Raw genomic sequence first — 106,811 nt, forward strand, 5'->3', positions numbered from 1 at the left:
TAGCTATGTAACACGCCGGTCCCACCGAGTTAGCAGGCAGGCTCATTTTCACGTTGCGTTCAACTCTAAGGTTTAAAAACAACTTGACAAAACTAATACTAACATAACATATGTTCGGAGTGAAAATTTGAATTAAATGTGACATGGCCTCTTTAATTGGTTTTGACAAATTAGGTAATATTAAATATGTTCACTATTTGTATAACTTCTTCAATTGCCCTTTGAATGATCGGAATCCATCATCTCACTCCATCCTTAAATTAATTTCAATTATTCAAAAGAGGAAAAATAAATAAATGTAGTGTATTTGTACGTGTGTTAGAAGGCATTTTGACAACTTGTGTCTATATGTACTCTACCCTTATGATATATTATTAGACCAGTTACATATCAGCTAATCAGGAAATATTCTTTACACGTCGGAAACATCTCAATTACTTAAGCCCAAGTGTACTCGACACGTATTCTTTGATCCAGCACCATAACGACCTAGTCGAATACGTGTCAACCAACTAGGATCGACACACAGAAAGCATTGACCAAATTGACTAGCTTAAGATCGTGACTAAAGTATGATTAAGCAAATTGATTAACTAAAAACTAATTCAGGTAATTAGCCACATGGACTAGGCTCATCCAAATAAAAAAGTCCATAAATAAAAGGGTTAAATATGTTTTTGGTGTCTTAACTTTCAGTAAAAATTCGAATTAGTCCATTTTTGAAACTTTGACCTAATTTTCATGACAGTATTTAAGTTAATATTGAAGTGAAAATGTGTCAAACAGTATAAACAACACAAGTATAACCATGAATTGCGTTTGAAACGCCAAATAAACTTAACAAAATATGGTTAAAAGGACTAAATTCACACATTTCTAAAGATGGAGGACTAAATTGGTCCAAAGTTTTAAATAAAGACTAATTTCAAATTTCACTGAAAGGGACCAAAAACATATTTAACCCTAAATAATAATATAAATAACATAGTTTACGAGGTATCAATTTGCATTCATTAATTACCATATTTATTACCTACTGACACAATTGGTTGACTTGAGCATCTTTTGCATGCACAACCCCTATTCAGCTAGGATAGGACGAGTACTCTTGAAAAGGACAAGTACCACTGAAGATGGAAGCTTGGAGTGTTTTTGTGTGCTTGTTGAAGTCTTTGTAGGATATATTTGGATTTATAAGAACAATTAGCGCCCACTGTGGGGTTGACTTATGTTATGGTGTTATGGTATCTACAAGAAGAAAGATGGTTGAAGAAGCAAGACCTGGATCCTCCTTAAATAACACAGTCATTATCCTTAAGTCCTAGATGAAAATGCAGTAAGAGCTTACTGTGTTTGAAAGAAGAGTGTTGAGGAGATGAATGCCTTAAGGCCGGAGAAGGAGACTATCTAGAACACTGTCTCGGTGCACAAGGTCACATCGCACCCGTGCACAATCAATGAGAATGAAGGAGAAAGTGGTTACAATACAACTCTTAAGACTGAAGGAGCAACTAACACCTCCATGGAGGCAATAGGAGCTCGTCGACACCTCTTCACTAAGGACATCACAATGGAAGGCCCTCAACCTGGATTGTTGTGACAAAAACATTGATCCTCATGAGCATTTGTCATGTATATCACCCAAATCAATCTCTACTTGACTAACGATGTTATCATGTGCAAGGCTTTTGCTACGACCATGAAAGGGCACGCTCTAGAATGGTTCACGCGCCTACCCCTCTAAACCATCGAATGTTTTGATACCTTAAGGTCGTCTTTCATGACGCAATTTGTCACTAGTCGGCATCACCATCTCACTTCTCTGTCACTTCTTAATGTCAGGTAGGAGAAAGGGGACTCTCTACGAACCTTCATTGACAGGTTCAACAAGGTTGCCTTGAAGATTAGGAACCTGAATTTAGAGGTGGTCTTACACTACATGATCACAACACTAAGGTTGGGACCCTTTGTGGACGATTGTGCATAATGATGCTTGTAAGGATGAATGGGTTGAGGCAACATGAGAGAATACATAAATAAGATTTAAGGCAAGACCATGATGGTTGAAAATAAAGGAGCTAATCGAGATTTAGCACCAAAGAGCATATTCTGCCAAAGAGAGCCCAAGCCTACCAGGTTATTACAATACACACCCTTGAATGCTCCCAAGTCTCATGTGTTGGAGGAAGCGTTGCAGGCGAACCTTATACTACCACCCATAAAATCTCAAATGCCACCAAATGCAAATATGATGAAACATTGTAGATACCATCACAATTATGGTCATAGAACAAACGAGTGTGATGCACTCCGATACATAGTTGAGGAGCTGGTCCAACCTTTGGAGAAGACGATTTAACAAAGACCGTATTTATCTGGTACTTGGTCATAAATGCAAACACATATTACAACATTCTACTCGGACAACCATCACTCAACCTGCTAGGCGTAGTGGTGTCCACCCCTCACCTAACCATGAAGTTCACCTCTTTGTTGGGAGAAATGTTATCATAGTCCATAGAGACCAAAAGATGACTCGAGAATGTTACAATGTGAGTTTGTGACTCTATTAAACTTGAATTATTTTACTCACACTTAGAGTAAACAAAACCAAAATCCCTTTAATGAAGTATAGGAAAATCCTAAGTATCAAATTCAAGGAAATGGTGTGTATCAAGCCTAGCTTGCTTTATTTAATCTCGCTAAAACGAAAAATAAAAATAAAAGAAAACAAAGGGGAAATTAAAATGAAATAAAGAAACTAAAAGAAAGTGCATAATTTTATTCAATTAAAACTAAACTAAATGCATGATTGAAACTAAAAGAAGATATGCATCAATGCAATGCAAGACGCAAAATATGAGATGGAATCTAATGGGAATGGTGAAATGACCTTTAAATTGGCATGAAGGTGAACCTAATTTGAAACGCATATTTCCCTAATTCATATGCATGAATCCTATAGAGGTATTAGTATATGCATGTGCAGAACCTAATTAAACATGTAACTAATGCAATAAAAAACAAAACCTAAAATCCAGACCCTACACCTAATCACAAATGTTGATGCTATTTGGAGCAAATAAATGTGAAAGAATATGGCAGCAAAGAATTAGAATCGAGTTTGAATTGTTGTAGTGAATTTCCAAAGATGATGCTAAATGTTCAAGCATAAACAGCCACCTAAGCAAGTTCTCTGGCCAAATTTTCAACCCACAGCAGCAACCCAAATAAGCAAGTTCCTTTCCAACTGCAATTAGATGGGGTATGAGTTATGTATGCAGATTTAAGGCGGAACTCCAGACCGTAGCTAATTCTGATTTGTAACAGGAAGTTGAAATAATGTACAATGCAAATGAAAATATAAGTGGAACCCATTGGCAACAAAAAGCTGAACTATGACAAAGAATTCATATGGCAACCGTGAATCAGAATTATGACAGCAGCAAGAGTGACCATAAAACATCAGATTAAATTAAGGCATATTAATGAAATGTGGATGCTTAAATGGTTTATATGAACCTAGCATGATGATAAACAAATAAGAGTCCAACAAAAGCCCCTAGACAAAATTTAATATACCAAAAGCAACCCAATCAATTAAATCTACATTTAGGTACATGCAATAATGAGATGGACTACTTATGCAGATGTAGATGCAGATGCAATAGTTAAATATGCATGAAATATGATTAAAGCTACCAAAGACTATAACATAAAAGCATAAGAGGAACCATTATTAGAGTTCATGAATCAATCAACTCACTACTACATTAATTAAACCAAAGACATGAAATATAGATGGGTGCATAATCATAAATCAGCAAAGTAAAAAGGTCAACTGAAAATGTGCCTAAACAGAAATTCACAAAGTTGAATAAAAATAAATCTACAAATTGATTCAATGATCAAACTGGGATTCTTTTTTATGTGAATCTAGAGGGGTGGATTCATTTTATGGATCTATCTAGGTTGGAATGCTAATAAACAAGAAATTTGAGAAATTATTTAAAATGAGAAAATGGAAATAGATAAGAAGATAGAGCGGAAATTGATAGACGTCATACTTCCAAGAATGGAAGATAAGCCTAAGAGTTTAAACACACAAAGGGAAAAAGGACCTGAACCTTTGATAAAACTCAGGGATTCTTGAATCACTCAAGAACTTAGGAGAATCACTTTCACTAAGATAGAAGAGATAAAACACTAATATTTTCTGAATAAAACTCAACTTACTTCATTGATGAAAATGGTTCAGCTTATATAGAAGTTTTAACCACTTGAATTACAAAAGACACATAAATTGAAATTACATCCTACTTAAAACTATTAATGATGCTACTACTTAATGACTGATTGTAACTAAAATTATGGCAACCCAAAAGTCACCAAAAATAATTCTGCTAGACATTCTCTTAGTCTCCTAAAGGCTGATGACTAAGTTGCAATTGGGCCATTATTACAACTTGAAATAAAACTAAACCAGAGTCCAATAATTGATTAAACCAAAACATAATTTGGTAAGCCAATTTTACAATGAATTGTGCCATATTTAAAAAACTAATAACTTTAAAAAATAAAAAAATTGCAGCAAAGTGCGTGATTATTTCAATCTACCAAATCTCTTCCATCCATCGTGAATCAGCCTCAATCTCTCTTTTGGATTAGATCTCTCGCACCAACCTTTCCTTCGAGAGGGATCACTCATTAGGTTTTGGTTCTTCATGATGGAAGCTGGATCAGAGCACGTCTCATTTTTAATTTCCCTAATCTGCAACAAGGGATCGATCAACCTTGTAAGTGAAACGCGCATTTTGAAGTCAAAATCTTTAGTTGACTAGAGGGGTTGATCTACAAATAAGAAAGATTAGAGTCATGGGGTCAAAAACTTAAAAATAGCAAAGAGAAAGGGCTTCTTGGCAAACAACTTTTATTAGAAGGGATAATTATAAAGAGAAAAAAACAAAATACAATAAAAGAATACTAAAATGTATCTTTTTATCAAAATTTTCTAATGTCTCTCTTTTTTTAAGCTATCAACAAAAACTAATTAATTTAAGACAAAAACATATTTATCTAACTTAAAAAGAAAGTTTAAGAAAGGAAAAATATTGAAAAATGGAGTGCTAACAAACTCCCCCATAAATCAGGAACTTGGCACCTTGCGGTATAAAACCAGCGCCCGATGGTTCTTGTTGCGCGAAAAGTACGAAAAATAGCGCTTTTTCATGAAAAGAACACCAACACGCATTGCCTAGCAGTAGCTCTTCAACGGAGGCAGTTCTTAACAAAAACCTAGAAACTAGGTTGTTTTAACATGAGTCGCTTGGCGGCTTTGAAGGCCCACTAGGCGGTTTTTGGAAAATTTTCAGAAATTTATCAAAGTCCAGAAAATCATGCGTACATGTTAAGACTTTGGCAAGTGTACCAAGTCACGCAAGTAGTAACCAGTAAGACCGGGATATCGTTTCCCAAGACACTCGTGTATACTAATTAATTGCGTAATTAGTGACTAATTTAAACTAATGAATAAATCCATATTCAGTTTCAATTTATGAAATTAAATTTTGCATAAATGATTAAAATTGAACTTTGGAAGTTAGAGACACTTAGTGAATGGAAAAGATTAGAAATGATATGACTTGATATTGTCGGGGTTAGAATTCACCAACTATGCTCTCATGCAACTACAATTTGACATCCTCTTCATTAATATGCTAATGCCAACCCACAAAATTACTCAAACCCTAATTCCTTAATGGATTGAGCCTAAATTTCCTTATTAAAAGTCAATTCCTTGAACTCTTAATAAGCAAATTTGCTTTATGCACTAAGGTTTAAGACAACCAATGGGTCAAGCCTCATTCCTAGGTACAAGCTCCATTGAGTTTTCTTATTCCAAATCTAGGTTTCAAAAGATATTTCCACACCCAATGAACCAAAAATCATGCAATGGATGGCTAAATCAATGCAAGCATTAAGTGAAGAAACAAGAAGACTAGCAATTAATGAAAGAGTCATATATATAATCAAAACATTTGCATTTACACAAGAGTTTCGTGGCTACATCTAACCCCAACAAAAATGGGTTTAACTCTCCATTGTCATGGAGAGCTCAAGCTTACAAATGGAAGAAATGGAAGAGAAAGAGATATAAAGAGGAAGATGGAGTTGTTCCCACAAGCCCTAACACTCCTCCAAGCTCTCCAAATGTGTTCTTCGTGCCTCCAAAATGCCAAAGAAACCTTTCCCCTCGCGAAAACAAAAGAAAAAGAGCCAACTTGCCATATTAGCGAAAACTAGAGCTTGGAGGAAGCTTCTCACCGCCATGCGCTAGCTGCAAAACAGTGGCCAAACTTCCCATCTACCGCCGATGGTGCCCAAGTGCCGCCAGGAGGTGACCAGTAGTGGCACCTGGCTGGCACTTGTCTGGCGCCTGGCATTGACGGTATCTACCGTCTGGCACTACCTTTGTGGCGCTAGGCGCTTGCTGTTGATATTTTTGCACTTCTACTTGCTGTTTCGGTTACTCATTTGTTTGGACTCTTGAAACAAAGCTTCCAATCTATAAATAGACAAAAAAATGGGGATTAGTGGTATATTTAGATCAATGTAACCTAAAATGTATTCATTTACAAAAGTAAGATAAATTTGAGGATTAAGTACGTTAAAACCTTTGGAAGAGATGATTTTGCTGAGAAAATGTAGCTTAGATAATGGTAAAAGTTAACATTATCAACTCCCCCAAACTTAAAACCTTGCTTGTCCTCAAGCAAAAAGGTAACTTGGCCTAGATGAACAACACAATTGCAATGATCTAGCAACTCAAGAAAATATATGTCAATTGTGCTTGCTCTTATTTGAAAGATTGTTTGGCACATGTGTTTCATTAGCAAGGCAAGCTAAAGCTATGGTGCTCACAAAACAAAAGCTTCACAAGTGCATGCAAGAGTTTATAAGGGATCAGCAATCATGGCAAAATGTTTCCTTGATGAATGGGAACCACTTCTCACAAGAACAAGTGTTTCACTCAAGCCCACTGATGTATGGATATAAACAACATTCTCTCCACCATCACAATGTCACACAATTCAACTTTGCTTTTTGTTCAAAATGGATAAAACTCTCACAAGCATTCTATCATCACAAGGGCTTTTATGGCTTGTATCATGGCTAGGCTAAGAAGGAAATTTGGTTTTTTCAGGATAGCAAAAGTACCTTGAGCTAAGAGAGCAACTATTCAAATCATGAAAATATATTTCTCCCTTCTCTATTGAACAAATGAAACCAACTCCCAACTTGCTTGCACCAATTTTCTTTTCTTTTCTTTTTTTTGAATGAATTGAACCAAAAACTTTACAATTTTTCTCATGCTCCCTTGTATCAGCAATAATTCTCCCAAACTTGAACCATACTCATGACTAACAATCATTTGCTCTTTCAAGCTCAAAGTAAGGTAGTCAATAACTTCACTATGCTCAAGGTTCAAGGAATGAGGCTCAAAGAAGACTCAAACGGTTTGCACAAGAAATCAACTTGAAAAGGATTGGCTCAATTATGTAACAGGAAAAAGAAAGATGGCCTTGATCATCTGTAGCATGCAAGTAAATGATTAGCAAATGAACTCAAGCAAAGTCAATTATGAGTCCACAATGATAGCATTCACACAAATCAACTCTAGGGCACAACCTCTCACAGAGTACTTTGGGTTCCACAATTGTCAACATATGCCAAAATCATTGATCACAATTAAAATCAAGCATCACTATATCAAAATGAGAACAACCACAAGCTCATGCTCACAAGCCAATTCAACATCATTTCATAACAAGCACAAAAGATGATCATGAAAAGTACTAATTCAATGCAAAAGATTAGTTCACCACAACCAAGTTACAAAGTTCAACACAAAGTTATAAAGTTCAATACTATCAAAAGAAAGTTAAAACTGAAATCTAAAAGCATAAATTAAATCAGGACTATCAGCAAAACAAGTCTTGCAAAATATGATTAACTCTCTCCAAACGCTCAGGCGTCATCCTCGCCCTCTTCGTTTAGCTCCTCCTCATCATCTACAGCAGCTGAGGCTCCACGTCCCCCAGTACTAGTGGCTTGGACCCTAGGCCAAGTAACAATGGCAGCAAACTCCTCAACTGATGGGGTGTGCAGCTCGGGAATCGTTAGGGAGATGCCCCTAAGCATGTTTGCATTGGCCATCCCCAGCCGGTATAAGGCTTGCATCTGGGGTTCCAAGAGCTGAAGGTGATCGAGCTTGGCTTCCAAAGCCTGCAACCGCATATCAATGGTGGGAGTTGCCTCAAGCTCGGGCTCTGGCTCAGGCTCTACCTATGGCTAATGGCGCCTCTTGGGTCTGCGAGCAACTGAGTAGAACCTCTGAAAATATGAAAAGTCTAGGTCCTGTGTTACTTTCTCCAATAGGGGTACAAATATGTCCGCCCCTTCCAGGTTGCAAAGATGGGTGATGAGAGAGGGATGGCCAAGAGCGGCCTTGCCAACGGCGTTGGCACACCGATGGATCTCACAATTTGTCTTTTAATGGTGTCTTAATTAGCAATGATGAAAGGAAAACGAAAATGACATTAAGGCTAAACTTAATTGTCATTCAAAGTCACTTATGGACTAATTTTCAGCCCCTCTTGGCTGCTCCTTGGCCAGCTAGGGTTCCTCTACCCTTTCACATTCATGCCAAAACTAATTTTAGCAAAAAGAAAGTTTAATGTGGTTCTACCAAGGTTTGAACCCATAACCATGCCAATGTCAAATCAATGCACAACCATTCAACCAATTCATGTTTCATGATAATTCATATAATTCTATGATTTTATTATCACTCAACATGATCAAGCATATTGTTAAAATAATAAATAATTAAATAACACAAAAATGACATACTTAGGACTTGAACCTAAGTCCTTTCACACAAGTAAGTACTCTAAACCATTTAAGCTAGTACTTTTCCACATCATACATGTCAAAATTAAATTTCATAAAGGCTCTCACTACCCACATTTATTAATTAATTATTTATTTAATTAATTAAATTTAGCGGATCTTACACACCACTCATGCTAATAATGTTGAACGAGCAAATGGAGTGCTCATAGAAGGTCGAGGCCTAAGAATAGAAGTGACGATAAATGAAGAGGACGAGAATAATATAGGTCAACTCTTGACTGACAATGTTGATTTATTCTCCTAGACGACCTAAGGGTAGCTTCTCACAGGTTGCCTATTTTTAGTGAAGTCAGGTCGGTGTCCTAGAAGAAGTAGAAGCTAGGAGAGGAGATAAGGTTGGTTGCTAATGCCGAGGCTAAAAAATTAGCACAAGTCGACATCGTCAAAGAAACGCGTTACACAACATGGCTAGCCAATGTTGTGTTAGTGAAGAAAGCAAATGGGAAATTGTGAATATGGGTAGACTACATGATCTTAATATGGATTGCCCGAAGGATGTAAGACCCAAGAAATTTAATTAATTAAATAAATAATTAATTAATAAATGCGGGTAATAGGAGTCTTTGTGACAATTAATGTTAATTGTTATGACGTGAAATGGTACTAGCTCAAATGGTTGAGATTATTTGATTGTGTAGAGATGACTTGAGTTCAAGTCCTGTGTATGCCAATTGTGTGTTATTTAATTGATTATTATTTTAATAATAATATTCTTGAGCATGATGAGTGATAATATAATTCTAATAGTGTGTGTTCTAACCTTGCTCAACACAAATTAAGCTTTCTTTTTGCAAAACTTATTTCTTTGGCATGAATGTGAAAGGCCAGAAACCCTAGCTGACAAAAATGGGCAGCCAAAAGGGCTGAAAAAATAGTCACTAATGAATCTTGGCTCAATTTTGATGTTTTTGGAGCTTCTAGGTTGATTCTGATCGGGGAAATATGGAATTGCATTTGTGGTTGGTTGTTAGATGATAGAATTGTTGAATTACGTGGTGATTGGAAGTTAGTTAAAGGAAATTATATGAACACTTACTCTACGATTTGGAAATTTGGTGTTTTATGTTATGAGATTAATTAATGTATGAATTTCAGAAAGAATTATTATGTTCACCTTTAATTTGATAATTAGAGCCTCTGAATGCATGATTACATGATTAGATTGCAGAATTAGGCAGAAAAAGGCGTTTTGGGATTTTAGGGTTTTTTGGTAGGTGCAACAAAATTTGGGTTCCCTAGAAATTGATGTGCCAGTTGGCGGGACGTAATCTGCCACCAGGCGACAGTGCAGGTCAGAGTAGTAGTTTTGCTTCTGGATGCGAAGGGCACAAGGGAAAATCAATGATGAGTTTTGGGGAGAATAATATGAATGAATTAGAGCGATGATAAATCACAAATGTCTTTGGTCAAAAAATCCTACACCAACACGTTTCCAAAAATTTCTGCACCAAATGGCCTAGGCAAGTTGCGGTCATGAACATGTGGCTGTAGGGGCTAGTTTTGGATCAACCTACACTTGGCAACGCTGCAGGGTGGGCATAATTTCAGTTGGTCCACCAAAGAGGCTATTTCGCTTGGTAGTTTCATGACATCACAATCTTGTTATTGGCAAATGAATTAAATAGACCCAACCAACAAAAATATTTTCCCTGAACCAATAAACGGAATGGACCATGCAACTACAACTTCAAATCCAAACTTCAATTGATATTTTGGATTGGACCAGCTATTGATGGATCATGTGGCAATTGCTATTCTCCAATTTGCACCACATCAACAATAGGTGAATCAAATTTCACGTGAATGTGGCAGGTGCACCCTTCGAATTTGCACTCAAGACTTGTGCCTAAAAGAATTATCTACACTTGTGCCTAAAAGAATTATCTACACTAGCTGCACCATATCAAAATTGGCCTGGAGAACCTCGAGACTTGATAAAAAACTCATTGTTTCATAAAACTCAAATCTGAATACAAATGTGTCTTACAAGGACTTATATACTATGGGCCAAAATACCAAAAAACCGAACACAACTTAAGGTCTGATATAGCCAAAGAAAACATTACAAAAAAAAAATACAAAAAGAGTGCTTATTCCACTATCTAAAGCTATTTTGACATCTCTTTGAAGATCCTGGGCATGATTCCATCATCTTTTTTCTAATCCCTTGACGATCCTGAACCACGCCTCCATCAGGGAACCTCTGTGATATCAGCATCGCACTCCACCGCACCAGTGACGGATATCGAACAATCCAGACGGTTTCAATAATTTTAATCCCCTCTGAAAATTCATTAATTTGCAATAATTTCACCATGGAGCAGCACTAGAAAAACAAAAAATGAGAAAGAGAATGGTTTTTTAATCATTTATGAGAGTTTCACTCATTAAATGAGACAAATAGCAATTAATGTTCATGGCAATCAAGAACAAAACGTAAACATAAATAATCAATTAAACCCCTTCATCAATTTTCTAATTGAAACGAGAAAGTTAATATCTCCATATAATATTTCATGTCTTAGTGAACAGACAGATAACAATTAACGTTCATGGCAATCGAGAACAAAACGTAAACATAAATAATCAATTAAACCCCTTCATCAATTTTCTAATTGAAACGAGAAAGTTAATATCTCCATATAATATTTCATGCCTTAGTGAAGAGTTATGGAAATTAAGATACACTTATAAAAAAAGAACAATTATATTTTGTATCTTATTGGCTCTGATACCAATTGATAGAAATAAAATAATATAAGACACAATAATATAATATATTCATGTAAAAGTTTAAAGAGGATTGTGTACCAGAAATTAATGAAGGATCCATAGAAGCACGTAGTATGAGATACTACTATTCTCTTTCTGATAGGTATTCTTAAAAATAAGAGTGTTTTACGTTGTTACTTCAAAAACTGACTAATGGGGTATTAGTTTTATAACCTACCAGTAGAGACCAAGGACCTCTCAAAAAAGTATCTATTATTCAAGCCCATCACAGATCGTTTACTAAATAATCCAATCCATCATGGATCGTTCATCAGAAACCCAAAATTATGTATTATCCATACAATAATAAATTATGTGCAATATAATTAATATTAACAAATAATTTAATTTATTGATTAATGTTAATCCATAATAATAACAAAATAGAGAATAATAATTTTATATAATAAAATTATATAAAATACAATAATAAATTGAATCTTGTGCATTTTGTGTTGTTAATCCATATGGTTTTCCATTTCTATGTTAGTATTTGATTTCCACGCTTAATGCTTGTTTTGGTTTAGCCACCCATGCATGGTTTGTAGTTCTTAAGGTGTTGGAAAATGTCTTTTGAACCTAGAACTAAAATATGAATGCATGAGAATAAAGTGAATGAAATCTAGTCTTGACAATTGTATATAATCTATGTTAAATTTATGATGCATACCAACTGTTTGATAAAAATACAAAAGAGTTTCCTAGTGTTTTTGTGAACTTTGTTATCTAATTAAGTTGTGAATTGCAAGAGTTGACATGTGCTGTACAAGTCCTTCTGGAGAGAACGATATATTTATTATTTGCATCATGCAACCAGTGCACTTGCCATTTTTTCACTAACAAACATCTCATGGTGCAACTATGTAGAAATTGATTAACTCATTTTTGGTACACCTTATAGACTTGATTGGAAGAATAGTCTCCATATGCACTTCCAGAAAAAGAAATAAGAATATAACAAAATAATTTCTTCATAAACTAAAATTAATTTATGTATAAATTAAGAATAAAATTTTGAAGAAGTTAATTGAAAATAGCTTTTTTATTAAGTCTTTATTTCTTTTCCATTGCATGTTTTCTTACACCATCAGATGCTTGGTAGTAGGTCATGGAGATTAATGTCAAAGTTGAAGAATCATGGAGAATAATGTGCATAATAACACATTTTATGTTGAAGAGACTTTACTTATGTTAGAATTGGGAGCCATACACGATTGCAATCCTTTGGTTGCTCGACATTGGATTGTTAGAGTTGCTTGATAAGTGTCTATTATTAGTAAAATTGCATATCATTTATACACTTATCTTACATGATTTCAATGTAATAAACACCAAAACAACCCCTTTTGCATTAGAATATAGAATGAGGAAAGAAAAAACAGTAAAAATTGGAATTTAATGTCTTTGTGTTGTTTTTGCAAGAAAATGAAGGAAATTAAGAAGTTGGTGTTAAGCCCCAAAGTTGTAGCTTAGTCAAAAGAGATGAAATGAGAAAGTTCAAATTATGAGTCTGCCACTGAGCAACGATATTGGTGCTGAGCCACATTTTAGGAAACCTTCACTACAAGGAAACCTTGAGCTCTAAAATGGTAGTTGGGCATCAAGAGAAAACTTCCATGGGAGAGAAAGCTCCATGGTTGATCACCAAGATGACTGCCCAAGCTTTGAAGCAAACCCAATCATGAAGGAAACCTCCATGGCTGACCTACTTGGAATGGAGCTAGAGTAGCACCCAAAATTCTATAAATACAAAGCATGTCTCTATTATTTTCATGTTGATTTTGTAAATCATTATAGAGAGAGAAAATCCATAGTTAAAATAGCTTTATATTGTATATCTCTTGTAAGCTATGGAAGGAGGAAAGCTACTCTATGTTCTTCATGTATACATTATTATGAGCAGCTAACTTCTTCCTAGTTGGGATTTGATGTAACTTATAAACTCTCTTTACCACACTTGGTTTTATATATATTATGTTCTTGAATTTACCTATTGGTTATTTGATTTGCTTTTATTGATTTGATGACTTGATCACTCATCATACTTCATCAGCACTAGATAGCAGAGACATCTGGTCTAGTGTTTAGATCCAATCAGATCTCCTAGTGCTTGGCATAAAGCAAACATGGTTATGTGACTTTAGTTGGTTTAAAGAGTATTGTTCTTAGTGCAAGGGTTCCTCCACCTGGATAGGGATTATTCTTCATCTGATGCCCTTAAGTCCTAATACTACATGTCAAAACTACGGAGAAACCAAAAAGATAAGACAAAGTCTGCAAAAAACTAGATTTTGGGTCTGAGAGTCGGTTAAGCGTGGGAAAGATATTAGCACCCCAGAACGCCTATCCTAAGATGGTACCTTTAATTAAATGTGTAAAAGGATGTGATTTTTTAAAATGTTTATTTTCCCCAAAAATAATAATAAAAGAATGTACGAAATAAACAAAATTAATTTTTTGGTTTTTTGGGCCCGACAAATATTAATCCTCATTCCTACATATTTCCATTTACAATAGAGCATTAGGGTTACATAGTTCTTTAGGAACCTTCTTGAAATTTTTGATTTAATTTTTGAATTTTTTATAATTTTGAAATTTTTTTTTATGTTTTTTAGTATTTTTTAATTATTTGAAAATGAGTGTCACGTGACGTGAGTGGTCAGACAGACACTAAAATTAGACAAAGAATTTTTTTTTGTTCTTTATATATTTTTTTATATTTTTTAGAGAAAAAAGAAATTTCAAAATGAGTGTCAAGCAATGCGAGCGGTTAGACAAACACTAAAAGAATTAAGGAAAATATTTTTTATGATTTTTAAAATAAAATATTTTTAAATAGTAGAAAATATGTACCTAACAGAAAATGCCAAAGTTATGTGTAAAAAAGAAAAAACACGTAAAATATTAAAACAAAATATAATAAAAAATGAGAATTCACAAATTAAAAGAAAAAAAGAAAAAAATAGGAGTGGTGTACCTTCCAAACTCTTCAATTCCTCTTCTTCTCAATCAATCTCACTCTCTTTTTCTTTACATTACAACTACCTTTTCTCTTCTTTTTTTTTTCTTTTTTTTACCTCTTTCAATATGTTGTTTTTCCAAAAGAGAGATAAAAATGAGGTGTGTATGTGTGAGTGGTGATGGGAAATGTAACATCCCGGCCGGATATTACTAATTTAAATAAAATAAAGTAAAATAATATCAAATATGTCATTATTATTCAAAGTTCTTTTCCAAAACACGGGAAAATTAAAACCTTACTAAAATGTCTCAAAATTCAAAACCATAAAGTAAACTCCATTTTTACATAGTTCAAAAATGATCAACTAAATGTTTACAAAATAGTCAAATATAGTCTATAAAACTTCCCAAGCTAACCCCTCTTCGACTTTAAGTGTCACCAGCTCCACCTGAAACAACGTCTGCTCCCGTGTAACGAATTACACGATCATCGCCAAACACAAACAGAAAGGGTGAGCTCATGTAACAATATAAACATATAATTTAATACATAGAAGTTCACCCCCAAATTAATTTATTTCAGCCAATGCTTAACCAAGAAACCTTATTACCCTAAGGTTTCCAACCCACAATTTCATGATCATGGACTCAGGATATATAGGCTTCCACGAACCTACATGTTCATTGTTCTACCTCTATGAACCTCCCCGCCCGTAGTCCAACACACGTGATCCAACAACTACGAACCTCCCCGCTCGCAACAACCCTCAAGTGTGAGCACGAAACATACGAACCTCCCTGCTCGTATCCTCACACGAGAGCATCATAATATGAACCTCTCCGCTCATATTATCACTTGTTCACCACCAACCATGAACCTACCCGCTCATGACACAGTCAAACACCTCCTGGTCCAAGTCCATATCGCAACATATTAAAACGAAATTAAAAAAACACACGGCCTATATAAGATACATACTCAAGCTAGTCTTAAGGATTTCAATGCTTTCACGAACCTGCCCGCTCGTGGTCCAACTCTACAAACCTCCCTGCCCGTAGTCCAACTCTACGAACCTACCCGCTCGTAGTCCAACATGCGTGAATACCTACTATGAACCTCCCCGCTCACAACAGCCTCAAGTGTGAGCACGAAACATACGAACCTCCTCGCTTGTATCCCCACACAAGAGTACAACATATACGAACCTCCCCGCCCGCATCAATCACGCATCTCAAATCTCCGTTATGAACCTCCCCGCTCGTAACTAATCCAGCATATCACTGACCAAGCCCTCAAACCCATCCATGCAAATCCATTTTCAGTAGACCCTTGCCCATGCACTATCGCCTGGCGCTGTTAAAGCGCCACCAGGCGAAATGGAAGTGTAGACCGCTTGGTAGTTCCACAACACTGTTAGGCATCACGACACACAAAGCTTCCCTATTTCTGGTTATTGCCTGGCAGTTCACTCTACACCATTAGGGGCTACACCGGTAATGTGACACTACTGGTTTTAGGTACTCTAATTAAGTTCTTAGCATCCAACTATTCAATTCTCAAACATCCAGAATCCAAAATACGCATTCATATATTTCATATACTTAAATTTACAACATCACAACTCATATGCATCATTCAAATAAAGTGTTATACCTAACACAATCATAAACAATCAAACAATATACAACCTAGGAAGAACACATAACCATTGCCCTAAAATATCGCACGGACAATAAAATAGTAATGATGATAATAACAAAAATAAAAATAACAACAATAATAATGATAATAATTATAATATTAATAAAATGAAACAATAAAAATAAAAATAATGAAAATAATAATAAAATAAAATGAAACAATAATAAGAAAATAATAATACTAATAAGATAAAACAATAATAAAATAATAATAATAATAATAATAATAATAATAATAATAATAAAATAAAGCAATAATAATTATAATAAAATCATAAATAAAATAAAACAATTATAAAATTAACAATAATAATAAAATAAAATAATTATTATTATAATTCTAATAATAATAATAATAATAATATAAATAACAATAATAATAATAATGTTAAAATAAATTAATAATAATAATAATATTAAGGAAAGTAATAATAATAGTAATAATAATAATAATAATAGAAATAATAATAATAATGATAAGAATAATAATAACAATAATAGTAGTAAACTAAAATAATAATAATAATAATAATAATAATAATAATAATAATAATAATAATAATAATAATAATAATAATAATAAATGTGTTGTGTTTAGAAGAAGAACTCTAAACACGCACCCTAGAAGTCGAATGCAAGTAAAGCTAATTAATTAAATACCAACCTAAATTAATAAAATCACCTCTGTAATCCCCATCTATAAACCCCTTTCTATAACTATTCTCTTCCCCTCTTATATAATATATTAAAAATTATTAATTATACCACATCATAATTTCTATGAAAAAAAACACCACCAAAGAAAAGTACTAATTATTCTAAAACCTTAACTGCAGCATACCAAAAGTTTAGTCACTACCAAAGCTTAATATCTAAAAGTTACAAGTCATATATAATATCAAATACAAAAAAAAAAAAGTCATCCCCACTTCTAACCTTCTTTAAATATAAATATATATATATATATATATATATATATATGTCAGGTTTTACAGAGGGGGTTTCACTAGGGAGATACAACACCAATGAGATATGAGCCTAACCACATAAGACATTGACACCACTCTCAACCCAAAACCTTAAGGCAATGGGTTTATGGGTCTTGATTCTTATATAGTGCTCTACTTTCTCAATTCTGGTCAATGTGGGACTCAGACTCACATTTGGATTCTTAACAATCTCCCCTTCAAGGGTGAGTCCCTTCAACCACAGTACACTCCCCCTCCAGCGGAGGCTGCCCAACCACGAGTACTCCTTTTCTGCCCTTTTCTGTACCGCCGTTCTTCTTAACGGGACACGCTTACCTGGAACCCTTACCTGGGACTCTTGCCAGGAAGACTTTCGATACTAGGACCATACTGGTACTGCACTCGTCTGAGCCGGGGTATTAACCATCGGCTCTGATACCACTTGTCAGGTTTTACAGAGGGGGTTTCATTGGGGAGAACAACACCAATGAGATCTGAGCCTAACCATATAAGACACTGACACCACTCTCAACCCAAAACCTTAAGGCAATGGGTTTATGGGTCTTGATTCTTATATAGTGCTCTACTTTCTCAATTCTGGTCAATGTGGGACTTAGACTCACACTTGAATTCTTAATAATATATATATATATATATATATATATATATATATATATATATATATATATATATATATATATATATTAAAAAAACTATTTAGTGTAATCGAAGTTCTACACTATAGCAGATAATTTGTTTTCTTTTTTTTCTTTAATATTATATAAATTACTATATGATGAATGTCGTAAAATATCCTCCTAAAATATTATAACATACCATAACACCACATTATCTACTTTTTCAGATAACTAAAAAAATGAAAGCTTTAGAGTACAACCCCAAGTCACGCCACTGTAAAAGAAAAACATAAACCTTAACCTTTCCTTTGCATCATTCACCCACAAATCAAGAAAACCTCAATGCATTCATGCTATATTAGATTTTATATCACTAAAATTCATCAATCATATACTTAACATTTAAACGAAAATTTGATGATACTCTATCACCATTACAATCAAAATTTCTAAAATATAAAACAAATGCATCATATATTTTTTGTTTTTATTGTAAACAATAATTCAATCAAACAAAACTTAAAATCTTCTTTCGAAGGAAGATATTAAACTAGTCAACTCCCCTTAGGGTTTTCTCTACCCTTTCATATTCAAGCCACAACTATTTTTTTAACAAAAAGAGTAGTTAAATATGAGTTCACCAAGGTTCAAACCCATACCATGCTCAACATCAAATCAGTGCCTAACCACTCAAGCAATTTATATTTTATGATAATTCACCTAATTCTATAATCATGTTATCACTCAACATGATCATGAATATTATTATTAAAAATTAATAATAAATGACATACATAGAACTTGAACCTAAGTCCTCTCACACAATCAAAGTAACCTCAACCATTTGAACTAGTACTTTTCCACATCACATCAATCAATATTTAATGTCATAAAGGCTCCCACTACCCGTATTTATTAATTATTTATTTATTTAATTATTTAAATTTTTAGGGTCTTACAGGAAAGAATTAGAGAACTATAGAGAATATATTTTCAATCCTTTTCGACAATATGTGTATTTATATCCATACATTGCAATATCATTGTAATCCTAGCCTTAATTGTAATGAACAATATAAGGAAGGAGTTAGTCATGATAGCAGCACATTACGGGAATTAAATCATAGCAAATCAAAACATAATATCAATCGTCATCAGTATTGTTGATTCTAATTATTAGAATAGATATTGCTTCTAATTATTAGAATCATATAACTATTTTCTCTATTAGGAACAAAGGGTAGAAAAACAAAGAGTGAGGACAAAAATATGTTGGGTTGTTAGGCTCATGAGGAGGAATGTGATAATTAGAAACAAATTGGGATCTCTCTCTTTTTTCCTTTTTTCCTTTTTCTCATCTCTCTATTTTTCGCTAAAATTAAAGTTTGAAAATCTTTGAAGAAAATTTTATTGCACCTTTTTTTATTTACCATTAACTAAAAACATTTTTTTTTTATTTTTTTATTTTTCAAAAATAAATTTATTCACCCAGACGAAATTAAGTGTTGACACTAAATACATGAGGTTAGAATTACAATTAAGAGTACTTCTATAAACACTAAGATAAAGAACATAATTTGTTGATAATCAAGGGTAGTGCAGTTGAGTGGAAAAAGCCAATTTCAATCCCAACACCTAATCAACATCATTTATCTTTGTTTATATTTAAACGTGTTTTCACTTTATAAAAACCAACCCTTATTATTGTTTTATTGCGAAATTGAAAGTAGATTATAGATCACTACTTTATCATACCAAATACAAGTGACCTTAGTGCATGAATTTGATGAAGTTAGTGCATGTGATCATGTGAGACTGATGAGACTTAATGAAGAATTGAAGTGATTGGTAATTGATCAAGCTTGGGGGTTATTGAATTTGAAATTGACATGAATCACAGACTGAATTCATAGACTTTATGACATAGTGGAGATTACCTTTGTCTTCTCTCTGTCTTTTTAATATGTTAAAAAGGGTTTTAACAGGTTAAAAGGGTGCTGCATATAGTTTTGGTATTAATGTATTCAATCAGTTGAACTGCTATGCAATCAACTGATTTTACTTAAGTCAAGTGAAATCAACAGATTGTGCGAACAACTCAACCTGTTGAATTCACTTGTGCATACTATATAAGCTAGTTTTTCAGAGAGTGGGGAAAAAACTTTGATTTTTGAGATCAAAAGCAATGAAACCAATTTGGAATCCCTCTCTTTCAATTACATAGTGCGCAGCTCGTGGTTGAAGATCTTTGGATCTTGGAGCTTTTTGGTTGGTTTAGAGCATTGAAGGATGTGTTTTGGTTGGCAAGGGAGAGCCACCACCAAAGTTTGGTTATTCTTTTGCTTCTTCTGGGTGTTTCCTGGTGTGATTCCAGGTTTGCAAATGGAATCTTATTGTGTTGGATTTGAGATTCTTGTGGGATTCAAGAATCTTGGTTTTTTTATTTGATTCAAAAGTGTAATCTTTGTGGGATTATGTAATTCTTTGGAGTTAAAGAATTGTTAGGCTCAAGTTGCCTTGACAAATTGGATGTAGCTCATATTTGAGAGAATCAATATAAAAAATATTGTGTGATTCTTTCTTCCTTACATTGTTCTTCATTTAATCTTAAAGAAAATTAGTTTAAAAATATTTGTAAGGTTTTCGTGTGAATTGATGTAATATGATGGTCTAACTAATTTTGCTATATCAATTGGAATCAATCTTGTTTGGTAATGCATGTTGTTTGAGTGATTTTCATGATTTGTGTTTTTCTACAAAATTTTCTAGTATATCAGTCTGTTGATTTTATATTTTAATCTATTGAATCATATTAGTCTATCTGAGTGTATATTGTTTGATCAAACCAATCTTTTGTTTTTTGTTTTTCAATTGACTAAAATGTGTTGTCCTGCAATAATTAACTTTTGAATTGTTGGTCAATTTAATTCATAGTAAAAGAGTTTTAAAATTTGAATTAAACATAATTTTGTCTACACAGCCAATTCATCACTGCCTTCTTACCTATGAAAGTCATTTTAAACCTAGACAAATTGACCCAGTGCATTCGTTGGATAAATTGACAAATCCTCATTTGGGTCTCAATAAGTTTTTGGAGTCGTTGTTAGGGATTTGCACTACGATAAATTAGTAGTTTGTAATCACCTTGAGTTTATTGTATATTTGTGTAAATTTATGCCGTAGTTACTTATTTAAATCTTTTTATATTATTATGGTACTTTGCTCACTTGATCTTGAGTTGTTGTGCATACCAAGAAGAGAACAAAAAATAATCTTGCTCTTTGACCAACAAATAGAAAAGAACTGCTAGAAGGAATAACAACAAAAATAGGAAGAAGAGGCAACACACACAATTGGAGCAGCAACAATAGCGAATTTGAGAAAACTCACATTTTCGAAGCTCAATTTAGTAGAATCAAGAGGAATCAATGGCAGAACATACTAAATAGAGGAGATTTTGTGCAACAACAAGAGCCAAGACAATTCTCAAGCATAGTCAAACCTACATGGGTGTGGAAGTGAAACCTGCCGTACTATCATTAATCACTATAAATGAGTTTGCATGAATGGATAATGAAGATACCTACAATCACCTAACAACTTTATATGAATTATGTGGCACCATGGGTTCCTCCACCTGGGTGGAAATCACCATGCGTCTAACACCCTTAGTTCTAATACTACAGGATGGGGTTAGAATTACATTTAAGAGTACTTCTAGCAACACTAAGATAAAGAGCATAATTTATCGATAATCAAGGGCAGTGCAATTGAGTGAAGAAAGCCAAGTTCAATCCTAACAGCTTAATCAACATCACTTAGCTTTACCTTTATTTGAATTGCTTTCAAAGTGTTAAAACCAATCCTTCTTACTGTTTTATTTCAAAACATGAAGTAGATTATAAATTATTATTCTATCAAACAAAATCCCTATGGATATGACCTTGTTGTACTACAACTCACCAATGTAGTTGTTGGATAAGTTAAACCCTTAACAAGGGTCTCAACAATACTGATCGAGTGACTGAGTGTTACACTTGGGTGAGAAAGAAGGTGACTGAGTAGATTTGGAGGAAAAGTAAGAGTAAAACTCAAACATAGGAAAAAGGGAGAAGGTTTAAAAGAATGGTTGAGTTTTTATGAGAAAGAAGGAAGAAGTGAAGAGTAAGAGGTAGGGGGAGCTTACACTTTTTCATCTAATTATTTTCTTACATGGTTATGTGTGGTGTCTCGATGAAATATGGTGAAGGGTAACTCCGCATACTTGTACCGAAGGTATACTTTGTCGGGACTCTCAAAGGGAGTAATGGGAAGTGGCACCTATGTACCTCGTTGAGGCTCTTAAGGGGAGTAATGAGAAGTGACACATGTGTACGTTGTACGGGCTTCCAAGGATAGTAATGGGAAGTGACACATGTATTGGTAAGATACATGCAAGAGTTACAAATTGGCTCTTGACATTGAGTTCAATTGTGGTTGTATAAATTGTTGTGATAACATGTTTTAAACCTATGACAATATGTTTGAACTGTTATTTGAGTTTATGTCTTTATATTGAAAAATTATATATATTGAAAACTATTGTTATTGTTTACGATAACTCACCCCTTCTATTTTGGTGATTTCCACCTGCGATGATCTTAATTATACGGGAACAAATGATAGTATAGGAAGATGCATGATGTTAGGGAGAGAGATCAGTATTGGAAGATGTTTAGGATGGTATTTTAATCTTAGTTGTTTTTTTAATAATGTCTATGTTTGTAAAACAATTTTTTTTAATGAGATTTCAAATAAGAGAGGAATGAAGTTTTATTATGTAATTTGTGTTAATTATAGATTTTAGTAACTGAAAAATTGGGGCATTACATTTTTGTATCAGAGCAATAGTTAGGTCCTAGGTGATTTGTGGGAAGCGAGCTTAATGTGTGTGTATGTTATGAATTGTATGTTAGAGTATGAGTGTGTTATTGTGTTTTTTTTTTGCATTTTTTAGTATTTTTTTTAGGTGTTATCTCTTCACTAGGAAGTACATTTTTTAGGACAAAACTTTTATTTGTTGGGAGAAATGTAAGACTCGAGAAAATTATAATAATTAGGAAGGTGGTTTATGGTTTTCTATTATTTAGAAAGGATTTATAGTTGACTAATTATTTAAAAGATTTATTTTATTTAAAAGATATATAAAATAGTTATTATAATATAAACAAGTTATATATGATAGTTATTTCTTAAATGGATTTATTTAAAAAGTTTTTATAAGATATAATGATTTATTATTAGAAATATCACCTAAAATCTCTTAAGAGTATCTAGCATTTTAAAGGTGAGAGTGAAGTCCATAAATATACATACTAAATGACTGAGAGTTACACTTGAGTGAACACTTGGGTGAGAAAGAAGGCAACTTAGTAGATTTGGAGGAAAATAAAAGTAAGATTCAAACATAAGAAAAAGGGAAAACGTTTTAAAGAATGGTTGAGGTTTTGCAAGGAAGAAGTGAAGAGTAAGAGGTAGGGGAGCTTATATTCTTGTTTTCTTGTTTTTATTTTATCTTCTTGCATGTTTGTGTGTGGTGACTCGGCGAAAGGTGGTGAAGGATAACTCCATGTAGTTGTATCAGAGGTATATGTTGTCGGGGCTCTCGAGGGGAGTATTGGGAAGTGACACATGAATACTTTCTCAAGACTTCCAAGGGGAGTATTGGAAGTGACACATGTATTGGTAAACTGCGTCCAAGAGTAACAAATCAACTTTTGATGTGGAGTTCAATTGTGGTTATATAAATTATTGTGATAACATGATTTGAACCTATAACGATATATTTGAATTGTTGTTTGAGCTTATATCTTTTTATTGAAAAGTTATATATATATATATATATATATATATATATATATATATATATATATATATATATATATATATATTTATTTATTTATTTATTGAAAACTATTTTTATTGTTTACGATCGTTCACCCTTTCTATTTTAGTGATTTGCACATGCAATGATCATATTTATACGGTAGTAGATGATAGTTTAGAAAGATGAACGACATTAGGGAGAGAGATCTCAGTATCAAAAAATGTTTAGGATGGTCTTTTTAGTCTTAGCCTTTTCCTTAAAATAAAGTCTATGTTTGTAAAAAATTTTTTTAATGAGATTTTAGAGGGGAATGAAGTTTTATTACGTAATTTGTGTTAATTATAAATTTTAGTAACGGGAAAATTGAGATATTACATCAATGGATCTATATTTAATTTTAATATCGTACGAAAGAAGCATTTAGGTTTCTATTTCCTAAAATAAAGGAAAATGCAACTTTAATAATGAAAAATAACTCCTTTAAAAATCTAATCTTAAAAATTGATCCCAATGTATCATACGTATTAAGTGCTAGCACAAAAATATATTAAAATCATTATCTCAATTTCTGTTTTAATTATATAATTTATTTTCGTTTGATTATTATACTAGTTTTACCAGTTATACTTGTACCACAATAACTAATCATGCCTTTAAGGTGTTCTTGAATAAGACTAAGAATCTGCACCGAATAATAGACTATGAGATGATAAAGGTAGGAAGCTCAACAAAAAATAAAAAGTGAAATCAAATAAAAGAAAAGCAAAAGTTTTATAAATCTTAGCAAAGTTTGGAAACCAAATTATTATCACAAATGAAAACATAAAATGTTTTACCAAACCAAACTCCTGGTTGAATTGTAAGGATTTGAATGTGTTAGAAGTCTGAAATTTAAATGTTAACAATGATTTAAAAACTTTTATTTATAATGGTAAGACCATGTAACTATTATATTGTGTATCTTGTAAGACCCTAGAAAATGGTGTTTTAAAAGTGATAGTGGTTTAAAAATAGTGAGACTCGATTATTTTAATATTAAAAGGTTTTAGTATAAATAGAATTGTTATAAACGAGTTTCATTGTTTTAAAACACACCATCTCTCTAGAAACCACTTTTCTAAAGTTCTCTGACTTCTCTCTAGAGGTTCTGTCTCTCTGGTCGTCTGATTGAAGAACCGAGATCGTATGATTGATCCTCTCGGCGAGCTCTTCAAATTTGACCGATCAGTTTCTCCGTTCGCGTAAGTTGAGTTTCCACTATCTTTTTTAGTCTTTTTTGTTTTCTGTTGCATGCAAGCCCTTTTCCGCTTACATGCGACGTTTTAATCATCAGTATGAGTCTCTGCTGATCAATGATCTTAACGGTATGTCCTGATCATTCTTGTGATGTTTCTATGTGTAGATAGAGCATCCTGTGGAGTTAGAGGTGTTGACGTTTTTAAGGCGTTGACGTTTATAAAGTTGTCTAAACAAGATAACAGGTAATGGAAGCTAACTGTTTTGCTTGAATTTTGTATAGAAATCATTCTGATGACTTTGAATTGCATGATTGAGTGTTGTATGAGTGCTTGAACTATGTAATTGAGTGTATGATTGAATTGTGCTAGATTTCTGGACTGTTGCATGTGAGAACAGATTGGGAATCTGATATTTTTGCCTAAGCGAGCAGCTCTCGCCTGAGCGAAAACACCAGAAACTCATCCCCTGTCTCTGCGCGAGATCTCGCCTAGGCGAGCCAGTCTCGCTTGAGCGAAAGTCACTCTCGTCTAAGCGAGACAACTTAGCCTGAGCGAGAATTCGCCCAGAGTTTGGGTTGTTCTCTGTTTCGAGCCTCGCTCAGGCGAGAATGACTCGCCTAAGCGAGAGAGCCCTTTTGCCTGGGCGAGACCTTCCAGCTTGGGCAAGAACCCCTGCAACTGAGTGTTATTCTCTTGTTTCGAATGGATAAAGCTATGTTTAAATGTTAAAATGTGAACTTAGTTATGATATGCATGAATTGTTATGACTGGTAATATGTGTGGTGAAATTGCATGAAGTTGGAATATGAGAAGACGTGGTTGAATTAGGATTTCAAGGAAAATTCTAAGAGGAATGTTTTAGTGTATGTAAGGACATAAGGACTCAGTTTTGGTTGGTATCTTGACGCTCCAATAACCATTAAGGCTCATGTAGAGCATAATGGATTATGTCGGGAGGAGTAGCAGGAGGTCCTAGTTTGTGGACCCGATTCAGTCACAGATGCGAAGGGGACTTACCTTGGGAGTGGTTGGGTGATAACCCCTTGCGTCCAAACTCAGTAGAGTTTGGGAACCGTCACAGGTGCACGCCACCAAGAGATCCGATTTCGCTTACATAATCTGGATATTGAGTTTAGGGTAATATATCTGTACTATGTTTGTGGTGGCCTATGTGATTCTGGTAAAAATGAGAAAGACTGCATGGTTTGTTTATAATTGAATTGCATGATTTTTCTTATCAGATTAGCTTACCCTTGCTTTCTGTGTGTTTGTCTCGTGTTGTGATGAAGGAATTATGTTGTTTTCTTTTAAGATTATTGAATATGGTGTGAGTTGATTAAGAAAGCTAAGTGAAATCCCCACTGGACTTTAAGATAGCAAGCTATCTAGATGTGAATGTTCCTTTCACAAAGCTCAAGAGAAGAAGATGATGGATTGATTCAAAACGAAAAGGAAATGGAAAGCACATAAACTATAGAAAACCAAGAACAATTCAAGGAAGAAGAAAACATAAAATGGAAAGTAAAGAAATGGTAAAAATGTGAGAAGCACGCCACTACAAGGTTAGGCTAGAAGCCATGACAACCTTGAAGATGAGTGGATGTGTGCCGCCACTTGCTATGCAAGATAAGGCTTAAAAGTATTCACTCCCTAGGGAGGAAACTCTCACAAATGGTTGAGACACAAGAGTGTTTTTACTTCAAAATGTTCAACCCTTTTACATGTCTAGGAGCACCCCTTATATAGAAGAGTTTAGGGGCCTCTAAGAAAATAAAAGATACCTAAGGATGTCTCTACAAAAACCTAACCCTAGCTTCTAGAAACTAGGTCAAATAAGGTTACAAAAATGAGAGACAAAAGAGCCAACTATGGTGTGTGCAAGGCTAATTTCGTTCTAGCACAAAAGGAGACAAAGAATGTGTCTCATATGTCTCCAAAAAGTGGTCAAAGTATGCTAAAAACAAAGGAGACCAAAGGTACATAGGTACACTTGCTTCATGCCTTTTACTTTATGCTTTATGCCTTTGCTTTACTCTCTCCTCCACATCATTTATGCTCCCCAATCACCATGAGCCACCTAGCATTGCTTTCTTACTCCTAATTAACCTACAAAGCAAATAAACATAGATTAGCATGTTGACTTAAGTCAAGTCAACTATAGTCAACAAGTCAAACCTAGTCAAAGGTCAACAAGTCAACTAAAGTTGATTCAACTAAGTCAACTTAGGGAATCAAAAATAACAAACACAAATGAAAGGGATGAAGGATTAGTGAACTTTCTTTCTAAACATGCTTAGTCTTCTTAAGCATGTGCCTTCATCCTTGGTTGGGGTCAATCCTTCATCATGTTGTATGTTTTTCTTTTGCGATGATCACGTATTCGGTGGGAGCAGATGTGGTTGTAGTGTCAAAGGCACTTCTAGAGGATGAAGAGCCATCGTTTTAGTGTTGAGGAAGAGGTTTCCAGTGGGAGCTTTAGCAGTGGTCAGTTTAAGTATAAAGTTTATTAGTTTAGTTTAAGTGTATAAGTGATATATTTCTATAGTCATATCTTTTGTAAGACTGTATTAATATATTGTGTACACTGGATTATTTGTTTTGGAATTATGATGAAATTCCCTCTTTTTATTAGTTTTAAGCTGCTGAAATTGGGATGTTACATATCTAATTCAATTTTGACCTAATATTTTTTAATAATTAAAATCTATTTTTTATAAAATTAAAAGTAATTAAGTATAAAAGTTTTACAAAAATTAAGTATTTGATATTTATATTAAAATTTAGTGGTAAAAGTCATTTTATTAAGTCATTTCAAAAAAAAATTAGTATAACATTCATACCAATAGAAATTTTGGTTTAAAATTAGTAAGAGATAATATTGTTCTATTTTGAAAAAAAAAATAAAAATTAACAAAACATGAGTACTTAATAAAAAAGTAATTAATAAAGTAATATGTTAAAAAGTAGTTTTTAATAAAAAATATTAGTATAACATTTATACAAATAATAAATTTGGTCTGAAATTGAGAGGAACAATATAAATATTAGTACTTAATTTTGTAAAAATATTTATACTTAATTATTTTTAATCTTATAAAAAATGGATTACAAAAATATTTTAATTATTAAAAAAAATTGGGATAAAATTGAATCAGATACACATACTTAGGTACTAAATTGAAACAAAAAGACATATATGGAGACTAAATCGAAATCAGCACAATGACATCTCATAGTGACACTGACATGTGGCATTGCAATGCCACATGGCACTAACAATGCCACGTGTCACACAGGGCTTGACACGTGGCATTTTCATTTTTTTTTTCAAAAAATTAAAAAAATTTAAAAAAAATTTAAAAATTAAAACAAAATAAAAAAAAAATCACATACTAACACGTGGTACGTTGACTAACGACATTAGTCAACTCTATTTGAAAGGGACCTAATTGAAGCACTTTTTCAAAAGTTGGGATGCAATTGACACTTTTTTTAAACTGGGTATCTATTTGACATACTAGCCCCCCAAACTGGGCACTATACGAGTAATTATACCTATTTTTTTTGATTAACTGAAAAGAAATGCAATAAGGTAGAAATTAACAAAATTTCAGTGAGAAGTTTAAATTGATTCTTAGATATATTTAATAAAAAAAAATGGTAAAGATTTTACCAATATTTTTAATTTTCAAATTAATTTATAGTGAAATATATAAATTAAAATTATTACTAATGTTTTGAAAATAACTAATAAAGTTGTTTAATTATAAGTGGGTGTGCAAACGCAAAGCCCACTACCACAAATTATGACATAGGCTTTGTTATTTGGATAGACTTTAGAGGAGTACTATTTCTAAATGCAATGAAAATCACTAGCCTAGGTCATAGACCTTCATAATCATCTATTTATCTCGGGTAAGTATGTGGTAAGGTATCACATATCTAACTTGTAGCTATTATTGCTACTTCGACAACTAAAATTTGGATGTGAGATTAGGCAAAATAATTTTAAAATTAGAATCAACGTCCCTAATTTCCTTAGTACGTCTCTTTATCGATCTATATCTAATTTTAAGATCATACTAACGAAGCATCTGTGTTTCTATTTCCTGAAAAAAGAAAACAACAACATTAATAATTAAAACGAATCACTTTAAAAAAATCATATGTAAAATTGATCCAATATTTCATAACTATTATGTGCTAGCACAAAATATATAGATCATTATCTCAAATTGCATTGTAATTATACAACGTATTTTTGTTGATCATTTTACTAGTTTTACATGTTATACTTTTACAAGAATAACTTATCAAGCCTTTAAGATGAATCTACACTTAAAGAATCATAGACTAAGAAATAATAAAGGTAATAAAAAGGTGAAAACAAATAAAGGAAAAGCAAAAAATTCTAAATCTTACCAAAGTTTGGAAACAAAGTTATTGTCACAATTAAAACATAAAATGTTTTAACAAACCATATAGCTAGTTGAATCGTAAAAACAATAAAATGTATTTCAAATTCAAATGTTAACATTGATTTAGAAGTTAGTATTTGATAATGATAAGACCATGTGACTATTATATTATGTTATGATATTATTAAATAATGAATTATCTCTAACCCCTTTAAAACATAAAACAATGTTTAGATATTTTTCTATTAATTAAATAGAAACAAAAAAGATATAAATTGACAAAACATCATTGAGTAGTTTATACTAATTTTGTTTGATAATTTTAATAAAATAAAATTGTAAGTAATTAGTAATTATTTTTAATTTTCAAATTAATTTATAGTTAAATATATATGATTAAAATTATTACTAATGCTTCTAAAAGAACTAATAAAGTTGTTTAATTATAAATGAAATAATTATAAATACAGATTATGTTTCTATAGAGAACAAACAAGATAAGTTAGACACGAACGTCACCTTACCTATGTAGTCCGTTATCTCCTCAGTTGGCCTCTTCCCGGTTGGTACATGTCTGTTTGGACCCGGGAGGGGTTACCTGCAGAAGGGATTCCGAAGCTCAAATCAGCTAAAACTCTCCAAAAGTCAAATCAAGTGATTAATGGAGTAATGAATGCGTACCTTTAATTATTGGGATCCACGTGTATTTATAAAGTATTAATTATGTCTGGTTATGCCATGGGCCGGGCCCTAGCTTGGGCCCTAGTTTTGTTAAAGGCTTGGGTTAGGGCCCATGCCCACTTACAGCCCAAAACTAGGGCCCAAGCTAAGGCCTAGCCCATGGCATAACCAGACATAATTAATACTCTATAAATACACGTGGATCCCAATAATTAAAGGTACACATTCATTACTCCATTAATCACTTGATTTGACTTTTGGAGAGCTTTAGCTGACTTGAGCTTCGGAGTCCCTTCTGCAGGTAACCCCTACCGGGTCCAAGCAGACACGTACCAACCGGGAAGAGAACAACTGAGGAGATAGCAGACTACATAAGTAAGGTGACGTTCGTGCCTAACTTATCTTGTTTGTTATCTGCAGGAACAAATTATTAAAATATCATAAATATAAATCAATTACATTCAAATTTTATGTTTAAAAAATAATGACTTTTACAATAAGAATTATAAAAGGAAAACATTTTTCCAAAATAAATCAAATGTCTCTATAAAAACAAAAAATAGAAAGAATAATTTAATGTATTTTCTAATAAAAATAATTAAATATAAATAGATTTAGAATAAGATGAAATATAAAATTTGAAAAAAAAAACTTTAGCTTAATCATAATTAATTTTTTTTGTTATTTTAGTTTTTTAGTATTATCTAGACTTTCGATTGTGATATATGGTGTGAAATTTTATTTAATTATATAATTAGAGCATAATTTATAATAATTAACATTCGTAGTTTTCAAAGTGCAGTATAAAAGCTATAAATATAGTAATAAATTATAATGGAATTTATTTTATTTTTTAATGCCTTTTTGTCGTTATTATTTTATTTTGGTTTCATTTAAATTTAATTTTATAATCTTGTAACTAAGTTAACATTATATTCATTTTATTGTAGTTTTAGTACTGATTATTGGTACAAGCAAAGGAATGAGGAGAAATAATTGTGGAACTACGTTATTATTGAATGATAGGGAGAAGTTTTTTATACATGAGGTAAGTATGTGTTCAGTTAAAACAGAATATTTGACTTATATCTAGTAACAGTATCACAAGCTAATACTCTTTCTTAAGTCAAGTATATATCAGATATAACTCCAACTCTCCTCTTCAAGTTTTCAAACCTCTCAATCTTCAACACTTTTGTGAAAACATCAACTAACTGCAACTCTGATTGCAGTATTTCACAACAATTTCCCCTTTATTCACCATGTCTCTCAAGAAGTGATATTTCAGTTCTATATGTTTACTTATACCATGACTCACAGGATTTCTAGATAAGTTTATGATAGAAACATTGTCAATTCTCATCTTCATATGTGCCTTTATAGGAATCTTTAACTCCTTTAACTATTCTCCAAGCCAAACTTCTTGGCATGCTGCAAGGCTTCCCAATATATATTTGGCCTCACAACTGGATAAAGCTGCCACTAGTTGTTTCTTGGAGCACCATGAGATAAGAGCAGTTTTCAGTAGAAACACATACCTAGAGGTGCTCTTCCTTTCCACCAGATCACCCCTGTAATCTGAATCATCATACCCTGCTACCTCCAGTTCTGATTTTTGTTGTCAAATAAGAAACAATATTCCATAGTTTGTTGTGCCTTGGATGTATCTCAACAATATTTTGGCTGCTAGCATATACGACTTCTTTGGGTTACTCATGAATCTACTTACCAATCCCACACTGTAAGCCAAATCTGGTTTGCTATTACACAATAGTCCGTTTGAACTTTGTCTCATCCATTGCATCCCCTGATTCATCTTTGGTTAATCTCAAGTTAACTTCAATGGGACTCATTGCAGCATTACATGAGATCATATTAAATCTCTTTAATAATTCTCCAACATATTTTTTTCTGATGCATGATCATTCCTGCAATAGTGTAAGTGAATTCCATTCCAAGAAAGTAGCTCAACCATCCTAGGTCTATCATCTCGAATTCAACCACTATATTCTTCTTGAAAATTTCAATGTCCTCAATGTTTGACCCAGTCACAAGTAGGTCCTCATCATAAAGACATATGATCACCAAATCTCCTTCTATGCCTTCCTTTACATACATACCATGTTCAACAATGAACTTAGTGAACCCAAGATCAAGCAAGAATGAATCAATCTTATTATTTCAACCTCTAGGGGCTTGCCTTAATCCATACAAGGCCTTTTGTAGTTTGACTCAATGCTCCTTCCCCTTTACCACCAATCCAAGAGGATGATGAACATAAACCTCCTCCTCTAAGGGTCCATGTAGAAATGCAGAGTTAACGTCAAGCTGGAATAATGGCCAATTTCTCTCATATGCCTTAGCTATAACCACTCTTATAGTTTCTATTCGAGCCACTAGAGCGAAGACTTCAGAAAAGTCTACTCCTTGCCACTGGAGAAATCCCTTCACAACAAGCCTCGCCTTATACTTGGAGATTGACCCATTAGGGTTCAACTTTTGTTTGAACACCCACTTCACACCTATGCAATGCTTCTTTTAAAGATCTATCAATTTCAAGGTCTCATTCTTCTCTATTGACTTGAGCTCCTCATGCATTGCATCTCTCCAGACTGATTATGTCATAGCTTCTTTTTCATCAATTGGTTCAACACCTGCCACTAGTGTTATGTGCACTAAATCTCCATCATCATCAACCTGTTCATTAGAATGCATTTCAAAATCAAAAAACTTGTGTGGCACTACTCTCTCCCTTTGTGGCACTACTCTCTCCTTTTGTGGCCTTTGAGTCACAAAATCTTATGCCCCATTCATATTTCCTGCTATGACAATTTCTGGTGGAGTTTCAGTTCTTGATCCAATTGTTTCAGATTCTGTCTGTATTGCACAATCAAGTGTACACTTCTTTAGGCTAGTCTGCTTATTTTTCCAGTTCCAACTTTGATCCTCCAGCACCAGTACATCTCTGCTCAAGACCACCTTCTCTTGGTTTAGATCAAAGAGCTTATATGCTCGCTTAGGATGATATCCAATGAAAACCATTAATGTAATTTTATCTTGCAGCTTGGTTCTCCTCTAATCAGATATGTGTTTAAAAGCCAATGACCCAAAGACTCTAAAATGCCCAACTGCAGGTTTTAATCTAGACCATACCTTTAAGGGTACTTCACCTTCCAACACCTTTGTAGGACATCTGTTTAGGATGTAAACAGCCATGGTGTAACATCCCGACCGGATATTACTAATTTAAATAAAATAAAGTAAAATAATATCAAATATGTCATTATTATTCAAAGTTCTTTCCCAAAACGCGAGAAAATTAAAACCTTACTAAAATTTATCAAAATTTAAAACCATAAAGTAAACTCCATGTTTACATAGTTCAAAAATGATCAACTAAATGTTTACAAAATAGTCAAATGTAGTTTATAAAACTTCCCAAGCTAACCCCTCTCCGGCTTTAAGTGTCACCAGCTCCACCTGAAACAATGTCTGCTCCTGTATAACGAATTACACGATCATCGCCAAACACACAGAAAGGGTGAGCTCATGTAACAATATAAACATATAATTTAATACATAGAATTTCACCCCTAAATTAATTTTTTTCAGCCAATGCTTAACCAAGAAACCTTATTGCCCTAAGGTTTCCAATCCACAATTTCATGACCATGGACCCAGGATATATATGCTTCCACAAACCTGCCCGCTCGTGGTCCTACCTCTACGAACCTCCCTGCTCGTAGTCCAACTCTACGGACCTCCCCACCCGTAGTTCATCACACGTGATCCAACAGTTACGAACCTCCCCGCTCGTAGCAGCCCTCAAGTATGAGCACGGAACATACGAACCTCCCCGCTTGTATCCTCACACAAGAGCATCATAATATGAACCTCCCTGCTCATATTATCACGTGTTCACCACTAGTCATGAACCTACCCGCTCATGACACAGTCAAGCACCTCCTGGTCCAAGTCCATATCGCAACACATCAAAAAAAAGATTAAGAAAAACACACTGCCCTATACAAGATACATGCTCAAGCTAGTCTTAGGGATTCCAATGCTTCCACGAACCTGCCTGCTCGTGGTCCAACTCTACAAACCTCCTCGCTCGTAGTCCAACATGCGTGAACACCTACTATGAACCTCCCCGCTCATAGTAGCCTCTAGTGTGAGCACGGAACATACGAACCTCCCCACTCGTATCCCCACACAAGAGTACAACAGATACGGACATCCCCGCCCGCATCAATCACGCATCTCAAATCTCCGTTTCGAACCTCCCTGCTCGTAACTAATCCAGCATATCCCTAACCAAGCTCACAAACTCATCCATGCAAATTCATCTACAATGGACCCTTGCTCCTGCATTATCAGCGCCACCAGGCGAAATGGAAGTGCAGACCGCTTGACGGTTCCACAACACCGTCAGGTATCACGACACACAAAGCTTACCTATTTTTGGTTATTGCTTAGCACTTCACTCTTCATCGTCAGGGGTTACACCAGTAATGTGACACTACTGGTTTTAGGTACTCTAATTAAGTTCCTAGTATCAAACAATTCAATTCTCAAACATCCAGAACCCAAAATACGCATTCATATACTTCATATACTTAAATTTACAACATGACAACTCATATGCATCATTCAATTATAAACACACATCTATCCCTTTCTAAATTCATATAAAACCATCAAAACAAAAGTGTTATACCCAACACACAATCATGGACAACCAAACAATATATAAACCAAGAAGAACACATAATCATTACCCCAAAATATCGCACGGACAATAAGATAGTAATAAGGATAAAAATAAAAATAACAACAACAACAATAATAACGATAATGATAATAATAATAAAATGAAACAATAAAAATAAAAATAAAATAATGAAAATAATAATAAAATAAAATAAACAATAATAATAAAACAACAATACTAATAAAATAAAATAAAATAAAAATAATAATAATTAAATAAAGCATTAATAATTAAACAATAATAATGGTAATAAAACCATAAATAAAACAAAACAATGATAAAGTTAATAATAATCGTAATAATAATAATAATAATAATAGTAAAATAATAATAATAATAGTAATAATAAAAATAAAAATAATACTAGTAAAATAAAATTAAAATAATAATAAAACTAAAACTAAAAATAAAAATAATTATAATATAAATAACAATAATTATAATAATAATAATAATAATAATAATAATAATAATAAAAGATAATAAAATAATAATAATAATGATAAAAATAATATTAATAATAAAATAATAATAATATTAAAATAAAATAAAATAAATAATAATAATAATAATAAGAATAATAATTATAATGATAATAGTAATAATAATAATGAAAATAATAATAATAATAATAATAATAATAATAATAATAAAATAAATTAATAATAATAATATTAAGGATAATAATAAAAGTAATAATAATAATGATGATAATAATAAGAATAGAAATAATAATAAGAAGAAAAATAATAATAACAATAATAGTAGTAAAATAGAATAATAATAATAATAATATAAATAATAATAATAATAATAATAATAAATGTGTTGTGTTTAGAAGAAGAATTCTAAACACGCACTCTAGAAATACCAATCTAAATTAATAAAATTACCTCTGGAATCCCATTTATAAACCACTTTCTATAATTATTCAATTCCCCTCTTATATAATATATTAAAAATTACTAATTATACCATATCATAATTTCTATAAGAAAACACTAGCAAAGAAAATTACTAATTATTCTAAAACCTTAACTGCAGCATACCAAAAGTTTAGTCACTACCAAAACTTAATACCCAAAAGTTATAAGTCATATATAATATCAAATACAACAAAAAAAGAAAAGAAAGAAAGCCAGTCCCACTTCTAACCTTCTTTAAATATATATTTATATTAAAAAAAACGATTTAGTGTAATCGATGCTCAACACCAAAAGTAGATAATTTGTTTCCTTTTTTTTCTTTAATATTATATAAATTACTATATATGATGAATGTCGTAAAATATCCTCCTAAAATATTATAGCATACCATAACACCACATTTATCTACTTTTTCATATAACTAAAAAAAATGAAAGCTTTAGAGTGCAACCCCAAGTCATGCCATTGTAGAAGAAAAACATAAACCCTAACCTTTCCTTTGCAACATTCACCCACAAATCAAGAAAACCTCTATTCATTCATGCTATATTAGATTTCGTATCACTAAAATTCACCGATCACATACTTAACATTCAAACAAAAATTTGATGATACTATATCACCATTACAATCAAAATTTCTAAAATATAAAACAAATGCATCACATTTTTTTTATTGTAAACAATAATTCAATCAAACAAAACTTAAAATCTTCTTTCAAAGGAAGAGATTAAACTAGTCAGCTCCAAAAACCCCTCTGTTAGGGTTTTCTCTACCCTTTCATATTCAGGCCACAACTAATTTTTTAACAAAAAGAAAGTTAAATATAAGTTCACCAAGGTTTGAACCTGATGAAGGATTATCTTGTTTCCTTTTAGAGTTATGAATATGGTGAAATTGTTTAAGAAAGCTTTTTGAAAAATCCCACTGGACATTAAGATAGCATGCTATCTAGATGTGAAGGTTCATTTCTCAAGCTCATGAAAGGAAGAAGAGAGTTGGATTCAAGCTTAAACACACACAACAATAACAACACTAAAGAGCAAAATGAAAGAAGAAACAATAAAAATGGAAAGCATAGAAGATGAAGAATGGAAGAAGCACGCCACTCATAGGGGGGATCTAAGCCAACCAAGCCCTAGAGATGAGTGATGGTGCCGCCACTTGCAAGCAAGATAAGGCAAAGGTGAGTTCACTTCTAGGAAGGAGAGCTCACGAAAATTGGTGGTTGAATGCACAAAGTTTATAACAAAATGATCAACCCTTTTACAAGACAAGGAGCACCCTTTAAATAGGAGTTCATAGGGGTCCTTTAGCAAATACAAAAACATGAAAAAGGATGAACTAGCAAACCCTAAACCTAATGTGAGAGTGAGTCTTGGCCAAGTGAAGGGAGATGATTGGTGGAGGCATTCCCATGAGGATTCTAGGCCAAAAGAGGAAGGAGACCAAGTGACCTTCTAAGGCATAAACCACAAAGGTAAAAGGAGACAAGGTACATGTCTACTTTTGCTTTTGCTTTATGCTTTTTGCTTTCCTCTCTCTTCTACTTCATCCAAGTGCTTCAATCACCAAGTGCCACCTAGCCATGCTCTACTTTCTCTTAATTACCTACAAAACAAGACAAACAAGGATTAGCATGTTGGTTTAAGTTAATCTAATCTTGGTCAAAGGTCAACTTTGGATCAAAGTCAACCAAAATAAATCAACTAGAAACCAACTTAGGGAATTCAAACTAAAGTAATGCAAAACAAAGATAAAGGTGATGGAATAGAAGACTCCCCTCTAGACATGCTTCTAGTGATCCTTCTTGAGGGAGCTTCTAAGGAGGTGGTCATGCCTTCATCAGAACCCATACCATGCTCATCATTAAATCAATGCCTAACCACTCAAGCAATTTATATTTTGTCATAATTCACCTAATTCTATAATCATGCTATCACTCAACATGATCATGCATATTATTATTAAAAATTAATAATAAATAAAACAACACATAATTGGCATACATAGGACTTGAATCCAAGTCTTCTCACACAATCAAAGTACTCTTAACCATTTGAGCTAATACTTTTCCACATCACATCAATCAATATTTAATGCCATAAAGGCTCTCATTACCCGCATTTATTAATTAATTATTTTTTTAGTTATTTAAATTTCTCGGGTCTTACACATGGAAGTTGCTTCATCCCACAACTTATGTGGCAAACCTTTTTTTTCAGCAAACTTCTTCCCATGTTCAAGATTGTCCTATTCCTTCGCTCCGCAAGTGCATTATGTTACAAGGTGTAGGGTGTAGGGTGTTGTGACTTCATGCATAATCCCATTAGCTTGATAGTAATTTTCAAATGCATCAGAGGTGAATTCTCCCCCACATTTGTTTTGAGAGTTTCTAGTAAGTTTCCACTATCCCTCTCGACATTGGCTTTGAACCTCAAGAAAACTTCAAAAGCCTCACTCTTCATTTTGATCATATACAATAAAATCATTCTATAATACTTATCTACAAAGGTAATGAAATACTTGTTTCCACCTGATGAGGGAACCTCGAAGGATCTACATACGTCTGAGTACACTAGTGCTAAGCATTTTTTGGGTCCCATCTTTATGTTTGTTTGGAATGATCTTCTGGTTTTGTTTTCTAGCCAAGCAAACTTCACAAACATTCTCTAGTAGGGTTATATCACACATTCCAAAAACCATATTATTCTCACAAAGTTGCTTTAGACTTCTAAAATTCAAGTGGTCATACCTAAGATGCCATAGCCAGCTCTTATCATCCTTCTTGACTACAAACAGGCACTGCGCATCAACTGCCTTCAAGTTAACTTGGAAGGTTCGATTCTTTGAGATCTTACTTCTCAAAATCATATTCTTGTTAACATCGAAACACTTAACTTTTTCATAGTTTCCCATCACGATAGTAAATCCTTTCTGCACCAATTGACCTATGCTAAGGAGATTACACTTCATCTCTGGCACAAACAACACATTTGTATCACACTTTTGAACCATCTTTTCTTAAGATGACTACATCTTCACCCCCTCAACTTTCAAGGTATTGTCATTAGCAAATCACACCTTACTCCTTTTTCCGCATTAAAATTGATAAGCCACTCTTTATGATAAGTCATTTGATTCGAACATCCCGAATCCAAATACCATGACTCAGCTTGTGAGTTTGCACTTCCTACTGTAGTGGTTACCATCAAAGTCAAGGGTTCTAAAGAATCAGAATCCTCTTGTGCCATATGAGCTTCCTTATCTTGATACTTCTTTTTCTTCTTGTCTGCATAACATTCATAGGCGTAGTGACCCATCTTGTGGCAATTGAAGCATTCAATGCTTCTTTTATCTTTCTTCTTGTGATGGTTCTGATACTTCTCTATTCTTTCATTCCCCTTTGTTGTATTTGACTTGCCATTGTGATCTTGAGCAATTTTACCTGACTTCCATTCTCCCTTTGCTTGCTTCCATTTCCATTTCTTTTTGTTTCTTTCATTTTTCGTGAAATGGTGTGCTTTCAAAGCCCGCTAAACATTATTTGTGTCAACCAGCTGCATCTCATGTGCTTCCAAGGAACTTTGGAGTTCCTCAATCTTAATATGTGACAAGTCTTTAGACTTTTCAATTGCCATTGTGATAAAATTAAATTTCCATGGCAACGATCTCATAATCTTTTCAACAACCATCAGATCAGATATTAACTCCCTATAACCCTTCATTTGATTAGTGATCATGAGTACCTTAGTAAAGTATTCACCAATTGTCACCTTCCTCTATTTGTAGTAACTCATATTGCCTCCTTAGGGTTTGGAGCTTCACTTTCTTAATCTTTTCCCTTCCCACATGACTTTGAATCAAGATGTCACATGCTTCCTTCGCAGTGTTCACATTTTGAATATTTTCAAAATGACTATCATCAACACATTGATGAATAAGAAACAATGCCTTGCTGTCCTTCTTCGCCATTACGACATTCTTCTCTTCAATTGATCCGGAAGCAATCACTTGGCCAATGATGTAGGATTATCTTGTTCCTTTTATAAGATTAATGAATATGGTGATGATTGATTAAGAAAACCAAGGAAATCCCCACTGGACATTAAGATAGCAAGCTATCTAGATGTGAAGGTTCCTTTCCAAGGTTCTAGAGAGGAGTAGGATGGATTGATAGAGAGTAAGAAACCAAAAGGAAATACATATAATAGAAACAATATAAACCAAGAAGAGTAAAGAAACATAAAATGAAAAGCAAGGGAAATGGGAGGAATGGAGGATTCACGCCACTACAAGGCTAGGCTAGAAGAAGCCATGGCAACCTTGAAGATGAGTGGTGTATGCCGCCACTTGCCAAGGCAAGATAAGGCTTGAAAGAACTCCACTCCCTAGAGAGGAATACTCTCACAAAAGGTTGAAACACAAAGTGTATAAATTCTCCAAAATGTTCAACCCTTGTACAAGTGTTAGAGGTCTCCTTTAATAGACAAGTCTAGGGGCCCCTTAGCAAAAGAACTAAGTTAAAGGATTACAAAAGAAACCTAGCATGTTCTAGGAAGTAGGTCATCCTAGGATGCACATGGGTGAATTTTCGTCCAAGCCATCTAGGTGGCATGTCTTCATGGCCAAGGCTCCCAAAGGAAGGTTCTAGAACATTCTAGAAGACTTGGCTTCCAAGGCATGCGGGCCTCCCCTTTCTAGATGCTTCTAGAAAGTCTTGTTCCTTCTCTCTCTTCCTTAGGACGCCAAGTGTCTCCTATGTGGTCCTCCTCCTTTCTTATTCCTACAAAAGCAAATTAAGGAATTTATTAGCATGTTGGTTTAAGGTTAAGCTAATCTTTTGAGTCAACAAGTCAACCCAAAGTCAAGGTGAACAAGTCAACTTAAAAATAGTCAACCAAGCCAACTTAATAGAATTTTAAACTAAAGAAAATAAAAGCAAAGGAAGGGATCAAGGAACTCCCTTTCTTCTAAGCATGTGCCATGGGCCATCATCCTTGGTAGGGATCAATCCTTTATCATTCTCCCCTTGTTGGAGAGAATTTGACCTCAAATTCTTGAAGTCTTTATTGATGGAGCTTGACTTGAGTTGAAGAGAACTTTCTTCATCTTTAATGATTCCATCCCTAGTCTTGGATGATGAAGGATTGACCCCAACCAAGGATGAAGGCACATACTTAAGAAGACTAAGCATGTTTAGAAAGGAAGTTCACTAATCCTTCATCCCTTTCATTTGTGTTTGTTATTTTTGATTCCCTAAGTTGACTTAGTTGAATCAACTTTAGTTGACTTGTTGACCTTTGACTAGGTTTGACTTGTTGACTATAGTTGACTTAACTTAAGCCAACATGCTAATCTATGTTTATTTGCTTTGTAGGTTAATTAGGAGTAAGAAAGCAATGCTAGGTGGCGCATGGTGATTGGGGAGCATAAATGATGTGGAGGAGAGAGTAAAGCAAAGGCATAAAGCATAAAGTAAAAGCCATGAAGCTAGTGTACCTATGTACCTTTGGTCTCCTTTGTTTTTAGCACACTTTGGCCACTTTTTGGAGACATGTGAGACAGATTCTTTGTCTCCTTTTGTGCTAGAACGAAATTAGCCTTGCACACACCAAAGTTAGGTCTTGTGTCTCTCATTTTTGTAACCTTATTTGACCTAGTTTCTAGAAGCTAGGGTTAGGTTTTTGTAGAGACATCCTTAGGTATCTTTTATTTGCTTAGAGGCCCCTAAACTCTTCTATATAAGGGGTGCTCCTAGACATGTAAAAGGGTTGAACATTTTGAAGTAAAAACACTCTTGTGTCTCAACCATTTGTGAGAGTTTTCTCCCTTGGGAGTGAAACTTTTAAGCCTTATCTTGCATAGCAAGTGGCGGCACACATCCACTCATCTTCAAGGTTGCCATGGCTTCTAGCCTAGCCTTGTAGTGGCGTGCTTCTCACATTTTTACCATTTCTTTCCTTTCCATTTTATGTTTTCTTCTTCCTTTAATTGTTCTTGGTTTTCTATGGTTTATGTGCTTTCCATTTCCTTTTTGTTTTGAATCAATCCATCATCTTCTTCTCTTGAGCTTTGTGAAAGGAACCTTCACATCTAGATAGCTTGCTATCTTAATGTCCAGTGGGGATTTCACTTAGCTTTCTTAATCAACTCACACCATATTCAATAATCTTAAAAGAAAACAAGATAATCCTTCATCATTGGAGATGCCCTCTTTCTTTTTAATGCCACTCTCCTTTTCTTGCTTGTGTTTTTTTTCAGCTCTCTTTGTTTGGGAAGAGAATGAAGAGTGGTGTTGCACCTCTTGCTTTGAAAAACTCTTTTTGTAGGCAAGTAACTCCTTGGTGAAAGCTTGCCCTTTTTCTTTTTCTTTTTCATCTTTTATTTTATTTTTGTCTCATTTTCTTGTGGTGGTAGGAGAGGTAGGATTGTGAACTTCTTTCCTAGGGAGGAGAAAACATAGGTGTTTGCATGGCCATCATAAACAACTTTTCTATCAAATTGCCATGGCCTACCTAGCAAAATATGGTTGGCTTCCAGAGGCACAATGTCACATAATACCTCATCCTTAAAATTGCCAATTGAAAAGTTAATGAGGACTTGTTTAGTTACTTTTATTTCTTCTTCCTTAAGCCATGATAGCTTGTAGGGTTTGGCATGAGGAATGGTTTTCAAGCCAAACTTGTCCACCACCCTTGGGCTAGCCATATTTACACAACTTCCACTATCTATGATGAAGGGACATATCTTGTCATTGATAAGGCACCCTTCATGAAAAAGGTTTTGTCTTTGAGAAGGATCAAGTTCTTTGGGAACTTGCCCTAGTTGGCGCCTTACCATTAACAATCCACTTTCAAGGGGTTTAGTCCTTTCAATTGAAGAAGAAGTGTAGGAAGAAGTATTTTGAGGGGAAGGGGAAGAAAAATGTTCACTCTCATCATCACTCTTCTTTAAGATCATTGTCCTCTTGATTGGGCAATTCAAAGCAATGTGTTTATACCCCAAACATTTAATGGAACTTGATCTTTGAGAAGTGGAACGGTGAGTGTGACCACTTGGTGACTTATTTTTACTTGATGGTGCTTGGTGAGACTTAGAAGGAGATTTATCATGTTTCTCTTTAGCTTTTCCCTTCCATGAGTGACTATAGTAGTGGTTGGGTGAGTAACTCTTCCTTGCCCTATTCTTTCTTTTCAAATGAGTTTCAATCCTAAGGGCAAGTGTGAAAACATTTTAAAGAGTGGAGTACTCATACAACTCTACTTGGTCTTGTATGTCTCTCCTAAGACCATTCACAAACCTTTTTATTTTTTCTTTGTTAGTTTCTTTTATTCCAACCCTAAACATTTGAGACTCTAATTCTTTAAAGTACTCACTCACACACATAGGACCTTGGTGAAGCCTTTGGAGCTTCAAAAGAAGTTCCTTCCTATAGGAGGGAGGAACAAATGTAGCGCGCATAAGAGTTTTAATATCCATCCATGAAGCCGCGAGTGGCCCTTGGTCATAATTTTTACAAACTTTATGCCACCAAGTTTTGGCATACTCAAAAAATCCTAACACTACTAGATCAACTTGTATTTGATCCTTTACATGATTTTCATTGAAAATTTGTTCCACTTGAGCTTCCCAATCAAGGTAGATTTTGGGATCACATCCACCATAGAACTTAGGAATCTTTGGAGTTTCCTTCTTTTGTGATGGTTGGTGCCTAGAATGCTCTCTTTTCTTATTTGGAATGGTTGCAATTGTTGTTGAATTTGTTGTTGCATTTGTTTCATGTAAACTTGAAGGGTTCTTTCTTGTTGTTCTCTATCTTCTTGTCTCTTAAGCTCCACTTCTTGTAAGATTTTACCAATGTTTACCAATGCACCTTGATTGGCCATGGGAGTCATCATCTCACTTTCCTACAACAAAACTCAAAATCCGAGAAAAGGGGGTGTTAGTGACAATTGGTAACCAAACCCGAGACCAAGTATGGTTCAAAGAAATTCACCCAAGTGTTTAGATCACTCTCCCCCAAAGCAACAACACAAGGCTACACTCAAATCCACCAAAAAGGAGTGAAATTCTTTCAAAGTTTTTGGAAACCTTTTCAAGACAAGTTCAAGTTGCTTGGCCACTACACTCAAAGGAAAGCAAAGGAAGAAAACTACTAAGACAAAACAAAGAACCTAAAGACAAGCAATAAAAGTACTTAAAGCCAAGAAAGCTAAACTCTAAGGAAAGGATATCAAGGTGACAAAACTTTAAATCAAAACAAGCAAGAAAAGCACATGAAAAGACTCTATTGGACAAATACTTGAACTATGCATCACCAAGTCTCAAATCATGAATACACCAAGAAAGATCATAACCAAGTTTTAAGCATGGAACTAATTAGCCAATATCACCCAACACCCAAATATGAAAACTAGTAGCATAACACTTAGTGGAAACAAAATTTTGGTTCATCAAAGAGCCATATTGCTCTCGATAAGATTGTAAAAGTGTACCAAAATTTTTCTTCTTTCAAAAACTAGTTTCATAAAATGATGAGAAAGGTGTTTTGGGTGGCTTGGACACTTAGTTCCTAAATTTTTAGGCCAAAATCAAGTTCAAGGAGCATACATCATACAAGACATAAGGTGAATGCAATATTTAAATACTTGGAATAACAAGAACAAGAAAACTTCAAGCTAACATATGATATATCACTCAAGCAAAAGTTAGGCACATTTAAAGACTCAATCATGTAGCTATCATGCATTTAAACTTTTGGAAATGAAGGTCAACGATTAAGCACACAAAGACATGTTATCCAACAACATTTAGGAGTAAGAAGAGTATCAAAAACAGTAGCCGAAACTGCCCAACATAACCTGAAAAACGTTGATTCGCAGTGATCTCGGCAACTCTGACCCTTGCTCACTATTTCAATCATAACTCTCTCCACAGAACTCCAAATGAATTGGTTCTTTTTTTTAAAAAAACTAGACTAACAAAGCTTTTCTTTTGACATCAAGAACGTTATTTTTGGACCACTGAGCAGGTGCAGTTTAATCTTTTAAAATCGTGAACAGTTTCTGCTAGCGTTGTTTTTGTGTGCAATGGAAGTGGATTTGGATCATACCAAGATAGCTACAACAAAACAAAGTTAGGACATGAAAAATACCATATTCTAGACAACCTAAGCTTTAGATACCAAATGATGTAGGATTATCTTGTTCCTTTTAGAAGATTAATGAATATGGTGATGATTGATTAAGCAAACCAAGGAAATCCCCACTGGACATTAAGATAGCAAGCTATCTAGATGTGAAGGTTCCTTTCCAAGGTTCTAGAGATGAGTAGGATGAATTGATAGAGAGTAAGAAACCAAAAGGAAAAACATATAATAGAAACAATATAAACCAAGAAGAGTAAAGAAACATAAAATGAAAAGCAAGGGAAATGGGAGGAATGGAGGATTCATGCCACTACAAGGCTAGGCTAGAAGAAGCCATGGCAACCTTGAAGATGAGTGGTGTGTGCCGCTACTTGCCAAGGCAAGATAAGGCTTGAAAGAAATCCACTCCCTAAGGAGGAATACTCTGACAAAAGGTTGAAACACAAAGTGTATAAATTCTCCAAAATGTTCAACCCTTGTACAAGTGTTAGAGGTCCGCTTAAATAGACAAGTCTAGGGGCCCCTTAGCAAAACAACTAAGTTAAAGGATCACAAAAGAAACCTAGCATGTTCTAGAAAGTAGGTCATCCTAGGGTGCACATGGGTGAATTTTCGTCCAAGCCATCTAGGTGGCAAGTCTTCATGGCCAAGGCTCCCAAAGGAAGATTCTAGAACATTCTAGAAGACTTGGTGTCCAAGGCATGTGGGTCTCCCCTTTCTAGATGCTTCTAGAAAGTCTTGTTCCTTCTCTCTCTTCCTTAGGACGCCAAGTGTCTCCTATGTGGTCCTCCCCCTTTCTTATTCCTACAAAAGCAAATTAAGGAATTTATTAGCATGTTGGTTTAAGGTTAAGCTAATCTTTTGAGTCAACAAGTCAACCCAAAGTCATGGTCAACAAGTCAACTTAAAAATAGTCAACTAAGTCAACTTAATGGAATTTTAAACTAAAGAAAATAAAAGCAAAGGAAGGGATCAAGGAACTCCCTTTCTTCTAAGCATGTGCCATGGGCCATCATTCTTGGTAGGGATCAATTCTTATCAGCCAGTTTCTACCACGTCAGTGACATCCTGAAACTTGAACAACACCTTCATTTGAGTGCTCCATCTATTAGAATTTTTCTCTAAGAATTGGAAGATTTTATGAGGGAATATGATTGTCGCCACTAACCACTCTTCACCCACAATTGATCAAGAAACTAAATCTTGACTCCCCTACTGTGTTGTCTGCTCCTACAACCAGTGTCTCCTCGCCTCACTACCTAACTTCCTTCTTCAGTCGTGTTTCTTGATGTCAACGTCCCCGAAAATTAACTAAGGCTCTAGATACCACTTCTGTTGGAACAAGCACAAGAGTGAGGAGAAATAATTATGGAATTGTGTTATTATTGAATGATAAGGAGAAATCTTTTATACAGGAGGTAAGTATTGTTCTGTTAAAACAAAAAATACATAATACTCGACTTATATCTACTAACAATATCACAAGCTAATATTGATATGTAGTAGATTTATTCAATGTGGTCTCTCACTATTTTTAAGTTGTCCCTATTTTAGGTAAAATGTGTCAATGTGGTCCTTTCATTAAAAATATTTCAAATACTATTACCAAATGATATGTGACCTAGATATGACATTTTCAACTGACGTGTACATTACACGACCTTCTTAATCATTTTCTAAGGTGAAAAATTTATTATGTTACGAACATTGAAGGCAAAGCAATTTCCACAAATAGGGGTTTTTGTTGGTTGAATCTGTTAGATTTAGAGACACCATTTTTGCTCTACAATGGTGGGCAGAGGCTGATGATTGATGTTTTAGTTTTGCTATCTTGGTTCATATAGATGGCTGGTTTTCTATTAAGTTTTACAGTAAAAGCCACTTTGTGATTCTTTACTTGTTGTTGGCATGTTTGTTTAGGGCTTTATAGTGGTTTGAAAATATTGTGCTAATGAGGTTTTGATTTGATATGTATTTAATTGTCTAGTTTTTTATTAGATTTCACTTTGTGAGTTGATTAGGATTATGATCCCACCTTATGCAAATGTGTTTTGCTTATGGTCCACAAGTTCTTTAACATATGTATACTTACTTGTCACCTTTTTCGATAAAATATTTTCACAGATTATAATAAATAAAAAATCTCTAAACAAGGATGACATTATTTTCTTCTTAAGAGTAACTACCACAATAGCCTGTGTTTTCTTTCAAACACGAAATGTTTTCGTCGCAATGGTCTCTACACTTGTCACCCATTCTCTTACAACAAAATAGTCCAACTACAAAACTATAACTCATTTAAATATTCTAGAATGAGTGACTATTAAAACTGTTTTTAATTTGACTCACCTTGATTAGAAAAAAAGAAAACAACATTAACAATACGATCATAAAGACATAATAATTAAAATATATCAACCAAACATATGAAATTAGATTCCAAACATGGAAGTTAAAATTTTCACTTGATATTAGAAGGGGTTGCGCGAACGCAAACTCCACTGCCACAAATTATGACGTAGGCTTTGTCACTGGGACAAACCTTAGAGGAGCACCCCTTCCAAGTGCAATGAAAGTCACTACCCTAGGCCATAAACATTCATGATCATCTATTGACCCCGTCCAGGTAAGTATGTTCTAAGGTATCACACATCTCACTTTTATAGTGTATTCTTCCTACTTCAACCACTAAAACTTTCAATGTGGGATTAGGCAAAGTACTTTGAAAATTAGAATCAATGTCCCTAATTTACTTGGTGTGTCTCTTAATTTGATATGTACCTTATTTTAATATCATATTAAAGAAGCATTTGAGTTTTCTTTTTCTGAAAATAAAATAAAAACAAGTTTTATAAGTAAAAATAATTCCTTTTAAAACATAATGGTCATTAAATTTGATCTCGATATTTCATAACTATTAAGCTTAGCACAAAAAAATATTCTAAGATCGTTATCTGAATTCCTGTTATAATTATTCAACTGTTTTTTGTTTGATTATTATATTAGTTTTACTATTTATACTTACACAAGAATAACTCATCAGACTTTTAAGATGTTCTCGAATAGAATAGAGAATCTACACTAAAAGAATGATAGAATAAGAAATGAGAAAGATAGGAAACTCAGCCTAAAATAAAAGGTGAAAACAAAAATATGAAGAAAAAGTTTCCAAATTTTACAAAGCTTGGAAACAAAATTATTATCACAAATGAAAACATAAAAAGTTTTAACAAATCAAACTTGTTGTTCAACGGTAAAGAATTGAATGTGTTGCAATTCACAAATTTAAATGTTAACATTGATTTAAAAGTTAGAATTTTGTAATGATAACCAAACAGAAAATATGTCGGATAACTACAATTAATAAAACATTTTAAATATAAATAAAATAATTTATATTCTTCAAAAATAAAGTAAAAGACAATAAAATATCAGTAAAAAGAAAAATTAATTACATTCAAACTATAATGTCTTGGAAAAAAAATCACTCTCACACTGAGAATGTAAAAATAAAATAGTTTTCTAAAATAAATCAAATGTTTTTATAAGAACAAACAATATAAAGAATAGTGTAATGCATTTAACAATAAAATTAATTAAATATAATAAGATTCAATGTAAAATAAAATTAAAAATTAAAAAGAAAAATAAAGGTAAAATAAAATTAATAACATTGAAACTATTACTTTTAGAAAAAAAATCACCCTCATATTGGAATGGAAAAATAAAATAGTTTTCCAAAATAAATTGAATGTCTTTCAAAGAACGAACAATATAAAAAATAGTATAATGTATTTTTCAATAAAATTAATTAAATATAATAAGATTCAATGTAAGATAAAATTTAAAATTTGAAAAAAATAAAGGTTTTAACTTAGTCATGATTAATTTTTTTGTTATTTTAGTTTTTTACCAATATCAGGAGTTTCGTGTGTGATACTTGGATGTAAAATAATAATTTATATGCGTAGCTTCCAAAATGCATTATTATAAACGGTATAAAATTCGTAATAAATTGTAATGGAATTAGTTTTTATATTCCTTAATGCTTTGTCGTGAGGTTAAGAATGTTGTGCTAATGAGGTTTTGTCGTGGGTTAGATTTCACTTTGTGTGTTGATTAGGGATTATGGTCCCACCTCAACCAAATGTTTGTTGCCTATGGTCCTAAAGTTTTTTAACATATGTTTACTTTCTTGTGACATTTTCCGTAAAAATATTTCCCTAGATTATAATAATAAAGAATTTCTAAACATGGATGCCATTACTTTCTTCTCACAAATAACTACCACAATATTATGTGTTGTCATTCAAACCCGTAATATCTTTTTTGCAATGATTCTTATAGTCACTTTTATTAAAAAATAAACAACATTAACAACACGATCATAAAGATATAATAATAAAAACATCTCAACCAAAAATATGAAATTAGATTCCAAACATTGAAGTTAAAATTTTAACTTGATATCAGAAGGGGTTGCGCGAATGCAAACCCCACTACCACAAATTATGACGTAGGGTTTGTCACTAGGACAAACCTAAGAGGAGAACCCCTTCCAAGTGCAATGAAAGTCACTACCCTAGGTCATAAACCTTCATGATCATCTATTGACCTCGTCCAGGTAAGTATATTGTAAAGTATCATACATCTCACTTTTGTAGTGTATTCTTCCTACTTCAACCACTAGAACTTTCGATGTGCGATTAGGCAAAGTACTTTGAAAATTAGAATGTGTCTCTTAATTTGATCTATACCTTATTTCAATATCATATTAAAGAAGCATTTGAGTTTCTATTTTCTGAAAATAAAATATAAACAAGTTTTATAACTAAAAATAATACCTTTTGAAACATAAGGGTCATTAAATTTGATCTCGATATTTCATAACTATTAAGGTTAGCATAAAAAAATATATTAAGATCCTTATCTCAATTGCTGTAGTTATTATGCAACTATTTTTTGTTTGATTATTATATTAGTTTTACTATTTATACTTATACAAGAATAACTCATCAGAGTTTTAAGGTGGTCTCGAATAAGATAGAGAATCTATACTAAAAGAACGATAGACTAAGAAATGTTAAAGACAGGAAACTCCACTTGAAATAAAAAGTGAAAACAAATAAAGGAAAAAAGTTTTCAAAATTTTACAAAGTTTGGAAACAAATTTATTATCAGAGATGAAAACATAAAATGTTTTAACACATCCAACTTGTTGTTCAATGGTAAAGAATTGAATGTGTTGCAATTCACAAATTTAAATGTTAACGTTGATTTAAAAGTTAGAATTTTATAATGATAATTAGGGGTGGCAATGCAGGCCGACCCGACCTGCATAAGGCCCACACCGCGGGCCGGCCCGTCTCGCCCCGCACATTTTATGCGGGCCGCATACTCTGGCCCACCCTACATATACGTTGGCTTGCAGGCTGGCCCGCACAATTTGGACAGTTTTTTTTACTTAAAACCATTCTAACCATTTTGAAGCAGTCCTGGACATAAAAACAGTGCAGTAAAATCTTAAAACAGTGTAGTAACATGATTGTTGGAGTCTTATAACAGTGCAATCAACCAAAACCTGGACAAGTGCAATAAACAACATAAAAAACAGTCCATCAAATGAAGTCTTGGAGCATTAAACAAGTGTAACAAACAGTCCTGGACATCATATGAAGTGCAATAACAAAATAAAAGAGTCCATAAAAGTGGTCTAGAACACGAAAACACCAAACCAACAAAGTTCAAATAAAAAACAGTCCAAAACATAGAAACATCTTCATGGTTGTAGTCTATTGTTCTTCATCTTCCATGCTTATAACATTGGAAGCAACACCGGAGGACCCTTCATTTACCACCACATTTTTGTAAGTAATATTTTCTACATCTTCTGCATATATTCAAACCAAAAAAATAAATAGTAAGTAGGAATGAATTTACTTGACAATAAAAATAATAGAAAGTAAGAATCAAATGATTACCCTCAACAAAACCATGCTTCCAACTAGAAAGGCAAATATTGGATTCGACATTCTCGGGCAAGAGTCGACTCCTATATTTGTTAAGGATCCGAGACCCAATGCTAAAAGAAGATTCTGATGCCACAGTTGTTATTGGGATGCTTAAGAGATCTCTAGCCATTATTGATAGCTCAGAAAATCTTAAACTATTATTTTTCCACCATTCCAAGACATCCATGTGCTCCATAAATCAAAAACCTAGATTTGGTTCCTCCAAATATGTCTCAAGTTGATTCTTTCCAATTCTATTACCTAATTCACTATCACACTCTTTTAATTCCTATTAACAAAATAATGAATAAATAAGTTAGTAACATCAATATGAAGAATTCCATACAAAATACATTCAAGTTAAGTTAAACTTACATCAAATAGGCTTAGATGTGGAAGAGAAGCGGATGAGGAAGAAGAAGATTGTCCTTGTTTGCGCTTTAGAACATTTGTTGATGTTGTTGTTGGCAAACTTTTACTATATTTAGCAAAAAGTTTGTACAACTTGTCCTTGATTTTTGCCAACTTGAATTCAGGAGTAAGAGGATCAATCTTTTCAAAGCAGTAGGCCAATGTTTGTAGTTTCATTCTCGGGTCTAAAATTGCCCCAAAAGCAAGCACAACACTATATTCATCCCAATACTTTTGAAACTTAACCATCATTAATTCAGCCATATTCTTTATTACATCATCTCCATCCTTAACATTCTCCATCAACAAACTTTGAATCTTCCAAACTTGTAAGAAATACAAATTTGATGTGGGATAGCTTGTGGCAGAAATTAAGGTTATCATATCATAGAAAAGCATTAAAAACCTACAAATTTTTTCAACCCTGTCCCACTCTTCCTCTGAAGGACAATATTTGTAACTTTTGTCAACCATTGGCAAGCTTCCAAAAACACGTCGATATTTTAAGGCACCTTTGAGCATCAAGTATGTTGAGTTCCATCGTGTAGGGACATCAAGACAGAATCTACATGAATAATCAATGTCATCAAATTTGTCAAGACATTGTTTAAATTTTAAAGTTCTAGTCTCTGACCCCCTAATATACTTGATGCTATTTCAAATTTGATCTAGAGTATTGCCTAGCACCTTTAATCCTTCTTGCACAATCAAATTCAATATGTGTGCACATCAACGAATGTGAAAGAATTCCCCACTACATATCAAGCCATTATGTAGATTAAGTTGAGTTCTCAAGGAATTTTGAAGCACATCATTTGCCGAAGCATTGTCCAAAGTGATAGAAAAAACCTTTTTCTCTAATCCCCACTCTTGCAAAAGTTCATAAACTTTCTTAGACAACTCAAAACCTATGTAGGGGGGGAGGGGGGGGGGGGCATGTGACAAAAGTTAAGAAGTTTGCTATTTAGTTTCCAACTCAAGTCCACAAAATGGGCGGTCAAAGCTATGAATCCCTCAGTGTTAATAGATGTCCACATATCAGAAGTCAAGCATATCCTACTAGGAATCGAAAGAAGCAGAGTTTTAAGAATTAACTTTTCTTTGTCATAGAGTCTCCCAATATCTGCCCTAATAGTGTTTCTACTAACCATAACTGCATCAGGACACAAGTACCTAATCCAGTTTCTAAGTTCAGGATACTCAACAAATTTATAAGGCAAATTGTGCCTAACAATCAGTTCACACAACAACTGACGGTGCACTGATTGATCTATTTTCTTTGCCTTCAATTTTCCTTGCATATCTAACATCATTTGACCAATATCTTCAGTTTTGATTTTACCACACTTCATAATATGCCGATTCAAATGTGAAGTTCCATATTTTCTTCCACCACACGCAAAAACTTTGTTGCAACCATTACACTTTGCCTTATCCTTATCCTCCCCAAACTTACTAAAATACCTCCAACAATCAGATGTGTTAGCCTTATTTCTCCTTCTATCAACCTCAACCGTTTCAGACTGTTTTTCAGTATCATCTTCTTCAATTTCATTTTCACAAAGAGGTATGTTAACATCGTCCTTATCAGCCATTCTTGTTTCTAAATTAATCTAATTCAATTTCTTGATACAATACACACATTACCAAACCAAATTAGTAGCAGCCAGCAATTGAGCAGGGGCAATGGAAACACACAACAACAATGAAATGAACACACATTTCAAGCAGTAATAATGTAAAGCAACACACACATACAAGCTATTGTAGATTCATAGAAAGCAACAAAAATGAAATCGAAGGGAAGACTCAAAACCTGTGTGATTGCTGGTGCGGTGACGACCGTGAATGGCTAGCCCGGTGACGACCGTGAATGGCTTGCGGTGCGGTGACCACCGTGAACCGTGAAAATGGTCAAGGAGAGCCGCTACTACGCCGCGATGGCCGGGAATCAAGAAAAGGGTGGAGGTGGTCGTGAATCGTGAGAGGGATGAAGGAGCTCCTGGGCTACGCCGCGGTGGCCGTGAATCGGGTGAAAGGGATGGAGGGAGAAGTTGCACCGCGATGGCCACGAATCATGAAAGGGATGGAGGGAGAAGTTCCTCCGCTGCGCTGCGGTGGGCGTGACTCGTGAAAGGGTGGAGAGGTGCGCTCCTGTGGTTCAAGGTGCGCTCTTGTGGCTCGCGGTGCATAGTGGTCGTCGTCGGTGGAAGGAGACCGTTCGGCAGCAGCGACGTTGGCCGTGATTGGGTTGGTCAGCGGCATGAATTGGATGGAAGCAGTGTGCGCTCAAGAACAGATTGCATTTTTAAGGCAGAGGAAAGTGAGGAAAGGGGCAGAATGCTTTTGCTTTACGGGTTGCTTGGTTTCTCACTCTCACAGCAGTACACAAAAGTGCATGTGCAGTAACTCAATTTTTATGCGGGCCGCGGGCCTATGCGGGCCGGGCCAGATCGGGCTTGCAGGTTCAATTTCTAGGCCCGCCCCGCGTAATATGTGCGAGCTTGTGGGCCGGCCCGCCGGGCCTAGCCCTAATTGCCACCGCTAATGATAATCAAACAGAAAATATGTTGTATAACTACAACTAATAAAGCATTTTAAGTATAAATAAAATAATTTATATTCTTAAAAAATATACTAAAAGATTATAAAAGATCATTAAAAATAAAAATTAATTACATTCAAACTATTACATTCAACGAATAATATAAAGAATAGTGTAAAGTATTTTTCAATAAAATTAATTAATTATAATAAAATGAAATGTAAGATGAAATGTAAAATGTGAAAAAAATAAAGGTTTTAACTTAGTCATGATTAACTTTTTTGCTATTTGAAGTTTTTATCACTATCAAGAGTTTCATGTGTGATACTTCGATGTAAATTAATAATTTATATGCTTTCAAAGTGAATCATTATGAAAGGTATAAAATTCGTAATAAATTGTAATGGTATTAGTTTTTATATTCTTGAATGCTTCGCCGTCGGTTAAGAATGTTGTGCTAATGAGGTTTTGATTATGTTATGTATTTAATTGTGTAGTTTTCAAGTTAGATTTCACTTTGTGAGTTGATTAGGGATTATGATCCCACCTCATGCAAATGTTTGTTGCCTATGGTCCTATAGTTTTTTAACACATGTTTACTTTCTTCTCAACTTTCCCGTAAGAATATTTCCCTAGATTATAATAATAAAGAATTTCTAATCATGGATGCCTTTGTTTTCTTCTCACGAATAACTACCACAATATTATGTGTTGTCATTCAAACACGTAATATCTTTTTTGCAATGATTCTTATTGTCACCTTTATTAAAAAATAAACAACATTAACAACACGATCATTAACACATAGTAATGAAAACATCTCAACTAAAAATATGAAATTAGATTCCAAACATTGAAGTTAAAATTTTAACTTGATATTAGAAGGGGTTGCGCCCCACTGCCACAAATTATGACGTAGGCTCTGTCACTAGAACAAAACTTAGAGGAGCACTGCTTCCAAGTGCAATGAAAGTCACTACTCTAGGCCATAAACCTTCATGATCATCTATTGACTCTGTCCAGGTAAGTATGTTCTAAGGTATCACACATCTCGCTTTTGTAGTGTATTCTTCCTATTTCAACCACTAAAACTTTCGATGTGGGGTTAGGCAAAGTAGTTTTAAAATTAGAATCAACATCCCTAAGTTACTTGGTGTGTCTCTTTATTTGATCTATACCTTATTTTAATATCATATTAAAGAAGCATTTGAGTTTCTTTTTTTCGAAAATAAAAATATAAACAAGTTTTATAATTAAAAATAATTCCTTTTAAAACATAATTGTCATTAAATTTAATCTCGATATTGCACAACTATTAAGGTTAGCACAAAAAAATATATTAACATCGGTATCTATATTCTTCTTGTAATTATACAAATGTGTTTTGTTTGATTATTATATTAGTTTTACTATTTATACTTATACAAGAATAACTCATCATACTTTTAAGGTGTTCTCGAATAGGGTAGATAATCTATCCCAAAAGAACGATAGACTAAGAAATGATAAAGATAGGAAACTCAACCTGAAATAAAAAGCGAAAATTAGTTAAACTGCAACAAATTCAATTAGTTAATTTATCTTTTAATCGACTGATTTCACTTAAGTCAAGTGAAATCAACCGATTGATTTGACAATCAACCTGTTGAATTTTGTAACAGTTTGACTATATAAGTTGTATTTTTTGAAAGAGAGGTTTGTTGATCATTTTTTAGCATGATTTTGTTCTAGAAACTTGTGGAAACTTTGTCCTTCGTGATCATACAGTTTGCAGCAGTGGAATATTGATCTTGGATTAATTCTTGGAACTTTTGGCTTGGTTTGAAGCTTGGAGAAAGTGGTTTGTGGTAGACTGAGTTGTGCTACCACTCAGGTTTGATCTTTCTCAAGCTTTGTGTGTGTGCCTAGTGGTTTTCTAGGTCTGGAAGAGGGTTCTTGCTATGCTGGTGTGATTCTTGTGTGATTCAAGAGTCTTCTGTGGTGTTTTTTCATATTTTGGAAGTGTAAGGGTGGATACTTTGTAAATCTTTTGAAATAGTGCAAAGTCAAGCTCAAGTTGCCTTGACAAACTGGATGTAGCTCAAGTTTGAGTGAACCAATATAAAAATATTGTGTCTCCTCTCTTCTCTGACCTTTCTCTCATGCATTTTCATTTTAAAGTTTAAAGAACTTGTGCTTTAATAATCTTTTTCATGATCTTGCATGTTTTCATGACATTTACAGCATTGAGCATGTATGTATAATCATTTAGAACCTGTCTTGATCATTCTTGTGCATTGTTTCTGATTTAAATCTCAAATTTGTATTTCTGCATTTTTCCCAGTATTTTAGTCGACTGCTTTCCTTTTTCAATCGATTGATTATACCAGAATATAATTTGTTTACTAAAATCAATTTGTTAACTCTGTTTTTGATCGACTGAAAGTATATTATCCAGCACCTTTTGCATCCTAACTTGGTGATCTATTTGATTCAATTAAAGGTTGTTTTTAGCTTGCAAAGATAGCCTAAATTTTTAACTAGCCAATTCAACCCCCCCTTCTTGGCTTTTCAATCATTTCAAAACTAACAATTGGTATCAGAGTTAGGTACTTGAAATTTGATCAAGTAAGGTCCTAAATCTGTTTTGAACTACTTGAAATCGTTGAAAACAAGTTACCCTTTGCTGAAGGTGCCTCAATTCATAGACCCCCTATGTTTAGTGGCATTAATTACCAATTTTTGAAAATTAGGATGAAATCTTTATTGAATCAATAGATCAAGGGATATGGGATGCAATCATAAATGGACCATATACTCCTAAGCATACTGTTGAAAATGTGCAGGTTGATAAGCCATGGACTCAATGGAATGAGGAAGAAAGGAGGAGAGCTCAATATGATTGCAATGCAAAAAATATCCTCAGTTCATCTCTCAAAATGGATGAGTTTTTTCGTGTTTCACAATGCAAGAGGTCCAAGAAAATGTGGGAGGTTCTTGAAGTGACTCATAAAGGAACTAATGATGTTAAGAGAGCAAGGAAGCATGCCTTGATTCAAGAGTATGAGCTATTCAAGATGAAACAAGGAGAATTTACAGCGGATGTGCAAAAGAGATTCACTCACATAGTCAACCATCTCATGGGTTTGGGTAAGGAATTTGACAAAGGAGAGTTAAACATCAAGGTGCTGAAGTGTCTTGATAGATCTTGGCAACCAAAGGTCACTACTATCTCAGAAATAAGAGATCTATCCACTTTGACTATAGCTACATTGTTTGGCAAGCTTAGGGAGCATGGGATTGAGATGCAAAGGCTTAATGAGCTTGAGTCAAGTGAGAAAAAGGTAAAGAACATAGCCTTGAAGACAAGCACGAAGAAGAATGAGGAACCCAAGAATGAGGTGGCTGAATCAAGTGAATATGAGAACTTGAATCTCCTTGTCAAGAGGTTTGGTAAGTATCTCAAAAGGAAAGGTATCAAAGGTAATCCCAAGAGGTATACTTCCAAACACAATGAATCAAACTCTTCTAATTTTACATGTTATAACTATGGAAAACAAGAACATATCAAAACTGAATGTCCAAATGCTAACAAAGAAAAGGAGAAGAGTGTTGATAGGAAAAAGGAGAAGAAGCCAAAGGAGAAGAAGCCAACGGAGAAACGTGCATACATTGCATGGGAGGATAATGATGATTCAACAACAAGTAGCTCCTCACAAGATGAGAGTGAATAAGCCAACTTATGGCTCATGGCTGGTTATGAGTCACCCTCCTCAAGCCAAGTAAGTTCTCTAGACATAAATAACTATAATCAATTGTTGCATGATTTTGAAGAGTTGCATAATGAAGCAAACAAGATTTCTGCATTAAACAATCGATTGAAAGGCTTTAACAACTGGCTGAAAAACAGAGTTAGCCAACTCAAAAAAGAAATAGTTGATTTAAAAATATTTAGAAATGATTTATAGTAATTCAACCGATTGTTTTAGAAATCAATCGGCTAAAAACCTTGTGAAAACTGCACAGTTTTGAAAATTCAAGTGAAATACCTTATAAAGACCTGTGCAAGGTTCACAAGAGGGGAAGCAAACTTAGAGGTTGTTCTTGGTTCTCAAAACTGTGTGTTTGGCAAAGCTGGACTTGGTTTCAATCCTTCTTTTCAAAAGAAAACCAAGAAGTTCTCTAGTTTCTTTTCAAAAAGTATGCCAAGTGACATGCCATTCATTTCATGCAAATACTGTATGCAAAGAGGTCATGTTATTAAGAACTGTCATGCTAGAAAATATGATGTTCCTAAAGGGATTATGAAATGGATCCCAAAAGGATCTAGAAAGGCATAACCATGATAGACCCGATCTATCAAAGGGTACCAAGTAATCCAAATCTGTTTTGCAGGTCATGAAAGGTGATAAGAAAGATTTGTGGTACCTTGATAGTGGTTGTTCGAGACATATGACAGGAGATAAGACCAAATTTGCAAAGTTGGAGTTGAAGGAGGAAGGGTTTGTAACCTATGAAGACAACAACAAAGGAAAAATCATTGGAAATGGAGTCATAGGCAATGGATCTTCTTTCAACATCAAGAATGTGTTGCTGGTAGAAGGACTCAAACACAATTTGATAAGTATAAGTCAACTATGTGATAGAGGCTTTAAAGTCATGTTTGAACCAAATAGTTGTTTGATATATGATGCACATGGTAATATTGTTTTGATAGGCAAAAGAGTCAATAATATGTATCTATTTGACCTGCATCATGCATCATTTAGCATCCATTGTTTGCTTACAGAAGAGGATGACATTTGGTTATGGCATAAAAGACTTTGTCACACACACATGTAGCATTTCAATCGGCTGAATAGAAAACAACTGGTTGAAGGAATACCAAAACTCAAGTTTGAGAAGAATAGAGTGTGTGAAGCATGTCATAAAGGAAAACAGACTAAGGTCTCTTTTAAATCCAAAAATGTTGTTTCAACTGAAAGACTTTTAGAGATGCTTCAAATGGATCTATTTGGTCCATCTCGAACCATTAGCCTTGGTGGCAATCTTTATGCATTAGTCATTGTTGATGATTTTTCTAGGTACACATGGACTTTGTTCTTAGCTTCCAAAAATGACACTTTTCATGCCCTTAAAAGACTTGCCAAGATGCTTGAAAATGAAAAGAGTTCCAAGATAGTTTCTATTCAAAGTGACCATGGTGGGAAATTCTAAAATGAAAAGTTTGAACACTTTTGGGAAAAGCATGGCATTAATCATAATTTTCCTGCACCAAGAACCCCACAACAAAATGGTGTTGTTGAAAGGAAAAACAGGTCACTTGAGGAACTAGCTAGAACTATGTTGAATGAAAACTCACTACCTAAGTATTTTTGGGTTGATGCAGTCAACACTGCTTGTTATGTTTTAAATAGTGTTGATCAGGCCAATTTTGAAGAAAACCCCCTATGAGCTTTTCAAAGGGAGGAGGCCTGTTTTAAGTCACCTAAAATTATTTGGATGTAAGTGCTTCATATTAAATAATGGCAAGGAAAGTCTTGGCAAATTTGATGCAAAAGCGGATGAAGGTGTTTTTTTAGGCTATGCTACACAAAGTCATGCATATAGAGTCTATAATAAGAGATTGATGATTGTTGAAGAGTCTATGCATGTTGTATTTGATGAAACTAACCCAAAGGTGCAAGATCAAGTGTCAAAGAATGCAGATGAGGAAGATCTAATGCAGGAGTTTATTTTTGTAGCAAAAAAACCCACTGCTGCAGGAAATCAATCAGCTGAAAAGGAAAAACAGTCGACTGAAATAGCTGCAGATAGCAACTTGCCCAAGGATTGGATCCAACCTAGAGGTTTATCAAAGGACAACATCATAGGTGATATCAAACAAGGAGTATCTACTAGACGTAGGATTGTATTTTGTGAACATGTTACTTTTGTATCTCAAATTGAACCTAAGAATGTGAATGATGCTTTGAATGATAGTAATTGGATTGTGGCTATGCAAGATGAGCTCAATCAATTCACAAGAAATGATGTATGGTTTCTAGTGCCTAAAACTGATGATATGAATATAATTGGAACTGAATGGGTTTTTAGAAACAAAATGGATGAAGATGGTAATATTATAAGAAACAAAGATAGACTAGTTGTTAAAGGTTATAATCAAGAAGAAGGCATTGATTTTGATGAAACTTATGCACCTGTAGCTAGGCTAGAAGTTGTGAGATTACTCTTAGCATATGCTTGTATGTGTAACTTTAAATTGCATCAAATGGATATGAAAAGTGCATTCTTGAATGGTTTCCTAAATGAAGAAGTGTATGTATCACAACCTCCTGGATTTGAGGATCATCTCTATCCTAACCATGTTTTCAAATTGAAAAAGGCCTTATATGGTTTGAAACAAGCACCAAGACAATGGTATGAAAGGCTAAGCAATTTTCTGTTATCAAAAGGTTATGCTAGAGGTGCAGTGGCTAAAACACTCTTCATTAGAAAACATGATAATGATGTTATACTTGTTCAAGTGTTTGTTGATGATATCATCTTTGGTTCAAATAATAACACATTATGTGAAGAGTTTGTTGCAGCTATGCAGGGAGAATTTGAGATGTCCATGATGGGTGAGCTTACCTACTTTCTAGGGTTGCAAGTCAAGCAACTTAAGCATGGAACATTTTAAAACCAATCAAAATACTATTTTGACTTGTTAAAAAAGTTCAAAATGGAGGATTGCAAGGAAGCTGCCACTCCAATTGTAACAAATTGTCTTATGGATGCAGATGAGGCTGGCCAACCAGTAGATTTAACCAAATATAGAGGGTTGATTGGGTCTTTGCTCTATCTTACAGCAAGTAGACCAGATATTCAGTTTGGAGTATGCTTATGTGCTAGGTTTCAAGCAAATCCAAAGGAATCACACTCTAAGGCTGCAAAAAGGATTCCAAAGTACCTCAAAGGAACAACCAATGTTGGTTTATGGTATCCATGTGATTCTAACATAAATCTTAGTGACTTTTCAGATTCGGACTATGCAGGGTGCAAATTGGATAGGAAAAGCATAAGTGGTACTTGCCATTTGCTTGAATCAAGTCTAATCTCATGGAATAGCAAAAAGCAAGCATGTGTAACACTCTCCACAGTTGAAGCTGAATATATTGCTGATGGACATAGTTGTGCACAAATCATATGGTTGAAACATCAACTTTTGGACTATGGTGAAAGGCTAAGTAAGGTACCTTTGTATTGTGATAACAATAATGCCATCAACTTAACCAAGAATCCAATACAACATTCTAAAACCAAGCATATAGAGATTAGGCATCATTTCATTCGTGATCATGTTCAAAAGGGAGATTGTGAAATCAAATTTGTTAAAATTGAAAATCAATTGGCGGATTCGTTTACAAAACCATTGGCTAGAGATAAGTTTAACAAGCTAAGAACTACACTAGGCATATTAGACATCAAGAATGTGGTATGATGTGTTTGTAGCATGTTAATCTTATGTACTCATGTATTGGTTTCATAAATATCTGCTGTTGTATGCAAAATTTGAAAACTGTCATATTCAACCTGTTGAATTTTCATTTTAACGTGTTGATTTCACTTAAATCTGCCTCTGTTTGCAAAAACATGATTTGTCAACCTGTTGATTATGTATTTCAACATGTTTATTTCACTTAAACTGCCACTGAATGATGAAAAATTGATCTGCTATCATTTTCAATCCGTTGTTTTCACAATTCAGTATGTTGATGTCATTAAAACTGAATTTGGAAAAATAAAGTTCAATTTTACGATTTTCAATTCATTGATTTTCAAAATCAGTCAGCTGATTTCACTTAACCAGATTCTATTTTTAATCTCTGATGCTCTGATGTTGTTTTAATCGACTGATTATGTTTTTCAACGTGTTGATTTTACTTAAACTGTGCATTTACTCACGATTTGAATTGTTAAGCTGACCCAATTAAAGAAAGCATCTTTTTGTCAGCTACTATCTGCTCTAAACTGCCCATTTCATCAACCATGTGTTGCTTTTACTGATTTGTTTGACCAAAAATCATGTTTAGTGTACAATTCCAATGTGCATGCAGTTCACATGATCTGAACTGATTGATTCACTCATAAAAACACATTGAAAACATCATGAATGCATGAGATACTGCTTTGGACTACATTAAACTGGTTTGGGTAACCTAAATGAATTAATTAGAAAAATTTGGACCATTTAAGCAACTGTTTCTGAAAACCAGCTTGTTCAATTATAAATACTGCACTTGTATTGCTGCATTTGCATCATACATCTCTTAGAAACAACCATATCAACACTTATCATGCCTCGTCGTTCCCAAAGGGCTATCCAATATGATGATGAACACTCCACTCCTCCTACCACAAGGTCTCCAAATCATGAAAGCCATGGAAGAATTGAAGCATGGTTTAAGGATCATGAGGACAACATTCAAGTGTTCCTCATTGAGATGAATAGGAAGCAGATCAGCATTCCTAAGGTGTTGAGGTTCTCATGGCTAAGGGCTGAAGGCTTTGAGAGTCTATTCCAACAACTAAAGCATCAAAAGTTGAATACATTCCTTGAACTTTCAGGGAAAATCTATCCAGACTTGGTGAAGGTGTTTTTCACCAACTTGGACTTTAAAAATGATGTCCTGTTGTCCAGCATCAAGGGTGTTCGGATGGAGATCAACAAGAGAGCTTGGAAAGATGTGGTTGGACTCAAATCAAGGGGTGTGCAAGTGAGGAAAGGTGAAACCGGGGCTCTTGCAGAATTCAACAAGATGCATTACTATGGCCAATGCTTGAGGAATCCTGCTGCTGAAATCAAGCACTTCCATGTTGGTGGTCTTAAGGTGGATCAAAGGTTGCTTGGTATGATTGTCACAAAAATCCTTGTTCCACGTGGTAGCAACCATTCAACATTGAATGAAGGAGATTTGATACTCATGTATTGTATTCAACATAACATTCAAGTGGATTGGATCTATGTGTTTCGTGATCACATGCTCAAGGCAAAGTGGCTCATGGATTTTAGGCTGCTATATGTGATTTTGGTGTCTAAATTTATGGAATACTTTGGAATTGATGTAGAGGATGAGCTAGAAGAGTTAACTGGACTGTTGAACCATACCTCCAACCAAAATCTACACAAATGGGTTTTCTTAAGGTGGGAAATGCATGGACAGCTGCTGGTGTTGTAGTTGGTGGTGCACATGACCATGAAGCTGGCCCAAGTGGTACAAATCAAGAGAAAGAACCAACTACTAGACCCATGAACTTGATTCCCCTCCAGAGGATAGAGGCCCTATGTACTCACATTTTGAGAGGATGGTGTTGAATCAACTGCATGAGCTCAATGTATCACAACATGCACATCACAACTATTGCAATGATATCCATGATATGTTGAACTCATTCCAGACCAGAAATGATCCTCAAGATGACTGAGTGTGGTGGTTGTTTAGGATCATGCATTGTATCCATGTGTTTGTGCTTTTTCAGTTTCAGCTCTGTCAGTTTCAGTTGGTTGTTTTTCGTTTCAGTCGGCTGATTATATCAGCTTTATGATTTTTTTCTTCTCTGTTTCAGTTTGTGCTTTCTGTATTGTGTTCAAATATTAATATAAGGATTTGCAATGCTTGTTCTCTTTATGCATTAGTTATGTTTGATGAATCCAAAGGGGGAGAAAAATTGGAAAATGGATAATTGATCACATTGAACTAAGTAGAAGCATTAAAATTGGATTAAAATCAAATCTAAAATTGATCCCATATTATTGATAGGGGGAGCATGTGCATACTTGTGTGCTTGTTAGCTTGTGTGTATTGCTACTGTAAATGTTTTTCAGGTTCACAAGTTTCAAGCTAAGGTGTAACTTCATCAATTCAATTGGTATCCAATAAATGGAAGCATTTTGCAATGAAAGATAGAAGAAGATAGATGAAAGAAGATAGAGGCTGGCTTCATCAAATCAAGGGGAGATTGTTGACATGAGAAGCCAAGGTGGTTTGCTTCTTGAAGATTTGATGAAGATTGAATGAAGCTCTTTTGAACTATCTTGAAGCCATTACCATTGACATGAATCCTACATTGATGAAGGAAAGGAGATGTGATGATATCCATGTTGATCAAGGCTGGAACGTGTGCTCTCCATGTAGTTACATCATTATGAAAGTGTATTTGTTGTTTGTAATTCATATTGTAGACCTTGTAGCATTAATTAGATGTAGTTTGGTCTTTATTGTGTTTTTAATCTGTTGAATGGTTTTTCAACAGGTTAAAATGTCTCTTTTAGTTTGTTGAATGGTTTTTCAACAGGTTAAAAGTTGGCTGCAGTAGTCTTAAACTGCAACAAATTCAATCAGTTGATTTATCTTTTAATCGACTGATTTCACTTGAAGTGAAATCAACCGATTGATTTGAAAAGCAACATGTTGAATTTCGTAACAGTTTGACTATATAAGCTGTATTTTTTGAAAGAGAGGTCTGTTGATCATTTTTAAGCACGATTTTGTTCTGGAGAGTTGTGGAAACTCTCTCCTTCGTGATCATATAGTTTGTAGCAGTGGAATATTGATCTTTGATAAATTCTTGGAGCTTTTGGATTGGTTTGAAGCTCGGAGAAAGTGGTTTGTGGTAGGCTGGGTTGTGCTACCACTCAGGTTTGATCTTTCTCAAGCTTTGTGTGTGTGCCTAGTGGTTTTCCAGGTCTGCAAGAGAGTTCTTATTGTGCTGGTGTGATTCTTGTGTGATTCAAGAGTCTTTTGTGATGTTTTTGCATATTTTGGAAGTGTAAGGGTGGATACTTTGTAAATTTTTTGAAATAGTGCAAAGTCAAACTCAGGTTGCCTTGACAAACTTGATGTAGCTCAATTTTGAGTGAACTAGTATAAAAATCTTTTGTTATTTTAAGTTTTTATCACTATCAAGAGTTTCGTATGTGATACTTGGATGTAAATTAATAATTTATATGCGTAGCTTCCAAAGTGCATCATTATGAAAGGTATAAAATTCGTAATAAATTGTAATGGTATTAGTTTTTATATTCTTGAATGCTTTGTTGTGGGTCAAGAATGTTGTGCTAATGAGGTTTTGATTTGGCAAAGTGAGAACAGAATGGGAGTCTTGGCTGCTTTAGAGGCCTTGGGACCCCATGCGCCAGCCATTAGGCCTAACTGTTTAGGACAAGGCCTTAAGACTTAGGACAGAAAAGGAATAGAAATAAAATGGGTCTTACAAAGGTTAGCACAAAAAACTTTATTAAAATTGGTAATTATACAACTGTTTTTTGTTTGATTATTATATTAGGTTTACTATTTATACTTATACAAGAATAACTCATCAGACTTTTAAGGTGTTCTCGAATAGGATAGAGAATCTATACTAAAAGAACGATAGACTAGGAAATGATAAAGACAGGAAACTCCACCTGAAATAAAAAGTGAAAACAAATAAAGGAAAAAAAGTCTTCAAAATTTTACAATGTTTGGAAACAAAATTATTATCACAAATGAAAACATAAACTGTTTTAACAAATCAAATTTCTTGTTCAATGGTAAAGAATTGAACGTGTTGCAATTCAAAAATTTAAATGTTAACATTGATTTAAAAGTTAGAATTTTGTAATGATAATTATAAGTACAACTAATAAAGCATTTTAAATATAAATAAAAAAATTTGTATTCTTCAAAAATATAGTAAAAGATTATAAAATATTAGTAAAAAGAAAAATCAATTACATTCAGATAATTATGTTTTAGAAAAAAAAATCACTCTCACACTGAGAAAGTAAAAATAAATTAGTTTTCTAAAATAAATCAAATGTCTTTCTAAGAACGAATAATATAATGAATATTGTAATGTATTTTTCAATAAAATTAATTAAATATGATAAGGTTCAATGTAAGATGAAATTTAAAATTTGAAAAATAAAGGTTTTAACTTAGTCATTATTAACTTTTTTGTTATTTTAAGTTTTTATCCATATAAAGAGTTTCGTGTGTGATACTTGGATGTAAATTAATAATTTATATGCATAGCTTCCAAAGTGCGACATTATGAAAGGTATAAAATTCGTAATAAATTGTAATGGTATTAGTTTTTATATTCTTGAATGCTTTGTCGTGGGTTAAGAATGTTGTGCTAATGAGGTTTTGATTATGTTATGTGTTTAATTGTGTAGTTTTCAACTTAGATTTCACTTTGCAATTTGATTAGGGATTATGATCCCACCTCATGCAAATGTTTGTTGCCTATGGTCCTATAGCTTTTTAACACATTTTTACTTTCTTCTCAACTTTCCCGTAAGAATATTTCCCTAGATTATAATAACAAAGAATTTCTAATCATGGATGCCTTTGTTTTCTTCTGCTGAACAACATTCACAACGCGATCATAAAGACATAATAATGAAAACATCTCAACCAAAAATATGAAATTAGATTCCAAATATGGAAGTTAAAATTTTAATTTGATATTAGAAGGGGTTACGCGAACGCAAACCACACTGCCACAAATTATGACGTAGGCTCTGTCATTGGGACAGACCTTAGAGGAGCACCCCTTCCAAGTGCAATGAAAGTCACTACCCTAGGCCATAAACCTTCATGATCATCTATTGACCCCGTCCAGGTAAGTATGTTCTAAGGTATCACACATCTAACTTTTGTAGTGTATTTTTCCTACTTCAACCACTAAAACTTTTGATGTGGGATTAGGCAAAGTAGTTTGAAAATTAGAACCAACATCCCTAAGTTACTTGGTGTGTCTCTTTATTTGATCTATACCTTATTTTAATATCATATTAAAGAAGCATTTGACTTTCTTTTTTCTGAAAATAAAAATATAAACAAGTTTTATAATTAAAAATAATTCCTTTTAAAACATAATAGAAATTAAATTTGATCTCGATATTTCACAATTATTTTAAGGTTAGCACAAAAAAATATATTAAAATCGGACTCTAAATGCTTCTTGTAATTATACAGCTGTTTTTTGTTTAATTATTATATTAGTTTTACTATTTATACTTACACAAGAATAACTCAGCAGACTTTAAAGGTGTTCTCGAATAGGATAGAGAATCTATACTAAAAGAACGATAAACTAGGAAATGACAAAGACAGGAAACTCAAACTGAAATAAAAAGTGAAAACAAATAAAGGAAAAAAAGTTTTCAAAATTTTACAAAGCTTTGAAACAAAATTATTATCACAAATGAAAACATAAAATCTTTTAAAAAATCAAACTTGTTGTTCAATGGTAAGGAATTGAATGTGTTGCAATTCACAAAATTAAATGTTAACATTGATTTAAGAGTTAGAATTTGGTAACGATAACCAAACAGATATTGTATAAGTACAACTAATAAAGCATTTTAAATATAAATAAAATAATTTATATTCTTCAAAAAATATAGTAAAAGATTATAAAATATTAACAATTATATTTTAGAAAAAAAAATCACTCTCACACTGAGAAAGTAAAAATAAAATAGTTTTCTAAAATAAATCAAATGCCTTTTTAAGAACGAATAATATAAAGAATAGTGTAATGTATTTTTCAATAAAATTAATTAAATATGATAAGATTTGAAGTAAGATGAAATTTAAAATTTGAAAAAAATAAAGGTTTTAACTTAGTCATTATTAACTTTTTTGTTATTTTAAGTTTTGATCAGTATCAAGAGTTTCGTGTGTGATACTTGGATGTAAATTAATAATTTATATGCGTAGCTTCCAAAGTGCCTTATTATGAAAGGTATAAAATTCGTAATAAATTGTAATGGTATTAGTTTTTATATTCTTGATTGCTTTGTCGTGAGTTAAGATTGTTGTGCTAATGAGGTTTTTGTTATGTTATTTGTTTAATTGTGTAGTTTTCAAGTTAGATTTCACTTTGTGAGTTGATTAGGGATTATGATCCCACCTCATGCAAATGTTTGTGGCCTATGGTCCTAGAGTTTTTTAACACATTGTTACTTTCTTCTCAACTTTCCCGTAAGAATATTGCCCTAGATTATAATAACAAAGAATTTCTAATCATGGATGCTTTTGTTTTCTTCTCACGAATAACTAGCACAATATTATGTGTTGTGATTCAAACACGTAATATCTATTCTGCAATGATTCTTATAGTCACCTTTATTAAAAAATAAACAACACGATCATAAAGACATAATAATGGAAACATCTCAACCAAAAATATGAAATTAGATTCCAAACATGGAAGTTAAAATTTTAACATGATATTAGAAAGGGTTGCGCGAACGCAAACCCCACTGCCACAAATTATGACGTAGGCTCTGTCACTGGGACAGACCTTAGAGGAGCACCCCTTCCAAGTGCAATGAAAGCCACTACGCTAGGCCATAAACCTTCATGATCATCAATTGACCCCGTCCAGGTAAGTATGTTCTAAGGTATCACACATCTCACTTTTGTAGTGTATTCTTCCTACTTCAACCACTAAAACTTTCGATGTGGGATTAGGCAAAGTAGTTTGAAAATTAGAACCAACATCCCTAAGTTACTTGGTGTGTCTCTTTATTTGATCTATACCTTATTTTAATATCATATTAAAGAAGCAATTGAGTTTCTTTTGTCTGAAAATAAAAATATAAACAAGTTTTATAATTAAAAATAGTTCCTTTTAATATATAATGGTCATTAAATTTGATCTTGATATTTCACAACTATTTTATGGTTAGCACAAAAAAATATATTAAAATCGGTATCTAAATTCTTCTTGTAATTATACAACCGTTTTTTGTTTGATTATTATATTAGTTTTACTATTTATACTTATACAAGAATAACTCATCAGAATTTTAAGGTGTTCTCGAATAGGATAGAGAATCTATACTTAAAGCACGATAGACTAAGAAATGATAAACTCCACCTGAAATAAAAAGTGAAACCAAATAAAGGAAAAAAAAGTTTTGAAAGTGGAAAAAATATTATTATCATAAATTGAAACATAAAATGTTTTAAAAAATCAAACTTGTGGTTCAATGGTAAAGAATTGAATGTGTTGCAATTCACAAATTTAAATGTTAACGTTGATTTAAAAGTTAGAATTTTGTAATGATAACCAAACAGATATTGTATAAGTACAACTAATAAAGCATTTTAAATATAAATAAAATAATTTATATTCTTCAAAAATATAGTAAAAGATTATAAAATATTAGTAAAAAGCAAACTCAATTACATTCAGATTATTATGGTTTAGAAAAAAAAATCACTCTCACATTGAGAAAGTAAAAATAAAATAGTTTTCTAAAATAAATCAAATGCCTTTTTAAGAACGAATAATATAAAGAATAGTGTAATGTATTTTTCAATAAAATTAATTAAATATGATAAGATTTTATGTAAGATGAAATTTAAAATTTGAAAAAAATAAAGGTTTTAACTTAGTCATTATTAACTTTTTTGTTATTTTAAGTTTTGATCAGTATCAAGAGTTTCGTGTGTGATACTTGGATGTAAATTAATAATTTATATGTGTAGCTTCCAAAGTGCCTTATTATGAAAGGTATAAAATTCGTAATAAATTGTAATGGTATTAGTTTTCAAATTCTTGATTGCTTTGTCGTGAGTTAAGATTGTTGTGCTGATGAGGTTTTGTTATGTTATTTGGTTAATTGTTTAGTTATCAAGATACATTTCACTTTGTGAGTTGATTAGGGATTATGATCCCACCTCATGCAAATGTTTGTGGCCTATGGTCCTAGAGTTTTTTAACACATTTTTACTTTCTTCTCAATGCCTTTGTTTTCTTCTCACGAATAACTAGCACAATATTATGTGTTGTGATTCAAACACGTAATATCTTTTTTGCAATGATTCTTATAGTCACCTTTATTAAAAAATAAACAACACGATCATAAAGACATAATAATGGAAACATCTCAACCAAAAATATGAAATTAGATTCCAAACATGGAAGTTAAAATTTTAACTTGATATTAGAAAGGGTTGCGCGAACGCAAACCCCACTGCCACAAATTATGACGTAGGCTCTGTCACTGGGACAGACCTTAGAGGAGCACCCCTTCCAAGTGCAATGAAAGTCACTACTCTAGGCCATAAACCTTCATGATCATCTATTGACCCCGTCCAGGTAAGTATGTTCTAAGGTATCACACATCTCACTTTTGTAGTGTATTCTTCCTACTTCAACCACTAAAACTTTCGATGTGGGATTAGGCAAAGTAGTTTGAAAATTAGAACCAACATCCCTAAGTTACTTGGTGTGTCTCTTTATTTGATCTATACCTTATTTTAATATCATATTAAAGAAGCAATTGAGTTTCTTTTTTCTGAAAATAAAAATATAAACAAGTTTTGATTATTAAAAATAGTTCCTTTTAAAACATAATGTTCATTAAATTTGATCTTGATATTTCACAACTATTTTAAGGTTAGCACAAAAAAATATATTAAAATCGGTATCTAAATTCTTCTTGTAATTATACAACCGTTTTTTGTTTGATTATTATATTAGTTTTACTATTTATACTTATACAAGAATAACTCATCAGAATTTTAAGGTGTTCTCGAATAGGATAGAGAATCTATACTTAAAGCACGATAGACTAAGAAATGATAAACTCCACCTGAAATAAAAAGTGAAACCAAATAAAGGAAAAAAAAGTTTTCAAAGTGGAAAAAAAATTATTATCATAAATTGAAACATAAAATGTTTTAACAAATCAAACTTGTGGTTCAATGGTAAAGAATTGAATGTGTTGCAATTCACAAATTTAAATGTTAACATTGATTTAAAAGTTAGAATTTTGCAATGATAACCAAACAGATATTTTATAAGTACAACTAATAAAGCATTTTAAATATAAATAAAAAAATTTATATTCTTCAAAAATATAGTAAAAGATTATAAAATATTAGTAAAAAGCAAAATCAATTACATTCAGACAATTATGTTGTAGAAAAAAAAATTACTCTCACACTGAGAAAGTAAAAATAAAATAGTTTTCTAAAATAAATCAAATGCCTTTTTAAGAACGAATAATATAAAGAATAGTGTAATGTATTTTTCAATAAAATTAATTAAATATGATAAGATTTTATGTAAGATGAAATTTAAAATTTGAAAAAAATAAAGGTTTTAACTTAGTCATTATTAACTTTTTTGTTATTTTAAGTTTTGATCAGTATCAAGAGTTTCGTGTGTGATACTTGGATGTAAATTAATAATTTATATGCGTAGCTTCCAAAGTGTATTATTATGAAAGGTATAAAATTCGTAATAAATTGTAATGGTATTAGATTTCAAATTCTAGATTACTTTGTCGTGAGTTAAGATTGTTGTGCTAATGAGGTTTTGTTATGTTATTTTTTTAATTGTTTAGTTTTCAAGTTACATTTCACTTTGTGAGTTGATTAGGGATTATGATCCCACCTCATGCAAATGTTTGTGGCCTATGGTCCTAGAGTTTTTTAACACATTTTTACTTTCTTCTCAACTTTCCCGTAAGAATATTGCCCTAGATTATAATAATAAAGAATTTCTAATCATGGATGCCTTTGTTTTCTTCTGACGAATAACTAGCACAATATTATGTGTTGTGATTCAAACACGTAATATCTTTTCTGCAATGATTCTTATAGTCACCTTTAATAAAAAATAAAAAACATTAACAACACGATCATAAAGACATAATAATGGAAACATCTCAACCAAAAATATGAAATTAGATTCCAAACATGGAAGTTAAAATTTTAACTTGATATTAGAAAGGGTTGCGCGAACGCAAACCCCACTGCCACAAATTATGATGTAGGCTTTGTCATTGGGACAAACCTTAGAGGAGCACCCCTTCCAAGTGCAATGAAAGCCACTACCGTAGGCCATAAACCTTCATGATCATCTATTGACCCCGTCCAAGTAGGTATGTTCTAAGGTATCACACATCTCACTTTTGTAGTGTATTCTTCCTACTTCAACCACTAAAACTTTCGATGTGGGATTAGGCAAAGTAGTTTGAAAATTAGAACCAACATCCCTAAGTTACTTGGTGTGTCTCTTTATTTGATCTATACCTTATTTTAATATCATATTAAAGAAGCAATTGAGTTTCTTTTTTCTGAAAATAAAAATATAAACAAGTTTTATAATTAAAAATAATCCCTTTTAAAACATAATGGTCATTAAATTTGTACTTGATATTTCACAACTATTTTATAGTTAGCACAAAAAAATATATTAAAATCGGTATCTAAATTCTTCTTGTAATTATACAACCGTTTTTTGTTTGATTATTATATTAGTTTTACTATTTATACTTATACAAGAATAACTCATCAGAATTAATTTTAAGGTGTTCTCGAATAGGATAGAGAATCTATACTTAAAGCACGATAGACTAAGAAATGATAAAGACAAGAAACTCCACCTGAAATAAAAAGTGAAACCAAATAAAGGAAAAAAAAGTTTTCAAACTGGAAAAAAATTATTATCATAAATTGAAAAATAAAATGTTTTAACAAATCAAACTTGTGGTTCAATGGTAAAGAATTGAATGTGTTGCAATTCACAAATTTAAATGTTAACATAGATTTAAAAGTTAGAATTTTGTAATGATAACCAAACAGATATTGTATAAGTACAAGTAATAAAGCATTTTAAATATAAATAAAATAATTTATATTCTTCAAAAATATAGTAAAAGATTATAAAATATTAGTAAAAAGCAAAATCAATTACATTCAGACAATTATGTTTTAGAAAAAAAAAAATCACTCTCACACTGAGAAAGTAAAAATAAAATAGTTTTCTAAAATAAATCAAATGCCTTTTTAAGAACGAATAATATAAAGAATAGTGTAATGTATTTTTCAATAAAATTAATTAAATATGATAAGATTTGATGTAAGATGAAATTTAAAATTTGAAAAAAATAAAGGTTTTAACTTAGTCATTATTAAATTTTTTGTTATTTTAAGTTTTGATCAGTATCAAGAGTTTCGTGTGTGATACTTGGCTGTAAATTAATAATTTATATGCGTAGCTTCCAAAGTGCCTTATTATGAAAGGTTTAAAATTCGTAATAAATTGTAATGGTATTAGTTTTTATATTCTTGATTGCTTTGTCGTGAGTTAAGGTTGTTGTGCTAACGAGGTTTTGTTATGTTATTTGTTTAATTGTGTAGTTTTCAAGTTAGATTTCACTTTGTGAGTTGATTAGGGATTATGATCCCACCTCATGCAAATGTTTGGGGCCTATGGTCCTAGAGTTTTTTAACACATTTTTACTTTCTTCTCAACTTTCCCGTAAGACTATTGCCCTAGATTATAATAATAAGGAATTTCTAATCATGGATGCCTTTTGTTTTCTTCTCACGAATAACTAGCACAATATTATGTGTTGTGATTCAAACACGTAATATCTTTTTTGCAATGATTCTTATAGTCACCTTTATTAAAAAATAAACAACACGATCATAAAGACATAATAATGGAAACATCTCAACCAAAAATATGAAATTAGATTCCAAACATGGAAGTTAAAATTTTAACTTGATATTAGAAAGGGTTGCGCGAACGCAAACCCCACTGCCACAAATTATGACGTAGGCTCTGTCACTGGGACAGACCTTAGAGGAGCACCCCTTCCAAGTGCAATGAAAGTCACTACTCTAGGCCATAAACCTTCATGATCATCTATTGACCCCGTCCAGGTAAGTATGTTCTAAGGTATCACACATCTCACTTTTGTAGTGTATTCTTCCTACTTCAACCACTAAAACTTTCGATGTGGGATTAGGCAAAGTAGTTTGAAAATTAGAACCAACATCCCTAAGTTACTTGGTGTGTCTCTTTATTTGATCTATACCTTATTTTAATATCATATTAAAGAAGCAATTGAGTTTCTTTTTTCTGAAAATAAAAATATAAACAAGTTTTATAATTAAAAATAGTTCCTTTTAATATATAATGGTCATTAAATTTGATCTTGATATTTCACAACTATTTTATGGTTAGCACAAAAAAATATATTAAAATCGGTATCTAAATTCTTCTTGTAATTATACAACCGTTTTTTGTTTGATTATTATATTAGTTTTACTATTTATACTTATACAAGAATAACTCATCAGAATTTTAAGGTGTTCTCGAATAGGATAGAGAATCTATACTTAAAGCACGATAGACTAAGAAATGATAAACTCCACCTGAAATAAAAAGTGAAACCAAATAAAGAAAAAAAAAGTTTTGAAAGTGGAAAAAAAATTATTATCATAAATTGAAACATAAAATATTTTAAAAAATCAAACTTGTGGTTCAATGGTAAAGAATTGAATGTGTTGCAATTCACAAATTTAAATGTTAACGTTGATTTAAAAGTTAGAATTTTGTAATGATAACCAAACAGATATTGTATAAGTACAACTAATAAAGCATTTTAAATATAAATAAAATAATTTATATTCTTCAAAAATATAGTAAAAGATTATAAAATATTAGTAAAAAGCAAAATAAATTACATTCAGACAATTATGGTTTAGAAAAAAAAATCACTCTCACACTGAGAAAGTAAAAATAAAATAGTTTTCTAAAATAAATCAAATGCCTTTTTAAGAACGAATAATATAAAGAATAGTGTAATGTATTTTTCAATAAAATTAATTAAATATGATAAGATTTGATGTAAGATGAAATTTAAAATTTGAAAAAAATAAAGGTTTTAACTTAGTCATTATTAACTTTTTTGTTATTTTAAGTTTTGATCAGTATCAAGAGTTTCGTGTGTGATACTTGGATGTAAATTAATAATTTATATGCGTAGCTTCCAAAGTGCCTTATTATGAAAGGTATAAAATTCGTAATAAATTGTAATGGTATTAGTTTTCAAATTCTTGATTGCTTTGTCGTGAGTTACGATTGTTGTGCTAATGAGGTTTTGTTATGTTATTTGTTTAATTGTTTAGTTATCAAGATACATTTCACTTTGTGAGTTGATTAGGGATTATGATCCCACCTCATGCAAATGTTTGTGGCCTATGGTCCTAGAGGTTTTTAACACATTTTTACTTTCTTCTCAACTTTCCCGTAAGAATATTGCCCTAGATTATAATAATAAAGAATTTCTAATCATGGATGCCTTTGTTTTCTTCTCACGAATAACTAGCACAATATTATGTGTTGTGATTCAAACACGTAATATCTTTTTTGCAATGATTCTTATAGTCACCTTTATTAAAAAATAAACAACACGATCATAAAGACATAATAATGGAAACATCTCAACCAAAAATATGAAATTAGATTCCAAACACAAATTATGACGTAGGCTCTGTCACTGGGACAGACCTTAGAGGAGCACCCCTTCCAAGTGCAATGAAAGTCACTACCCTAGGCCATAAACCTTCATGATCATCTATTGACCCCGTCCAGGTAAGTATGTTCTAAGGTATCACACATCTCACTTTTGTAGTGTATTCTTCCTACTTCAACCACTAAAACTTTCGATGTGGGATTAGGCAAAGTAGTTTGAAAATTAGAACCAACATCCCTAAGTTACTTGGTGTGTCTCTTTATTTGATCTATACCTTATTTTAATATCATATTAAAGAAGCAATTGAGTTTCTTTTTTCTGAAAATAAAAATATAAACAAGTTTTATAATTAAAAATAGTTCCTTTTAATATATAATGGTCATTAAATTTGATCTTGATATTTCACAACTATTTTATGGTTAGCACAAAAAAATATATTAAAATCGGTATCTAAATTCTTCTTGTAATTATACAACCGTTTTTTGTTTGATTATTATATTAGTTTTACTATTTATACTTATACAAGAATAACTCATCAGAATTTTAAGGTGTTCTCGAATAGGATAGAGAATCTATACTTAAAGCACGATAGACTAAGAAATGATAAACTCCACCTGAAATAAAAAGTGAAACCAAATAAAGGAAAAAAAAGTTTTGAAAGTGGAAAAAATATTATTATCATAAATTGAAACATAAAATGTTTTAAAAAATCAAACTTGTGGTTCAATGGTAAAGAATTGAATGTGTTGCAATTCACAAATTTAAATGTTAACGTTGATTTAAAAGTTAGAATTTTGTAATGATAACCAAACAGATATTGTATAAGTACAACTAATAAAGCATTTTAAATATAAATAAAATAATTTATATTCTTCAAAAATATAGTAAAAGATTATAAAATATTAGTAAAAAGCAAACTCAATTACATTCAGATTATTATGGTTTAGAAAAAAAAATCACTCTCACATTGAGAAAGTAAAAATAAAATAGTTTTCTAAAATAAATCAAATGCCTTTTTAAGAACGAATAATATAAAGAATAGTGTAATGTATTTTTCAATAAAATTAATTAAATATGATAAGATTTTATGTAAGATGAAATTTAAAATTTGAAAAAAATAAAGGTTTTAACTTAGTCATTATTAACTTTTTTGTTATTTTAAGTTTTGATCAGTATCAAGAGTTTCGTGTGTGATACTTGGATGTAAATTAATAATTTATATGTGTAGCTTCCAAAGTGCCTTATTATGAAAGGTATAAAATTCGTAATAAATTGTAATGGTATTAGTTTTCAAATTCTTGATTGCTTTGTCGTGAGTTAAGATTGTTGTGCTGATGAGGTTTTGTTATGTTATTTGGTTAATTGTTTAGTTATCAAGATACATTTCACTTTGTGAGTTGATTAGGGATTATGATCCCACCTCATGCAAATGTTTGTGGCCTATGGTCCTAGAGTTTTTTAACACATTTTTACTTTCTTCTCAATGCCTTTGTTTTCTTCTCACGAATAACTAGCACAATATTATGTGTTGTGATTCAAACACGTAATATCTTTTTTGCAATGATTCTTATAGTCACCTTTATTAAAAAATAAACAACACGATCATAAAGACATAATAATGGAAACATCTCAACCAAAAATATGAAATTAGATTCCAAACATGGAAGTTAAAATTTTAACTTGATATTAGAAAGGGTTGCGCGAACGCAAACCCCACTGCCACAAATTATGACGTAGGCTCTGTCACTGGGACAGACCTTAGAGGAGCACCCCTTCCAAGTGCAATGAAAGTCACTACTCTAGGCCATAAACCTTCATGATCATCTATTGACCCCGTCCAGGTAAGTATGTTCTAAGGTATCACACATCTCACTTTTGTAGTGTATTCTTCCTACTTCAACCACTAAAACTTTCGATGTGGGATTAGGCAAAGTAGTTTGAAAATTAGAACCAACATCCCTAAGTTACTTGGTGTGTCTCTTTATTTGATCTATACCTTATTTTAATATCATATTAAAGAAGCAATTGAGTTTCTTTTTTCTGAAAATAAAAATATAAACAAGTTTTATAATTAAAAATAGTTCCTTTTAATATATAATGGTCATTAAATTTGATCTTGATATTTCACAACTATTTTATGGTTAGCACAAAAAAATATATTAAAATCGGTATCTAAATTCTTCTTGTAATTATACAACCGTTTTTTGTTTGATTATTATATTAGTTTTACTATTTATACTTATACAAGAATAACTCATCAGAATTTTAAGGTGTTCTCGAATAGGATAGAGAATCTATACTTAAAGCACGATAGACTAAGAAATGATAAACTCCACCTGAAATAAAAAGTGAAACCAAATAAAGGAAAAAAAAGTTTTCAAAGTGGAAAAAAAATTATTATCATAAATTGAAACATAAAATGTTTTAACAAATCAAACTTGTGGTTCAATGGTAAAGAATTGAATGTGTTGCAATTCACAAATTTAAATGTTAACATTGATTTAAAAGTTAGAATTTTGCAATGATAACCAAACAGATATTTTATAAGTACAACTAATAAAGCATTTTAAATATAAATAAAAAAATTTATATTCTTCAAAAATATAGTAAAAGATTATAAAATATTAGTAAAAAGCAAAATCAATTACATTCAGACAATTATGTTGTAGAAAAAAAAATTACTCTCACACTGAGAAAGTAAAAATAAAATAGTTTTCTAAAATAAATCAAATGCCTTTTTAAGAACGAATAATATAAAGAATAGTGTAATGTATTTTTCAATAAAATTAATTAAATATGATAAGATTTTATGTAAGATGAAATTTAAAATTTGAAAAAAATAAAGGTTTTAACTTAGTCATTATTAACTTTTTTGTTATTTTAAGTTTTGATCAGTATCAAGAGTTTCGTGTGTGATACTTGGATGTAAATTAATAATTTATATGCGTAGCTTCCAAAGTGTATTATTATGAAAGGTATAAAATTCGTAATAAATTGTAATGGTATTAGATTTCAAATTCTAGATTACTTTGTCGTGAGTTAAGATTGTTGTGCTAATGAGGTTTTGTTATGTTATTTTTTTAATTGTTTAGTTTTCAAGTTACATTTCACTTTGTGAGTTGATTAGGGATTATGATCCCACCTCATGCAAATGTTTGTGGCCTATGGTCCTAGAGTTTTTTAACACATTTTTACTTTCTTCTCAACTTTCCCGTAAGAATATTGCCCTAGATTATAATAATAAAGAATTTCTAATCATGGATGCCTTTGTTTTCTTCTGACGAATAACTAGCACAATATTATGTGTTGTGATTCAAACACGTAATATCTTTTCTGCAATGATTCTTATAGTCACCTTTAATAAAAAATAAAAAACATTAACAACACGATCATAAAGACATAATAATGGAAACATCTCAACCAAAAATATGAAATTAGATTCCAAACAGGGAAGTTAAAATTTTAACTTGATATTAGAAGGGGTTGCGCGAACGCAAACCCCACTGCCACAAATTATGACGTAGGCTCTGTCACTGGGACAGACCTTAGAGGAGCACCCCTTCCAAGTGCAATGAAAGTCACTACCCTAGGCCATAAACCTTCATGATCATCTATTGACCCCGTCCAGGTAAGTATGTTCTAAGGTATCACACATCTCACTTTTGTAGTGTATTCTTCCTACTTCAACCACTAAAACTTTCGATGTGGGATTAGGCAAAGTAGTTTGAAAATTAGAACCAACATCCCTAAGTTACTTGGTGTGTCTCTTTATTTGATCTATACCTTATTTTAATATCATATTAAAGAAGCAATTGAGTTTCTTTTTTCTGAAAATAAAAATATAAACAAGTTTTATAATTAAAAATAGTTCCTTTTAATATATAATGGTCATTAAATTTGATCTTGATATTTCACAACTATTTTATGGTTAGCACAAAAAAATATATTAAAATCGGTATCTAAATTCTTCTTGTAATTATACAACCGTTTTTTGTTTGATTATTATATTAGTTTTACTATTTATACTTATACAAGAATAACTCATCAGAATTTTAAGGTGTTCTCGAATAGGATAGAGAATCTATACTTAAAGCACGATAGACTAAGAAATGATAAACTCCACCTGAAATAAAAAGTGAAACCAAATAAAGAAAAAAAAAGTTTTGAAAGTGGAAAAAAAATTATTATCATAAATTGAAACATAAAATGTTTTAAAAAATCAAACTTGTGGTTCAATGGTAAAGAATTGAATGTGTTGCAATTCACAAATTTAAATGTTAACGTTGATTTAAAAGTTAGAATTTTGTAATGATAACCAAACAGATATTGTATAAGTACAACTAATAAAGCATTTTAAATATAAATAAAATAATTTATATTCTTCAAAAATATAGTAAAAGATTATAAAATATTAGTAAAAAGCAAAATCAATTACATTCAGACAATTATGGTTTATAAAAAAAAATCACTCTCACACTGAGAAAGTAAAAATAAAATAGTTTTCTAAAATAAATCAAATGCCTTTTTAAGAACGAATAATATAAAGAATAGTGTAATGTATTTTTCAATAAAATTAATTAAATATGATAAGATTTGATGTAAGATGAAATTTAAAATTTGAAAAAAATAAAGGTTTTAACTTAGTCATTATTAACTTTTTTGTTATTTTAAGTTTTGATCAGTATCAAGAGTTTCGTGTGTGATACTTGGATGTAAATTAATAATTTATATGCGTAGCTTCCAAAGTGCCTTATTATGAAAGGTATAAAATTCGTAATAAATTGTAATGGTATTAGTTTTCAAATTCTTGATTGCTTTGTCGTGAGTTAAGATTGTTGTGCTAATGAGGTTTTGTTATGTTATTTGTTTAATTGTTTAGTTATCAAGATACATTTCACTTTGTGAGTTGATTAGGGATTATGATCCCACCTCATGCAAATGTTTGTGGCCTATGGTCCTAGAGTTTTTTAACACATTTTTACTTTCTTCTCAACTTTCCCGTAAGAATATTGCCCTAGATTATAATAATAAAAGAATTTCTAATCATGGATGCCTTTGTTTTCTTCTCACTAATAACTAGCACAATATTATGTGTTGTGATTCAAACACGTAATATCTTTTTTGCAATGATTCTTATAGTCACCTTTATTAAAAAATAAACAACACGATCATAAAGACATAATAATGGAAACATCTCAACCAAAAATATGAAATTAGATTCCAAACATGGAAGTTAAAATTTCAACTTGATATTAAAAGGGGTTGCGCGAACGCAAACCCCACTGCCACAAATTATGACGTAGGCTCTGTCACTGGGACAGACCTTAGAGGAGCACCCCTTCCAAGTGCAATGAAAGTCACTACCCTAGGCCATAAACCTTCATGATCATCTATTGACCCCGTCCAGGTAAGTATGTTCTAAGGTATCACACATCTCACTTTTGTAGTGTATTCTTCCTACTTCAACCACTAAAACTTTCGATGTGGGATTAGGCAAAGTAGTTTGAAAATTAGAACCAACATCCCTAAGTTACTTGGTGTGTCTCTTTATTTGATCTATACCTTATTTTAATATCATATTAAAGAAGCAATTGAGTTTCTTTTTTCTGAAAATAAAAATATAAACAAGTTTTGATAATTAAAAATAGTTCCTTTTAAAACATAATGTTCATTAAATTTGATCTTGATATTTCACAACTATTTTAAGGTTAGCACAAAAAAATATATTAAAATCGGTATCTAAATTCTTCTTGTAATTATACAACCGTTTTTTGTTTGATTATTATATTAGTTTTACTATTTATACTTATACAAGAATAACTCATCAGAATTAATTTTAAGGTGTTCTCGAATAGGATAGAGAATCTATACTTAAAGCACGATAGACTAAGAAATGATAAACTCCACCTGAAATAAAAAGTGAAACCAAATAAAGGAAAAAAAAGTTTTCAAAGTGGAAAAAAAATTATTATCATAAATTGAAACATAAAATGTTTTAACAAATCAAACTTGTGGTTCAATGGTAAAGAATTGAATGTGTTGCAATTCACAAATTTAAATGTTAACATTGATTTAAAAGTTAGAATTTTGCAATGATAACCAAACAGATATTTTATAAGTACAACTAATAAAGCATTTTAAATATAAATAAAATAATTTATATTCTTCAAAAATATAGTAAAAGATTATAAAATATTAGTAAAAAGCAAAATCAATTACATTCAGACAATTATGTTGTAGAAAAAAAAATTACTCTCACACTGAGAAAGTAAAAATAAAATAGTTTTCTAAAATAAATCAAATGCCTTTTTAAGAACGAATAATATAAAGAATAGTGTAATGTATTTTTCAATAAAATTAATTAAATATGATAAGATTTGATGTAAGATGAAATTTAAAATTTGAAAAAAATAAAGGTTTTAACTTAGTCATTATTAACTTTTTTGTTATTTTAAGTTTTGATCAGCATAAAGAGTTTCGTGTGTGATACTTGGATGTAAATTAATAATTTATATGCGTAACTTCCAAAGTGTATTATTATGAAAGGTATAAAATTCGTAATAAATTGTAATGGTATTAGATTTCAAATTCTAGATTACTTTGTCGTGATATAAGATTGTTGTGCTAATGAGGTTTTGTTATGTTATTTTTTTAATTGTTTAGTTTTCAAGTTACATTTCACTTTGTGAGTTGATTAGGGATTATGATCCCACCTCATGCAAATGTTTGTGGCCTATGGTCCTAAAGTTTTTTAACACATTTTTACTTTCTTCTCAACTTTCCCGTAAGAATATTGCCCTTGATTATAATAATAAAGAATTTCTAATCATGGATGCCTTTGTTTTCTTCTCACGAATAACTAGCACAATATTATGTGTTGTGATTCAAACACGTAATATCTTTTCTGCAATGATTCTTATAGTCACCTTTAATAAAAAATAAAAAACATTAACAACACGATCATAAAGACATAATAATGGAAACATCTCAACCAAAAATATGAAATTAGATTCCAAACATGGAAGTTAAAATTTTAACTTGATATTAGAAGGGGTTGCGCGAACGCTAATCCCACTGCCACAAATTATGATGTAGGCTTTGTCATTGGGACAGACCTTAGAGGAGCACCCCTTCCAAGTGCAATGAAAGCCACTACCCTAGGCCATAAACCTTCATGATCATCTATTGACCCCGTCCAAGTAGGTATGTTCTAAGGTATCACACATCTCACTTTTGTAGTGTATTCTTCCTACTTCAACCACTAAAACTTTCGATGTGGGATTAGGCAAAGTAGTTTGAAAATTAGAACCAACATCCCTAAGTTACTTGGTGTGTCTCTTTATTTGATCTATACCTTATTTTAATATCATATTAAAGAAGCAATTGAGTTTCTTTTTTCTGAAAATAAAAATATAAACAAGTTTTATAATTGAAAATAATCCCTTTTAAAACATAATGGTCATTAAATTTGATCTTGATATTTCACAACTATTTTATGGTTAGCACAAAAAAATATATTAAAATCGGTATCTAAATTCTTCTTGTAATTATACAACCGTTTTTTGTTTGATTATTATATTAGTTTTACTATTTATACTTATACAAGAATAACTCATCAGAATTAATTTTAAGGTGTTCTCGAATAGGATAGAGAATCTATACTTAAAGCACGATAGACTAAGAAATGATAAAGACAAGAAACTCCACCTGAAATAAAAAGTGAAACCAAATAAAGGAAAAAAAAGTTTTCAAACTGGAAAAAAAATTATTATCATAAATTGAAACATAAAATGTTTTAACAAATCAAACTTGTGGTTCAATGGTAAAGAATTGAATGTGTTGCAATTCACAAATTTGAATGTTAACATAGATTTAAAAGTTAGAATTTTGTAATGATAACCAAACAGATATTGTATAAGTACAACTAATAAAGCATTTTAAATATAAATAAAATAATTTATATTCTTCAAAAATATAGTAAAAGATTATAAAATATTAGTAAAAAGCAAAATCAATTACATTCCGACAATTATGTTTTAGAAAAAAAAATCCCTCTCACACTGAGAAAGTAAAAATAAAATAGTTTTCTAAAATAAATCAAATGCCTTTTTAAGAACGAATAATATAAAGAATAGTGTAATGTATTTTTCAATAAAATTAATTAAATATGATAAGATTTGATGTAAGATGAAATTTGAAAAAAATAAAGGTTTTAACTTAGTCATTATTAAATTTTTTGTTATTTTAAGTTTTGATCAGTATCAAAAGTTTCGTGTGTGATACTTGGATGTAAATTAATAATTTATATGCGTAGCTTCCAAAGTGCCTTATTATGAAAGGTTTAAAATTCGTAATAAATTGTAATGGTATTAGTTTTTATATTCTTGATTGCTTTGTCGTGAGTTAAGGTTGTTGTGCTAACGAGGTTTTGTTATGTTATTTGTTTAATTGTGTAGTTTTCAAGTTAGATTTCACTTTGTGAGTTGATTAGGGATTATGATCCCACCTCATGCAAATGTTTGTGGCCTGTGGTTCTAGAGTTTTTTAACACATTTTTACTTTCTTCTCAACTTTCCCGTAAGAATATTGCCCTAGATTATAATAATAAAGAATTTCTAATCATGGATGCCTTTGTTTTCTTCTCACGAATAACTAGCACAATATTATGTGTTGTACGTAATATCTTTTTTGCAATGATTCTTATAGTCACCTTTATTAAAAAATAAACAACACGATCATAAAGACATAATAATGGAAACATCTCAACCAAAAATATGAAATTAGATTCCAAACAGGGAAGTTAAAATTTTAACTTGATATTAGAAGGGGTTGCGCGAACGCAAACCCCACTGCCACAAATTATGACGTAGGCTCTGTCACTGGGACAGACCTTAGAGGAGCACCCCTTCCAAGTGCAATGAAAGTCACTACCCTAGGCCATAAACCTTCATGATCATCTATTGACCCCGTCCAGGTAAGTATGTTCTAAGGTATCACACATCTCACTTTTGTAGTGTATTCTTCCTACTTCAACCACTAAAACTTTCGATGTGGGATTAGGCAAAGTAGTTTGAAAATTAGAACCAACATCCCTAAGTTACTTGGTGTGTCTTTTTATTTGATCTATACCTTATTTTAATATCATATTAACTCATCAGACTTTTAAGATGTTCTCGAATAGGATAAAGAATCTATACTAAAAGAACGATAGATTAAGAAATGATAAAGACATGAAACTCAACTTGAAATAAAAAGTGAAAACAAATAAAGGAAAAAAAAAGTTTTCAAAATTTTACAAAGTTCGGAAACAAAATTATTATCCAAAATGAAAACATAAAATGTTTTAAACAATCAAACTTGTTGTTCAATGGTAAAGAATTGAATGTGTTGCAATTCACAAATTTAAATGTTAACATTGATTTAAAAGTTAGAATTTTGTAATGATAACCAAACAAAAAATATGTTGTATAAGTAAAACTAATAAAGCATTAAAAATATAAATAAAATTATTTATATTCTTCAAAAATATAGTAAAAGATTATAAAATATTAGTAAAAAGAAAAATCAATTACATTCAAACTATTATGTTTTAGAAAAAAACAATTGCTCTCACATTGAGAATGTAAAAATAAAATGGTTTTCTAAAATAAATCAAATGTCTTTCTATGAACGAACAATGTAAAGAATAGTGTAACGTATTTTTCAATAACATTAATTGAATAAAATAAGATTCAATGTCATATGAAATTTAAAACTTGAACAATATAAAGGTTTTAACTTAGTCATGATTAAATTTCTTGTTATTTTAGTTTTTATTCATTATCAGGAGTTTCGTGCGTGAGACTTGGATATGTAAATTAATAATGCATATTCGTAACTTCCAAATGGCAACATTGTAATAAAGGTGTAAAATTCGTATTAAATTATAAAAGTTGTATATCTTTAAAACATTCCATTCTTAAAATCAGCATAGAAACATAAAAGTAATTTAAATTGAAGTGTAATTACAACTTAATCCATAATTACTCAAAATCCATATTAGACTAAATATAATTTTATTCCAAAAAATATCATAAACACATTAAATATTGTTAACAACAGTTGATCCTCTTGTACGCATATAAGACTGAGACTCACTTGCATCACTAGTTTGCTAAAATGATAAAAGAAAATTGTTAAGGTGAAATAATCAATGACACAAGTGTGATTTGCAAGAATAAGAAGAAAACAATAACACAACAAATTACAAAGTAAACATAAAACTATGTAAGCCATTATTTAGTTAACTAAACATAAGTGTGATTTCAGAATCATCTAAATGATATTTTAAAAAACCATGCTCCAATTTTATCATTTAAAACCATAAATTACTGTAATTAAAATTGTATAGCATGCCAACATAAGAGTAAAAATGTAAAAGAGTTGAGGAGGGGAAAAGATATTGAGGAAAAAGATTATTAAACTTTGATGCATTCACGAAGGAACTATGAAAGAAATTAAAACAATATATTTGCAATCTTGTCCAATGAGGTGAGAATAAAAGACACTTAATGTTATTGCCTGGTAAACAATTTTTGCTACTCGTTTTATTGTCAATTCCAATTGCATTAATGCATCTTTAACAAGCATGCAACCAACCAGAGCAACAACTAAGTTGACCTTCTTAGGACATAAAATACCAAAAGACAAGGTGTGTAAAAAGTACAATGAGTCAGATATGGATAAGACCCCCAAAACAATCAATCAAGATAGTTTACACATCAAACCAAGCAAAGTATTTCAATAGCTTTAAAATTATGTTCAAACTTGTCAGTAAAAGTTGATACATGTTGATTAAAATAACATAAGTTTCTTAAGAAAAAAAAACTATGCAATGCCACCACATGAATGAAATAAAGCAGTCTAACTTTTTAATGTTTGTATTACAGTTGTGCTGAATATACTTGTGATAATACAATGATACTTGTTCATATTGCCAAATCATTGATTTTTTCTTAGCCTGCATTTGTACTTACTAGAAAATCAAATACACAATTATGTGGATACCTTGAAGGATAGAAATGGAGACATAAAACAATATAATTGGTAAAGAGAACAAGGACGAAAAACTATGAAACTGTTAAGGATTCTTAAACCTGCTTTATTCCCTTTAATATTACTTAAACTTTTGGCATACATGTCTAACAAACTAGTACTTAAACAAATGCTCAAAGGCACCGTTGCTATGAGCCAAACTTTCGTTCTTCTTGTCCAATGTCAACCCTCACTCAATGAATGTGACCAAATCATTAACTCACTTTACCACTCACTAAATATTGTTTAAAAGGGTATAAACTAAAAATGCAGGAAAATGAAAGATAATAAGGCTAGAGAATGTGAAGAAAGTCATCTTTTCATACCCTGAGATCATCATAATCCAAGACACTGCACTCAACTTAGGAATTTCATCAAATACGTACTAAGCAACAACAACATCCCCACACACAGAATACATCGCCATCAAACTATTACCCACAAAAATCTTAAACACAAATATTCAAGAATTGGATGTTTTTAATAACTTTTCTAGATTAATTTCTTTAAACATATTGTGTTAAAATTGTTAAAGTTTTCATATTAATAACTTACATAGATCTTTAAACACCACCTTTACTTATACATAGACATGAATCATTGAAGTTTCAGATGATCAATAAACATATGCAAATATGAGGTTTTCGTGAACTTGCTAAGTTATTTTAGTGGACCAACTCCCTCACCCTTGTAGTGTTCAACAGAGCCATCAACTCCAACATCGAAGCCACGGACCCACCGTGTCTTTAGGGTCGAACACTCTAAATGATTCAACTGCCTCCCATCACCATGCCTTCATCGTCCACCACTACTTGGGTAGTTGAATCCAGTTGAAAAATTTTCAAACTTTTTCAATCAAAGAAAGGGGACCTCAAATTGTGTTTAGGGTTCAAAAATATGAACATCAAAGGGGAATGTGAATGAAACTTTGTGGAGGTGAAAACATGAGATGAAAACGTGAGACAAACACGCTAAGAGGGAAAGTTGAAAATGAAATGAAAGTGTGATAAGTATGAAAAATACTTATTATTTATGTTTGATTGGACCTCTTAATTATATTCATTCATGTGTTTTGTGGGAAGTCTTAGGGTGTTTTTAGGTTAGGTATATTTTGTCTTTTATTGGAGATTATTGTATAGGAAAGTGAAGGATTGGAGGAGAAGTGAGGTTGTACTGTCAAGACCGTGTCGCCCAGCGAGCATGCCAAGTTGCCCAACGAGATTGCCAGGTCGCCCAGCGAGAAAGTCATCTCGCCCAACGAGAAGATGATTTTCTAAAGTGGTTATAGTTTCGAAAGTTACACGAAACTGGTGGGCTGGTGTGTGGGAACGCAGCAAAGCCAAAATAAAACATGGGAAAGGCCATTCTATGGCAAGAAGAACTCAAATTACTTCATTCATTCCGTAAATTTCATCTATCTTTTGTGAACTAGATGCTTAGGAGTGACTAAACTCCTCTTTCATTGGGGTTGGATGTAATGAACTTGTACTCTCTGTAATTTTCCTATGCAATGTAATCTTTGTCTTTGTTCATATGTTTTATCTCAATTATTAATGTGCATGATGGAAATCTTTTCTATTTGGTTGTATCTAATCATTGGGAAATGAATTGGAACTTAACCTTGGATAGAACAACCATGAGATTGGGTTCTAGGAATAGATGTAATCTCTAGGTCATTCTAGACATCGAATCTTAATGGAAGTCGTGAATTAAAATAGTTAAGGAATTAATGTTTTGGCACATTGACTTAGAACTTGCTTCTAAAGAATTAGGGCTAGTATGCTTATGATGTGGATGTTTGAGCTAGATAAAGAGATTGTGTAGGAAATATTGTGTTAGTATGGTTCATGAAATCCAACCTTGGTGAAGTCTTTCCTAAATTATTCCATAACTTTAGTGTTTAGTAATTTTGCACTTTTATCTTGAATTAAATCAATCTTTAATGTTGTCATCATTGCTAAAATTAGTAAATAATTACAATTAGACAAGCAAACACATATCCCTTGGGAAAACGATATTTGGACTTCCATTTTACTACTTGTAACGAATTGGTACACTTGCCAAAAAGTTAACAAAGTGGGAAAAAACTTTAACTTGCCACTCATGTGCCTTAGTAAAAATGGATTATAATTTGTGTAGGCCATGAACCTCTTAAAACAAGAATTAAAACCTTCAATATTATTATCATTTTAGACAACCCACAAGATCATCCTAAATTATGTTAATTTGTGGGGCATTTTTATAACCTTCGCAAAATAACACTCATTAAGTATCATTTTTTTTGTAGTGATACTAACACCAAAGGACTTCATGTCGTGTGGATACCTGAAAATAGAATACTTCCTCTTGCAAATATGCTCAATATTAGGAAAAAAAACCTTTGTCATGATCGTGACACATGATGAAAGAAGCTTTGGTTCCAATACCTCAAAACATAATCATATTCAAAAGCAATAAATAAGGGTGAATAATTGGAGTTGACCAAATAAGTGCGGAACATGATTTACTACATTGTAAAGTGGAAAGAATTGTACTCTAACAATTGACTATAACTTTTTACATAATAGTAAACATTCAATCCAACAATTAACATCATAATAAGTTAACGAGTTCGGTTTCCAACAAGGCAAATGTTGAAGTGGAGATTGTTGCAAATGACATAAATTATCTCATGTCGAAGGGGAGATTCATGACTTTATGCTGACATCGTCTACTATGTTGCATGATGGATAACATCCTATTTTTGGTTATTTTTCCTTTCTAAAACTTTCTTTTTAGTTTAAATAAATAAGTTTGCGTCTTTAATTAATTAGTTTTGTTGTTTGCTTAGGAAAATCTTATTTTCATAAAAGTAGGGTAAAAAGAGTGTTTTAGTTGTCTTTTATTGTCAATAGTTATGTTCCCTTAGAATCTCCTTTTTTTATAATAAATTTGCTTTGCCAAGACATCCTTTATCTTTGCTAATTTGTAAGTTGAACCTTACCTCTAATTTTTGCTTATTTACAGAGAGGCCACTAGTCAAACCAAAGGCAGTGTTGAGTTTCCCTCTCTAAAAGCTTGGTAGATCCCTTGCCGTTGAAAGAACGAAGAGAGAACACCCTTGATGTGCACAAAACTAGTTGATGCGCGATCAAACGTGACGAAGAGCAAGTTTGAAGTTAATCAAGAGCGTGAGAATCTGATATGAAGGAAGGGAGCCAACACAAATCGAATGGATGAAACTTGATATGGAGGTGTGATCGTGGCAGAGTCATGACGAACGAGTAGAAGGAAAAGTCAAGTTGATGAAGGGCATCGAAAAAGGATTCAAGGCTACGATTCTGGTTCGAAGGGATCATGGTTAAGCAATTTTTGGGTTTTCTTTTCTAATTTGTTTTTTCTTTTCTTAGGGGTTTAAAAGAGGGAGAATTAGGTTTTTATGGGGGAACCTGGTTGCGCGAGAGTGAGAAATGTTTGGGGGTTAGGGTTCGTGTTCTTGTGGTCCTATGAGAAGAGAGAGGAAGTGTAATGTAAGAGGGTTCTCTCCACATCTAATGAGCGAAATAGTAGCCTTCATGAGATTATGGTTTTCCTAGTGTGTTAGGTGGTTCTACTTAGTTCACCCACTTAGAAACAAACACCAAGATTGGACTAAGAGACTTTCCTTTCACCATTTAAATTTTTAGCACTCTCTTTATCTCTTGTAAGCCTTTTGATTTTGGCAATGAAATGTTCTAATTTTGTTTCCATTTCAATTTCCAGTTTTGAGTTTTAGCTTGTGCTTTTTGCTTGTTATGATTTATTTGTATTTTATGTTTTCTACATTTCGTTATCGCGACGGGACGACGAACTAAAAAGAAATTTGTTTTGAAAATAGAGATTTGAAGTCGCCACCATAGTTTATTCTGGAAAACCACAAAAATAATATAAAGTCTGCGAAAACCAAATTTAGGGTCCGGGAGTCGATTATGTGTAAGGAAGGTATTAGCACCCTAGAGCGCCCGTCAAAAGGCGGTACCTTTAATTAAATTTGCAAAAGAGATGTGTTTATTTTAAATACTTACGTTTCCCACAAATAAGAAAATAGTGAAAAAACTATTTTTGGAGTGAAAGGGACTCGACAAGGGTTAAAACCTTGGTCCTACATATTCTCATTAAAAATGAGAAATCTGAGCTACGTAGTTCTTTACAAAAAAAAGGTCTAATTAATTTTTTTTTAAAGTTGTTTTTTGACATTTTTTGAAAATGAGTGTCATGCAACGCGTGAGCCGGATTAACACCAAAAACATTTTTTATATTTGTATACTTGAAAAGGAGTGTCGTGTGATGTGAGCGGGCAATTAGACACCAAAACACTTCTATGATTTTTATATTTTGAAAAGGAGTGTCGTGCGACGCGAGCGATCGATTAGACACTAAAAGAAAAAATAAAGAAAATAAATTTAAATTTTATTATTCTTATTTTTATCATTTTTCAAAAACTATTTTAATTTTTATTAAAAATATTTTATTATTTTAGAAAATTATGTGCTTGAAATGTGAGATTTAATTAGAAAATGGTAAAATTTGAAATAGAAAATATGAGTGCACAAGTGAGTATGTGGGTGCAATGAGTAAAACTACACATATGGAAACGGGGTGGATAAAGAGAAAACACGTGGTGCATAAAGTAAACGCATCCTACCCAAAAAAAAGAAATTAAAGGAGTGTGGTGTGTACTTAGTGAAAACGCATGTACATAAGGTAAAATAAAACTTAATGTAAGGGGTGTGGGGTTATTACATTGGGGAGTGCATGAAGTAAATAAATAACCAGAACCCAAATTAAAAGCAGGGGTCCGTGAATTAAATTATGGAGGTGCATGAAGAAAAATGAATCTCCCAACCCTAATTAAAACCAGCTTTTGAGACTAACACCCAAAGTTCATCTTCTTCCTTCCGCTAACGGCCACCATGAAAGCACCAATGCTGCCCATCCCATATGAGGCCTTCGGCGACACTGTTCACCAACAACAATCTACGCATCCACACCATCATATGCGTCCACCATTCAACGTTCATACTTATAGTTATGCAAGCAACGACTCGACTTTCGACGGTGTAGACCATCCCCATCATGCCACCACCAATAGTGGTGCTAGCCACTCCACTTCTCCTTTCTCAATCACGAAATCCCAATACATAGCAACCCCCTCTGGTTCGCGCTTACATTTTCGTTGTCGGAAATGCTTGCCAATGTCGCCACTGTTTGCTATCATAGCCACCGTCAACGTGTAAACAGAGCCACTGCAACAGTCTTTTCTCTCGTGCAAGAATTTCACTTCTCCATAACTGAACCCCAAGTTACTCCAACACCAACTCAAACTGCCTCCAACATTTCCCCCAATGTCAATGTTCACTACCGAACCCCTATTTGCTAGCGACAAATCAACTCTTTTTTATTTCTCTTCTATTTCAATTTCCTTAAACCCAATTCTCCTTTATTTTATCAATTTTCCAATTTTAATTGACTGATTAACAATTTCAGGCAAGCATCAGATGAAGAAAATTTGCAATTCATGCAATTAACGCACAACAATGATAAAGTGAGCCAAGCATCGAAGCAAAATTTGAAGATTGTTTACCTTATTTAATGTCTCAGTTTTGTGTTTGCAACCACTATTATCCCCCTAAATGTTGTTTATATCTTCTGTTGTAATTTTGGGTTTTCTGTGTTAGTTTTGAAATGGTGATTTTAGCCAAGTAGGGGGATTGAATTGGCTTTATAAAACTTTTTCGAAAGCTTAAACCTTTTTTCAATTGAATCTAATGGACTGCAAAGTTTGGATGTCAATGCAGCAGACCAATACACTTTCAGTCGATTAAAATATAAATCAGCAGACTAATTTGTTCTTGAAGCAATAAAACAGTCGATTAAAAAGACAAATCAGTCGACAAAAATACTATAGATATATGCAGAATGCAGAATTCGCAAATTCAACTCAAACAACAATTTTTTACATACAAGACTTGTTCCAATCAATATTTTTAACAAGTATACAACCTCATATTACACAAGAACGCAATAAATCATACCAAACATCAAATTGCTTGGTTTTCTTGAGTTTTTAAAGAGATTGAAAGTGAGTGAGATGAGGGAAAGAGAATTGCACAATTATTTTTATATTGGTTCACTCAATCACAGAGCTATATCCAGTTTACTAGGACAATCTGAGCTTGGTTTCCACAATATTCAAAAGTTTTACAAATCACACACCAAGATTACACTTTTGAACAAAAAAACTCATAAGATTTTTAACTCACACAAAAATCTAGACACACACCCTACAAGAATCACACTTACAAACCTGAAATCACATCAAGCAAACCCACCAAAGGCACAAGAATATCCAAACCTGATGGTGGTTGTCCCTAACCAACCATACATGTGTTCTTCAAGCTACTCACAAGCCAAAGTGCCTCCAAGATCAACCAAGATCTTCAAAATATGAGTTGCAGCTTTGTATTACAGAGAGAGAGAGCTTTCCATAGAAGAATGACAAACTTTCATGCACAAAAACTCAGATTCGCACCTCTGCTCGCGAAAACACAACTTATATAGTGTGATTTAAGTGAAAATAGTCGATTGAATTTTTCGTACAGTCAGTTGATTTCACTTGACTTAAGTGAAATCAGTAGATTGAAAAATAATTCAATTGACTGAATACATTCATACCAAAAACTATATACAACAAGTCTTTTAACCTGTTAAAACCCATTTTAACATATTAAAAGAGACACACTAAGGGACACAAGACATCTAACTTATGTCATATAGCCTACCAACATGATATAACATTAAACCATTGCATTTAACATGTTATTTTTAGATTTAAGACACTAAAAACATGATCTTCAAGTGGATCTTCATCAATCTTCATCAAACACCTATGATATTCATGCACATGGCTTTATCAATTCTTTGCTTCAAGCTTGCTTGTGCCAACAATCTCCCCATGAATTAATGAAGCCAACATCCTCGAGTTAAATTGATGAGCTAAGATCCATTGAGAAACCGGAAAAAGCTTTTGCATACAAGATACCAATATTCCAAACATACAACCAAGCAAAAGCACACAAGCATACATACATATCACATATGCATATGCTCCCCCTATCACTAATAATATGATTTAACTTCAGATTTTAGATTAAGTTTGCAGTATTATATGATTCCAGCAGATTTATTTTAGGTTTTCCAATTTGAACACAATTTTACTCATTTTTCTCCCCCTTTGGATTCATCAAATGAAAGTAAATGCATAAATCATTTTGGAAAGATGAAAATTTTCATTAAAGCATTAACATATGGGTGTATCAGGGCACCTGATACGAATATAAGCATAGCAGAACAAAAATAGAAATGAAAACTATAATATGAAGCTAAGACTGATATAATCAATCGACTGAAATAAGAAAATAGCTGATTAAAAAATTGGAACAAATAGACAGACACATAAAATGCAGCACGAAAATGCAATGCATGACCTATGAGCCATCCCATTCACTCATTCCTAGGGTTGTCCCTATTGTAGACATTGGAGAGGAGGTCATGAACATTATACAACTGATCATCCAGGTCTTAGAACCTTGTTGTGCAATAAGCATGGTGTGCATTTTGTGCCATGTTGAGGTCTTGAAGCTGGTTAAGAACCATTCTCTCAAACTGGGACTATACAGGTCTAGTATTTTCAAGAGGGTTATAAAGCTCAATTGCCATGGGCTATGGTTCATCTTCCCTTTGGTTTCCTCCATTAGTACCCGCTTCATGGTCATTTGCTCCAACTTCAATATTTGCACCTTGATCTCCTTCAACCAGCCAAGTGTTGCCTATCTTGGTGAATCCCATCTTGTGCATATTTAGTGTAGAAACATGATTTAGAAGTCCAGTAGACTCCTCAAGCTCTCCTTCCACATCCACACCAAAATGCTTAATGAACTTGGAGATGAGCACCACATATGGAAGCTTGAAATTCGTGAACCTCTTTGCCTTCATCATATGGTCATGAATTGTGTATGTCCAGTCCACCATCACACCATTTTGAATACAGTACATCACCAAAAGATCACCTTCATTCAAGATCACCTTACCCGAAATTTCAAGGAATGTCTTCAATTTTTGGGTTTTGAGATGTTGCTCAAGGTTGCCAAAATTCTCTACCCTCAGCCATGACATGCGAATCACCTTAGGAAGGATGATTTGCTTCCTATTGATCTCAATCAAGAAGGTCTGAATTCTGTCTTCATGGCCTTCAAACCATACCTCAAGCCTTCCTTGATTCATGGAATTTAGAGAGGATGGAGTAGGTGGGGTAAAGGTTTTATCATCTGAGGGGGTTGTTCGTGATCTTCTATGCATGGTGAAGTGTAGGTTTGGCTCTTACTAGCAAATTAGAATGCCAATGCATGATGCTTATGCAAATATTTATAGAATCAACATGTTGATTTTCAAAATCAGTCAATTAAATTATGCAGATATTTTGGTTTCAATGTAGTACAGGAAATCACAATCAATTAAATATGAGGGAATCTGTATCAGAGATGTAGTGATGAGTTTCCTATGCGTTTTATGAACAATCTACTTACAAATAGTTCACATCTAATGCATGCTCATTAGAAATCATGTAATTAAAGCACTTTATGGTCAATGCAATCTGAAAAGTTGATTTTAGCTGATGTAATAGTTGTTACATGTTGCTACTATAGTAGCAGTTTTAAGTGAAATCTATGTGTTAAATTTGCATTTGTAGCTGACTAAAAATATCAGATTACATGAAATTCACACCAGACCAATTTAAATCAAATATATGTGTTGTTTTGTGAGATTTAATATATTGAAACAATTCTAGAACACAAATTATGCAGATTTTGACAGTTTAAGTGAAATCTATGTGTTGAATTTTCAAATTTAGCTGACTAAAATTCTGGCAGTTTTCAAATTATGCAGATTTTTATCATTTTAAATGTAGCACACATGATCTAATAAGATTAACAAGCCAAACAAATATCAGCATATATTTTTCATGTCAAGAATACCTAATTCAGTTCTAAGCTTGTTGAATCTATCACATGCAAGTGGTTTAGTGAATAAATCCGCCAATTGATTTTCAATTTTCACAAACATGATTTCAATATCACCCTTTTTAATATGATCTCTTATGAAATGATGCATGATTTCAATGTGTTTAGTTTTAGAATGCTGGATTGGATTCTTCGTTAGGTTGATTGCACTTGTATTATCACAATAAAGAGGTGCCTTCTCTAGCTTTACACCATAATCCATAAGTTGATGCTTCAACCATATGCTTTGAGCACATGCATGTCCAACTGCTATGTACTCAGCCTCAACTCTAGAGAGTGCTACACATGCATGCTTCGTGCTATTCCATGAAATTAGGCTTGATCCAAGTAGATGGCATGTACCACTTGTGCTTTTCCTATCAAATTTGCACCCTGCATAGTCAGTGTAAGACCCATGAAAATTAATTAATTAAATAATTAATTAATTAATAAATACGGGTAGAAAGCGCCTTTATGTCATTAATTATTGTTTAATGTGACGTGGAAAAGTACTAGCTTAAATGGTTGAGAGTACTTGGTTTGTGTGAGAGGACTTGGGTTCGAGTCCTATGTATGCCAATTATGTGTTGTGGTTTTATTATTTATTTATAATAAAATGTATGAGTATGAAATTGGTAATGTAAACTTATATTGATTGGAGTGTATCACCAAATGTGAATTTGTATAGTGGTTGTGCTTTGGCATTGTGAGTGGAAGGTCACGAGTTCAAACCTGGTAGACGACAGAACTTAACCTTTATTTTTACTAAACTTAGTTTGGAATGAATGTGGAAAGGTAGAGAGAACCTAGCAAATGGGGTAGCCAAGAGGGTTGGAAAACCACCAAATAATTAATAGAAGAGGAATTAAAACCCACACTAAGCCCAATTTCGTTTTCGTTTTTTTTTTTTAAACCCATCTTAAAGACACCTATAAAACCCAAAATTTAGGTAAAGGGAAGGGTTTTAGCAGTGTAGTGAACTGGTATAGAGAGGAGCACAGGATTGAGAGTGTGAGTTGAGTTTTGGGTGTGCAAGGGCTGAAGCAAGAAGGAGATTGTGAATCAAGGGTCCTGTATTTCTCAATTTTGATCACTAATTCCAGGTTAGGGATGCTGAATTTATGTGTATTTTATATGGTTTGTGTTACTGCGTTTTGGTGCTCAATTGGGATTTGTATGTGGTATGCTTTTAGGGGTATTACATGATGTTGTGATTGAGAAATTGGGTACTCTTGATGTTGTTTTCAATTCTTTGATATTTCACATGAGTTGAATGTGGGTTTGGGGTCTTACGTAGTCCCTTTGGAAAAGTAACGAGTTTAGTATTCAAATGGGAGGATAATTCGGTTATAAAACACGATTCTGATGTATTTTTGCCATTACTTTGTGCTGGTAATGATTAGTTGGTGTTTTGGTATTATTTTGGCGATGTGTGTGCGTGAACAGACTCGAAACCCTACAAGTCTCGCCCAAGCGGGTCCATCTCGCCTAAGGGAGAGTTGTAGAGTCTCACATTCGGTTCTAGTTTGTGGTTCTCGCCTAGGCGACCAGGAAAAGGGTTGAGCGACATGCTCTCTCGCTCAGGCGAGAGGCACTCGCCTAAGCGAGGTCGCGAGGAGAACCTAAGAGTTTTGAGCGCGATATCTCGCCCAGGTGAGAGGTTTTGAGTTTGGAGCGACTGACATTCTCGCCTAGGCGAGAGTGGCTCGCCTAAGCGAGTTCTCGAAGTGTGTTCTTGTGTGTTTTGTTGAATACTTGTCTAGGCGAGGTTTTGGTGTGGTTTTGGGTGAATGTGTGGCTCGCCCAGGCGAGAGGATCTCGCCTAAGCGAGATGACGTGTTGATTCTACTGTTTTAAGCTCGCTAGGCGAGGTGAGCTAGCCCAAGCGAGACTGAGGGCTTAGCTTGGGCGAGTGTCCCTGGCTTAAGCGAGTTTATGCGATTTTTTCATGTTGTAATTGCTTGTGGGTGTGATTTGGCTACTCTATCCTAGGTATAGGATGTATATGCATGTGGTGTGGTGTTTGGGCTTGAAGGACTAAGTCCAATAGGGGTCTGGGATGTGCTTGGTGGATGGACACATGATGGGCATGGAACTGGTTGAATTCCCATCAGCTACTAATGGGCGAGGAGTCCTTAGTATGGTGATTACATGTGTTGGGCACATGATGGGCAAGGAACTGTTATGTTCTCGTCGGCTACTATTGGGCGAGGAGTCCATAGTATGGTGATTGCGTGCGTGTCATGGTCCAAGTTATGAGGCTTGGATGATTTACTACAGGCGAGGAGTCTATAGGGCAGGACTATGAGCGGGATAGGCTCATAGGGTTGGACCACGAATGAGTTAGTTTTGTGGGAGCACAATGAAGTCCCAAGACCTAGTTCATGCATATGACTCATGAAGGACTATGAGGTCATGGTCGGGTAATTTGATAATGAGATACTTAATTATGTTATTTTGGGATGGGTGGCATATTTACTTCATGTATCTGTTTATATATATATATATATATATATATATATATATATATATATATATATATATATATATATATATATATATTGTGCATAGCTCACCCTTTCTGTGTGTGTGTGGCGATGATTGGATAACTCGTTATCCGGGAACAGATGATTTGACAAGTGGACCAGGAGATGCCTAGACTCAGAGCGAGGGATAGTCGGGAATTTTGTTTATATGTTATTATTTTTGCTTTTGAGATAAATGTGTAAGCCTTTGGGAGCCATGTGATTATTGTTTAGTTTTATAAATTATGGACTCCTGGTTTTATGACTTATATATTAAAGTTTTAAATTTCCCGTGCTTTTAGGAAGTAGTTTATATTAAATGCGGTATTTATTTTATTTCGAATTTTATTTATTAAATATTAGTAATATTCCTTAAGGATGTTACAGTCAGAATCTGAAAATCACTAAGAACAATGTTAGATTCATTAGGATACCATAATCCAACATTAGTTGTTCATTTCAAATACTTGAAAATCCTTTTTGCAGCTTTGAAGTGCGATTCCTTTGGATTGGATTGAAACTAGAGATGGCAAATAAACCCGTGCCCGTGGGTATCACCCGAACCCGTCCCCGTTTTGACGGGGAATCCCCGCTTTGACTGGGTATGGGTATGGGTATGGGTAATACCCAAAATTTTCAACTAGGGATGGGGATGGGGATGGGGATATATATATACCCGCCCAAATACCCGTCCCCGCTTAAATTACTAAACTATTTATAATTTATTAAATAATCTAAAAAATATATATAAATAAATAATATATTTACACATAAAATATAATATAATATAATATAATATAATATAGTATATATACATATAAATAAAATATACTTTTATATATATATATATATTTACACATATACATATAATATAATATAATATAATATAATATAATATACATATAATATATATACATAATAATATAATATAATATATATAATATATACGTATAAAACAAATTAATCATTTAACTAGTAAGATCTTTTATAAACAAATTTATAACATGACAAATTTATAAAAATTTAAAAGAAATATATATATATATATATATATATATATATATATATATATATATATATATATATATATATATATATATATATATATATATATATATAAACATAAAATATCTACGCATATACATATAATATATATACATAATAATATAATATATATTATTATATTTATATTATTATATAATATAATATAATATATACTTAAAATAAATATATATCTATAAATAAATAAATATATATATATATATATATATATATATATATATATATATATATATATATAAACATAAGAGATCCACACATATAATATATATACATAGTAATAATAATATAATATATAATATAATATAATATATATAAATAATTATATATATATATATATATATAAACATAAGATATCCACACATATAATATATATATACATAGTAATATAATATATAATATAATATAATATATATATATATATATATATATATATATATATATAACATATTTCTCATTCTCTTTGTTTTTTGTTATACACTTTGTTTACTCTCTCAATTGTCTGGTTTGTTTTTCAAGATTTAATTTTGAAGGTAATTTTTCTTCTTCTTATTACATAATTTTTACTCTCTGTACATGGTTATGTTCAAATAGGTGTTCCTCAATTTCATTCTATGAAATAATTTTTAGGTTACACATTTGATTATCTTTATTTATTTATTTATTTTCATGAAAATGTTTGACTCTTATTTTGTAGCTCTTCTTTTTGTTACTTTGGTTATACACTTTTTTACTCTCTTTTAATTGTTTGGCTTGTTCTTTAAGGTTTAAGCAAATCTTCAAGGTACTTTTCCTTTTATCATAATCTTAATTATACATTTTTTTTTCCGTTATGTTATGTTCAAATGGATATTCTCAAATTTGGGTCACACATTTAATTATCTTTACTCCTTTATGATAATTTTATTTATTATTTATTTTTTGTTTCATGATAATGTTTAATTATTTACTATAGAGGCTTTGATGTGTACAAGAAGTTGGATATGGAACTCAAACCATCTAGGTAAGTTACTCAAATTTATTAATATTTTTTGTTAGTATTTTTTGTGAATTCTCATCTAATATTCTACATTTGGAGTTTGTAGGTGTTAAAAAATTAAAAGGAAAAGATGTTCTCATGAGTGAAAATGAATCTGATGAAGAAGGTACATTATATTCTAGTAATTAAAATTTTCAATTTCAATTATTATATCATATCTAATTTTTCATTTTTTTTCTATGTGTAGGTGGATCGAATGCAAATAAAACCACTGATCATTTGTAAAATTAATAAATATTTTGGTTATTATAAAATTTTAGTAATGTGTAATTTTTTAGCTTGTATATAATTATTTGAATTTTATTTAGTTGTTATTTGATACTTTAATTTGAGATTTATACTATTATAATATTTTTCTTAATATTTGACATCATGAAAATCAAAAAGAGTATGTTATTTTAATATTGAATATTTTGATAGTATCATGATTCCGTTGGTGTGATTTTTAAATTTTTTTTATAAAAAATATTTAATTGATATATGGAACAATAAAAAAATGGGTATGGGTATGGGTATAAGAAAATACCCGTTACCCGGTGGGGATGGGGATGGGTCAAAAGTTGTATACCCGTTGGGTTTGGGGATGGGGATGGGGATGAATTTTTATTATGGGGATGGGGATGGGATCATGATACCCGTACCCGCCTCGCCCCGTTGCCATCCCTAATTGAAACCTTGCACACAAGCAAACACCAAATTATATATTTGGCCTACTAGCGGTTAGATATAGTAAGGAACCAATTAATCCTCTATATTTGGTTGAATAAACTTGTTTTCAGCTTCATTTGCATCCATAAGGCAGTTTGTAGCAATTGGAGTGATAGCCTCTTTGCAATAATCCATTTTAAACTTTTTCAACAGATCAAAATAGTATTTTGACTGGCTTAAAAATGTCCCATACTTGAGTTACTTCACTTGCAGCCCTAGGAAGTAGGTTAGCTCACCCATCATAGACATCTCAAATTCTCCCTACATAGCTGCAACAAACTCTTCACACATGGAGTTATTATTTGATCCAAAGATTATATCATCTACATATACTTGATCAAGTATTACATCAGTTGCATGCTTTCTAATGAAAAGTGTTTTATCAACAACACCTCTAGCATATCCTTTAGATAAAAGAAAGTGGCTTAACCTCTCATACCACTATCGTGGTTCTTGTTTCAAACCATATAAAGCCTTTTTCAATTTGAAAACATGATTACGATAGAGGTGATCTTCAAAGCCAGGGGTTGTGATACATACACTTCTTCATTTAAGAAACCATTTAAAAATGCACTTTTCACATCCATTTGAGAAAGTTTCAAATTACACATGCATCTATATGCTAACAATAACCTCACAACTTCTAGCCTAGCTATAAGTGCATATGTTTCATTAAAATCAATGTCTTCCTCTTGATTATAACCTTTAGCAACTAGCCTAGCCTTATTTTCTAACAATGTTACCATTTTCATCCATTTTATTCCTAAACACCCATTTTGTACCAATCACATTCATTGCATCAGTTTTAGGAACAAGAGACCACACATCATTCTTACTGAATTGATTAAGTTCATCTTGCATAGCAACAACCTAATGACTATCACATAATGCATCATTCACATTCTTAGGTTCAATTTGAGAAAGAAATGAAACATGTTGAAAGAATGCAAGCTTGCGTCTAGTGGATACTCCTTGTTCTATGTCACCAATTATGTTATCCTTTGATAATCCCCTAGGTTCAATCCACTCCTTGGGTAATATGTTATTTGCAACTTTTTTAGCCGACTGAATTTCCTTTTCAACTGACTGATTTCCTATAGCAAATTCCTTGCAACAGTTTGCTTTTCCAGCACTGTATCTTCTTCATCTGCAATCTTAGACACATTATCTTGCAATTTTGGGTTAGTTTCATCAAATACAACATGTATAGACTCTTCAACAATCATCAATCTCTTATTATAGACTCTATATGCATGACTTTGTATAGTATAGCCTAGAAAAACACCTTCATCCGCTTTTACATCAAATTTGCCAAGACTTTATTTGCCATTGTTTAAGATGAAACACTTACATCCAAATACTTTTAGGTGATTTAAAACAGGCCTTCTCCCTTTGAAAAGTTCATAGGGTGTTTTCTTAAAAATTGGCCTAATCAACCCTCTATTTAGAACATAACAAGCAGTGTTGACTACATCAGCCCACAAGTACTTAGGTAGTGAATTTTCATTTAACATAGCTCTAGCTAGTTCCTCAAGTGACCTATTTTTTTCCTTTCAACAACACCCTTTTGTTGTGGGGTTCTTGGTGCATAAAAATTGTGCTTAATGCCATGCTTTTCACAAAAGTGTTCAAACCTTTCCTTTTGAAATTCCCCACCATGATCACTTCGAATAGACACTATCTTGGAACTCTTTTCATTTTCTAGCATCTTGGCAAATCTTTTAAACGCATGAAAAGTGTCATTTTTGGCCGCTAAGAACAAGGTCCATGTGTACCTAGAGAAATCATCAACTATAACTAATGCATAAAGATTGACACCAAGGCTCATGGTTCGAAATGGACCAAATAGATCCATGTGAAGCATCTCTAAAGGTCTTTCAGTTGAAACAACATTTTTGGGTTTAAAAAAGACCTTGGTCTATTTTCCTTTTTGACATGCTCCACACATTCTATAATTCTCAAACTTAAGTTTTGGTAGTCCTTCAACTAACTGTTTTCCATTTAGCCGATTAAAATGTTGCATGTGTATGTGACAAAGTCTCTTATGCCATAGCCAAGTGTCATCTTCTTTTGTAAGCAAACAATGGATGCTAAATGAGGCATTATGCAGATCAAGTAGATATATATTGTTGACTTTTTTTCCTATCAAAACAATACTACCAAATGCATCATATATAAAGCAATTATTTGGTTCAAACATGACTTTAAATCCTTTGTCACATAATTGACTTATACTTATCAAATTATGTTTCAACCCTTCTACTAGTAGCACATTCTTGATGTTGAAAGAGGATCCATTGCCTATGACTCCATTTCAAATTATTTTTCCTTTGTTATTGTCTCCATAGGTTACAAACCCTTCCTCCTTCAACTCCAACTTTGCAAATTTGGTCTTATCTCTTGTCATATGCCTTGAGCAGCCACTATCTAGGTACCATAGATCCTTCTTTTCCTCTTTTATGACATGTAAAACAACATAGTATTATATCGTACCCTTTGATAGTTTGGGTCCAACATGGTTATGCCTTTCTAGATCCTTTTGGGATCCATTTCATAAATCTCTTAGGTACATCATACTTTCTAACATGACAATTCTTAAGAACATGACCTTTCTTCATACAATAGTTACAGGAAATGAATAGCATAACATTTGGCTCACTTTTGGAAAAGAAACTAGAGAACTTCTTGGCTTTCTTTTCATGGATAGGTGTATAACCAAGTCCAGCCTTTCCAAAATCACAATTTTTGAGAGCCAAGAACAACTTCCAAATTTGTTTTTCCTTTTGTGAACTTTGCACAAGTTTTCAAAAGATATTTCACTTGATTTTTCAAAGTATTGCAGTTTTCACAAGGTTTTATAGCCAGCTGTTTTTCAGAACAATTGACTGAATTACTGTAAATCATTTCTAAATTGGCTAACTTTGTTTTCTAGCCAACTATTTAATCCTTTTAGTCGATTGTTCATGACAATAATTTTGTTTGCCTCATTATGCAACTCTTCAAAGTCATGCAACAATTGGTAATAGTCATTCTTATCTTTGGATGACAAGGAACTTACTTGGCTTGATGAGGATGATTCATATCTGGCCATGAGGCATAGATTTGCTTCCTCACTTCCTTTTTGAGATGAAGTGCTTGTTGAATCATCATTTTCCTCCCAAGCTATGTAGGCACGTCTTTCCTTGGCCTTTTTCTTCTTTTTCCTGTCATCAACCTTCTCGTTCTCTTTGTTAACATTAGGACATTCAATCTCGATATATCCTTGCTTTCAACAATTATAACATGAGGATTTAGAAGAATTACTTGAATCATTTTGTTTAGAAATGTATCTCCTTTGATTACCTTTTTTGCCTTTCCTCTTGAGATACTTCCCAAACCTCTTGACTAGTAGATTCAAGTTCTCATTATCACTTGATTCAGCAACCTCTTCCTCGGTTTCATCACTTTTCTTAGAGCTAGCCTTCAATGCTATGGTTTTTACCTTTTTCTCACTTGATTCAAGCTCACTTAGCCTTTGCATTTCAATCTCATGCTTTCTTAGTTTGTCAAACAGTGCAGTTGTTGTGATGATGGATAAATCCTCGGATTCAGATATGGCAGTCGCCTTTGGTTGCCAATTTCTATCAAGACACTTAAGCACTTTGATGTTTAGCTCCTCTTTGTCAAATTCTTTGCCTAGACCCATGAGATGGTTGACTGTGTGAGTGAACCTCTTTTGCACTTCAGCTATGGACTCTCCTTTTTACATCTTGAAAAGCTCATACTCTTGAATCAAAGCATGCTTCCTTGCTCTCTTCACTTCATTCGTTCCCTTATGGTAACCTCTAGGACATCCCACATTTCTTTTGCATTCTTACATTGGGAGACCCTAAAAAATTCATCCATACTCAAAGATGAAGTGGTGATGTTCTTGGCATTGCAATCATATTGAGCTCTTCTCCTTTCTTCATCAGTCCATTCACTCCAAGGCTTGTCCACCTGCTTATTTTCAACAACATATGGTCCACTAACTATTGCATCCCAAATTCCTTTGTCTATAGATTCAATAAAAAATTGCATCCTTATTTTCGAAAACTGATAGTTTAGGCCATAAAACATAGGTGGTCTATGAATAGAGGCACATTCAGCAAAAGGGAGTTTACTTTCAACCATTTCAAAAGATTTTTTATCAAACTTGAATACCTTTCAAGAACTTGGCTCTAGATACCAATTATTAGTTTTGAAATGTTGATTTTAGCCAAGAAGGGGGGGTTGAATTGGCTTTATAAAACTTTTTCGAAAGCTTAAACCTCTTTTCAATTGAATCTAATGGACTAGAAAATTTGGATGTAAATGCAGCAGACCAGTACACTTTCAGTCGATTAAAATATAAATCAGCAAACTAATTTGTTCTTGAAGCAATAAAACAGTCGATTAAAAAGATAAATCAGTTGACTAAAATACTAGAGATTTATCCAAAATGCAAAATTCACAAATTCAACTTAAACAACAATCTTTTACATACAAGACTTGTTCCAATCAATATTTTTAACAAGTATACAGCCTCAGATTACACAAGAACACATTAAATCATACCAAAGATCAAATTGCTTGTTTTTCTTGAGTTTTTAAAAAGATTCAAAGTGAGTGAGATGAGGGAAAGAGAATTGCACAGTTGTTTTTATATTGGTTCACTCAATCACAGAGCTACATCCAGTTTACTAGGACATGAGCCTGGTTTCCACTATATTCAAAATTTTTACAAATCACACACCAAGATTACACTTTTGAACAACAAAACTCACAAGATTTTTGACTCACACAAAATCTACACACACACCCTACAAGAATCACACTTACAAACTTGAAATCACATCAGGCAAACCAACCAGAGGCACAAGAACATCCAAACCTGATGGTGGTTGTCCCTAGCCAACCATACATGTGTTCTTCAACCTACTCACAAGCCAAAATGCCTCCAAGATCAACAAAGATCTTCAAAACACGAGTTGTAGTTGTGTATTGCAGAGAGAGAGCTTTCTAAAGAAGAATGAAAAAGTTTTGTGCACAAAAACTCATATTCGCACCTCTTCTCGCGAAAACACAGCTTATGTTGTTTGATTTAAGTGAAAATAATCGATTAAATTTTCCGTACCGTCAACTGATTTCACTTGACTTAAGCGAAATCAGTCGATTGAAAAATAATTCAATTGACTAAATGCATTCATACTAGAAACTTTATACAACAAGCTTTTTAACCTGTTAAAACTCATTTTAATAGATTAAAAGAGACATACTAAGGTACACAAGACGTCTAACCTATGTCATATAGCCTACCAACATGATATAACACTAAACCATTACATTTAACATGTTATTTTCATATTTATCAAACACCTATGATCTTCATGCACATGGCCATATCAATTCTTTGCTTCAAGCTTGCTTGTGCCAACATTCTACTCCACTCTTTGCACTATTATTGTCTCCGTGAACGATGATAGAGATGATTGTAAGATCCCATTTCGTGAATGGAAGGGTACTTCATGAATGGAAAGGATGCCTCCCAAAATGTGAACAAAACCGTGTATAATGAGCGATGTTGGTTTCCGTTTTTTTCACGATGTGTCCAATATGTGAAAATGAAGTCATGAGTAGGAGTTGAAGTAAAAGTTGAGATAGGAATAAAAAATCATTCCCTCCAATCTTGCAAACCGTTTTTATTTTCAATTTTTAATTTTTTAATTTCTGAATTTTATTAATTAATTAAAAAATGAAATTATATTTTTTTATTTTTTTATTTTAAAAAACAAAATATTATTTTACTCAACTCTTAAAAATATAAATTAAAGAAACTTTTATTAATTAATATTTTAATTTTTTTAAACATTTTATTTTTATCTTTTTTTTATTTAACACTTAATTTTTGAATATTTTTTAGAAACAATTTTATTCGTCCAGACGAAATTGAGTGTTGATAGCTGCCCCTTTTTTCTTAGATCTTACTAGA

The 106,811-nt window shown here is 32.4% G+C and overlaps 14 non-coding genes and 1 pseudogene across 14 annotated transcripts; all 15 read right to left on the reverse strand.

Moving 5' to 3' along the window:
• Positions 1-28,889: 28,889 nt before the first annotated feature.
• LOC114189277 lies at positions 28,890-29,043 on the reverse strand. The gene has a single exon (XR_003605592.1). It is a non-coding gene; the product is annotated as a U1 spliceosomal RNA (small nuclear RNA).
• Positions 29,044-47,544: 18,501 nt separating this feature from the next.
• Positions 47,545-47,704, reverse strand: LOC114189345. Its single transcript, XR_003605648.1, has one exon. It is a non-coding gene; the product is annotated as a U1 spliceosomal RNA (small nuclear RNA).
• A 1,838-nt stretch (positions 47,705-49,542) lies between these two features.
• Positions 49,543-49,702, reverse strand: LOC114189274. The gene has a single exon (XR_003605590.1). It is a non-coding gene; the product is annotated as a U1 spliceosomal RNA (small nuclear RNA).
• Positions 49,703-54,919: 5,217 nt separating this feature from the next.
• LOC114189270 lies at positions 54,920-55,068 on the reverse strand (annotated as a pseudogene).
• Positions 55,069-66,515: 11,447 nt separating this feature from the next.
• LOC114189351 lies at positions 66,516-66,675 on the reverse strand. Its single transcript, XR_003605654.1, has one exon. It is a non-coding gene; the product is annotated as a U1 spliceosomal RNA (small nuclear RNA).
• Positions 66,676-68,289: 1,614 nt separating this feature from the next.
• LOC114189352 lies at positions 68,290-68,448 on the reverse strand. Its single transcript, XR_003605655.1, has one exon. It is a non-coding gene; the product is annotated as a U1 spliceosomal RNA (small nuclear RNA).
• A 1,563-nt stretch (positions 68,449-70,011) lies between these two features.
• LOC114189297 lies at positions 70,012-70,170 on the reverse strand. Its single transcript, XR_003605603.1, has one exon. It is a non-coding gene; the product is annotated as a U1 spliceosomal RNA (small nuclear RNA).
• Positions 70,171-71,799: 1,629 nt separating this feature from the next.
• LOC114189360 lies at positions 71,800-71,958 on the reverse strand. The gene has a single exon (XR_003605663.1). It is a non-coding gene; the product is annotated as a U1 spliceosomal RNA (small nuclear RNA).
• A 1,634-nt stretch (positions 71,959-73,592) lies between these two features.
• Positions 73,593-73,751, reverse strand: LOC114189310. Its single transcript, XR_003605614.1, has one exon. It is a non-coding gene; the product is annotated as a U1 spliceosomal RNA (small nuclear RNA).
• Positions 73,752-75,304: 1,553 nt separating this feature from the next.
• Positions 75,305-75,468, reverse strand: LOC114189362. The gene has a single exon (XR_003605665.1). It is a non-coding gene; the product is annotated as a U1 spliceosomal RNA (small nuclear RNA).
• A 1,563-nt stretch (positions 75,469-77,031) lies between these two features.
• LOC114189321 lies at positions 77,032-77,190 on the reverse strand. The gene has a single exon (XR_003605625.1). It is a non-coding gene; the product is annotated as a U1 spliceosomal RNA (small nuclear RNA).
• Positions 77,191-78,817: 1,627 nt separating this feature from the next.
• On the reverse strand, positions 78,818-78,977 carry LOC114189348. Its single transcript, XR_003605651.1, has one exon. It is a non-coding gene; the product is annotated as a U1 spliceosomal RNA (small nuclear RNA).
• Positions 78,978-80,596: 1,619 nt separating this feature from the next.
• LOC114189370 lies at positions 80,597-80,756 on the reverse strand. The gene has a single exon (XR_003605673.1). It is a non-coding gene; the product is annotated as a U1 spliceosomal RNA (small nuclear RNA).
• A 1,632-nt stretch (positions 80,757-82,388) lies between these two features.
• LOC114189361 lies at positions 82,389-82,548 on the reverse strand. The gene has a single exon (XR_003605664.1). It is a non-coding gene; the product is annotated as a U1 spliceosomal RNA (small nuclear RNA).
• A 1,615-nt stretch (positions 82,549-84,163) lies between these two features.
• Positions 84,164-84,323, reverse strand: LOC114189359. Its single transcript, XR_003605662.1, has one exon. It is a non-coding gene; the product is annotated as a U1 spliceosomal RNA (small nuclear RNA).
• Between the last annotated feature and the right edge of the window lie 22,488 nt (positions 84,324-106,811).

Source organism: Vigna unguiculata, chromosome 6, assembly GCF_004118075.2.
Source record: "Vigna unguiculata cultivar IT97K-499-35 chromosome 6, ASM411807v1, whole genome shotgun sequence".
NCBI classification, from domain to species: Eukaryota; Viridiplantae; Streptophyta; class Magnoliopsida; order Fabales; family Fabaceae; genus Vigna; species Vigna unguiculata.